The 144179-nt window shown below is 42.8% G+C and overlaps 1 pseudogene; it reads right to left on the reverse strand.

The window, feature by feature from the left end:
• Nucleotides 1-1587: 1587 nt before the first annotated feature.
• LOC148139968 (uncharacterized) lies at nt 1588-114012 on the reverse strand (annotated as a pseudogene).
• Nucleotides 114013-144179: the final 30167 nt, after the last annotated feature.

Here is a 144179-nt window from a genome sequence, read left to right on the forward strand (position 1 = left end):
AGGTCTTTCTCTGAAATTCTCTCTCAATCTCCCCCTCTCTTTTAACCAAGCTCCTCCCATTTGTTGGTATTTAAACTGATTCCCCCGCCACCTCTCTCTGGCAGTGAGTTTCACACCCACAGCACCCCTGTGCCATACCACAATGGAGATATGGAGCTGTAAATGGAGGGAGCTGCACATCCTGTCACTTCCATCATGATCTGCAAGTTTCCGCACGCTGGGCTGTTATCTGATACAGTGTTACTCAGCAATACAGTGATTGGTGCACACAGCTGTGTATACTGGGAAGTTAACTTCTCCAGATTAATGGATAAATTCACTGCTATTCACTGCACAGCTCCCCATGCTGCACGGATATCCAGTCTGTGTGTGGAGAACAATGCCTTTGTGTGTTCTGAACAGCGCCCTGTGCTGAACAGATCATCGAGTCCAGTTCATAGATCAGTGTTGGACAGATACGTAGTAGACTGGTGAGCTCTAAACAGTGTTCAATGCTGGGAGGATTGCTGAGCAGTACACTAGCGTGGTATACGCAGTGCTTCATGATGAGCAGGTACCTCATCTGGGCTTATACGTATCCGGGCTGGATCTGAGAGGTGGATTGAGTATCCGATATAATTCCTGACATGATTATCATTCCTACAGCTCGGCCCATTCCGCTGGTAAATGTGAGGTGCTGTGTTTGAGATAGAATTTACTTGGTCAAAATATTCGTCATTAAGCAAAACACTATTTATTCGAATACTGTCGATAAAAGACAACAAAAGGAAGAGGAATTTGCAATAACTTTCTTCTATTGGAAAACTTAGCAGAATAATAATTTATTTAACAGCTATACAGTAACTGGTCAAATATAGTATCATCCAATAAGCACACAAATGTCAAAAAACAAATGCAGGAAACAGATTGTCTCACATGCAGTTCTCCAATCCAGGAGGAAAGAACATCAAAAGATAGTTCCGAGAGAAATCACAGAGAGAATGTGTAGAACCGGGGAGAGATTTCCTGCTTTCCAACTCTGCAGAGATCCCAGCAATAACGGACGAAAGGTAAAACTAAGAATCCTGGTCCTGTGAGAGTTTCACCATCACTCCACAGGACCAGGCCGCGGCTGCAAGGATCACAAGGAATGGACTGTATCTACATCGTCTATGGCTCTGTAGGTGTCTCTCAAAAATGCCTAAACCCACCTAAGCCGTTAAATGCTGGACAGACAAAAGACAAAGTTAAACATAAATAAATAAAACGAAAAGATGCAGCAGGCCTGGTGATTAGACACAGACGGCTTCGGGAGCCCAGCAATTCCTTTACTGCCAAAACACAGCAGAATCATCGAGCTTGTGAAGAGAAAGAATTATCTCTCTCCCTCATCTCTATGTTTACAACTGGAGACATGCCATGAGCCCAATAATCAGCGATATCAAAATCCCAGCCACACCAATTATTTTTGTGATATATCAGAGTTACTGTAAAATGGGTTAACTGGAGCTGTTTGTTCAGTGACTGTGATTAATATCAGTCTTCCTGGAACTAAGTGGGTCACTGGAGGCTTTCCCTCTTCCATAATTAGGACCTTCTTTCAACTTGTTATGCCATAGTACTCGGGGCAGAGTCAAACTCAACAATATTGGTATCAGCAGCTACAGAGAAAGAGAGAGAAATCAGAATCTGAGAACATTAGAATGGTCCAACAATAAATTTCAATCTGAGAACATTAGGCTGGAATCTTACAACAATGGATCAGAATCTGAGAACATTAGACTGGAACGTTCCAACAATGGACAGGAGTTTATCCTTGGGTCTTTATTGGCTTTCTCTGGATTGGGCATGGTTAGAGTTGCGGATAGGAGCCGTACTGATGATTATTCAAGCTGGGTACTATCCCATCCTCGCCATTATTGGTGTTCCTGGTAAGTCTATCTCTGTCGATTCTATAAATGACGCTGCATGTTATTGCTATTCTGGTTGATTACATTTAACAAATACATAAACTTTCAGTCACAAACGCCACTTCCTTCTTATGCATTTCCAAACTACTTACTCATAAACATCTGAGAAGGATTAAGACTGTTCGGAACCTTGAGTCCCTTTTTACCATGAACTGTTTTATGTCTCCATATTCTCTATGTTATCAAACCTGCTGACATCCACCTTCATAATATCCCCAATCACCAGCTCTGCCTGAGTTCTGTTGCTGAATTCGCTATCATCTACCCCTTCATTAATGACAGATTTTATGGCTCCAGTTCTCTCCTGAACTCTCTTCCAGTTACAAATAGTTTGACCACAAACTTGTTCTTGTCTCTACAGTTAATTCACGACATGGACTCTTAAACAGAGTAATAATGTCACTGACTGTAATTCAGAGGCGCACGTTATGACTCTAAAACCATTGTCTGAAGTCCTACCACAGCCGAAGACAAAATTTAAATTCCAATGACAAAATTTGGAATGAAACCTAATTTCAATCATGGCAAACATAAACGATCAGGATTTCTTTTATTATTTTATTAGTAACCTTTGGTAAAGAAGCCGAACACTTTTTCCCTGTCTGATCTAAGTGTAACCTCAGATCCACAACAATATGGTTGCCTCCATATTGCCTTGACAAATGGCCGCATGGTCAAGGGCAGTTAGGATGCACACCAAATGCTGCCCTTGCTAGTGATGCTGGCATCCCGCGAAACAACAACATTAAAGGTGAAATAACCAAGGAAATGCGGATGCTGGCGATCTGAAATAAAATTCTCCACCGTCCGAAAGAAGGTTGGAGAATCTCAGCCGGTATGGCAGTCTATCGGAAGAAACAGCAGGTATGGCAGTCTGTCAGTGAACCTATCGAAACGGAATGCAACTGAGAAATAATATTATTATATTAGGGATGGTTGGAAGGGTGAGCGGGCGGTTTGTGTTGAGTGGATGATGTCCAGCAAGAGAGAGAGAGAGAGAGAGAGGAAAAGCAAGCAAAATAATTGCTGATGATGGACTGGAAGGAAAACAGAATGGGAAGTTATTCTAACATTTCCCCTTTTCACATATTCCTGAATATCATATTTATAACGGGATGTCCCTGCTTACTGTGAGTTATGTTCCTCTATCTCTCGTCTCTGAGTGTGGTGATCAACTCCATCAGCAATACGTATAGTCGCTGAGATATAGAGAAACGTAATGTTCCATTGTCAGCTGCTTCTTTGGAGAGAGGAACTGTTACTGTGCGACTGTGTGGAGATGAAATAGCTTTCTCAGCCAGGAAGAGAAACTGAGGAAACCGAGGCATTTTCAACACTGAATGGATGCACTATGGGTGTGGGGAATTGACTTGCTGCTGTCATCTAGAAAGTCAGTGGAGGCTCTGTGGATGGTGTTCTCAGGATTGTGATGTCAGCTACTGGGTTCATTCAGGAAGCCCCGAGGGTCTGGAGACCCCACTGTGAATATTGCATTTTCAGTGTGTCTGGGTCCATGGTAAAAAAATGGAGCTGACACTACAAAGAAGGGAAGCTGTGTAAACTGAGAGGAGCAGGGCACTGTACTATACTCTCTGAGATTTCTAAGAACATTTGTCTAAGCTGCACCCATTCAGGTGTAAAGTGTAAAACCAGCTTGTCTCAAAATTGAGGTGGTCACTGAGCTGCATCCCCTCCTTCATTATAACCTGTCGTCTCACACCAGGGACAGGACTGTGTTGACACTCACGATGAATTAAACTAGATTGATTCTGGAACTTTGCAGGCCGCAGTGGGTAATATATCCACCATCTCTGAAGTGCAATCCTCCAATGCATTCATAAGCGGTCAGAAACCACCTGCCTGCTGAGAGGAATGCATTGGTTCCATCTCCACAGGCGAAGGTACAGAAACTAACTTGCAGATATATTAGGGAACAGAATGATTGGTAAAAATGGGAAACTGCAGGAAATCAGAATTAATGAAGAGTATGTCATTGAACATCTAATTGAATTGAAGTTTCATAAGTTGCCGCACCTGATGAGCTACATCCCAGAGGATTGAGATGAGAACAGAGCTAATGAAAGAATTACTGAATATTCTTCAAAGCTAGTTGGATTCTGGAAAGGATGCTTCAGACTGGAAAACAACTATTGTAAACCTAAATATTTAAAACAGGATGGAGTGGGAAAACACAAAACTAAATAGCTTGATGTCAGCTGTGAGAAAAAAAAATTGGACCGTTTTATAAGGAACGTTTCTCAACTAGATACTTGGAGAATAATGATATGATTTGGTACATTCGGCCTAGATTCAGGAAAGGGAAATGATCTTTGATAAACCTGTGTGTGGAGATTATCCGTTGTGACATCGACAGTTAAGAACCTATAGGAGTGGAGTATTTGTATGTTTAGAAGACGCTTGACATGTTTGAATACAGGTGAATGGGGAATGTTAGGGTCCATGGGTAGGTAGGGGTGGTATATATACCACGTGGATTAAACATTGGGGAATGGAGATACGAGAAGAATATTGTTTCTCTCTGGACTGAAGGATTGATGGGCGGCAGCAGGATCAGTGTTTGGGCAATAGCTGTTCACAAAGTATAAAAATGATTCAGATGTGAACAACAAATATCATCATGTATATTTATATTTATTAAATTGTAGAGAGGTTGGCGATTGGTTTTGTTGAAAAGGACCTGGATGTGCTTGGTCATAAGACACTGACAGAATTTCATACTTTTCATTAGATGTTTGATTCACAATACTTTACATGCATCTGCAGAGCCCCCATGTCGATTGACGGAGAGGCACAGGCTCTGAATGAACTCTGAACACTTTAATGCACAGTTACTGTGTGACACTGCATTGAATGTCACTTTGTACACAGTCCTGTCATCAGCCAAAATACCTTCATTCTGAAACAATTAGTTATTCCCCAATGGATTCTGAGCCTTCACGGTGACCATGGGTATGCCTTCTTGGAGATGGAAGATAACTTGGAAAATGGCTAAACAATATTGACTTCATTCCGACTGCCAGAAAACCCATGTTAAAGTAATACATATGTACCATGACTAATTAAGCCATGTGGATCAATTTGGAGCAGTCTGTCTGTGCAGTCCCTGTTCCATTTGTTTGTGATGTTGGAGCATCTCTGACACTTTCCTATTCTTGCGTTTGTGGCTTACCAAGCTAAATAACCTCTTCCTGTTCCTTTGTAAGTTACTCCGGTTGTGAAATGGTTCTTTCTGATCCCATGTATGTTACATGTGGGAGAGAGCAGACTCCCTGTCTTCCTGTGCAATGGGCAGGAGGGACTGAATGGGCTATCCTTCTTCTTGCCCAGTAGTTTTGATGGGATGAATGGCTTCCCCACATTTTTGTGAAACCAGATGGAGGTGCTGAATGAACTCCTCCTTTTACTGTGGAAATGTACTGTGCTATTACATAAATGTTACCCAGACTTTAACAGCACGGTCTTGAATTATGTCCACGTCTTGCTGTACATGGTCACAGACTGTTTCAAGAGCTGAAGAGGGACGACTTGTCCTGAACATTTTGTAAACTTCAGTGAATGCCCCCTCTTCTACACGCACGGTGGCTCAGTAGCTTACACTGCTGCTTGACAGCACCAGGGTCCCAGGTTCGATTCCAGCCTTGGGCAACTGTCTGTGTAGAGTTTGCACATTCCCCACTTGCCTGCATGAGTTTCCTCCGGGTGCTCCGGTTTCCTCCCACAGTCCAAAGATGTTCAGGCCTGGTGAATTGGCCATGCTAAATTGTCCATTACGTTAGGTGCATTAGTCAGAGGGAAATGTGCCTAGTGGGTTACTCTTCGGAGGGTCAGTGTGGACTGGATGGGCCGAAGTGCCTGTTTCCACACTGTAGGGAATCTAATCTGCTCAGTTTGGACTCAAAGGGCTGAATCGCCTCCTTCCACACTGTAGGGATTCTATGATGACAAACTGGAGATGCCTGGGCTGAGGAAGCTACGCTGAGGATCTCCTGCATATGTGTCCCACGGCTGAGATGATTGATGCCCACCAATGATGATAATCTTTTCTTGTGCCGTGAATGACTCCAAAAAGTGTAGAGGTCATAACTAGTTCTCATTAAATGCAATTTACCAGAAGGAGATTTAACAAGATGCTGCCTGGACTGGAAGGCACGTCTTATGAAGAAACCATAAGGGAGTGAGGGCTTTTCTCAATGGAGGTGTACAAGATGATGAGAGGCATAGAGACATGTGAATAGCCAGAAACATTTTCTCAGGGCAGAAATGTCTATGACTAGGTGGCATAATATTAAGGTAACTGGAGGAAGGTTTAGGGGAGATATCAGCGGTAGATCCTTTACACAGAGAATGCTGGGTGTGTCGAATGCACTGCCAGTGGTGGTAATAGAGTCAAATACGTGAGGGAAACTTAAGAGACTCTTGGATAGGCACATTGAACAAAGTGAACGGAAGCATGTAGGTTAGTCTGATCTTGGAGTAGGATAAACGGCACAATGTCGAGGGCTGAAGGTCCCAACTACATGCCTTCATGTAGAACTCTGAGCTCAAAAACTGCATGAATTCATGTAAAACTGCGTTATCGCACTTTTTAGATTAGAATCAATCTAAGCATTATGGCATGGACAGAGAACACAGGGGGCAACACCTTCACCATATTGTCTAGCTACCACCATTGTTTGCATCTAACCTGAGAATGCAACATTTTAAAAAAAGTTTTGTGATTTTCATATAAAAGCAGTGAAACTATCATGGTATTCTAACAGATGAAAGGCTGAATAATCATTTTTTCAATGTATAATTTCAGTTACATCACACTGCAAATTTCTGCTATAAATTCTGTGTTAGGATTGAGCCCTCCACTATCACCTGATGAAGGAGTGACGCTCAGAAAGCTAGTGTGATTCCAATTAAACGTGTTGGACTATAACCTGGTGTTGTGTGATTTTTAAATTTATACACCCCAGTCCAACACCGACATCTCCAAATCAGTACTATTCTTTGTTCTGTACTCTATGGAAGTGCTCAAGAAGACTTTGACATTTAGGAAGATTTGAGACTTGGAGCAGGTCAGCTTTGATTTTAGTGAAGGTAAGGCAGGCTTGGGATGTGAATGTCCTGCCCCTGTTTCTGATGTTCTCCCATTCAGTTATTGGAAAGTTAGTTGGTTTTATTTTCCTGGAAGGTCTTTTATGGAATGTTGCAATCCGGGAGACCCGTGGATTTTGTGAGCCATCACTGGGTGAGATTTGGGGGCTGTATTCACAGTGAATCTGGGTCTACAACATGATCAACAAATGAAGCACAAGATACAGAGAGGGGAAGCTCTGTAAAGAGAAATGAGCAACCTCTTCTATATCCAGCCTGGGTCTTCCAATTACACTTTCCAAATCTCCCAAACCGAGTGGGACAGTCTCGAGGGACCGCATTGTTTCCTCTATTTCTGTACACCATGCTATAAAAGTAAGTGGACTCTAACTGCTCCTGTCTAGCAGGTTAGAGAGGTGGAATGGAACACAGAAACCTGGGACTGAGGAGCAGGAGTGGGTCATTAGAGAATTTGAGCCTTCTCCACCAGGCATTAAGATTGTCGCTGATCAGATTGTGGTCTCAGCCTCATTTTCCTGCCTGTGTCCCATTATCCGTGACTCACTTCTCTGTCAAATCTTTAACTAACTGAGCTGTGAATACTTGTAATCAGAGAAGCACCACAAACTTCTGGGGTAGAGAATTACCATTCGAATGGCCCTTTTAGAATTTTCCCTCATCCCGTTGTGACAATAAGTGAGTCATACAGCGTGGAAACAGCTCCTTTTGTCCAGATTTTCTGTGCCAATCTGGCATCTGAATCAGATCTCGTCCCACTTGTCAGCATTTGGCCCACATCCCTCTGAACCATTCCTATTTATGTACCTATCCCGATACATTTTAAACGTGTAATTGTACCCGCTTTCACCACTTCCTCTGACAGTACACCCACCAACCTCTGTATAAAAAAAATTCCCTCAGGTCCCTTCTAAGTCTTTGCCCTGTCACCTTCACCCTACACAGTCTAGTTCTGGACGCCCCTACACTGGGAAAAGATCTTGCCCATTCAGAATATCCATGACCCTCAGGACTTTTTTTAAACCTCTGTCATGTCACCATTCAGCCTCTGACAGTCCAGAGAAAAAGCCTCAACCTGTTCATCATCTCCCTGTAGCTCAAACTCTCAGGTTCCAGAAAATCCTTGTAAATATTTCCTGCACCATTTCAAGCTTAACAACATCCATCCTTTAGCAGAGTCAACTGATATGTACGCAATATTCTTAAAGTGGTCTCACCTACGTCCAGTACAAGCGCAACACGTTACCCCTACTCCTATACTCAATGTTCTGACAGACTAAGGCAAGCATGTCAACCATGTTCCTCACCACTCTACCGACGTAAACTCCACTTTCAAGGAACTATGAATCTTCACCCGTATGCCTCTTTGTTCATTCCCTGCTTTAACTTATCAAAATGCAAAACCTCACAAATGTCTAAATTAAACTCCATCTGCCAGTCCTTGGCTCATTGATGTCAAAGATCCCGTTATATGCTGAGATAATCTTCTTCACTGTCCACTGCACCACTTTAATGATGTTATCTGTAAACTTACTTACCATGCCTCCGATAATCATATCAATGTTGTTTATATCCGTGATGAAAAGCAGTGAGCTCAGCACTGATTCTTTCAGCACACCGCTGGCGACAGGTCTTCTTTCTGGAAAACAATCCATTGCCTTCAATCCAATTTTGTATCCAATTGGTTAGCTTTTCCAAGATTACATATAACCTAATTTTAGTAATCTGTCTATGATGAGGTACCGTATTAAATGCCTGGCTGAAGTCTGTGTAAACAATGTATACCGCAGTATCCTCTTGAATCTTCTTTGTCACCTCTTCATAATACTCAATCACATTAATTAGACATGATTTCCATTACACAAATCCATATTGACTATCCCTAATCAGTTCTTGTCATTCTAAATAGATGTAAATCGTATCCCTCAGAATCCCTTTATACGAATTCCTCGACACTAACTTTGGCTGATTGAGTCGATAATTCCCTGTGTTGTTTTGGCTCAATGCTCTCTTTTCTAGCGCCACTCCTCCACTGGCCACAAAACATAATTATAACTATGTTGGTGATATGGCAAATGATATAGTTCTCAGAGTGTGTCAGGGTCAAGTCAGGCAGATTTCTTTAATCTGCTAAAACAACACGTTTATGACCAAAACAAAGTTGCTCAAACTATGATGGAAAGAGGAATAACGAGAGGATATTGCAAATATGTACATTGATATTTTCCTTTAAAAAATACTGAGAAACACACAGATACACACACACACAGACACAGACACACATACACAGGCACACACAGACAACACAGACACAGAAACACACACAGACACATACAGGCACACAGACACATACACACAGACACACACAGACACCGAAACACACACAGACAAACAGACACACAAACAGGCACACAAACACGTATTGTCGATAACAAACTGAAAAGCAAAATATGTGCAAAGTTAACTTGGCAGAACATTGTCCAAATATAATTCGAACTCATGACCAAAGAATAAATGAGAGCTTGACCCAAATGCTATTCTATTTATCGAGTCATCAAGTCCTACAACATGGAGAGAGGCAGAGAGGCCCTTTGGCCCAAACTCGTCTATGCTGATCCAAATATCCAACCACATTAACCTCATTTCCCAGCACTTGGCCCATAGCATTCTCATCCTTTCCTGTCCATGTACTTGACCAAATGCCATTTAAATATCGTTAATACAAATGCTTCAAGCACTTCCGTTGGCAGCTCATTCCTTTTGTTTATCACTCTCTGTGTAAAACAGTTTCCATCAGTTTCCCTTTTATTCATTCCTCTCTCACCTTAAAATGATGCCCTCTCCTCCTCGATTCCCCAACTCTAGGAAAAGAAAAGGCTGCATCCATTCACCTATTCCATGTAAACTTCTATACGATCCCTCTCAGTCTTCTATTCTGTAAAGAAAAACGTCCTCGCTTGTCCAACCTCTCCCTATAATTCATACTGTTGAGTCCTGGCAACCTTTTTGTAAATTCTGTCTGCACACATTTCAAATTAAAAACATCCTGCCGATCGCAATTTGACTAATACTGAACGACAAGTGCAGCCTTGCCAACATCCTGTATAACTGCATCATAACTTCCCAACTGCTCTCCTCCATGTCCTGACCGATGCATACTAGTGTGGCAAAAGCCTTCTTCACTACCATGTCTAACTGTGACCCCATTTTCAGAAAATGGTGGACCTAAACTCCATGGTCCCTCGACTCAACTACACTCCTTAAAGACCTACCAATCGCCATGAAACTCCTACCTTGATCTAACGTTGCCAAAATATTCCTCGGCCCACTTCTCCAGTTTGATCAAGGTCCTGCTGCAATTTCTGATATACTTCCTCACTGTCCACGATATCTCCTATTTAAGTGTCATCTTCAAGTTTCCTAATCATGCCTTGCACATTCGCAAGACTATCATTGAGACAGATAACAAACAGCAATGAGCCCAGCAGCGACCCCTGAGGCACTTCATGTGTCACAGGCCTCGAGTCCGAGAGCATCCTTCCACTATTACCCTCTGCTCACTACCATAAAGCCAATTGTGTGTCCAATTCGCCAGATCCCTCTGGATTCCATGCGATTTTCACCTTCCAGACCAGCCTATCAATGGTAACCTTGCCAAAGGCCTTACTGAAAACCTTACAGGCTATGTCCACCCCCTATCCTCATCAACATTACTGGTCATTTCATCAATGAACTCAAACAAATTTGAGAGACATGATCTCCCACTCACAAAGCCATTCAATCTTTCCAGTCTAAAAACAACTATTAATAATAATCATTAAAATGAATAATAACAAACTAATAAATAATAATATGATCACATTTTCAGTGGAGAATAAATTATCCATGGTATGTGATATTGGAACGTGCATCATGGGTGAAGGGCAGAATAGATTTTGTACCTGTGTCATTGAACTGTGTTGAAAAAAGCAAGGGTGGCATGGTGGTTCAGTGGCTAGTACTGCTGCCTCATAGTGCCATGGATCCGAGTTTGGTTCCAGCTTCAGATGACTCTCTGTGTGGAGTTTGCACCTTCTCACTCTGTTTGTGTGTGTTTCCTCTGGGTGCTCCATTTTCCTTCCACAATCCAAAGATGTATAGTCAGGTGAATTGGCCATGTTAAGTTACCCATAGTATTATGTGCATTCGTCAGGAGTAAATACAGGGTACGGGAGTGGGACTGGGTGGGTTAGTTTGGAGGGTCGGTGTGGTCTTGTTGGGCCAAGTGGCCTGCTTCCATACTGTAGGGAATCTGTCAAAAAAACTATTTCTAAAAAACCTTATCTTTCCAAATGCATGTATATCTCATCCCTCAGAGTCTTCTCAAGTAACCTACCAACCACAGATGTTAGGTTTCCTGGTCTATAGATCCCAGAGTTTTCTTTGCTTCCCTTCCTGAATAATGGCACAACATTTGCTACTCTCCAATATTCTGGAACCTAAACTGTAGCTAACAATGATGCAAAAATATCACCCAAGGTCCCCGTAGTGTGCTATGTAGCCTCTTGCAGTGTTCATGGATGCATCTGTTTAGGACCACGAGATTTATCCACCTTCATACATTCTAATGCATCCAACACGTCTTCTCTTGTGATATTGACTCACCTCAAGATAACACCACAACCTTTATTAACCTCCCAAGTATTCATGTATTTCTCCACGATAAAGGCAGAGGAGACATATTCATTGAGAATCTCACAAATCTCCTACAGTCCTAGACATGCATGTCCACTTTGGACCTTGAGGGGTCATATTCTCATTTAGTTATTCTTTTTACTTTAATATACTTGAAGAACCTGTTTGGATTCACCCTAATCTTCTCAGCCAAAGCTATCTTGTTGCCACTTTTCGCCCTCCTGATTTCCTTCTTCAGTAAACTACTGTATCCCCTGTACAACTCCAGGTATTACCTCGATCCCAGCTGCCTGGACCTGAGCCACGCCTCCTTTTTGCTGGTCAAAGCCTCAATATCTGCTGACATCCGAGGTTCCCTCTTCCTAACAACCTTGCCTTTTACCCCCACAGGAACATATAGACCTTGAACTGTAGACATTTCACTTTTAAAGTCCTCCCACTTGCAGGAGGTCCCTTCGCCTGCAAACAAACTCTTCCAACCAACCCCTACAAGATCCTGTCTAATTCCATGAAAGTTTGCCTTGCCCCAATTTTGAAATTGAAAATGTGGAGCAGTTTTGTCCTTCTCCATAACTATTTAAAAATTAATAGAACTATGGTCACTGGTCCCAGAATGCTCCCCCACCCCCGTCACCTCCGCCACCTGTCCTGCCCTAGATCTTAGGGTAGGTCAAGTTTCGTCCCTTCCCGAGTTGTACCTTCTACTTACTGCTTGAGGAAACTATTCTGAACACACTTATTAGATACACCCCATCTCCGTCCTTAATTCTATGTCTTCCGAGTCTATGTTAGGAAAATTAAAATCTACTAATGCAATCCTATTGGCCCTGCAGGTCTCCCCAGTCTGTCGACATATTTTTGTTCCCCTAATTCCTCGTTTACAATTTGGGGGCCTATAGTACAATCCAAATACGATCACCATTCTCTTCTTATTTCTTAGCTCCCCAGACAAGTGCTCACAGGATGATCCATCAGTTATTTTATCTCTGATTACAGTTGTGATACACGCCTTAATCAAAAATAAACTCCCCATCCCCTCTTTCCACCATCTCTGTCCTGCATAAAGTACCTGTACCCTGGTACATTAAGCTGCCAGTGCTGTCCCTCCCTTAGCCATGTATATGTAATGGCTATAATATCCCAGTCCCATGTACCGATCCATGTTCTGAGTTCATTAGCCTTACCAGTCAGCCATCTTGCATTGAAACAGTTGCAATTTAATCCAACAGACATTCCTTGCTCCCTATCGTTGTCTGGCCTGACCTGTCTCTTCATTTTACTGTTTCTGATTACTGTATCTCCTGCCAGCCTCGCACTTGCCTCCCTGCTGTTGAGGATCCCACCCCTCCCCAACCCCAGCCAATCTAATTGAAACCATCCCTTGCAGCAGTTTCAAACCTGCCTGCCAGGATATTGGTCCCCTTCCTGTTAAGGTACAACCCGTCCTTCCTGAACACGTCACCTTGCCCCACAAAACATCCCAGTAATTCAAAAACCTCTGCCCCCTGCACCAATTCTTGAGCCACCCGTTCATCTGCCATATCCTCCAGTTCTTACCCTCATTATCACGGAGCACTGGAAGTAAACTGGATATTACCACTGTCATGGTCCTGTCTTTTATCCTTTTTCCCTAGCTCTCTACAACCACTCTTCAGGACGTCATCACTATTTCTACCTGTGTCGCTCTGTTCTTTGTACCAATGTGCACAATGACTTCTGGCTGCTTCCCGCCCACTCACACCCGGTGAGAACGTTCTGCAGCCAATCTGAGACATTCTGGACCCTGGCATGTGGGAGGCTACACACCATTCCGGATCCCCATTTGCAGCCACAGAATCTCCTGTCTGTGCCCCTCACTATCGAGTCAGATAATTACTTCTGTAGTTATTCTGCCTGCACAATCTTCAGACAATGGGATTTCTTCCTGAAACAGTTGAATTTGGCTGAATTGTATTGTTTCAGGCAATGGGGAGATTCCAATGAATCCTCATCAGGAATCCTCCATTTGTGGGAAAGATGACTGGATTTTTTTTTCACTCCCACACATTGCTGAGATGAGCGACAGGGAAACAGAAATGGAGCAATAGAATGTTCCTCCACAGATTGGCTACATTTTCCATCTGTCAGTTAAATCAGTAACGTTATCAGTCACACACTGGATTTTGTGAGCTCTTCTTGAACATTGTCCGAACTATATGACTCCATCACATTCTCGACTCCAGGTCAGTGTGTTATTGCAGAATCAATTCATTAACAATAAATGGTTCAACTTGTTTTGAAGATGTGTTAATATGTGCTTGCATAATGTAAAAGTAAGCGTTTCATGTCTTCACAATATCTGTTTTAAAATGAATATTCTTAAACATATATAGTAATTGCTGGAAACGTTCAGCCTGTCTGTCAGCATGTAGGAAGAGAATTCACAGTTCAATTTTTCTGTTCAACGACCTTTCCTTTGGACCTGTCTTCTTCTTAAAGTATTTCCCCAGTTTTATTCTCCCACACAAGAAGAAATATCCATTCGCCAACTACACTCTTCTCAAGGTCTTATATGGTCAATAAAACATCCCTCATTCTCAGGCCGAACTGTTAATTCTTCATAACGTAATGCCTTCATCCCAAGATTGAGTAAAGAGAAACATCTTTGAAACGTTTCGAAGGCAATTTTGTTTTTTTCTCAGTTTAAGCAATTATAAGTACACGTAATACAACAGATGTAATCTCAGCAATGCCCTGTACTGATGCAGAAAACATCGCTAAGATCATACCCAACACCCCTTGCACGAAACAGAATCACTACGTTTACCTTCCAAATTACTTGCACCTTCTTCAGATTAATTTGATGTGATTCATGTACTAAGAGACACAAATCCCTCTGTAAAACTGGGTTCTGCATTCTTCTTGCATTTAAATAAATCTCTGCTGTTTTGTCTTTTCCCCAAAACAGAAAATTTCCATCACATATTAATTGTACTGCTTTTTTCCCGTGAAGCTTTGCTCACAGCCATCCTCTGTCTGTATGCCATTGCATGTTGCTGCGCCCTCCCCCAGTCTGTATCCCATTGCAGGCGCTCTGCCTTCCTCCATCTCTATCCCATTGCAGACGCTCTGCCTTCCCCCGTCTCTGTCCCATTGCAGAATCTCTGCGCTCCCCCAGTCTGTAACCCATTGCAGACATTATGCCCTCCCCCGTCTGTATCTCATTGCAGACGCTCTGCCTTCCCCCTGTCTGTATCTCATTGCAGACGCTCTGCCTCGCCCCGTCTGTATCTCATTGCAGACGCTCTGCCTTCCCCCCGTCTGTATCCCATTGCAGATACTCTGCCCTCTCCCAGTCTGTACCCCATTGCAGACATCCTGCCCTCCCCCGTTTGTATGCCATTGCAGACGCCCTGCCTTCCCCCGTCTGTATCTCCTTGCAGACCCTCTGCCTCCCCCCGTCTGTATCCCATCGCAGACGCTGTGCCTCCCCCCTGTCTGTATCCCATTGCAGACACTCTGTCTTCCCCCTGTCTGTATCTCATTGCAGACGCTCTGCCCTCCCCCGTCTGTCTACCTTTGCAGACGCTCTGCCTTCCCCTGTCTGTATCTCATTGCAGACGCACTGCCCTCAGCTGTCTGTATCCCATTTCAGACGTTCTACCTTCCCCATCTGTTTCCCACTGCAGACGCTCTGCCCTCGTCTGTATCCCACTGTAGACATTCTGCCCTCCCCGTCTGTATCCAATAGCAGACGCTCTGCCCTCAACAATCAGTAACCCATTGCAGACGATCTGCCATTCCCCTGTCTGTATCCCAATTGTAGACCCACTGCCCTCGCTCTTCCCTTCCCCCGTCTGTATCCCATTGCAGACACTCTGCCCTTCCCCGTCTGTATCCCATTGCAGACACTCTGCCCTCCCCCTGTCTGTATCCCATTGGAGACGCTATGCCTCCCCCCATCTGTATCCAATTGCAGACGCCCTGCCCTCCCCCTGTCCGTATTACATTACAGATGCTCTGTCCTCCCACGGTCTGTATCCCATTGCAGACGCTCTGCCCTCACCCATCAGTATCCCATTGCAGACACTATTCCCTCCTCTGTCTGTATCCCACTATAGACAGTCTTCTCTCCACTGTTTGTATCCCATTGCAGATGCTCTGCCTTCCCGTCTGTATCCCATTGCAGACGCACTGCCCTCCTCCTGTCTCTATCCCATTGCAGACGTCTTGCCCTCCCCTTTCTCTATCCCATTGCAGACGCTCTGACCTCCCCTGTCTGTATCCCATTGCAGACGCCCTGCCCTCCCCCTGTCTCTATCCCATTGCAGACGTTCTGCCCTACCCCTGTCCCTATCCAATTGCAGACGTTCTGCCCTCCCTCTGTCTCTATCCAATTGCAGTTGATCTGTCCTTCCCCTGTCTGTATTCCATTGCAGATGCTCTGCTTCCCCGTCTGTATCCCATTACAGACGCTCTGCCCTCCCCCTGTCTGTATTCCATTGCAGACGCTCTGTCTCCATTTGACATCTTATTGAATGACTATCTTGGTGCATCAGCAAACTGAGCTCCATCTCTTTCATCCGGTTCATTAGAATAGATTGTAATTTGCTGATGACCTCACACAGACCCCTGAAGAATTCCACTCGTTACAGCTTTCCAAACACAAAATGAGTAATGATCTTTACTCTGTATTTCCTGACAGCTACCCAGAGCGCCCCTGCTTCTGCATAACAGACTGGGATGGTTATATGGCGTCCTCCTGTGCTGTGTAACTTACTGAATACCTCATTGTGTTTGGTGCGGCCTGTTTGGTGCAGCCCATTTTGCCGCAGATCCATTTAGGCGCAGAACTATTTCAGTGCAGCTCATATTTATTCCTTTTCAGGCTTCGATAAAAGCATTAATCAAAGCAATAAAAATAAAAATAATGTTTATTCCCTTCAGTAAATATGTTAAATAGACACCTGAGTAAGTATAACATTGACTCAGAGTTTCCTTTCAGAGCAACAATGATATTTGGCCTTGCTTTTATTCACATTGAAAACATCCCTGAAGCTATTGAACATTTGACTGATCGCTTCCAGATGAACTGCAACCGCTGCTGGACTGGTTCGAGGATAATGTGGAGGGAGAAGATTACACAGAGGAAATGGTCGGCGTTCACAGCTGTTTCCTGTTGGAATGTGGAATTTATATGAAAGAACTTTAAACAATGAGGACAGAACAAACAATAATGCAGAAGCTGCCCACAGGAGATGACAATGCGAACTTGATGTGGACATCTAGTTATTTGGAAATATATTGACAGTTTACGAAAAGTTCAGAGAGGAAGGGACATTTACTATGAGCATTTGATAGCAAGGACACGATATTCCGTTGAAATTAAAGAAACAGATGCTAGAATACAAACTCGTAAGAAGATTTAGTGAGAGAAATGATGTCGAGTATTTACGAGGATTGCCCAAAATTTTGAATGAACGTCATGTTTTAGATTTTCCGTAATGAACTTATATCGTTTAATTTTTTCTTTTCAACATTTTACTGAAGAGCCTAAACATTATTTTTATTTTTAGTCTTTCATTAATGCTTTTAACTAAACCTGAAAATTGAGAGAGATGAGATTGGAACTGCCAGCGAGTTTAAATTGAGAATTGCTCTTTACTGAACATTGCTGCTTACTTGGTTGGTGGAATGTCGATGTTTCAGAATATCCACACAAGGTGTTCTGGTCTTCTCTGGCTCTTTCCAGGATCCTCCCCACATGTCGAGGTAGCGCGTGACGGAACTGATATCGGGCACTCTAACACCCGGCTTGGCACTTTATGTCCTATTCCAGGCTGTTTCTCTTGGAATGGGAGAAGAGGAGGGACGGAGTGAGGATGGGAGTGTATGTCCCTGCTGTTAATGCTGGTATAGGGGAAGGGGGAAGAGTGAGGTATCCGGAGGGATTCAACCACAGTGTTGTATCTATGCAGTGGTATTAGTGTGTCGGGCTATTGTGTCAGTGACAGAAAAAGTGGGGGAGGGAAGGTGCTGAATTCAACAGTGAGTGTGGTCGTGCTTGATCCTTATTTGAAAATAGCGTGTGAGACTTATTCGGGGGTAGGTGCTATAACAGATATACAGTGAGTGAGAGGGAGCAGAATAATATGGTGACACTTATCCTGGCAAAGTGGGGGGGCGGGGGGAGGGAAGAATATTGATCACCAATTCTTCAGATCATCTCAGCGTTGAGGTGAGTCTCCCTGAACGTCTTGTCCAAGTCTATCGCTAATAACGCGACAGACTCTTTCCCTCGCATCCCACAGAATCAGTTTCGGTGGATCTTACAAATAGCAAGGTGAAGCAAACATTAGTGTGTTATATATCAAAACCAAATCTGTCACGTAAATACTTTACAACATATGCTCTGGAAATTAGGTATGCAATTATAAGCAAGGGGCAGCAATGACATAGTGATATTATCGCTGGGCTCTTAACCCAGAGACCGAGGTAATATTCTGGGGACATGAATTCAAATATTGCCAAGGCAGATGGTGGAATTTGAATTCAATATGTATCTGGAATCAAGGGTTTATGATGATCAGGAATCCATTGTCGATTGTTGGAAAAACTTATCTGGTTCACTGATGTCATTGAGGGACGGATACTGTTGCCCTTACCTGGTGTGGCCTGCATGTGACTCCAGACTCTAGACAATGCTGCTGACTCTTAACTGCCCTCGAGCATGGGCAATAAATGCTGGTTATCCAGGGACGCCCACCCCCTCATCCTGTGAACGAGTAACAAATAATCGTGGGTGCTGCAGTAATAATAGATGGTCTCAAGTTGCATCGAAACTGCAGTGACTATTAATGCTGTGAAGAATAACTTCCGTCAGTGTGCATTAGGTAGGTTGAACAGCATGTTGTGAACCAAACTAGAGAGCAGGTTATTTCAGATTTGTTGTTGTGTTGTCAGGAGGACTAATTAATAACCTTGCTCTGAAGCAGCTTTGGAGGAATGGTGACATCAATATGTTGCATTTTTACACGGCGTCTGAATACAGTATTGAATGTTTGAACGTATAATATAACATTCAATGGGAGAAGACAATTGTGAGAGGCATAGTCCGACAGCACGCAGAAAGGCCCTTCAGCCCAAATTGGTCCATTCCGAACAAAATGTCCATTCGCATTAACCCCATTTCCCTGCCCTTGCCCCATATCCTTCTTATTCTTTCCTCTCCGTGTATTTGTCCAAATGCATTTTTCATTTTGTGAATGTACCCGCCCCAACCACTTCTGCTGGCAGCTCATTCCATGTGTATACCACCTGTGTGTAAAAGAAATTGCCCCTCAGGTTCCCTTTTACTCTTTCCCCTCGGATCTTAAATTGATGCCCTCTAGTCCGTGGGTTGCTCAATCCTGGGGTAAAAAAGACTGATTGCATTCACTCTATCCATGCTTCCCATGATCTTATACACTTCTATCAGATCCCCCTCAGTCTCATACACTCTAAAGTAAAAACTCCTAACTCCGAGCTTGCCCAACGTCTCCCTATAACTCAGACAATTGAGTCCGGGCAACATCCTTGTAAATTTCTTCTGCACTATTTCCATTTTAGTAACATCCTTCCCGTAGCAAAGTGAACAACACTGAACATAGCATTACCAGTATTGCCTCACCAGCATCCTGTATAACTGCAACATAACTCCCTAATTTCGATACTCATTACTCTGACTGATGAAGGCCAGTGTGCCAAATGCATTTTTCACTGCCCTATCTACCTGTGACTCCACTTTCAGAGAACCTTGAATCTGAAATCCAAGGACCCTTTGTCTCAATACACTCCTTAAGATCCTGTCATTCACCATGGAACTCCTACCTTGATTTGACTTTCTAAAATGCAAGAACTGACACTTATCTGAATTAAACTCCATTTGCCATTTCTCGGCCCACTTCCTCACCTGATCAAGGCACTGCTGTAATTTCTGAAATTTCTGATAATCTTCCTCACTGTCCACGATACCGCCTATTTTAGTGTCACCTTGAAACTTATAATTCATGTCTGTACATTCTCATCTAAATCATAGATGTGTGTAATATGTAAATATGTATATATATGTATGTATATACATGTATATATATATGTGTGTGTGTAATATATATATATATATATATACACACACACACACACACACATGCATAAAACGAATAGTAATAGTCCCAGAACAAACCCTGAGGCATTCTACTCATCGCAAGCATTCAGCCCGACAAGCATTCTTCCACTATTATCTATGTTTCCTACCATCAAGCAAATTTTGGATCTGATTTGCCAGCTCGCCCTCAATTCCATATGATCTAAACTTCCAGAGCAGCCTACCATGTGGAACCTTACTGAAGGCCTTACTGAAATCCATATACACTACGTATACCACCATGCCCTTGTCAAAGTTACTGGTTATTTCACCAAAGCACTCTCACAAATATTTGAGCCATGTTCCCCGATGCACAAAGACGTGCTGACTGCTCATAATCACACCCTGCCTTTCCAAATGCATGTATATCGTCTCTCGCAGAATCTTCTCAAGAAACTTACCTAATGGAGATGTCAGGTTTACTGGTCTATTGGTCCCAGGTTTTTCTTTGAAGCATTTCTTGAATAAGAGCACAGCATTCACTACCCTCCATTCCTCCGCAACATCACCCGTTGGCTACTGATGATACAAAAGTACCAACCAGGGCCCCCACTATTACTTCTCTGTCCTCCTGCAGTGTTCCTGAATATATCTGGTCAGGACCAGGAGATTTATAGAAACACTGCATAATCTGAAAGATATGTCTACTTATTTCAGGTCAAAACACCAAAGAGTGAGTAAGTGATTCAATGATGATTAACATAAGAATTTAAAGAAGATATTAATCACAGGAAGTGACTTCAGAAGAATTCCAGACATTGTGGAATCCTAAGAATTCTCAGAAAATTGCAATCCAGAAAAGGAGGGCCATGAAACTGATCAGGAAATCAAAAAGCGAACATGCATGCAAATAAACAGGAACACAAAGAATGCAAAAATCTATGATTATATTTCAAAAGAAAAACAATGTCAAATGTGGAAATTTGCAATCGGGAGAGACGAGTTTATGTTGGCTAACAGGAAAATAGCAAAGCAAATGACCAGTTACTTTACATCTGTCTTAATGGAGTAAGATCCAAAAAATCACCCAGAAATACGAAGTAATCGTATAGGACTTGTGGAAGTAAAGACATACAGTCAATTCATATCAGTAACAAGGCAATATTGAACATGCAGCTGGATTGAGCATTGCTAAGCTTGACAAACCAGATGTACTCCATACCAAAATCTTCGGAAATAAATCGCAAATAGAAGTATTGATTGCATTGTCAATGACAGCGTTCTATTTTCCTGTACATTCTGCAGAGTCTGAAAGCTGTTGTAGATAAATGTACATTAGTAAACGTGATCCAAGCACGATAGATGAATGGTAGGGATCCAGGCATCTACAAAGGGAAAAAGAGATAGTGTGGAGAACTGCTGATAAATTAACTTGACATTTGTCGGGAAACTGTTGGAATCTATTATATAGGATGTGATATTGGGTATTTAGACATTAACAGCAAAATTTGAGACTCAGTATGTATTTCTGAAAGGAAAATCATACTTGACAAACTTTGGAATTGTTTGAAGTTGATTCTTACAGCATAGTTAATGGGGATCCATACGAACTGGCATATTTTAGATTATCAGAAGGCTTTCTATTAGAACTCACAAAGTGAGTTCGAAAATGCAATAATGTGAAGGGTATTTGGAGGAATATATGTAAGTGGAAACTTAAAGTTTCGTTTGCCTTCCTTTAAGGGACTCAGAATATAGACGTAAAGACATGTTGAAGCAGTTTCACAGAGTGTTGGTGAGACTGTACCTGGAGTATTGAGAACAGTTTTTGTGACCAAATCTGAGAAAGAATATACTGACCACAGAGGAAGTGTAATGGACATTATCCAGATAAATCCCTCAGATGGCGAGATTGCGTGATGAGGAAACTCGGCCTGTGTTCTCCAGAGTTTCAAAGAATCAGCTTTGGGTCACTGTGAACTTTATAAAACTCACAAAACATGCGACAAGTTGGAAATTGACAGGAAATTTATCAGGCTGTCTAATCCACCTTCAAGGCAAATAATGGCAGGATAAGGGACAGACCATTTAAGACTGCAATAAAGAGGAAATTCTGCGTGTGTAGGGGATTGACTAACACAGGGGCAAGGCAGGGCAAGATTACAGAGATACCCCAGATAACCTACAAGTGAGTCAAGTGGAACAGAATAACCAGTGAACACGTAAGACTCATTCGTGACTTGCCAAGTTGCATCTAAATCAACTTTAGTAGTAGGAGAAAGAGGGGAGTGGTAGAAGGCTGTTTGTGTGACTGGAGGCTCGTGTACCACGGGCATCATTGCTGGGTCCCTTACTATTTGTGATTCGGAGGTGGTAGTGTTGGGCTGGGGTGGACAAATCTAAAAATAGTATAACACCAGACGAAAGTCTAACAGATTTATTCAGCAGCAGTAGCTTTCGAAACGCTGCTTCCTCATCATAGTGCACAACCATGTGATGTAACTGATGTTGAGAGATTTTTAACCTTATTATTTGTGGTATTCATAAATGATGCAGCTGTGAATATGGACGAGGGTTGGGGTGTGTAATAAATAAGTTTGTATTTGATACAAAGATTGGCCGGGTGGTTGGCAGTGAGGAGGAAGGCCTTATGTTACAGGTAGATACTGATGGAATGGTCAGATGGGTGGATCAATGACAGATGGAATGTAACCCTGATAACTATGAGGTAATGCACTTTGAAAGAACGAACCAGTCAGGGGAGTACTCAATGAATGGCTGCACAATAGAAAGCTCAGAGGGTACTTCTCCACACATCGCTGAATTTGTCTGCACAGGTTAATACACAGTCTGGGAAAGGCTAGGGGAATGTAAACATAGTCTTTATTAATCGAGGCATACATTATAAGAACTATGCAGAACATTGATGAGGGCAAGATGGAATACTGTGTGTAGTTCTGGGAGCAACATTACAGGAAGGATGTGATTGTAGTGGAGGGGGTGCAGAGATGTTCCTTGGGATGGAGCATATCAGCTATGGAGAGAGGCTGGATAACCTCAGATTGTTTAGTTTGGAGGAGAGAAGGCTGCGAGGTCTGTGATTCAGAAGGATAGGATTACGAGGTACATTGTCAGGGTGGTTAGACAGCATCTGTTGATGATACTCAAAGGGCCACAATTTTAAAGTGAAGGATTTGCATTTTAGTGAAGATTGAGAATTGTTTTTCAACCAGAGGGTGTTGGGGTCTGGAATGCACTTCTTGAGAGTGGAATTGTTATGCTGACCTCAAACCATTAGAAACGACACACTTGTGAACTTCAAATGCTTTAAGATTCACGGCTACGGTCTTGTGTCGGAAAATGGGCCTAATGTAGACTGTGCTGTATTTCTGGTAGTACAGAGTCTGTGCTTCTGTGATTGGTTGGCTGTGGAAGGTCAATCATTGAGTAGCTTAAGGTAGGAATTGATTGGTGTCTGAAGACTATCTTAACAAAATTGATAAGAGAGAACTTGTAATATTTTCCGAAAATATGTCAGTGGCATAATTAAGAGAAAAAAGGTGCAGATTTCTTACAGTCTGATGCCATATAGCTGAGGACCGGGAAATAGCAGAACTATGGAGCAAATACTTTAGTTATGCCTTCACAGAAGAAAACAAAACAAAAAAGAAAACTTCCTAGCAATACTAGGGAACTTTAGTCTTGTGAGAAAAGGGGAATAGAATGAAAATAGCAACTAAACAGTTCAGAGAAAGTATTGGACTGAAATTAGTGGACACAGACAAAGTCAACAGAGATTTATGAAATGGGAATTATATTTGAGAAAGTGGTTTTAGTAAAATTATGTAAGAGGTATCAATGCCATACGAGTGGAATCTCAGAAAGATTTTTGATTAAGCCCCAAGCCTATTGTGCAAATTCGAATCCTATGGGATTCGGGCTAATATATGGTCATAGATTTAGAATGGGAGAGCTGGCAGGAACCAGTGAGTATGAATAAAACAATGTTTAATTTTTAAATGGAGGGCTTGGAAGATATTGTAAGGTTCGTGTCTTGGGTTCCAGCTATTCCCAACACATATCATATCTTTGGGTGAGGGGAGCAAATGCAATATTCCCAAGTCTGCTGACAGCACTAACCGATGTCATCTTGTGAGTGGATGAGGAGGATGTAAAAAAGTTCCAAGGTGATTTAGACAAGTGGAGTGACTGGACAAATATGTGGCAGGTAGAGAGTAATGGGGAGATGAGACATTGTGTACTTTGATGGGAACAATGGACTGGCAGCCTCTCATTTGAAAAAGGAGTGTTTGAAAAGTGTTGCACTATAAATGAACTTAAGCTGCATTTTTGTTTATTTCTGCTTAGCCCTCCGACTCCAATTGTGGCAGTGAGTTCTGAAGCCAGAAGTCAATACTGGGAATGGCATTGGCACGCTGACCATTGTATGTAGGCCCAGCACGTGGGGAACTGTAACTTTGAAATGAATCTGGATGTCCCTGTACACCAATCACTGAAAGCAATATTGCAGGAGCAGAAAGCAGGAAGGAAGATAAATGCTGTATTCAACTTCTTTTCAGAGTGATTTTAGTACAGGAGTAAATGTATCTTACTGCAGCTGTACAGGGCCTTGGTGAGACCCCATCTCGAACATTGTGCAGTATTGTGTGCAGTTTTGGTCTCTTTTCCTAACAAATGACAAATCTGACATTGAGGGAGAACAGCAAAGGATGACCAGCCTGATCTCTGGGATGACAGACTTGTTGTGAGAGCAGAGTTTGAGGCAACTGGACCTGTATTCAATGTGCTTTAGGAAGATGAGTGGAAATCTCAGTGAAATATATAACACTCTGATAGGGCGAGACAGATTAGAAGCAAGGATGGTAGTTCCCCTGGCTGGGACGTCTAAAACAAGGGGCCACAATATTAGGTACAGACAGGCCACTTTTTATTGAGATGAGAATAAATGCCTGCACTCGGAGACTGGCGAACCAGGGGTACTCTCTCCCAGATCAGGCTGTGGAAGACAAGGGGCTGAATATAAATAAGGATTTCTGGAAACTAAAGGGATAGGGAGAGAGCAGGAGTGTGGTGTGAAGATAGAAAATCAGCTATCATTCCAGGTTGTTCTCCAATAACGCAATAACTGTGTTCATGTGCAACACTGTGTTGTATAAAATCGTGCAATATTAATAATGGGGTCTATGGAAAAAAGAGGGTAAGTGGCGAACCCCTAAAAATATCAGTAAAAACCAAAAATTAAATTTGATCTAACACACAATAGGACAGTCTAAGTAAATCTTTAAATTACATATAATGGAACAGTGCTGAAAACGTAACACTTTCACACGACAGTCATTCACTGGTGCACTGTACCTTTCACCACAATCTTCACCAGAAAGCGCGCAGGGGCTGACTGACCATGTGATGCCTATTCCGAATTCCAGTTCTCTCCAATATTCTCCCCACAGTTTGAAATAAAGTTCTTTCTAAATATAGACTACAATTCCCAGTTTCCGGCTCAGTTTCAAGGCCTGCAAAGCCGATTGCATTCCTGTTTTTGCTGAACACATTGATTGTACCTTTTGTAGATAGAGGGTTTCTGAGGCAGGATTTGCTATTCATCTGGTGCCCGACAAGGAATCGCGTCACAGTAAACGCCAGTTCACTTTATTAAAAAAAGGTTCATGAATTGCATTGCAGCCGAATTGTATTTAATCAACATGCGTTATCAGTGAACTGCCTGTACATAGAATGGAGGCGCAAAACGGATGGGCTGAATGGACTACAACAGTTCTCAGTTTATGTTTCACAATGTTTAAACATATTAAGGAATATGAATATTGTGTGGGGAAAACTGCATTGAGGAGATGTTCGACCATTAACTAGAATCAGGAAAGCTCAATGAGTTGTATGACGTATTCCTTTCCTGATGCTTCTGTGCAGGGTGTGGGAAAGCTCTGTAAATGTTGTCACAAGCTCTCAGCTGTTAGGAAGGAGGTCTCTGCAGGATCGACAGGATTATGTTTCCCGTTCCCTTTTCTGATAACGAGGATGGTGCCGGCTGTTCCCTCGGGTTTATCCTTTAAGACCTCGGAGCAGTTTGATACAATTGAGTGCCATGCTTGCCCGTTTCAGAGACCATTGAAGAGTGTATCACATGTCTGTGTGTCTGGAGTCACTTTTAGGCCAGACAGGAAAGCACGGGGGATTCACTTCCTGAAAATAGACTGGGGAAGGAGATGGACATCTATAATCGACATTGAACACACAATCACTATTACTGACACCAGGTATTAGATCTCGATATTTTATTAATTGTTTTTAACTTGCACCAGTTGCCAGAGAATTATCCTGGTCTGGATTAGCAATCCAATGACAATTCCACAACAGCACCATTTCCACATGGGGGCCGATCGGAAACCACACTGAACCGATTATTTCTGTGCTGTGTGACAACTCTATCAAAAATAACCCCAACCAATTTGACTATCGTGATGGGACTGAGGGCGTGGTAATTGGTCCGATTGTAATTATTCCCTTCTTAGGGGATGGGACATAGTGGAGTAATTACCCACATTAGGCGAAAGTGAGGACTGCAGTTGCTAATTACTTACATTGCCAGGGCGTTGTCAGAGTTGGAGCTGGAATGAAACAGCTTCCTCAAGTACATGGCTTGTTTTGTAGCAAACGTCCTCAGTCCTATTGCAGGAATGGTGTCAGAGCCAAATGCCTTTGTCGTATCTACAGTGTCCAGCTGTTGCTTCAGGTCACGTGCAGTGAATTGAATTGGTTGAAGACGGGCATCTGTGATTCTGAGGGTATCATAGTGAGGGTGAGGTGGGTAATCGACTCAACACTTCTGGTTGAGGATGGTGCAGATACTGCATCTTTTACATGGATGCACAGGGCTGTTCCATTGTTTAGGATGGGGATAATTGTGGAGTCCTCTCCTCCAGTAAGTTGTTTAATGGTCCATCGACTTTTACGCATGGATTTGACAGGACGAGAGAGCTTATATCTGATTTGTTAGTCTTGGGATCATCTCTTTCTCTGTAACAGATTTCGGTCCTGCTGTTCGTAGTGTAACCAGTCAAGTGCGGTAGCTTTAATGGATTGTCATAGGTGTAGGTGCACGTGATTCCTACCCGACCATGTTCACCCACACTCGTCACTGACCCATGGATCGGCTTGATGGAAATGGTAGATGAATTGACTAGCCTGGAGGAAAAGTTACAGATTGTAATTGAAATCTACAGCATCAGATGATAACTCAGTTTTAGCTGCAATACCTACAATTCACAATTCAATTCTACTGACTGCCCCCCCGCCCCTCAACCCCCCTCCCCCCCCAGTTCACACCGAGACCTATTCACCCATCAGTGCTGTATTCAGTAACCTACTCTGGTTTCTGTTGCGGAAATACTTCTATTTTCATATTCTCATTCTGCTGGAAGTCATTCCTTGGTGTCACGCCTCCAATTTGTTACATAAACAATATCCATTTAAGGTACTAATCTGAATCTTTTCCTTTCAGTACTGTCATCTTCTGTATTTGAAGTGAATGTGTTTCCTTCTGTTTTTCTCCCTGACCATGATTCAGAGCTCTGCAGTATCAGTGATGCCAGCCTTATGCAGTTTCAGAGTCAAGGAACTTGTCACCATGCGTTACGATTCAGTTTCCAGTGTATGGCACTCCATGTTGGACAGGATGTTTGGGCATCTTTGACAATATATCGTTGGAAATTGTTCATAAACAGAAATTGCTGAAGAAATTGCGAAAGATGTTGCAGAATTTTCTGGAGTGAATGCAGAGTTAAACTGTCAGGTCCAGTGAACCTTCTATAAAGTTTTTTTTATTTTTATTTCCAGTATCCATATTTATTTATTTAATTGAAAAAATTGTTCTGCGCCTATTCATTTCTGGAGAAACTCAGCAGGTCTGTCAACATCTGCAGAGCAAGAGAAACAGAGTTAGTGTTTCCAGTCCAGTGTGACAATTCTTCAAAACTGAATACAATTACAAAATGGTCGTTTAATCCCTTGCCAGAGGTGGAGGATAGGTGGCAGGGAAAAGAGGGTGTGGCAAAAGATAAACGGTCTTTTAGCAGTGGTGAATGAGAAGATTCTGCCTAACGGGTCGAATTTAAGGTGTGAATGGGGGAAAGGGGTTCTCTCTATTGCATGCAAGATAAAAAAGACACAACCACACAAAGTTATACGGAGACCAGGAGGGAGAATGTTGACCATGTGGTATTATATAGATCTGGCCACAGATACGTTTGCACTGTCGTGATCATCACCCCCTTTAGACAAAGGAATTCAGGTGCTTGACTTCTTATTGGCACTAGTAAGCGTTTCATGCTGCCTTAGTATTGTAATATGGAGAAAAACAAATGACAGTATGACGGTTTGGGCTGAATGTTGGTTACCTGTTATTTTTAATATTGTTTCAATTTTGCGGTGCTTTTCTTTAAACGTTTGTTCTTGAAGTTAGCATCAGATGGAGTGTAGGTTTTGAGGAGTGACATTATAGAAACTTATAAAATCATGAGAGGTATGGATAGGGTGAATAGCCAAGGTCTTTTCCAAAGGGTAGGGGAATCCAAACATAGAGGGAATAGTTTTAAGGTGAAAGAGGGTAGATTTAAAAGGGACTAAGGGGCAGCTTTTTTACACAGAGGGCGGTGTGTGGAATGAGCTTCCAGAGGAAGAGTGGAGATGCAAGGACAGCTACAAGATTTAAAACTCATTTGGACAAACATATGAATGGGAATCATTTAGAGGCACATGGACCTCATGAAAACAGATGGGACTAGTATAGTTTGGAAAACCTGGCAAGCATGGACATTGAGGAAAGCTTCACACAGAGTCAGGGTGGTTTTGTGAAAGGGAAATGATATTTTGCCCTGTAAAATAATGCAAAGTATTTCTGGAGATGCCTGAGAATGTAACAAGCGGACTTGATAAAGGGGATCTGGTGGACACGAGGCTTTCCAGAGATTTTCCACGAGGTATTACAAAACAAAAGTTTTTGCACAAAACAGAAGCTCCAGGACGTCAGATACTGTATTAACATGGGATGATGATTGGTTAACACAGAAATCGGAGAGTCAGGATTAATGGATCTTTATGATAAAGGTGTATCTGCTGGAGTACCACAAATATCAGTCTGATGGCATCAGTTATTTGCAATCTATACTGACAGCCTGAAGGAGGGAGCTGAGTGCAATATACATCCGATTTTGAGGATGACACTGAGAATCAAAAGGCAGGCTGTTATTTAATGGAGAGAACTTCCAGAAAAGGAACAGTAAAGGCATTGGAGTCTTCCTGTGTATGAAACATAAAGTCAGCATGCTGATGCAGCAAGTAACTTGGTTGGTACATGAGGCGGTTTCCTGTGAAGAAAGGGTTGTGTTATTGAGAATGTCTAAGATGGTGAGGCGATAATTCATTGGGGTTTCAATGAATGAGGAGTGATCCTGCTGAAACCTACAAGACACAGAAGGGGTTGGAGAAGGTAGATGTTGAGAAGTTTTTTTTTTTCCATTCTTGTGCAAAGTGTCGAACTCAATGATATAGACACCGAATAAGGAACATCGATTTCAATCTGAGATGCAGAGTAATGGCTTCCCTCCGAAGGTAGTGAATGTCTGGAATTCCTTAACTCAGAGAGGTGTGGAGGAATACAAGCAGTCGGCAAGAGGGTGGAGTTGAGCCCTGGAGTAGGTCAGCCATGTTCTTATTAAATGACAGGGTTAGCTTGAGGGGCCGATTGACCTAATCTTGTTCCTATTTACTAATTTCACATGTTATGCTTTTGGAAAGTAACGGGTTATTTTGCTGGAAATCGTGTTGTACAATGTTGCATTCAGGGAGAGCAGAGGATTTGTTGTTTTAACCCTGGATGGGGTATGTGGCTGTATTCTCAGCGTATCTGGGTCTGCAACATGACCCACATCTGGAGCAGAAGTTACAGAGAGGGGAAGCCTGGAAACAGGGACTGGGGGTGGGAATGGTGGTCACTTCCTGATTCAGCCTGGATTTTCCAAGTACATTTCCAAAACTACACCTAACCATCGGAGTGGCCTCGATCTGCCCCTGTTTAGCATGTCCGAGGGCTGAATGGAACATCAGAACATTGGGCTGAGAGACACAAGTGGGCCATTCGGCCCATTCACTCTACCTCACCAGTAAATAAGGTCATGGCTAATCTCATTGTGATCCCAGCTGCACTTTTCTTTCCATGCACCATTATCCCTGATTCACCTGTCCATGGAAAATCAGACAAAGCCAGCTTCTATATAATATAAAGGTCCAGCCATCCCAAACTTCTAGGAAAGAGAATTCCCACTTGACTGAAATCCCACTTTGTGGAGCACTCCTAATTCCTGCTCTGACGGATGTTGGAGGGTGTCACTGTTTCCTTTTCTCGTCCCATTCCTCCATTGCTCACACTAAATTTTAAATGTAACCAGGTTGATGATACGGCCGACGATAAAGTTCTCAGACTGAGTCAGGTTCAGTGACGGGAATAAGTCAGGCAGATTCCTTTAGTTAGCCACAAGTAACTAATAGAACTAACGGATGCGCATGTTGGATCTGTGGTTAGCACTGATACCTCCCGTCACCAAGTAGCTGCGTTCAGTTCCAACTTCGGGCAACCCTCTATGTGGGTTTTGAGCGTTCTCCCCATGCCTGTGTGGATTTCCTCCCAGTGATCTAGTTTCCTCCCATCTTCCATAGATATGCAGCTTAGAGCAGATTGGCCATGCTAAATTGTCCATGGTGCCCAGGGACGTGGAGGTTAGATAGGTTAGTCATGGGAAATGCAGGGTTAAATGGATCGAGTAGGGGTCAGGTCCGGGGGGGATACTGTTCCGAGGGTCAATGTGGACCTGATGGACGGAATGTCCTGCTTCCACACTGTAGAGATTCTATAAGAACAACAAGAAGTTTGGACGATACAAACACCCAGTGGGTATCTATCTGAACCACTCTCCTCTAGGTTTTGTATGTTTCAGTAAGATCACCTCTCATTCCAAGAGGAACCTATTAAAGCCTTCATAATATAAGACCATCATTCCTGGAATACATGAAGTGAAACATCTCCGAACTGCTTCCAATTTAATTATATTCTTTCTCAGGTAAGGAGGCAAAAATAATCTCTCACACAGATGAGCTTATTTTCTGTTTTCTCAGTGGTGAGAGTATTTGGAACTCTCTTCCCCGCAGATCATTGGAGGCAGATATATTGAATATGTTTGATGCATGGACAGAAGGTTCATAAAGAATAACGGAGTCAAGGATTATCGGGAAATGGCAGGAATGTGCAGTGTTGGGGGAATGCTGACAGTGGTAAAAAAAATCACACTGCTCCAGCACATCCAGGAATACAATGCAAAATGAAATGATAATATCGATGAAATGTTATGGGGAAATCCACGATGGTGGCGATCTGAAAGGTCTGCTTTGTTGGGCTCTGCATCACAGCACGGGCAAAGTGGTTCCCTACCTACTCCATTTACTTAAAATGCTTAGTTTTTGAAAGTTTTGAGAGTTGGCAGTTGCAGTAGTCTTAGTTTGTGTAGTTTTAAGCTCTATGAGACTTTGTTTATTAATGATGAGTAATTCGAGTTCTTTTTCTCTCGAGTTCAAATGTTGCTACAGTGTGTTCTGGGTAATGATGTGCTTAAATGGTCCACCTGGAACATTAAGATGAGCCATTGGCCAGAAAAGAGGAAAGAAGTACTTTCTAGTCTTAAAAGGAGAGGGTGGATGTTGTCCTATTGCAGGAGATGCCCCTTGATGACAAGGAACATTTGACATTACAGCAGGTCGGGCTTGATCCGGTTTATTTCTCGTCTTTTTGCCTTTGTGGTTCCTCAATTCCACCCACACAGACTCCACATCATCCGACGCTATGTCATTCAGCACCATAGATTTAATTTTGTTCTTAACTAACAAGGCAACCCCGCCCCCTCTGCCCACCTCCCTGTCTTTTCGATAAGTTGAAAACCCTTGGATGTCTAACTGCCAGTCCTGACCCCGCTGAAACCACGTCTCTGTGATGCCTACCACATAATAATCATTCACGATGATCTGTGCCATTAGTTCGTCTGCTTTGTTATGAATGCTACGAGCATTCAGGTAAAGTGCCTTAATGCTAACTTTCTTATCATGAGAAATATTGGAAGTCATAAGATGTCCTACGTTATCCTTCCCTTTTTCTGCATTCCCAGTCTGTCTCAAGTTTAAATCTGCCTGCACATATGCTATTCTGCCGCTTATCTTTCCATTTAACTCCATACTCCCTGTCGCTTTCACTTTTCCTTCCCCCTAACTCAGAAGTTTAAAGTCCTCCTGACCACCCGATTTATCCTCTTTGCTAAAACATTGGTACCTGATCGGTTCAGGTGGAGACCGTCCCAACGGTACAGATCTCCCCGGTTCCAAAACTGATGCCAACGCCCCATGAAGTGGAATCTCTGTGTCCCACACCTTAGCCACGTGTTTACTTCCCTTATTTCCTTATCCCTATGACAATTGGCACGTGGGTCGGGCAGTAATCCGGAGATTATGACCCTTGAGGACGTATACTTCAATTTCCTTCCTCGTGCTCGATAATCCCCAAACAGATCCTCCACCCTAGCTTTGCCTATGTTGTTAGTCCAAACGTGGACCACAACAACTAGATCCTCCCCCTCCCGCTCCAATATCCTTTCAAGCCGGTCAGAGATGTCCCGAGCCTTGGCACCGGGTAGGCAACACACCATGCGAGACTCCCGATCCGGCTTGCAAAGGATACTATCTGTTCCCCTAATTATAGAATCCCCTATAACAACTACTTATCCTTTTGCTCCCACCTCTTGAATGGCCTTCTGCAGCATGGTGCCGTAGTCAGCTGGCTCATCCGGTCCAGAGCCCTTTTCCTCATCGGTACAGGGAGCAAGAATCTCATACCTGTTGGACAAGGTCAAAGGCTGAGGCTCCTGCACTCCTGAACTCAGGTTCCCCCTACCTGCCTCACTTACAGTCACACTCTGATGTCCCTGATCACTTACTGAATGTGAATTACTTAATCTCCCAGGTGTGACTGCCTCCTGAAACAAAGTGTCCCGGTAACGCTCCCCTTCCCGGATGTGCCGCAGTGTTTGAAGCTCAGATTCCAAATCATCGACTCTGATCCGGAGTTCTTCCAGCAACCAACACTTGCTGCAGATGTAGTCACTGCCATTCACAATGGGATCAGCCAGCTCTCATATCATACAGCTACAGCACACCACCTGCCAAGCCATCTCTGCTTAGTTAATTACTTTATTACTTTGTACAGGTTTGAGTTAAAATACTTTCTGATACCTCTCTGCTATAGCCTTTTTTCTAAAAAAAAACAATTAATAGATAAACTGTACTTAGTAAGGGGGTTAGAGGAGGAGGGCGGGTGGGAGACACTACGGTTGTAGAGTCTCGGGTTTAGCCGCCTTCCTGATTTATATACTCACTGCTTTCCTTCCCGGCTGCCCCTCTGATCATCGTCACTTCCCCCGCTGCTCCCGCTCTTTCTGTGAAGAGAGAAACAAAAAACACCGCTGCCCGCTACCAGTAATTTTAAAACAAACTGTCTTATCTTAACTGTGGCCTTCCGGGTTCCTTTAAACTCAGCTGCTGCTCGCACTCAGCAGCTGAGTTTAAACGAACCCGGGAGGCTACAGCTAAAGTAAGACAGTTTTTTTTTATGGAACAACAGGAATAGATTATTGAAGATGACATCGTCTGTGTCCTTTAATAATCAGCTTGTCCCCTGAGGTTCTGAAAGCTTTTAATACATTTCTCAGAATAATTGCAGCGAAGTTGGTGGTCATTTAGTTCATCATCTCTGTACCAGCTCGAAATGAGCAACATACCCAGTCTTATTTGATGTAACTCCCTGTAACCCCCCACTCATTTTGTTCTGTGTTTGTTTTTAAATTCTGATTATCCTCTTCAAGTATAAACAATCTTATCAACCTGTATAGCCTGTAATTAAACAGTCTGTCTGTAAAATATCATTCCATCCATCACATTTAAACTTGCCTTTTCTATTCACATTGTTTTTCAGCTTTCCATCTCCCAAGTGTCACCTGTTCTCTCACTCTGCATTGCAGTTCATTCCATTTGTGAGAAAGAGTGAAGGTTGAATAATCGTGACTGGTCGATGTTACTGTACTCCCCTCAAGTCTGCTCAGCCACTTGTTCCAGTCCTTTCTGTCACCCAGCCAATATCAGACTCGTTCCATCCCTGACTCTTTAATCCTTGTGTTTTAATGAACAAGGTTCTTGTGCATTGTTAAGGACCAGGCCAGACCCCAAAAACATTTTTTAACACGTAGCCCCGACCGTAACTGTGATATTTGAAGATAGGTGAATGAGGGAATTTGCTGGTCACGCTGCCGAGTTTTAACCAAACAACATTTATTTACATATTACGGAATGAAACGCAATGAACGGTGAACAGAATACCGAATGATTCATCCTATCTGAAATCGACAGGCTATCCCGACTTAAAGATACTGTTCCAAAATGCTTGCAACAATCCCAATAAACAAACCCTTTAGCATAAATAGTAAAAATGACACAAAAAACTTCAATGTTACAAATTCAAAGGGCAGAATGAGGGGGCAGCGTCCAGCTTCAACAGTGAAACTGACTCAACTAACCCCCGAAATGAACTGACCTGTGCAGCCAGAAAGCTGGCCACGCGCCTTTGATTGTATCAGTTTATTTTAAAGACTTGAAAGCCTTCTGCCTGAAGAATTATCTGTTAGGTATAAACGAAAGGGCACAAATGAAATATTCAAAATTCAGGCATGTTGGAACCGTGGGTCGTTTCAAACTTCTCTGGAAAATAAAAATCAATTACAATAAAAGCTTGTAAAGGGACCAGCTTTGTGACCAAAAATCACATTTGGCTTTGGACTGAATGCAAACAATTGTAAGACTGCTTTAATGTGTTTGTGAATTTACATAAAGCAGTGCTGAAACGCATTGTGTGTTGAAGATACAACATTGCCTTATTAGAGCAATAAGAGAAATGCCCAGGCAAATCCACACCTCCTGTGTATTCGAATGCAAATATGCCCACTGTAAATCTATTGGTTGGTGCTTGGTCTACTGGAGGAGAGATCAGCACCGTAACAACGTCTTGATTGCGTTTTTTTTTGGTGGGAGCAGGGATGTGGGTTCAGGTTGTTACAACATTGCAAACAGACACAACAGCAGAATTATCTAGCCTGCAATAAGGAAAAATCTGGCATTCTCCCTCACAACTGACTTCATAAGAGCAATTCATGATGGGAAATGAGACCAATCGTCAGCGATGTCAGCATTCAATCCAGTCCACTTACCATACCTAAAGGGGTTAACTAGAACTGTTTATTCAGTGACTGATTGATGTCAGTCTGCATGGATTCTAATTATGTCACTGCAGGATTTCCCTCTCCAATTAGTAAGGGCATTATTTCAATGTGTATTCCATTGCAGCGGCAGATGCATCAATCTGAGACTAACAGGGATCACCAGCTACAGAGACAGGGAGAGGAGAGATCAGAATCTGAGAGACATAGACTGGAATTTTATAACAATGGAACAGAATCTGAGAGCATTAGACTGGAATTTTACAACAATGGATCAGAATCTAAGAGCATTAAACTGGAATTTTACAACAATGGATCAGAATCTGAGAACATTAGACTGGAATGTTCCAACAATAGATCAGAATCTGAGAACATTAGACTGGAATGTTCCAACAATGGACAGGGGTCTATCCTATGGCTTTTATTATCTCTCTGTGTATTGGTCAAAATTACCGTGGCGGATATTAGGTGTATTGATGATTATTCAGGCAGGTTACTATCCCATGCTCGCTATTGTTGATGCTTCTGGTAAGTGTGCCCATCTCTTTCCAAATATTAATCTCATAAACCATGGTGAACGTCATTGCTAATTCTGTTACCTATATTTTGCAAATACGGAAACTATTGTTTTCAGTTTCAATGGTAAACTCCATTCATTATCATAACTCCAGCACTGCGCCCCCAAACTCCATCCTCACAAACATCTGAGAACAAGACAGTTCACAATCATGATTTCCTATTTTTCCCTGAATTGTTTTATGTCTCGGTATTCACTCCATCACGAAATCTATCCCCTACCCGCTCCATAATATCCCCTACCCGCTCCATAATATCCCCAGTCCCCATCTGGCGTTAGTGCTATTACTAAATAAACTATTACCTATGCCTTGCTAAATTCATGTTTCATACTTGCAGCTCTCTTCTAAGCACTCTTTCAGTTGAAAGTATTTGTATCACAACCTTGCTCGTTTCTCTGAAGTAAATTCATGATAGCGACACTGTGATAGAATAGTAATGTCGCTGGCCATGCAATTCAGAGCCACAGGATTTATAAGAAAGACACTGTTTCACACCCTACCAGAGAAGTCGTCAGAACCTAAATCCAAATGACAGGAATTGGAAATAAAAGCGAATTTCACTTATATCAACCATAACATTACCAACTCTTCGTAAATAAGTTTATTCATCTCAATGATGCGCTTTGCTAATGAAATCCAGCATTATTACCTGGTCTGGCTTAAGACTGACGTCAGACCAACAGCAATGTACTTGGCTCTACACTGCTTGAAAGAATGACCACACAGTAACGGGTATTTAGTGATGTCAAACAATGCTGCCCCTTTCAGCGATGCAGACATCCCATTTTATAACACCATTAAAGGTTAAATAAAACAAAGAATGATGCTTGAGTTCAGAACTCAAAAGAACGTGGAAGTGCCAATTAAACTGAGCAGATTTGGCAGCCCCGGGTCGAGAGAAAGAGAGAGATATAGAGAAAGAAGCAAACAAAGGGATTGTTTATGATCAGCTGGGATGGAAATTAAAAAAAAGAGATTAATCTTATTTATTTTTCTCCTATTTCCATATTGCTGAAAATCGTGACCATGCAGGGTATACATCAAAGTCACTGCTTAAAGTGAGTTGTGCCATTTTGTCTGCCTTCACTGTGTGTGATAATCCACTTTTATTCATTAACGGATGCATTGACAGTATTTAATTCCCTTTCTTCATTGTCTTTGACAAGTTGTTGGTGAGCTGCCTTCCTGACCCAATGCAGTCTGTGGACTGTGAGTAGTCAATGCTTACTTCCATCTAGTTTCATTTCTTTGAGAGTTTATATGAGTGATATAACTGAGTGGCTGGTTTGGCCATTTCAAACTGCAACTGAGTGTTAATCACATTGCTGTGTGTCTGGGGTAGCACGTAGGCCTGAGCAAGTGAAGATGGTAGATTTAGTTCCCTGGAGGGAATGAGGGTGCCAGGTATGACAATCGACAATGTTTTCATTGTTTTGTTTGATTCGTAAATCCTGATAGTCTATTGAATTCAAATTCCAACATTTGCTGTGGTGGGTTTCATCACCTGGGTCCCGGGATTGATATTCCAGAGACAATACAGCTCAGCCATCACCTCCTCAGCATCTCCCACCATCTCCACTGGCAACAGTGATGTTGCCATTGGTGTGGCTTTGCTTCATAAGGCAAAGAAATATATTGACAAAACATACCATCCTTCTCATTTTGTATTTATGAGAAGGCGAAAAAGTGGGAAGTTCTCTTTGTGAGAAGGATCTGAATGTCCTTGGCCATCAGTAACAGACAGAATTCATACGGAGCAGTAAGTAATCAGCACAGTAAATGTGTGGTGTCCTTCATGCAAAGTGATTAAAGTATAAGAGTGAAGACACCTTAACCTGTAATGCTACAAAAGAGTAAAAACTGATTGCATTAAAACTTGAGCGTTATGGACCAACATTCATTATTTCGAAAACAACTATAACATGTTTTGCGCGATACATGCCTTTACATTTGGGCAAGGTATAGATAGGAAAGGTTTAGAAGAATATGGGCCAGGTGCAGGGAAACGGGGTGAGCATGGATGAACATTTTGGTCAACATGAACCAGTTTGGGCTAAAGGGCCTGTCTCCATGCTGTAGGATTCGATGAAACTATGATAGTTTATGTAGCTCTGTGGAGCCCCCATGTTGGTTGCGAGAGAGCTCCCTGTTCTGAATGAACTCTCATCGTCTCAAAGTGCAGTTGATGTGTGCCCCTGTATTGAACGTGAAGTTGTTCACAAATCTGTCTGTAGCCACCCTCTGATTCTGTTAACCATTCCCACCAGCTTCTGACATCCATACAGAACACTAGCCTGTCTTCTCTATCATAAAGCTAGTCTTTTTTTATATAAAAGGACACTGTCTCCTTGGCTCAAGGAGACAGTGTCCTTGTTTTTTTTTCAGAGGGACAATAAAACAGGACCTAACTCCAGTCAGTCTGGTTTGGTACATAGATGAAAAGGATTTCCAGAGGCCTTCTGTTTATATGTAAACAGATGAGACTTCAGGCCAAATTGGTCATGCCTTTGAAGTGACCGAGATAATGAAAGAGGAGTGGTCAGCTCTTTTAGCTGAACTAGCTGAGCTGAGCGGAGCTGAGCCGTTTTTAGTTGAGTCTTGAACTGGGAAGTTCAACAGGGAGCTGTGTGGAAACTCTCTCCCTTTTCTGCTCTTCAACTTCAAACTGCAAGCGTGTGTTCCATTTCTTCCGGTTTTAAAGGGTATTTGCTTATTGGGACTGTTGTGTGCATTCGGAACAGCATAATTAAGTGTAGTTGGATAGGTTGAATTTTGTCGGGGTTCTTTAATTTGTTCTTTGTGTTTCTTGTATAATTTTGTGAATATAAAAGTATTGTTTGTTTTAAAATCTAGTATACAACCTAGCTATCTTACTCCGGGTAATTTTCATTGAAACTTATCAAAACAAGTTGCAAATTTATGCTCGCAGCAGCCTGCGTAAGAAAGTTTTAAGTGGTCTAATCGAGTCCATAACAGTTTGAGGGCTCTTTGTGGGATTTTAAACAGCGAGTGATAGGTGCTAGTGCCTTTATTTCGGGAATTGGTTTCGTTGAGTAGACAAAGCTTGGGATAGTAATGGCTCTTTCACTCGTCAAAAGTTTTCTGGATGTGGACGCAGTGACTTTGGAAGTTTTACAAGAGGTTAATAAGACAAGTTAAAAGAATTAACAGAGTAGCTGGAATTGGAACTGACTGCTTCTGTGAGGAAGGGAGAGATAATTCCAGCAGGAGATCATCAATTAAACATGCTGAAGAAACTATCAGAACCTACAGAGCGAGCAAGAGTTTAATTGCAAAAGAAGCAGCATGAGTTAGCGGCGAGATATAAGGAAAGGGCAGCAGAAATGAAACAGTTTGAGTTACGATTAAAGAAAGAAGTGGGGGGAAAAGAGAGAGCAGCAGAACAGAGAAAAAAGAGAACAGGAGAAGAGAGACAAAAAAGAGCATCAGAGGAGAAAGAAGGACAGAGCTTTTGAACAGCAAAAAAAAACACTGACACTTAAAAAGGAAAGTCAGCGTAAAAGTCTGGAGTTAAAGGCTGAGGTTATACTTAGTCAGGAAGAGAGTAAGGCTGAGCAAGCATTGCCTAAATTTGATGAGAAGGATGTGGAAGTCTTTTTCAACTCATTTGAAAAGGTAGCTAAACAAATACAGTGGCCAGGGGCAATTCTAGACTCAATTTCAGTCCATGCAGAATACAAATTAGAGCAAAGAGATATCCTCACGTGGAAACGGAAAAGAAGATCACAGTGAAGATCATTAGGATCATTTACCACAGGGTCAAAAAAGAAACCCTTGATCGGAACAAAGAAGTTCAAAAGCTCTGGTGTTTTCATTGTAATAAAGTGGACGACACAAAATCACATTGTTAGTGAGTTTAATGATCTAAACGAAACTTGAAGGTAGAGGTACTGAGGTATTCGCATCTCTATCAGAGGAGGTATCTGGGGAGTATGGGGAGGTGATAAAAGGGCCATTTTAAGTGAGCTTGTACAAAAGGTTATAGGCAGCCTTTCAGGAATCTAAGGAGGGACCCTGGTCAAACTTCGGTTGAGGTTGAATGGATCAAACAGAGTAATTTCGAAAGATGGATAAGAGGTTTAAAAATCAAGTAAACCTATGATGCCCTTCGAGAGGTAAGCATTTTGGATGAACTCAAAAATTCACTGCCTGAAGTAATGCGAACTCCTGTGGAAGAGCAGAGAGTGATAACATCAAGGTTAACAGCTGAAGTGGCTGATAATTATGAACTGGTCCATAAACTCGGCTTGCCTTCTAGACTCAATTTCAGTACATGCGGAATACAAATTGGAGCAAAGAGATATCCTCACGTGGAAAGGGAAAAGTAGATCACAGTGAAGATCATTAGGATCATTTACCACAGGGTCAAAAAAGAAACTCTTGATCGGAACAAAGAAGTTCAAAAGCTCTGGTGTTTTCATTGTAATAAAGTGGACGACACAAAATCACATTGTTGGTGGGCTAGGAGAAAACCTGATGTAGGAAAACCAGCCAGACCTGGGAGCTTTGTTGGAAAGTAAGAAAAAACACAAGGGAAGTTAGACAACTGTCTCAGAGTGTACAGGATGATCAGAGGTTGATCAAGGAAGACGTGCTATATCTGCTAAACAAATATACATGCAAGGGTAAAGTTTATTCACATAGGTCAGTCGTAATTGGTAAGGAGGTTCCCATTGGTAAGTGACACAGGACCTTCTCAGTCTGTAATGCTGAGGGATGAGGAGATATGCACTCCTGAGGGACTATTGCCAGAAAATATAAACAGGTGAGACTTCAGCCCAAAGTGGTTGTGCTTTATAAGTGAATTGTATGATGAACGGGGGAGTGGTGAGCTCTTTTAGCTGAACGAGCTGAGCTGAACTGGGCACCTTTCAGCTGAGTCTTGAACTGGGAAGTTCAACAGGGAGCTATGTGGAAACTCCTTCTCTTTTCTGACCTTCAAATTCAACCTGGAAGCATGTGTTCATTTATACTGGTTTTTATTGGGAGTTTGCTGATTGGAACAGTTGTGCATATTCCAAAACAATATAATTATGTCTAGCTGAATAGGTTGAATTCTGTCGGGGTTCTTTATTCTGCTCTTTGTGTTTCATTGCGTAATTTTATGAAGAAAGTTTTTGTCTGTTTTCAAATCTGGTAGTCAACCTAGCTAAAGGTAATTTTCATTGTACACTTACCGAAACAATTTGCAAAGTTATGCTCTGGGCTGCCTGCTTAAGAATGTTTTGAGTGATCTAGCCTAGTTCATAATATCTCGAAGATGGAAAATGCCTCCTTGGGACTTGCTACAAACCAATTACTTTCCCTCCTCATGGTCAGCAAACCATGTTAACATAACACGTGTGTACCAATAGCAATGGAACCAGGGGGAACAACATGGAGCAATCTGTCTGTGAAGTATCTGCTTCATTGGTTTGTCATGTTGCAGCATCAAAGACATCCTCGTATTTCAGTGTAACTTTTAGGAGGGACTGAATGACCTCTTCTGCTCACGTGTCAGTGTCTCGAGGGACTAAATGTCTTCCTCCTGGCCCGAGGGCAGACGTTCAAGGACTTCAATGGGTAACCCATGGTTCCTTTCTACCAGCATGTTGTGCTGACTCGACTCTATCTTCCTGAGTTACAGGAGACAAACAGGAGGCGGGAAGAACACAGCAAGCCAGGCAGCATCATGAGGTATGAAAGTCTGCATTTAAGGTATAACAGTTCTTCAGGACTGGGAGTGGGAGGTAGTGGGAGCTGCAGATAAAGAGGGAAGGGAGTGGTTGGGGTGTGGAGAGCAGTGGGACACCACAGAAGCGCTTCAGAGGAGGCTCCCAAGCACTGAGGATGTCACCTAGACCGAAACGTTTGCAACAAAAACTTCCATCTCGGCGAACAGAACCACAACAACGAGCACCCGAGCTACAAATCTTCACACAAACTTTGAGCAGTGGGATGGTGAGGTACGGATAAGTGGACACAAGTGGTGAATGCAACCTGGTTGGGCAATGGAAGGGATGAATCCAGTTGGGAGCTGGAAGGCGGGGTCGTTAGCTGGAATGGAAGGGAGGATTATAGGCAGAAAAAAGGAGTAATGGCAAGGGTATTAAGTTTATTTCAAATTGGAGAATTCAATGTTGTGTCTTCCAGGTGGTAGGCTTGCCAGGCAAATGAGGTGTTGTGCCTCCAATTTACGGTTTGCCTCACCAAGACAACAGAGGAGGCCAGGGGTGGTTATGTCGGAAAGAGATTGGCAAGAGGACTTCAAATGGGCAGTAACTGAGAGGTCAGGTTGGCCGCTGCAGGCCCGGCTGTGATGCTCGGTGATATGTGCCTTTAGTTTATGTTCGGTCTCCCCGATGTAGAGAAGACCAGATCGGGAGCACCTGATGCAGCAAATTCGGTTGGAAGAGAGGCAGGTGAACCTCTGTCTGACCTGCAAGTACTGTTTGAAGCCCTATAAGAAGGTGGAGGAGATGGCGTGCCAGCAGGTGATGCATCTTTTGCAGTTGCAGGAGAAGGTATCTGAGGGTGATGGCGGTGATTGGTGGGGAGTGTGGCAGGATAACGAAGGGGACAGTCTTTTGGGAGATGTGCCAGGTGGTGGGACCCAAACCTAGTTTACTGCATCGGGTGCACCCGATGTGGTCTTCACTGCATCAGGATGACCAAATGTAAATGAAGTGAATGATTTGCTGAGTACTGCAGTCAGGCTTCTAAGGGCTGACCTGACCTCCCAATCACTTCGTATTTCAATTCTCCCTACCAATCCCTTTCTGACATGGCCATCCTTGACCTCCTCCATTGCCACAATGAACCAAACCATAAATTGAAGGTACAAGATCTCATATGTCACCTGTGCAGCATCTACCCCGGCGACTCATCACTGAATTTTCCAATTTCAAATAGCGTCCATTCCAATTCTCCCACTCCCTCCCCAGGCTTTCCCCTCCATTCCCTTCCTCTGATCAAACCTTCAACCAGCTACCAACTGTATTCAGTCCTCCCATCACCAACCGGCTGATACCCTTTATCTGCGTTCACTTTTGCCCATCTCGCCACTCTGCCTCCTCATCCCTCACCACCCCTTTATCTATAGTCCCCCTTACTCCTAACCACAGTCCTGATGAAGGGTTATATCCTCGACGTTGACTTCTCAACGTCTTGACGCTGCCTTGCTTATTCTGTTCTTACAGTCTCCCGTATGTCTATTTTGGATTACAATAGCTGCTTTCTTTTAATTGTCTTCTTGTGGGATAGGCCGGAGAGAGGGAATGCATTGAGCCTGTTGTTTTCCAAAGATCTGATGGGCTGAATGGCTTTCTTATATTACATTACTGTGAAACCAGCTAGAGTTGCTCTCGGGGTTCCTTTTTTAAAACCATGGAAATGTTTAGTGCCCAGCAGTGCTTTTGATCAATGTTACCTATACATTAACAGCACAAACTTGAATGTTGTCCAGATATTATACTTTAGTACCCGAGGAGGTGACTCATTGTTATAAACATTGTATAAGCTTTACAGAACATCCCTACCTCTGATAGTATGGCAGAGGGAAAAACATTGATGAAGCAACTGAAGATGGTTGTGCTGAAGAAGCTACCCTGAGGATTGCCCACAGAGATATCCAGGGACTGAGAGGATTCATGTCCACCAGCCACATTGTGTTCTGAATGACCCCACCAGCGGGGAGTTTACAACTGATTCACATCGAGTTCAATTTTAATCAGTCTCCTTGACATCTTGCTCAATCATATAGTGCCGTGATATCAGGGCCATTCAATTTACGCTCTGTTCATATTTTCTATCCATGTCAATAGGCCAAGCTATGTGTATGGGGTGTGTTACCTTCTCACAGAGGATAGTGATGGTTGGACCAGACAGTTAGAGGAGGCTACATCACTGAAATATTTGGGGAGTGCGAGCGGTTGTCAATGGATTGTGACACATCAGAGAGTGGAGGGCTACAAAGAATTGGACATGAAAGAGAAATTGCGTCCCAAATCTTCTCTCGCATGATATTGGTTGTCCCGAAGATATCACCACTAACTTCCTCAAGTTCCCAAGTATTCCTGTATTTCTCCACGGTAACCATAGAGTAGAAATATTCGTTGAGGACTTCACCCGGCTCTTATGGTTTCACACATACTTGTCCACTTTGATCTTCGAGGGGTCCTATTTTCTCTGTAGCTATTGTTTTTCTTTTAATATATTTCAAGTTTTTGGATTCATCCTAATCTTCTCAGCTAATGGTCTTTCTTGCCCCTTTTTTCAACCTACCGATTTCCTCCTTCCATAGACTCTAGTATCTCTTATATACCTCCAGGGATTCCCTTGATCCCAGCTGCCTGGACCTGAGACAGGCCCCAAGTTTGAACATGAACCTGTGGACCTGTTTTGTCCCTCTCCATACTATTTGAAGATTAATAGAACAGTGGTTACTGTCTCAAAGTGCTCCTCCAGTATTAATTCAATCACCTGTCCTGCCCGATTTCCTCAGAAAATTTCGAGTTTTGTCCCTTCCCGAGTAGGACACTCGATATACAGCTTGAGGACACATTCCTGTTGCATTTACAGATTTTAGCTCATCACAACAATGTTTCTCCTAGCTCTCAGCAATCACGCTGCAGGACATCGTCCCTATTCTATGGGTACCATTTGTGCCAACGTACATAATGATTTATGGCTGCTCAGCCTCCCCTTTGAGAGTGTCTGCAGCCACTTGGAGACATCCTGGACCCTAGCACCTGGGAGGTAACCTACCATCCTGGATTCCCATTTGTGGCCACAGAATCTCTGATCTGTCCCTCTTTAACAATCGACCCTCCTATCTTGAACGTCCTGTTTACCTTTACTCTTTCCCGCTGTGCCCCCGAGCCAGTGGTATTACCACCAACCTGGCTACTGCTGCTTTCCCCTGAACGGTCATCACCCTCAAAAATCCAAAACTGTCTACTTGTTTTCGAGAGGAATGACCACAGGAGATTCCTTCACTCCCTGCCTTCTCCTTTTGCCATTCCTGGTGGTCGCCCTTCTACTCTCTGCCTGGAACACGACAGGAAGCAAGGAACGCCTGTTGGATTAAATTGTGTTTATTTAAATACAACAGGACTGACAGATAAGGCTGGGTAAAGCAATGACTGCAGATAATGGAATCCTGATTCTGGATTAGTGGTGCTGGAAGAGCACAACAGATCAGGCAGCATCCAAGGAGCAGTAAAATCCAACGTTTCGGGCAAAAGTCCTTCATCAGGAACACAGCGAATTAACTCAGTGTGATGAACGTTAGACTGGAATATTACAGACATTAAAGGAACATAACTAGGGGCGTGTCTTGGATATGGCCACCACACTTAAGCACTTATCTATGAAGTTCTCAGTATTTCCGATGACCCTGACTGCATCTTAGATTAGATTACTTACAGTGCGGAAACTTGCCCTTCTGCCCAACAACTCCGCACTGACCCACTGAAGAGCAGCCCACCCAGACCCATTACCCCACACCCAACGCTATGGGCAATTCAGCATCACCAATTCACCTAACCTGCACATCTTTGGACTGTGGGAGGAAACCACAGCACTCAGAGGAAACCCATGCAGACACGGGGAGAATGTGCAAACTCACACAGACCGAGGCAGGTTTTCAACCCTGGTCCCTGGTGCCGTGAGGCAGCAGAGCTAACAACAGAGCCACGGTGTCGCCCAGCTCCAACTCCATAACACGGTCTCCCTTTAAAGTACAGGAGGAGGTCATTGGCTAATACGTATGAATCAGCTTCAAAAATGTCTCCCATTTGCCAGCCCGCTCTCTATTGCCCGTTGCATTCATAATTTCCAAATACATATCCAGTTCTCTTTTGAATCTTCATCCACAACTTTCCCAGCCAGTCAATTCCAATTCGTAACAACTCTCTAAATAAGGACATTTTTCCTTATTTCACTCCTAGCTCTTTTGCTGGCAACCTTGAAATTAGAAGTCCTTGATGATGTGATACCAAATAATAGAGCATTCTTTTTCTACTCTGCAACTTTTTTCATACTTTTGAACATCGCAATAAATTCACATCTTTGTCTGTTCTGCTCCAGGAACAAAAAGCCTTGCATGAACTATAACATACACTACAACGGAAAACAAGCAGAAAACTAGTCACCAGGATATATGAACATCAACTAGCCACAAAAGACATGATCCCAACACTAATTTCTTACGGACTGAAGAGGAAATATGCCACTTTGTCTGGGTCTCCATATCCATCCTAGGACAGGCCAAACAGTGACAAGAACAAGAATTCCTAGAAACATGGCATTCCAACCGGAACTCCATCAATAAGGACATCAGTTTTGACTCCATCTACCAACCTCTGAGAAAAAGGGCAGAAAATGACATCATCGACACAGGAAATTAGATTACTAACTCAAGGAAACCGAAAAACCTGAATAGAAAGTGGGAGATAGCACTAGCACTTCACTGGAGACTCACTTACTGATGAGTCAATGGAACAAACCAGGAACTACCATTACTGGTTCAGAATATTGCTTCAGAATACATCAGAGTTTTCATGGCTGCCACCACATAGAATCATTGAATGAAAATGCAAGCCTGCACCACCAAGTGAATATCCAAAGTCTTTTTAAAAAGTTTGTGAGATAACCTGCTCAATCACCCGCCTCGGCAATGCATTCCAGACACATGTCACCAGGGGAAGAACAGAAGCTCCTTGGTTAGCACTCCTGCCTTAGAGCACAGGGGACTCAGGTTTGATTCCAGCCTCGGGTCTCTGCCTGTATGGATTTTGTACAATCTTCTTGTGTCTGCGTGGTTTCCTCTAGGTTCTCCGGTTTCCTCCCACAATCCAAAGATGTTCAGGTTAGGTGGATTGGCCATGCTTAATTGCCCATAGCGTTCAGGATGTGTAGGTTAGGTGCATTAGTCAGGGGTAAATATAGGAGGAACTTGTTTGGGTGGGTTACTCTTTGGAGGGTAAGTGTGGATTTGTTGGGCCGAAGAGCCTATTTCCACACCGTAGGAATTTTATATTCTATGTGTGTGCCACCCTCTCAGTTCAAAACAGACTCACAACAGACTCACAAATCCTCTCTCAATCTCCTGCCTTTCACTTTAAGTATGTATCCCTTTGTTTTTGACCCTTCGAGTAAGGTAAACAGCTGCCGTCTGTTCATCCTCTCCATTCCCCTTATGCTTTTGTATACCTGTACCAGGTTCCCTCCTCAACTTCCCTGCTGCAATGAAAAAAGTAGCAAATTTAGCCCTCATCCTTCACAATTTGAGTACTCACTTGTCTTGTTCATTCAGATGTTCATCATCTCACATTTATCAGTGTTAAAACCCATCGGCCATTAATCTGGATATAGAAATCATCTGTTTATATCGTCCTGAGGCTAACCCTTTCCTCCTCACTGTGAACCACCCAGCTAATCTTGGTGTCATCCCCAGCATTAGTTATCATTCCACTGCCGTCCATCTTCCACATTCTCACCATCATCATTTATGAATATCACAAACAAATCTTGATTTCCTTTCTATTCTCCAGATGTTATTCACAGAAGAAGAATTAAGAATTCCAGTCTCTTGCTATTCCTATTTTGAGGAATTTACAAAGTGATGTAGTTAACACCTATTATGAAGGAGCTGCAAATAGCATTTTCGACATAGAGTTGAATTCACCTTTTACACTCTGCCCCTTAGCATGACTTATTCGTAAAGCGTGTACCAAATTTAGGATGAACTAGGGTTTGGCACCTTGTACTGGAACATTAGTCTTTCGTGTGGTACTGTTCTTCGTAACAATAGTCAAAACTGAAGAATTTTTCATCTGCAGGATGGACACAGACTTATTGCTTTAATCAGCTAATGTGATGAGGATTAACACTCAATTAAATTTTACAGTTATGGACAAACGGCAGGAGATCAAATCTTTTGCTCAGGTCTATCTTGAATTGGAAGCAAATACATACTGTTAAATAAAAATCAAAAATGTTGAGACACCATTCAAGAGAAAAAGAAAACATGTCATCTGCATTTGTTGGAGATACAGAAATACAGAGTGAATGTGCAATCTGAACAAGAATCAAGTGATAGAAAAAGAAGTACATCAAATCTTAATTTTCAATGGAACCAGATCCCAATTTTCCTGAACAGTGACGTTTTTCACCCAACCTCACTTCTGCTAAAGCAAGCATTTTCCAAGCCACTAAAATTTCATTAGCTATTCTTCCTCCACCTTCCTACTCTGTTTTTACACTTCTACTTCCCTTGCATTAACTCATCTACTGCTACATACTCTTCCACTGATGATATCTCTTCAGATCTTTCTTCTCCCACTCCCACTGTAAGTTACATCAGTTCCCTAGTTACTCCCACTTCCAATGGCCATTCCTTTCCCTTTTTGTTTTCCAACTGGTGTGATGGGAACTGCTGGCTTCTGTGCTCCTATTGGTCATCATTGAATGATGAGATTGGGATTATCAATGTCCAATAAGAACAGACAATGGTATATGTCTGTCACTGTCCAAGACAACGTGAAAAGGGTGGTTGTGTTCCCCATACAGAGTGGAACGTTTTTTCTGTCTCTGTGTCACAGTGCTAACTAAACAGCCTCATCCCAATAGGACAAACCTCTCCTCAGAATCAGATGTCCCTGCATCAGTTTTTCCCTAAACGTTGTGAGAACATTGACCACATTGTTCGAACAAGCTGTGTTCTATCGTTTTGCTCTTTATTATTTTAACTGATTTTCCAATGTCATTTGAGGTGAGATCAGAGTAACTTCCCTTGCATCAAAGTAATATTTGACTCATGTAGCATCATTGACCCTCAGCAAACTATGGTCAATGGGAATCAGAGGCAATTCTCTGCTGGGAATTTCCTCAATAAACAATGGCACCTTCCATAGAGCTATTGGGGATGACAAATAAACGCTGCCTTTGCTAGTGCCTTCGAAAACCATGGATGGATTTGTCTTATTAATAACATCAAGATTCATTCTGTTTTTACAGTTTGGTCTAAAGTCTCAGAAAAGTAAGACCTTGCTGCTTGAGTGTCATCCCAATGAAATCAGAGTATTACAATAAGATAACGATTCTGATTATTTTCAATCAGTTACTTTCTGAGGACTGATCGTGCGATGTCAGTGCCACTGAGATCAATATTTTCTCGTTCAACAGCGTCACATCACATTGACTCAAGGCAGCACCATTCCCCAATTCTACTTCATTCTCCAGCTCTTTCGCCGTGCTCGCCAGATATGCGAGGCCCACAACTCAGAGATGCCTATGAGCCTCTGGACGTGTCACATCACCCATGCCATGCACTCTGAGTCCATCCCCTCCCCCAAGCCCACCTCCTGTCATGTATTAACCATCCCATCTAACCTTATGAGCTGCTATCAGAGGGTCTCATCTGCGAGAGTACATTCTCTCCACGATGATTGTCATTTTCTGTCTGGTATTTTCGAAGAATTGTTCCTGTTACGCCAGTATTGTTGATTTACACAAATCAGGTGCAATCTATTACAGCACTCAGCAACAATAAGTCATCGAATACTGAACACTCTTCTAACAACAGGAAAGTCTAAAATGTTCACTATCAGAAACACTGCTTTCCTGTTCGTGTTCAAATGAGATAACCTGTCCCATCGAGATGCTCAACTTGGAACTATTTTTTTAAAAAAGGTTTTTATTGGATGTGGGCATCCATGGATCTGCCCAGCATTTCTTGCCCGTGCCCGTTTGCCCTTGAGAAGGTGGTGCTGAGCTGCCTTCTCGAACTGCTGCAATCTACCTGCTGTGCGGTGACCCACTCGTGATTAAAGAGGGAATTCCAGGGTTTTCAGGCAGCAACAGTGAAGGAACGGCAATGCATTTCCAAATCAGGATGTTGACTCATTTGGAGGGGAATTTGAAGGTGATGGTGTTCTCAAAAGTCTACTGCCCTTGTTATTCCAGATGGAAGTGTTCGTGAGATTGGAAGGAGCTGTCTGAGGATCTTTGGGGGAATTCCTCCAGTGTGTCTTGTAGATTGTGCACACTGCTGCTCCTGGGTGACTATGGTGAAGGGAGTGAATGTTTGTGGACGTGGTGCAAATCAAATGGGCTGTTTTGTCCTTGAAAGTGTCAAGCTTCTTTAGTGTTGTTGGGCCTGCACCCATTCAGGCAAGTGAGGATGTTCCATCTCATTCCTGACTTCTGCTTTGTAGATGATGGACAGGCTTTGGGTAGTCAGGAGGTGAGTTTCTCCTGCAGTATTCCTCGCCTCTGATCTACTGTTATATTCATGTGGCGAGTCCAGTTGAGTTTCTGGTCATTGATAATGGCGGAGTTTAGTGATGATAATGTTGCTGAATACAAAGTGGTTATTTTTTTTCTTATTGATGACAGTCATTGTCTGAATTTATGTGGCGCAAATGTTACTTGCCACTTGCCAGCCCAAGCCTGGATATTGCCTAGATATTGTTGCTTTGGGCATGGACTGCTTCAGTACCTGAACATTTGCGAATGGTGCTGAACATTGTGCAGTCATCATCGAATATCCCCACTTCTGACCTAATGATGGAAGGAAAGTCATTGTTGAAGCAGCTTAAAGGTTTTTGGACCTAGGACATTATCCGAAGGGACGACAGCAGAGATGTTCTGGACCTGAGATGACTGACCTCCAACAATGACAATCTTCCTATTTGTCAGGTATGATACCAATAATGGAGCGTTGGCCCGCGATACCGTTTTTGCTCGGGCTCCTTGATGTCACATTTGGCAGAATGCAGCCTTGATGTCAAGGGCTGGAATTCATTTCCTTTTTCTATGTTTGCACCAAGGCTGTGACGAGTTCAGGAGCTGAATGACCCTGGCAAAACCCAAACTGGGCGTCACTGACCAGGTTATTGCTGAGCAGGTGCTGCTTGACAGCATTGTTGATGACACCTTCCATCATTTTACTGATGATGGAGAGTAGACTGATGAGGCTGTATTTGGACGGGTCGAATTTGTCCTGCGTTTTATGTACCGAACATACTTGAGCAGTTTTTCCCCATTGTCGGTTTGTAAACATACTGGAACAGCTTGGCAAGGGGAGCGGGAAATTCTGGAGTACAAGTCTTCAGGACTATCGCCGGCATGTTATCAGGGTCCATAGCCGTTGCAGTATCCAGTGCCTTCAACCGTTTCTTGAGATCAGTTAACCGAATTTGCTGAAGACTGCTATCTGTAATGATGGGGACCACCGGAAGAGACCGAAATGGATCATCCACTCAAAACTTCTGACTGAAGATTGCAACGAAAGCTTCAGCCTTTTATTTTGCACTGATGTGCTGGGCTCTTCCATCATTGAGGTTGGGGATATTTGTGGAGACTCCTACTCCGGTGGGTTGTTTAATCGTCTGCCACCATTCACGATCGGATTGGCAGGACTGCAGAGCTTAATTCTGATGCATTGGTTCTGTGATCGCTAAGCTCTGTCTGTCCCTTGCTGTTTAAGCTGTTTGGCACGCAAGTACTTCTGTTTGGAAGCTTCAGCAGATGAACATTTTATCTTTATATATTCTTGGTTCTGCTCCAGGCATGCCCTCCTGCATGCTCCATTGAACCAGGGTTAATTCTCTGGTTTGATGGTAATGATTGAACGGGGGACATGCTGGGCTGTGACGTTACAGATTGTGCTGCAGTACAGTTCTGCTGCTATTGATGGTCCACAGTGTCTTATGGACGCTCAGTCTTGAGTTGATAGATCTGCTAAAAGTCTGTGCCATTTAGCATGGTGATAGTGCCACACAACACAATAGAGTTTCTGGAGACAATAGACTTTGTCTCCACAAGGACAGTGTGATGGTCATTTTTACCAATACTGTCATGGACAGATACATCTGCAGTTAGTAGATTGGTCAGGTAGTGTTTTTACCCTCTCGTGCTTTCCCTCACCACCTGCTGCAGTTCCAATCTAGAAGCTGTGTCCTTTCGGAGCCGACCAGCGTGATCAGTCGTACTGCTGCCAAAACCACTCTTGATGGTCGACTTTGAAATCTCCCAGCCAGAATACACTTTGTGCCCTTGCCACAGTCAGTGCTTTCTCCAAGTGTTGTTTAACTTGGAGGAGTGCTGATTCAGATGAGGAACGACGTTACGTGGTAATCGGTAAGAGACTCCTTTGTCCATGTTAATTTCTGTTATTTCCGTAAGGTATGATTCCGTGAGTTGGCTATGTCAGGCTGTTGCTTAACTAGTCTGTAAGGCAGTTGTTCCAATGTTGGCAATAGACCTCAAATGTTCGTAAGGAAGACTTTGCAGGTTCTACAGTGTTGTTTCTAATGTTGACTTTTCCGGTGCCCATTTCGATGCCAGGTGGTCCATCCGGTTTCATTTGTTTGAAACTTTGTAGCGATTGGAACAACTGATGACTCATTAGACCGTTTCAGAGGGCGACTGGGAGTCAATGACATTGCTTTGGGTCTGGAGTTGCATGTCAGCCTGACCAGATTGGATATTTCTTCATTGAAGGATGTTAGTGAACCAGGTGGATTTTTCTGACAATCGGCAATGATTTCATTCTCAGTAGTAGATTCTTGATTACAGGGATATTTTTACATTATTGAATTGAATTGCCACCATCTGCAGTGGCGGGATTCAACCTGGATCCACAGAACAGGAGCTGATTTTTCTGGATTGATAATCTATTGATAATACCATGAGACCTGCTTCGAACCACATGTACTCAGCTGCGATTTCTTGTGATATCGTGCTTTTTCATACATTGCTTATGTTATTCTGGAATCTCATCCTTCATAAAATCCTGATTGAAATACACAGTCATGAATGCCTTCTCGACTGCTTGAATTTCATTCAGTCTGTTTTGTTTGAACAGACATTTCAAGGCAGCTGTACACCAGAGAAGAGCAGGAAATGATAATAGGTGATTGTGCACTGTACCTGTCACCGGACCAGCATGTCTGTCCAAGAAGTATTCATTGTGGGTCAGAGAACCTCAATTATTATGGCATGGATGGAGGCCATTCAGCCCATCGTGGATTTGCAAGCTCTCCAACTGCACAATTGGAGATAGAGAGAGTGTGTGAAGAGATATTTTGTGAGAGAGAAATAAACAGAGAGAAAGCAAGTGAAGAGAGATAAACTCAGATGGAAAGAAAGGGGAGCGACTGACTGAGTGCGAGAGGAAGAGGTGTTAGATGAGGGTGAAGTTAGATAGATCAGAAGACTGCATTACGGTAGATAAATATGGACAGACAGAAGTTTGAAGCTTTATTTAGAAATTCCTCTGGGCGGCAAGCCCTTTGTCTGGGCACCATACACTGTGAGCACTGTGCTGATACTAGCTGTCATCCCAAATTATTTATTTCCAACAATATGACAGAGCTGGGTTACTGACAGCTAACCAGAACCCATTAGGCCAATAGATTGGTTCCATGGAGAAAGCAGAGGTTTTAAATAGATTATGCCAAGAGCAGCAGGACATGATAACCACCACCAAGCCTCCACGACAGACCCCCCACACCACCCACTCCCCTCACCAATACTGTACGAGAGACTAAGCCAGCGAATCTCAGTGAGGGGATTCACTGACAGAGGTGAAATCAAGATCTCAGCTGTGGGTCAAATAATGATTGATAAAGTTTGCACACCACTTTATTAGTTATGTAATTCACATTTCATTTTATGTAGCTCAATATCAGGAGTATATTTTAACAACCTTATCTGTTGTGGTTCTGTTCGCCGAGCTGGGAATGTGTGTTGCAGATGTTTCGTCCCCTGTCTAGGTGACATCCTCAGTGCTAGGGACCCTCCTGTGAAGCGCTTCTGTGATGTTTCCTCCGGCATTTATAGTGGTTTGTATCGGCCGCTTCCAGTTGTCAGTTCCAGCTGTCCGCTGCAGTGGCCGGTACATTGGGTCCAGGTCGATGTGCTGATTGATTGAATCTGTGGATGAGTGCCATGCCTCTAAGAATTCCCTGGCTGTTCTCTGCTTGGCTTGTCCTATAATAGTAGTGTTGTCCCAGTCGAACTCATGTTGCTTGTCATCTGCGTGTGTGGCTACTAAGGATAGCTGGTCGTGTCGTTTCGTGACTAGTTGCTTCTCATCTCAGAGATGCAAGGTACTTCCTTAAGGTTTAGAACAGCAAACTATAAGATATTGGAGCATAAATTACGACAGTTAGCCCATCGGGTCTGCTCCGTCTTTCAATCATCGCAGATATGTTTCTCAAACCCATTCTCCGACCTTCTCCTCATAACCCTTCATCCCCTCGATAATCAAAAACTATCTGCATCTCAAATATACTCGATGACCTGCCCCCGCAGCCTTCTGTGGCAATAAGTTTCAAAGAGTCACCATTCTATGGTTAAATAACTTTCTCCTTATCACTGTTCTGAAAGGTGTTCCCTTTCATCTCAGGCTGTGCCCTCGGATTCTAATCCAATGGAAACATCTTACCAACATCCACTCTCTCCAGGTCAGTCAGTATCCTGTCTATATCAATTACATTCCCTCTCATCCTTTCAAACTTTATCACGTATAGACCCAGAGAACTCAAGCATTCCTCATGCAATAAGCTTTTCATTCCTATGACCATTCTCGTGAAAATCTTCTGAACACGCTCCAGGACCAGTACATCCTGGGCTGTAGTCCATCTGGTTAAAGTTATTTAACCACCTTCGGGCCATTACATTTTTTTTCTAACATGTTCTCCATGGTGACGCCCATCATATTCAGTTTTGGCCCCTCAATCTCTTGAATGTTTAAGGTATTACTCGTGCCTTCCACCATGAAAGATGATGCAAAGTAATTATTCAGTTCCTTGGCCATTTTCTTGTTCCCCACTGCTATCTCTTCAGTATCATTTTCCAGCAGTCCAATGTTCACTTTTGCCGCTCTTTTGTACTTTATATATCGAAAGAAACTGTTATAGTCTTCCTTTACATTACTGGCTAGCTTACCCCCATAGTTAATAATCTCCCTCCTTATTTTATTTTATTTGCCCTCTGTTTTGTCTTTGTAAGCTTCCCAATCCTCAGGTTTCCCACTGCACTTTGCCACATTATATACTTTCTCTTTTGCTTTTATGTTATACTTGACTTCCCTAGTCAGCTATGGTTGCCTCATCCTCCCTATACAAGCCTCTTTTTCCACAAGACAAATTTATACTGTATCCTGAACTACTCCAATAATCTCCTGCACTTGCTGTTGCAGCAGTCTTTCCTGCTGGGCCCGTCTCTTAATCAATTCTACCCAGCTCGTCATTCTTGTCTGTGTAATTGCTTTTATTCAGCTGTAATGCGGTTACTTCTGATTCTAACTTCTCCATTTGGAATTGCAGAGTAAATTCAATTATATTATGATCACTGTCACCTTAGGGTCCCCTCATCTAGTCTGCCTGCATAAGCTGCTCCAAAAAGCCATCTCATAGACATTCCACAAATTCCTTTTCCTGCCAACCGCTATCAATCTGAAATCTTAGTCCATCTGCATAATAAAATCCCACATGATCACTGTAGCTTTGCCTTTCCTACACATCCTTCTAGCTCCTGGTGTATTTTACACCCCAGCTCTCTGTATATAACTCCAACTGCATTTTCTCACCTTTTTGATTCCTCAATTCTACCGACGCAGATTCTACACCATCTGACCTTATTTCACTTCTTATTATTGATCATTTATTAAATTCCATTCTTAATACTGAGACAACTCTATCTCTCTGCCCAACTGCCTATCTTTTCGACAGGATGAATATCCTTGAATATTCATCTCCCAATCCTGATCACCTTGCAGTGATGTCACTGTAATTCCCACTATGTCGTACCTGACAATTTATGGATGAGTCACAAGCTCATTTACCTTATTCCTTATACTGCATGCATTCCGATATAATAGTTCAGTCCTGAATTACAGGTCGCTCTTCTCATTGTCATTTGTTTGTCCAGCTGTTGGTACCTACACGGACTCTGACCACTGGATCATTCCCCTCCCGCTCCAAGTTCTGCAACCCAGATGATATATCCCAAACCCGAGTACCATGTAGGCAACACAACCTTCAGGACTCTTAATCCCGATCACGGAGAACAGTATGTATACTTAAATATGTACTATCCCCAATTATCCATCATTGGGCAGCATGGTGACACAGCAATGCTGCCTCACAGTGCTAGGGACTTGGGTTCATTTCCAATCTCGGGACCCTGTCTGTGTGGACTTTGTACATTCTTCCCGTGTCTGCATTGGGAGCATTAACTATTTTCTCTCTCCACAGTACGTCTCTGTGTTTGCTATAGATTTCTAACATCTACAGTATTTTTGCTTTTGTTCGATGGAGAAATGCAGCAAATGTGACTGGTTTTTGTAAAAGCAGCCGTGGTTCGCGGGTTCCTCTGGGTGTTTAGGAATCTTGCCCGGCCACTTGTCTGAGTGCAGTGTCCCTGGATGCCCATTCCATCTCGCTCAGTTCCCTCCGTCCATTGTCAGTACATGCAGCCTTTCTTTGTGCCACCCCTGGGACTCCCCACACCCCATTGCCTGGAACTGGATACTCCTTTCGCAGGACTGTGCACACACCGACACTGGGAACTTTCTGACCCGCTGGAGATGCTGGGTAAAGACCCTGCCATTGCAAGGAACAGAATAACTAGAATCCGATTGAATAGCAAAGCTGAGTAAACAGACTGAATTACATCCATCTGCTCTGCCATTTTCTGATCTTCTGTTTATCCTCGTCCATCTGCAAATAGATGGTCTATATGTATGCCTTGTCAACAGGTTTGGTGGCGGGGATAGATATCAGATCCGGTGGTCATTGGGCTGATTCTGTGGTCTCACTTTCCTGACGTCATACTTCAGTTTTTATTATCAAGTCTATCCAGTTTAAAGAAAAGGCCTTGCTGGAGTTGTGCTGGAAGAATATTTGAATTTTGGAGACATTAGAACATGTCACGTGCGAGTGAGGTTAGGAATCGTAAGGTAGCACGATCAAAGTGTTGGTGGGGGCGGCAGCACTTCCGATATGTGGATCATAGGGATCCCGAGTCAGTAGGATATACACAAAAAGGACTATATGAACCTGAACTGGAAGCAATTTTCGATATGTGGCTTATTGGGATTCACGGGTCAGTAGGATACACACAAGAAGGACGGGATGCACATGAACTGATAACAATCTCCGATATGTGGATCATTGGGATTCCCGGGTTGGTAGGATATAGACAAGATGGACGGGATGGCTTTGAACTGGCAGCAATCTCCTGGCAGGCAGGTTTGCTATTGTCCTTTACAAAGGTTTAAACGAGTGTGTGGCGGCGGTGGGGAGGGGTGTGTGGAACCACAGCAGGAGGTCCTCAGGTACAGTGACTGAGGGGGAGTGGGAGACTAATCCCAGTACAGCTAAGACCAACAAAAAAATAAAACAGAGGGCACTGAACACAGTGCCCTGCCAGTCTGAAGTGTGCTGATTTTAATATGAGGAATCTGTTTGTTTCAACAGACATTTCTATGTCGCTGCATGTCAGAAAATAGGAAGAGATAATGGTTAATTGTCCATTGTGCCCTTCACTGGACCAGCTTGTCTCTCCAGGCACCAAAACCTGTTACTGTGGGTCAGAGAAGTTCAGAATTAATACAACACAGAAGGAGGCCATTCAGACCACCATGCATCCATGAGCTCTCCAGATTGACAATTTGAAAATAGAGGGAATGATCGGAGCTAGACTGAGAGGGAGAGAAATAAACGAAAAGAAAGACAATGAAGTGAGATAAACAGAGTGAAAAAAGGGAGCTACAGAGTAAGTGAGAGCAAGGAGTGTCAGACGAATGTGAAGTTAGATCAGGAGACAGCATGAGGAGGAATACACAGAAACATTTCTTAGAAACTCTCACAGACTGTAAGCCCTTTGTCTGGTGCCATACCCTGTGAGCACCATGCTGATACTGGCTGTCATCCCAGACCATATATCGCCAATAACATCCCAGAACTATGTGGCTGACAGCTAAACACAATCCAATAGACCAATAGATTGGTTCCAGGGCGAGGGTGGATTAATTTAAATATTCTGGGCCAACAGGAACTTGTAGCCCCTCTAGACACTGCGTGAGAGGCAGGGTGGAGTCTCAGTGAAGGGACTCACTGGCAGAGGGGAAATCAGGACCTCAGCTGTGGGTCAAATAATGGTTGACAACGTTTGCACACCACTTCCATGGTTTTGTAATTCACATTTCAATTTACATCGCTCCACATAGTAAGTATATTTTAACAATAACGTCTTTTTGCAAATAGATGGTCGATATGTATGCCTTGTCAACAGGTTTGGTGGCGGGGATAGATACAGAAAAGCTTTTTTATATTCGTATTTTGTGTTGAATAAACACATTTTATTACGGAGGAAGAAAGGACCTGCTCCGATGAGACAGTCGTCATGTGAACCGCGCTGGGAGCAGAATCCAAGTAAACCCTAGCCAGGGCTGGAGACAGAGCTTTAAACTGATTCGGCGTGTGTTTGTGTGTGCGGGGTGGGGGTGCAGTTACAGGGTTTAATTAGAAAAGCCGAATTAAAAGAGGAGGTAAGAGTACAGAACTCAGGAGAGGTTATTAAAATCTCCAGCACAGACACAAATAGGATAGAGTACCTGGAAATGTTTAACATATCACACTTCAAGTGCACTGGACAAATGAATGACAATGAGAAGAGGGACGGTTAATGCAGGACTGAAGGGGTTACAACTGAATGCATGCTGTGTAAGGAATAAAGTAAATGAGCTTGTGGCGCAGAATTAAATCAGCATGTATGAAGCGATGGACATCACGGAGATGTGGCTGCAAGGAGATCTGAATATTTAAGGATATTTATCCTATCGAAACAATAGGCAGGTGGGCAGAGGGAGTGGGTTTGCATTATTAGTAAGAAATGAAATTTAATCAATAGTAAGAAAGGAAGTAAGGTGAGATGGTGTAGAATCTGAGTAGGTAGAATGGAGGGACCACAAAGGTAAGACAGCCACAGTTGAAGTCTTGTACAGGGCTCCAAAGAGTAGTGAGGAGCTGGGGCAAAAGATACACCAGGAGATTGAAAAGAATGTGTAGGAAAGGCAAAGCACAGTAATCATGGGTGATTTCAGTATGCAGGGGAACTGGGAACATTAGATGGTAGTGGTTCGCAAGAAAAGGAATTTTAGGAATGTTTATGAGATGGAAAACTTACAAAGACTAACAGAGGGCAAATATAAGGGACAGAGAAGATTAGATATGGGAGCAAGCTAACCAGTAATAGAAAGGAGACTGTAAGAGGTTCTTTAGATATATAAAGTGCAAAAGAGACGCAAACGTGAATATGGATCACTGGAAAATGATGCTGGAGAGACGGTAGTGGAAAACAAAGAAAAGAATGAGGAACTTTGCATCAATATTCATGGTGGAAGACTGAAGTAATTTACCAACAACTGAAGAGAGTGAGAGGGCAGAACAGAGTATGGTGGTCATCACCAAGAAGAACATGCTAGAAAACTGAATGGCCTGAATTTGGATAAATCACCTGAACCATATGGACTACACCCCAGCATTGTAAGGGGGATAGCTGAAGACGTAGTGAAAGTAAAAGTGGTAATCTTTCAGGAATGACTAAAATCAGGAAAGGCTGGAAAAGTGCTAACGTGACACTCCATTTAATAAGGGAATTAGGCAGAAGATGGAAAATTACAGACTGATTAGCCGAACCTTGGTTGTGGGTAACATCCTGGAATCTATCGTGAAGGATGGGATTTCTGAATACTTGGAAGTATTATGTAAAATAGTGCAAAGTCAGCATTGTTTCATCAATGGGAGTTCATGCCTGACAAACCTGCTGGAATACTTTGAGGGAGTAACGAGCAGATTTGACCAAGGAGAACCAGCAGATTTTATCCACCTGCTTCTCTAAATTCCATTGATTATGTACCACGCAGGAGGCTATTGAGAAAGCTTAGGGCCCCTGGTATTACAGGCAAGGTGCTAGCTTGGATAGATGCATGGCCGCCTGACGGAAAGCAGAGAGTGGGGATAAAAGTGTCCTTCTCAGGATGGCATCCAGTGACAAGTGGTATTCCTCAAAACTCAGTGTTGGGACCATAAAATTCGCTTCGTGTATTAATGGGCTACATGAAGTAACTGAGGGCATTCTGGCTAAGTTTTCAAACAGTGCAAAGATGGAATAGAGGGATAGGTAGCATCGAAGAGGTGGTTCGGCTGTAGGAGGGTGCAGTAGCACCCTCTAGCACCCCTCTGATGCTCGCCTTCCAGACCACCAACCTCAGGATACAACGCATCATCTTCCGCCATTTCTGTCACCAACAGTCAGACCACACCACCAGAGATATATTTCCTTCCCCACCCCAATCAGCATTCTGCAGAGACCATTCTCTTCACGACTCCCTCATTAGGTACACGCGTCCCCCCTCCCACATCCCAACAAGCTACCTTCCACTCCCGGCACCTTCGCTTGCCATTGCAAGAGGCATGAAACCTGTGCCAACAATTTCCTCCTCACCTCCATCCAAGGGCCCAAAAGATCCTTCCACATCAGGCAGAGAATATCCTGTGCATCTAAACACCTCATCTACACTTTCCATTGCTCCTGGTCTCCTCTATACTGGGGAAACAGGACGTCAACTTGCAGAACGGTTCAGGGAACACTACCCGTCACACACTCAACAACCCCACTTCCCTGTGGTTGAATACTTCACCTCCCCCTTCCACTACTCCAAGGAAATGCAAGTTCTTGGCCTCCTCCACTGCTACATTGTAGCCACCAGACATCTGGAGGAAGAACGCATCGTCTTCCACCTTGGGACCCTTCAACCACACGGTATCCAGAGCAATGTCACCAGTTTCCTCATCTCCCCTCCCTCCACCTTATCCCAGATCAAACCCTCCAACTGAGCACCGCCTGTTGAACTGTCCTACCTGTCTATCTTCCTTCCCAACTATCCACTCCACCTTTCACTCTCACCACTCACCTTCATTTTGCCATAGCCTTCCAAGCTATGTTCCTCCCAGCCCCTCCCATTCATCTCTCAACCCCTTTCCGCCCACCAACTTCATTCCCCATAAAGGAGTTATGTCTGAAACGTCGAATATTGTGCTCCTCAGAATCCGCCTGACTGGCTGTGCTTTTCTAGCACCACACCTTTTTGATTATGTTCTTCAGCATCTGCGGTCCTCACTTTCTCCTGCTGAAGGATTTGCACAGGTTAGGGGACTGAGCAAAGACGTGGCAGGTCGAGTATGACGTGGGCAAGTGTGAGGTCATGCGGTTTTCCAGGAAAAATAATGGCATGGACCATTTCCTAAGTAGTGAGCAAGTTCAGAAGACTCAGTGGGGAGGGGGGGGGGTGCTAGTCCAAGGATCTTGAAAGGTAAACCTGCAGGTTGTCAGCAGTTGGGAAGGCAAATAAAAAGATTCCATTTATTTCAAGAAGGCTTGAATATAGATGCAGGAATGTACTACTGAGGCTCTATAAGACTTTGGTCAGGCTACAGCTGGATTATTGTGCACAGTTTTCGGTCCCATATCTCAGGAAGCATGTACTAGCCCTGGAGCATATTCCGATAAGATTCACGAAAGTGGTCCCAGGAATGAAAAGCTTAACATATGAAGAACATCTGAGAGCTCTGATTCTTTATTTCATAGAATTCAGAAGAATATTAGGAGGTCTAATTGAAACTTACAGAATATTGAATGACTTGAACAGAGTGGATTTTGGGAAGATATTTCCAATGGGGGGGGGGGGGGGAGATTAGGACCCGAGGGGACAGAGTAAAGAGAAGACCTTTTCAAACACAGATAAAGATGATCCTCTTCAGCCAGAGAGTGGTGAATCTAGGGAATTCACTGCTACAGAAGGCTGTCGAGGCCAGGTAATTGAGTATATTTAAGAGTAAGACAGATAGGTACTTGATTGTAAAGGCGATGAAGGGTTACAGCTAGAAAGCGGAAGAATGGGGTTGAGAAGCTTAACAGCCATCATTGAATGGCGGAGCAGGCTCATTGGGCTGAATAGCCAAATTTCTGTTCCAATGTCTTCTGGTCGTATGGTTAATATTGGCTCTCCTCGCTCATCATTGGAGATGTCTCCCGGAATTTGATTTTCTTATGATTTATAAAGAGTAACATTCCAGTACTGATCACTGGGAAATATCATGTTCCCTCCCTCCAGTCTCTGCAACCATGTCCCCAATAACATAAACACACTCAAATTGAAAACCAGTGCATGGTACTTAATCACAGTTGATTGACATCGACAACATTAACAGCATGACACTCACATGCCCTCTCTGATCCTCGACTAACCATCTGAATTGTGTGTCATATCATATTCTCTGTTAACATATCCATGCCATTTGTCTGTTATAGCTCCTGTTGTCGAAGGCACGTGTGCCTGTCAGATTATGGACGAGAAAAGTTCTCTCCATATTTTACTGACATTATAATCAAAGATCAGTAGTTACAGACTGTATGTTTCTATTTATAAACGGCGAATCTTGTTCATGTTCTGACAATCCTTTGACATTATTCCCATATCCAAGGCAGATTGAATGATTTCACGCAATCAATCTACCATCTCCAATATTCCCTCCCTCAGCCACCCCCACATATCCCAACCGAAATGAGTAAATTTTAAACGTTCTTTTGAATTTTAATAAAATCAATATTGAACTCAAAGAGGTTAAATTGAGTTATTTGCTCAGTGACTGTGATTAATGTAAATCTCCGTGGATCCTAATTATCCCAGTGAAGAGTTTCCATCGTGGAAAGATAAATGGGCTCTGTTCAATGTGCTATCCCATAGTGTGAGTAGGAGCATCACTTGCACCACTAACAGGGATCAGCAGCTCGAGAGAGAGGGGGAGGAGAAATCAGAATCTGAGAACATTAGACAGGAACGTTCGAATAATGGTTCATAATCTGAGGACCATAGATTAGAATGTTCCAACAATGGATCCGAATCTGAGAACATTAGACTGGAATGTTCCAACAATGGACAAGAGTTTATCCTCGGGTCTTTACTATCTTTCCCAGCCTTGGATATCATTAGCATATCGGATCCAGGATATCCTTTGGATTATTCAAGGTGGTTACTATCCCATCCTCACGATAGTTGGTGTTCCTGGTAAGTCATTATATTTGTCTACTAAACTGGGTTGAACTGAATTTCGGCTCATGATATGTATATTTTGGAAAGTGCAAGTCAATATCTTCAGTTCCAAACAAAAACTCATTTCCTTATATATTATAACTATCAAACTACGATTTATAAATTACTCACTGATATGCAAGAAGGAACCAGACTCTTCTCAAACTCCATACTCCATTTTGTCCTTCACAGATTTACATCTCCATGTCCTCCCCACTCACCAATCCTGTCCAATACCACCATCATGATATCCCACGCGACCTCAGTCTCAGTGCAATATCTGAATTAACCATTTGTGCCTTTGTTCAATCCGGATGCAAAAGTTTCACGTTCTTAGTAACCATGTCCGTTACTAAATAATTGCTATTGAGAATTTTTAACTTGTTCTCTGCACATAAGTGAAGACAGTTTATGGTGGTCAAGCCATTGACTCATAATCTAGAGCCACAGAATAATGGTCTGTTGATATCTCATGAAGGAAATTCGGGAGTTTAAAAGCAACCATTATCATTTGTTATAAAAACCAATCTGCTTGCCTCAAGACCTTTAGGGAAGTCAATGTGTCATGATTCCCTCCTCAGGTTTCCGTGTGACTTCTGTGAAGAACACGTGGGTGTACTGTACCTTTTAGAGAATTAAAAGCCAACAATAACAACCTGACAGCACTAAGAGTTCTGAATAATAGATATAATGTAACATTTGGTCGAACAACCCGATTAGCTCATTGTCTCGAAACAACTTCAGCAAAACATTTTAAATTATACCCCAAAATACCCACCTCCAACCAAGTTTCAATTTATTATATTGACAATCTTAACAGCAAATGATACAATCCAATAGTTTGGCGGTACAAGACCATGGGAAATTGAAAAATTGAGAGAAGAACTGCCGAGCTACCAGCGTGCAAAGACTGCCTGAAAAATAGCTCTCCTATAGATACCTTTATTGATTCGTAGCCGGTGAAGCAGAGTCCCCAAGAAGAAAAGAAGACAGGAATATGGAGAAGAACCAAAAGCTTCCTGGTTTTTAGATAAGAAGTTTTGTTTTGTAAATCTTAATGAGGAGTCGTATCGGACTAGTATTGTGGAGGGGGAAGGTAAAAGACAGGTTAGAGGAAGAAGTTGTAAATAGTCGTTCGTTTATTATTCTCTGTTATACTTTAAGAAATAAAGTTGTTATTTTTTACTTTAAATAGATTTGGACTCTAGACTTATCACAGATTACTGCATGGGATAAATCTTTTCTCTGTTGCTGGTTTTAATTAAGCAGGAATATTTATCCTGTGTTGTAACACTACAAACCCAAAGCTATGGTTTTTACTCTTTATGGTACTGTGGAATAGCTGAACTAACCACTCAGTTCACGATCTGCATAACATGCTGCCCTGACTAGGGCTTCATACATCCTGTGAGAGATGAATAAAGGTAAAGATAGCTCCCTTTCTCTGCCTGTTTTCTGTATTGCTACATCTAATTTCCATTCAGTTGCATGATCATCACCTATTTTAGGTGTATTCAATCTCATTGAAATTCTCCCCGAGAGTGATGCACATCTCCATAGGTATCTCTGGTGCTGGCTTTATTGATGCTGACGTACAGATGTAAGGGACATATAAATTCCATGTCAGTCGTAGTCCATAGAGAAGGAATGGCTTTTTGTGGCACATGAAATAAATGGAGATGTCTAAATGAGAGAAAATATGTTTTTTGACAATCCCCGAGAGTGTTGTTGAGGCAGTATTTGGGGTAATGTGGATAGACTTTCTCTCAAGTTTCTCCAGACTAATCCCTGGGATGATGGCACCATGAGCAGTGAGTGAAGCTCAGTGAGAGTATAAGAGGTGATTACATTGAACCTTAAGGGGGATGGACAATCACTCATGATGTTCTAAACAGACACTGAAACGGTGATAAGTTCCATGGCTTTTTTTCCACTCAGGTTACATGCTTCTCGATAGTTTAAGTGCCTCTGAGAACGTTCCACCCAATCACCCCCACTCCCTATTTCAACTGAGACAGAGAGAGAAAGAGAGAGAGAGAGAGGTCCAGGCTTTTGAATTAACTCTACCAACATTAATACAGTTCAGTTGGTGCGTGATCCTGCCATGAACGTCATGTTATCCATAATCCCGACAGCAGCAACAATGGGCGGCACGGTGGCACAGTGGTTAGCACTGCTGCCTCACAGTGCCAGAGACCTGGGTTCAATTCCCGCCTCAGGCGACTGACTGTGTGGAGTTTGCACATTCTCCCCGTGTCTGCGTGGGTTTCCTCCGGGTGCTCCGGTTTCCTCCCACAGTTCCAAAAGATGTGCAGGTCAGGTGAATTGGCCATGCTAAATTGTCCGTAGTGTTAGGTAAGGGGTAAATGTAGGGGTATGGGTGGTTTGCGCTTCGGCGGGTCGGTGTGGACTTGTTGGGCCGAAGGGCCTGTTTCCACACTGTAAAGTAATCTAATCTAATCTAATCTAATCTAATACCGTCATTATAGAAGTGGTAACTCTTTCCAGCAGTGTAGAGAAAAGGAAAGTCTTTTTATGCCACAGGAAATAAACGGAGATGTCTAAGAGGAAAAAGAGTTATTGTGATCATTGCTGAGAGTGTTGTTGAGGCAGTATTTGGGATATTGTGTACAGTCTTTCTCTCCTTTATAAGGAATGATCGCCTTGCCACAGAGAGAGTGCAATGGACTTTCACCAGACTAATCCCTGGGATGTTGGTACCATGAGGAGACAGTGAAGATTAATCTCTGGCGTTGGGAGAGAATGAGAGGCGATTGCATTGAAACTTGAGGGGAAGGGACAGTCACTCACGATGTTCTAAATAGACACTGATACGGTGAAAAAATCCATGGCTTCTTTTTTACTCGAGTTGCATAATTATCGATAGTCTAAGAGCCTCTGAGAATACTCCCCTCACTCCACACCAAATTCCTATGATGCATGAGAGAGACAGAGGACCAGTCTTTGAATAAACTCTCCCCGCATTAATACAGTGCATTTGGTGCATGGTCCTGCACTGAAAGTCTCGTTAACCGCAATCCCAATCCCTACAGCAGCCACAATACCTTCATGCTAAAACAGTTAACTATTCCCACCAGATTCTGACTTCCATGGAGAACATGGGTGTGACTTCTCGGCGATGGACAATACCTCCTTGAAACTTGGCACAAATTATTTAGATTCCCTCCTCATTGCCAGCAAACTATATAAAGCAGCATACGTTCTACAAACAATGGAACCATGATTAACATCATGGAGCCCTCTATCAGTGCAGTCTCAATTTCATTGTCATATTGGAATATCAATGACCCCCTCTTATTCCTGTATAACTGTCTCGTGGGGATGAATAGCCTCCTCCTGGTCTCATGGAACAGGTTGAAATGTCTGATTGGTTCTGTATGCTCCTATTTAAGAGCTCGATGCACTGAACAGAACACTCTTCTTCCTGTGTATCGGCAGAAGTATTGAACGTGTTGTCACTCTTCCTGTTCCTGAAGCTAGCTCTACCCGTGTGCAACCAGCTTGAGATGCTGTATGATCTCCTCTTTTAACTGTGAAAATATGCAGTGTCTGGCCGTGCTGTTACATAAATGTTACCGACACTTTATCAGCACAAACCGGAATGCTGTCCGGGTCATGCTGCACATGGACACAGAATGGTTCAGGAGCTGATGGGGTCAAAATGTTCTGAACATTCTGTGATCTTCAGTCATCATACCTACTTCCGATCTTATGATGGGGAAATACATTGATGGAGCAGCTGAAGATGTTTGTGCTGAGGAGGCGAACGTGAGGATCTCCTGCAGTGATATCCTGGGACTGAGGGGATTGTGGGCGACTGACCCCAAAACTCTTTATTTGTGTTCTGAAAGACCCTGTCCAGTGGGAAGGTTACACCTAATCCACATTCAGCTCAAATATGTAGGTGGTCCCGATGCCATCCTCAGTCAAATACTGCTTTGGTATCAAAGCCATTCGCTCTTTCCTGAGCCCCTGTGTTCGCCTCTTGTTCATATCAATAGGTGACGGTGTATGTGTAGGGAGTGCTTTCCTCTCACAGAAGGTAATCACTGTCAGGAATGATCTGGGCTGGAGACCTAGGGGAGCTATATCACTGAAAGCATTTCAGGAGGACGTAGATGGATTTTTGACCTGTCAGAGAGCGAAGGGTGAAGTATTTGGGTATTAAAGAGGAGTTAATGACAACTGTAGATCAGCCATGATGTTATGCAATGGCTTGATCATCAGAATTACCTGATCCTGTTTCTTTTGTCCGCATATTCAGCAATTGCAAAGTTAATGGCTGTAATTTTCCTGAATGTTCTTTTATTGAACGTTGCAATCAGAGAGAGTAAAGTATTTTGTGAGTCATCTCTTGTTGAGGTATGGGGACTGTATTCACAGTGAATCTGGGTCTATAATATCACCAACAAATGAACCACAAGTTGTAGAGAGGAAACACTCTGTAATGAGACCAGAGGCGTCTTTTGAACCAAATAACATTTTCCAACCTACACCAAACCATGTGTGACAGTCTTGAGGACTGGATGAGATCCTGTGTTACTGTTGACCAGGTATGTGGAGCAAGTGGCCTCCATCTGCTCCTTGCAGGAGCTGTGAAGGGTTGAAAAGAACATAGCAACATAGGACTGAGCAGCAGGAGTGGGCCATTAGATACTTCATCACCGCTCCATGTGCTTTTGGTCTCAGCAGCACGTTTCTGTCTGTATACCATTTTACTACATACAAAAACAACTTTGAATAAATGCAAACATCTGGGCACCACAATCCTCTGGGGAAGGGAACTTCCACTTGAACAGCCCTTTGATAATTTCTCATTTGTGTTCCAACAAATGTTGAAGGGTCACTACGTTCTTTTCCAGTCCCACTCCTCCATTGGTTACACCCATCTTAAATACAGCCAGTTAAGTGAGGTGGCCAATGATTTAGATCTTCGACTAGGCCATTTTCTAGAAAAATGTGAGACACAGAAAGTTGAATTCATAACAAATGGTAAAATGATAGAGTGCCCCAAATGTTATTCTGCCTTTGAAGTCATTCTGCTCACACAAGCTACTGGTAGTGGGATTTCTTTCTGGAACAGTGGGATTTGGCAGAATTCCCTTCGTTTCAGGCAGTGGAGAGATTCCAATGAGTCCTCACCAGGAATACTTCACAAGTGGTAAAGATGACGCAAGGATTTTATGATCTCACACTTTTCTATCTGGCGGAACAAAGTAAGAGAAAGGGATCAATCGGCTGCTCCTTCTCAGACAGGGAACATTTTTCTCCTCTCTGTGTTGGAACGTACAATTTTGTCAACTGAACACCAAACTGGACCATTCTCTGGAAAACCTGATTATGGATTATATGCAGGTGCGTCATTGCTCTTGTTGTACACAATTCCTTCCAATCGCAAAAATGTCCCCACTTTATAATTTGATTACATGTTTACATGTGTCTGTGTAATTTGTAAATATTGGTATGTGTCTTCATAGTATGTGTGTTAATATCAATGCAAAACTTTTTCTTAAAGTTTATTCTCTAGCTTTAGTCTCCCTGACATGAGATAATATGCATCCAACTGATACACTTTTCAGAAAGTCATGGCTGGTTCAATACTATTTCTCAGCTAAGATCAAAACTGATAATCCCCTATAACAAAAGACCTGCATTCCAGGAATGAGTAAAGGGAAACCTCTTTGAAAATCTTCGAAAATAATTATATCTTTTTAATTAAGTTTAGGGGATCAATCCTGCACACAGTGCATCAGGTGTGGTCTCAGCAATGCCCTGTACAGATGCAGTAAAACATTCCTGCGATTAATCCTGATACCTTTTGACAAAACAGCATCATTCCACTTACCTTCCAAATCACTTGCTGCATCTGCAGACTGACGTCATACGATTCATGTCGCAAGAACATGGAAACCTCCTGTATCCCAGAGTTCGGTAATCTCTCTCCATTTAAATTGTTTACCATTGTTTCATCCTTCATGCCAAAATACACAACTTACCTTATGTTATTTCTGCTGAAGGTTTGCTCACTAACCTTCCCTGCCTGTATCACATTGCAGACTCACTACCTCCATTTGTCGACATGTTGAATGACCATCTTGGTGTACGAGCTAATTGAACTCCAAGCCACTCGCTCCCCTTCCTCCAGATTTTTGATACAGATTATTGATCACTGATGACCCCACAGGGATCTCTGAGGCACTCCATCAGTTACAGCCTGAAAATAACCATTTACCTCCTCTCTCTATTTCCTGTGAGTGACAGCTTCCCTGTTCCTGTGCAGCGGCTCAAGTGGGTTGAATGGCCATTTCCTGGACGGTGTAGTGTACTGCACGAGCTGAATTATTTCATTCTATATTCCTGTGTAATTCCTTAGAGGGGCGGAATGGTCTCCTCTTGTGTCATTGTTACGATCCTGTCTTACTGAATGGTGTGTTCCCCAACACTGTTGGATTGAGGGAACAACACATGGGATGGGCAGAAGTTGCCCATTCGGCTGAACCATTCAGAATGTTCATGGCTGCTCCGAGTGTGTCTGCCCATCCATTTCCTGTCTGTTCCCAATAAACACTGACCCTTCTGTCCAGTAAAGATGAGTCGTGCTCAGCCTTGAATATCTTCAATAACTGAGTCTTCACTGATCCTTGAGGATGAGGACACCACAGGTAGCACAACACTAAAGTGAAAGGGACATCCTTATTTCATTGTGGGACTGTTGTTCTAAAACTGTGTTAACTGAACAGCAAATCACTACCTCTTTTCAGACATAAGAACAGAATAATTTGGAATAATTAGGAACATAATCCATTCCAGACTCCAAACCTATCCCACATTCCCACTGTCCCTTTCCAATCAAATATGTATCGTACCCAGCCTCTGCTGCTGTCTCAGGAAGAGAATGTCTGATAGCAGAAGACCGCAGGAGCATGAAGGAAATGAGCAGATTGAGGCCATTCAGCCTATCGAGTCGGAAATTCCGGACAATAATTTCTTATATGTAACTCGACCTCATTCTTCTGCCTTCTCCCTAGTATCTTTGATCCCCTTACAAATCAAAACACATCGATTTATGTCTTAATGACACTAGTGTCTGTGCCTCTGTGTATCTGTATGTAAGTGTTTGTGCGTGTGTCTGTGTGTATGTGTATCTATGCCTCTGTTTGTGTGTGTCTGTATGTGTGTGCGTGCCTGTGTGTGCGCGTGTGTGTGTCCATGTGCTTGTAATCTGTGTGTTTGCGTGACTACACCTGTCTGTCTGTGTTTCAGCTTGTGTTTCTATCTGTATTTATGTCGATTTGTATGTGACTGTATATGTATTTGTGTGTTTACGTTTATGTATACCTATCTCCTTGTAAGTATTGTGTGTGTTCGTCTGTGTATTTCTGTGTCTGCGTCTCTGTGCAGTGAGGTATCTGTGTTTTTGTTTTTGGAAGTGAAAGGACTGTTTTTGGAACTGCCAGTGGGGTTAAACTGAGAATTGTCTTTCATTGAACATTGCTCCGGAACTGGTCAGTAAGACATGGATGTTTCAGATTCTCCACACGAGGCGTCCTGGTCCTCTCCAGCTCTTTAAGAGTCCTTCCCACATGACGGGGGAGGGGAGTGAGGGAACGGATATCGGGCACTCCACTACTCGGATTGGCCCTTTCTATCATATTCCAGGCTGTTTCTCCTGGAATGGGCAAAAGGGATGGAGGGCGAGTGGGAATGGGTGACCCTGCTGTTTGTCCTGGTGTAGGTGGGGGGAGTTGTGAGGTGTCTGGAATGAGTAGTCGACAGTTTTTAATCCGTATGGTATTATTACTTTCTGAATTCAATAGTGAGAGTGGTACTGCCTGAGCCTTATTTGGAGACAGAGCGTGAACCTTGTTCTGGGTTAGGTGCTACAACAGATATACAGTGAGTGTGAGGGAGCAGAGAGTATATCGGAACTCATATCCTAACAGAGCGAGGAGGATATTGTTGCTTGTCCAGTATTGTGGGACATTTCTTCAGATCATCTCAGCTTCGAGGTGAGCCTCCCTGAATGTCTTGTCCAAGTCTGTCACTCATAACGACACAGATGAGTCCCTCAGGTTCCACAGTATCAGTTGAGATAGAGTTTACAGATAGCAAGGAGAAGCAAATATTGGTGTATTATATATCGACACCAAAACTGTAGTAGAAAATCTGAGCATCATATGTTCTGGAAATTAGATAGGCAAGTATTGTGGATGCCGCAGTCTTATTTAATGGTCTCAAGTTGTAGCTAAACTGAGTTAAGAAAGTGACTGCTGGAAGCTGTGAAAAATAAGTTCTGTAAGTTTATATGCGATGGGTTGAAGAGTATGTTGCGAAGCAAACTAGAGAACAGGTTATTTCTGATTTGATGTTGTGTGGTCAGAAGGACGAATTATTAACCTTGGTCTGAAGCAGCTTTTGAGGAATTATGGCATTTAAAAGGTGCATTTTACAAGGTGTCTGCATACAATATAGAATGCTTGAATAGTCCAGTCAAACATCATTGAAGATTGGAGGCTAGAGTTCAAGATATCTACAGTGAATTTGGAAAGTATAATATAACATTCAGTGGGAGACAAGCAATGGTTGTTAGAGTCATAGAGTCCGACATCACGGAGACAGGCCCTTCAGCCCAGTTTGGTCCATTCCGACCGAAATGCCCATCCACGCGAAACCCATTTCCCTGCCATTGTCCCGTATCTTTCTAATCTTTTCCTATTCATGTATTTGTTCAAATGCCTTTAAAATATTGTCAATGTATCTGCCTCAACCACTTCTCATTCCATATGCATAACAGCCCCTGAGTTCAAAAAATGTTCCTCAGATTCCCTTTTATTGTGTCCCCTCTGACCTTAAACTGATGCTCTCTAGTCTGTGATTGCCCAATCCTGGGAAAAAAGACTGTGTGCATTCACTCTATCCATGGCTGACATGATCTTATAAACTACAATATGATCCTCATCATCCTCCTGCACACAAAAGTAAAAAGTCCTAGATTGTCCAACGTCTTTCTATAACTCAGACCATTGAGACCTTGGCAACATCATTGTATTTTTTTTTCTGCACTCTTTCCAGTTTAATAACATCCTTCCTATAGCAAAGTGAACAAAACTGAACATAACGCTACCAATATGGCCTCACCAGCATCCTGTATAACTGCAACATAACTCCCTAATTTCGATACTCAGTGATATAAACCAATTAAGGTCACTGTGCCAGAAGCTTTCTTCAATGTCTACCTCTGAATCAACTTTCAGAGAACCATGCACCTGAATTCCAAGGTCCCTCTGTTCCACTACACTCCTTAGGACCCAACGATTCACGATTAAACTCCAAACTTGATTTGACTTTCTAAAATGCAAGAACTTATACTGATCTATATTAAAATTTATTTGCTATTTCTCAGCCCACTTCTCCAGCTGATCAAGATACTGCTGTAATTTCTGAAATTTTTGATAACCCTCTTCAGTCTCCATGATGCCGCCTGTTTTAGTGCCGTCTTCAAACTTACAAATCATGCCTGTACATTCTCATCTAAATCATAGGTATATGTAATATGTAGTGGTCCCAGCATCAACCCCTGAGGCATTCCACTATTCCAGTCTGACCAGCATGTTTCCACTATTACTCTCTGCTTCCTACCCTCAAGGCAATTTTGTACCTAATTTGCCAGTTCCCCTCAATTCCATGCGACCTAACCTTCCAGAGCGGCATACCACGTGGAACCTTATTGAAGGCCTTACTGGAATCCTTCCAGACTACGTATACCACCCGGATCTCCTCAACGTTGCTGGTTACTTTATCAAAGAACTCCAACAAAATTGTGAGTCATGATCTCCCTTGCACAAACTCCTGTGCTGAATTTCATGAAGGGCTTTTGCCCGAAACATCGATTTTCCTGCTCCTCGTATGCTGCCTGACCTGCTCTGCTTTTCCAGCACCATTCTAATCTTAGTCTGAAACACACCCTGTCTTTCCAAATGCATGTATATCCAATCTCTCCGAATCTTCTAAAGTAACCTACCCACTAGATTTTAGGATTACTGGTCTTTAGTTCCCAGGTTTATCTTTGTAGCATTTCTTGAACACGGGCTCAGCATTCGCTATGCTCCAGTCATCCGGGACCTCACTCGTTGGCTAGCGATGATAGAAAACAGCCAAGTAGTGCACCCGCATTTTCTTCTCTATCCTCCTGCGGTGTTCCTGAATATAACTGGTCAGGACCAGGAGTTTTTAGAAATACTGTAAAGTCTGCAACGTACATCTATTTATTTCAGGTACAAACACCAAAGAGTGAGCAAGTGACTCAATGATGGTTAACACAACAAATTAGAAAATATGTTAATCATAGGAAGTGACTTCAGAAGAATTCCAACTCTTGTGGAAACCTGAGAATTCTCAGAAATTAACGATCCAAAAAAGGAAGGCCATGAAACTGAAAAGGAAATCAAAAAGCGAACATACATGCTAACAAACAGGAACACAAAGACTGCATCAATCTGCGATCTATATTTCAAATGAAACAAAATAAAAGCAAGGTCAAATGTGGAAATTTGTAATTGACAGAGGAGAGGGCATTGTTGAGAACAGGGAAATGGCCGAGAAATAACCAGTTACTTTGCATCTGTCTTCATGGTGGAAGAGCCAGAAAATCACCCAGTAATACCAAGTGATCATATCGGACTTTTGGAGCTAAAGACATAAAGTCAATTCACATCAGAAACAAGGTAGTACTTGAACATGGAGCTGGATTGAGCATTGCTAAGTCTGACGAAACAGATGTACATCCTATCAAAATGTCGGAAATAAATCACCAATAGTAGTATTAATAGCGCTGTCGATTACTGTGTTTTATTTTCCTGTACATTCTGCAGAGACCAGAAACTATTGTGGATAAAGTATAGATGAATGGAAGGGATTCAAACAGCTACAAAGGGAAAAAGACATTGTGTGGTTAACTGCAGACCAATTAACTTGACATTTGTAGGTAAACTGTTGGAATCTATTACACAGGATGGCATTTTTGCTATTTAGAAATTAACAGCAACAATGGAGAGAATCAGCATGCATTTCTGATAGAGAAACCATACTTGATAAACTTCGGAATTGTTCGAAGTTGTTCCTTACAGCATAGATAATGGGGAATCAGTAGAAGTGGCATAGATTGGATTTTCCGAAGGGTTTCTATAAGAACTCAAAAAATGAGGTTGTAAATGCAATGAATGTGAAGGGTATTTGGAGGAATATATGTAAGTGGAAAGTTAAAGTTTGGTTCGCCTTCATATAAGAGAGTCAGAACATCGATGCAAAGACATTTTGAAGCAGTTTCACAGCGTTTTGGTGGGACTGTACCTGGAGTATTGTGTACAGTTTTGGTGACCGAATCTCAGGAAGGATATACTGACCACAGAGGAAGTGCAATGGACATTCTCCAGATTAATCCCTCAGATGGTGAGATTGCCTAATGAGGAAACTCGGCCTGTGTTCTCGAGAGTTTCAAAGAATGAGAGGTGGGTCACAGTGAAATTTTAAAAATTCACAGAACATATGACAAGTTGAAAATCAACAGAACGCTTCCCTCGCTGTCTATTCCACATTCAAGGCAAAAAATGGCAGGATCTGGGACAGGCCAGTTAAGGCTACAATAAGGAGGAAATTCTTCCCTTGGAGGAGACTAACTAACACAGGGGCATGGAAACCTACTGGCAGGCAAAATTATGGAGAATGTCCTGATATTCTACAAGTGTCTCCAGCAGAACAGAATAACCAGCGAACAGGTAGGACTCATTAGTGACTTGACAAGTTGCATCCAAATCAACTTTAGTGATAGGAGACAGAGGCTAGTAGTAGAAGGATGTTTGTGTGATTGGAGGCTAGGGTCCAATGGTGTACCACAGGGATCAGTGCTGTGTCTCTTATTATTTCTGATTCAGAGGTGTTGGTGTTGGACTGGGGTGGACAAAGCTAAAAATTGCATAAAACCAGGTTATACTCCAAAAGGTTTATTCGGTGGCATTAGCTTTCGAAGCGCTTTATCAAAGCGCACAACCACCTGATGAAGATGCAGCACTTTGAAAGCTCGTACCTCCAAATAAACTTGTTGGACTATAAGCTGATGTTTTCTGATTTTAAACCTTATCCTAAAGGATGCAGCTGTGAATATGGACGAGGGGTGGGGAGTGTCATAAGTAAGTTTGTTATTGATACGAAGATTGGCCGGGTGGTTGACAGTGAAGAGGAAAGCCTAATGTTTCAGGAAGATGCAGATGGAATGGTCAGATGGTCACATCAATACAGAGAAAATGGTCAGATGGGTGGATCAATGGCAGATGGAATATAACCCTGATAAATATGAAGTGATGCACTTTGCAAGAAGGAACCACACAGGGGAGGACTCAATGAATGACAGCACACTAGGAAGCTCAGAGGGTGCTTCTCCACACATCCCTGAATGTGACTGGATAGGTTATTGCACAACTTGGGAACGCATAGGGGAGCGTAAACACAGCCTTTATACATAGAAGCATAGACTATAAGAGCTATGCGGAACTTTGGTTAGGCCAAGATGGAATACTGTGTGTAGTTATGGGGGCCACATTACAGGAAGGATGTGATTGTACTGGAAGGAGTGCAGAGGAGATTCGCCAGGATGTTCCCTGGGATGGAGGATATCAGCTATGGAGAGAGCCTGGATAAGCTCGGGTTGTTTACTTTGGAGAAGAAAAGGCTGAGGGGGATGTGAATCAGATGGATAAGATTCATGGTGGATAGAGAGCAACTGTTCCTTTTAGTCAAGTGGCCACATTTTTAAAGTGAAGGGTTTGAGGTTTAGTGAGGATTTGAGGACTGTTTTTCACCCAGAGTTTGTGGGGTCTGGAATGCACTGATTGAGAGGGGAGTTGTCATGGTAACCTCAAATTCTTTAGAAAATACATGGTTGTGCAGTTGAAATGCCATAAGATTCACAGGTATGGATTTTGTTCGGAAATTGGGCCTAATGTAGACCGTACTGTATTTCTGATGGAACAGAGACTGTGCTTCTGTTATTCTATGGACGTGGGAGGTCAATCATTGAGTAGCTTAAGATAAGAATTAATGGGTTTCTGAAGAATATCTTACCAAAGTATGTAAGAGGGAACTTGTAATACCTTCTGAAAATATGTCAATGGCAAAATTAAGAGAAAAAGTTGCAGCTTTCTTACAGTCTGATACCAGAGAATTGAGGACAGGGAAATAGCAGATCAGTGGAGCAAATACTTCAGTTATGCCTTCATAGAAGATAAAGAAACAAAAAAAAATCTTCCTAGAAATACTAGAGAACTTTAGTCGGGTGAGAAAAATGGAATAGCAACTAAATTAGCAACTAAACAGTTTTAGAGAAAAATATTGGAGTGAAATTAATGGGCATAGACAAAGTCAACAGAGATTTATGAAATGGGAATCATATTTGAGAAAGTAGCTTTTAACAAAATTATGAGAAGGAATACGATTGGAATCTCAGAAAGATTTTTGATAAAGCCCCAAGCCTATTTTGCAAATTCGAATCCTGTGGGACTGGGGCAAATATATGGTCATGGTTTTAGAATGGGAGAGCTGGCAGGAAAGAATGAGTAAGAATAGAACCATGTTTTTTTTTCTGAATGGAACACTTTGAGGATATAACAAGGCTATATCGAGATTTGACATCCAGCTATTCCCAATACACATCATATCTTTGGTTGAGGGGCTCATATGTTATATTCCCCAGTCTGCTGACAGTACTAAACGATGTCAGCTTGTGAGTGGATGAGGAGGATGTAAAAAAGATTCCAAGGTGATTGAGATATGTGGAGAGACTGGCCAAGTACGTGGTAGATGGAGAGCAATGGGAGAGATGAGATGTTGTACACTTTGATGGGAACAATAGAGTGGCATCCTATCATTTGCAAAGGGGGTGGTTGAAAAATGTTGCTCTATAAATGAACTTAAGCTGCATGTTTATTTATTTCTGCGCAGCCCTCCAAGTTCTGAAGCCAGAAGTCAATGCTATACGTTGACCAGTGTATATATACCCAACAGGTGGGGAGCTGTAACGTTGAAAACGATCTGTATGTCCCTGTCCACTAATCAGTGAAAGTAATATTGTAGGAGCAGAAAGCAGGTAGGCAGATAAATGGTGTATTCACCTTCATTTCATGGAGATTTGAATACAGGAGTAAGGGTGGTTTACTGCAGCTGTATGGAGCCTTAGTGGGGCCCCATCTCGAACATTGTGCAATATTGTTCGCAGTTTTGGCCTCCTTGCCTCGTAAAGGACATTGAGGGAGAGCAGTGGAGGATGACCAAACTGACCTCTGGGATGACAGGCTTGTTGAGGGACCAGCGATTTGGGGTGACTGGGCCTGTATTTTATGGTGTTTAGGAAAATGAGTGGAGATATCATTAGACAATAGACAACAGACAATAGGAGCAGGAGTAGGCCATTCTGCCTTTCGAGCCTGCACCACCATTCATTATGATCATGGCCGATCATCCTCAGTCAGTATCCTATTCCTGCTTTATCTCTATAACCCTTGATTCCACTATCCTTGAGAGCTCTATCCAACTCGTTCTTAAATGAATCCTGAGATTGGGCCTCCACTGCCCTCTGGGGTAGAGCATTCCACACAGCCACCACTCTCTGGGTGAAGAAGTTTCTTCTCATCTCTGTCCTAAATGGTCTACCTGGTATTTTTAAGCTGTGTCCTCTGGTTTGGCACTCACCCATCAGCGGAAACATGTTTCCTGCCTCCAGAATGTCCAATCATTTTATAAATAATCTTATATGTCTCAATCAGATCCCCTCTCAGTCTTCTAAACTCAAGGGTATACAAGCCCAGTCGCTTTAGTCTTTCCGCACAAGGTAGTCCCGCCATTCCAGGAATTGACCCCGTGAACCTATGCTGCACTCCCTCAATAGCCAGAATGTCTTTGCTCAAATTTGGAGGCCAGAACTGCACACAATACTCCAGGTGTGGTCTCACCAGAACCCTGTACAGTTGCAGAAGAATCTCTTTGCTTCTGTACCCAATCCCTCTTGTTATGGAGGCCACCATGCTATTAGCTTTCTTCACTACCTGCTGTACCTGCATGCTTGCCTTCATTGACTGGTGTGCAAGAACACCCAGAGCTCTCTGTACTGCCCCTTTACCTATATTGATTCCATTTAGGTAGTAATCTGCCTTCCTGTTCTTGCCACCAAAGTGGATAGCCATACATTTTTCCACATTAAAGTGCATCTGCTATGCATCTGACCACTCACCTAACCTGTCCAGGTCACCCTGTAATCTCCTAACATCCTCCTCACATATCACCCTGCCACCCAGCTTAGTATCTAAGCAAATGTGCTAATGTTATTACTCATACCATCTTCTATATCATTAATATATATTGTAAAAAGCTGCGATCCCAGCACTGATCCCTGCAGTACCCCACTGGTCACTGCCTGCCATTCTGAAATGGAGCTGTTTATCACTACTCTTTGTTTCCTGTCAGCCAACCAACTTTCAATCCAAGTTAGTACTTTGCCCCCAATACCATGCGCCCTAACTTTGCTGACTAACCTCCTATGTGGGACTTTATCAAAAGCTTTCTGAAAGTCCAGGTACACTACATCTACTGGATCTCCCTCGTCCATCTTCAGAGTTACATCCTCATAAAAATCCAGGACATTAGATTTCCCCTTCATAAATCCATGCTGACTCTGACCTATCCAGATGTGTCGTAATTTCGTCCTTTATAATAGACTCCAGCACCTTTCCCACCACTGAGGTCAGACTAACTGGTCTATAATTTCCTGTTTTCTCTCTCCCACCTTTCTTCAAAAAAGTGGTACAACATTAGGCACCCTCCAATCCGCAGGAACTGATCCCGAATCTATGAATTTCTGGAAAATAACACCAACGCATCCACGATTTCACGAGCCACCTCCTTCAGTACCCTGGTATGTCGACCATCAGGCCCCGGGGACTTATCAACCTTCAGACCGAACAGTCTCTCCAACACCAATTCCTGGCAAATATAAATTCGCTTAAGTTCAAGTCCTTCAGCCACTGTTATCTCAGGGAGATTGATTGTGTCTTCCCCAGTGAACAGGGATCTGAAGTAACAATTTAATTCCTCTGCCATTTCTTTGTTCCCTGTAATATATTCCCCTGTTTCTGTCTTCAAAGGCCCACTTTTAGTCTTAACCATTTTTTTGCCTTGCACATACCTAAACAAAAGTTTTACTACCCTCCTTTATATTTTTGGCCAGTTTACCTTCGTACCTCATTTTTTCTCTGCGTATTTCCTTCTTAGTAATCCTCTGTTGATCTTTAAAACCTTCCCAGTCCTCCGTTTTCCCACTTATCTTTGCTACCTTATACTTTTTCTCTTTTAACTTTATATGTTTCTTAACTTCCCTCGTCAGCCACGGCCACCCATGCCTCCTCCTAGGATCTTTCTTCCTTTTTTGGAATGAACTGATCCTGCAACTTCTGCATTATACACAGAAATATCCGCCATTTCTACTCCACTGTCATCCCTGCTAAAGTATTGCACCATTGAACTTTGGCCAGCTCCTCCATCATAGCTCCATAGTTCCCTTTATTCAACTGAAATATTGTCACTTCCGCTTGTACCCTCTCCCTTTCAAATTGCAGATTGAAGCTTCTGGTCACTACTTCCTAATGGCTCCTTCACTTGGTCCCTTCAAGAGGTCCCTGATCAGTTCTGGTTTGTTGCATAATACCAGATCTAGAATTACCTTCTCCCTGGTAGGCTCCCGCACCTGCTGTTCTAAGAATCCATCTCGGAATCACTCCACAAAGTCTCTTTCTTGAGGTCCAATACCAACCTGATTCTCCCAGTCTACCTGCATGTTGAAATCCCCCAAAAACATCTGTAGTAATATCTTTGCAACAGGCCAATTTCAGCTCCTGATTCAACTTACATCCGATATCCAGACTACTGTTTGGGGGCATGTAGAGGGTCTTTTTATCCTTAGAATTTCTCAGCTCTATCCATACTGACTCTCCATCCCCTGATTCTAGGGCACCGCACGCAAGGGACTGAATATCCTCCCTTACCAGCATGGCCACCCCACCCCCTCTGCCCGTCAGTCTGTCCTTACGATAGCACGTGTCGCCTTGAATATTCATTTCCCAGGCCCTGTCCACTTGAAGCCACATCTCAGTTACCCCCACAATATCGTATCTGCCAACTTCCAAAAGAGCCTCAAGCTCATCCATCTTATTTCTAACGCTTTGTGCATTCATACATAGTATTTTTAATTTGTTACTATCCTTACAATTCCCAAAAACTCCTATTTCACTCAACATTACAGCATGATCCCTTTTTGAGTTTTCTGCGTCATTGATACAGTTGTGTTTCTTGACTTCCCTTTTTCTAACTTTCCCTTCAATTTCCTTCTTAAACATCCAGTTAGTCCCCTCCCCCTCGCTACTTAGTTTAAACGCAGCTGTGTTTCAGTAGCAAACCTGCCTGCCAGAATGCTGGTCCCCAACCTATTAAGGTGCAAACCGTCTCTCTTGTATAATTTATGCTGACCACAAAACATACCCCAGTGATCCAAGAATTTAAATCCTTGCTTCCTGTGCCAGTTCCCCAGCCACACGTTCAAGTCCATTATCGCCCTGTTTCTGGCCTCACCAGCCCGTGGAAATATATCAAACACTGACAGTGTGAGACAGATTGGAAGCAGGGATGATAGTTCACTTTAAAGAAAACAGTCAAATCGTATTTAATACATAAGCGTTATCAAATAACCGCGTGTATATTGAATAGAGAAGCAAACTTGATGGGCCGAAAGCACTACATCAGTTCTCGGTTTATATTTCACAATGTGAAAACATATTATGGGATATGAACATTGTATGGGGAAAATTGCATTGAGGAGATGTTCAGTCTAGCATGAGGAAATCTCAACGTATTGAATGACCTCCTCCTTTTCTAATGTTTGTGTGCAGTCTGTGGGAATGCTCTGTAAATGTTGTCACAAGCTCTCAGATGTTAGGAAGGAGGCCTCTGCAGGATCGATAGGATTGTGTTTCCCGTTCCATTTTCTGATAACGAGGCTGGTGCCAAGTGTTCAGTCCGGTTTTATCCTTTAAGACCTCAGAGCACTTTGATACAATTGAGTGTCTTACTTGGCCGATTCAGAGACCATAGAAGAGTTGATCACATGTCTGTGCGTCTGGAGTCACTTTTAGGCCAAACTAGGAAAGCACGGGAGATTCACTTCTTGAAAATACATTGGGGAAGGAGATCAATGTTTAAAATCAACATTGGACACGAGATCACTATTACTGACACCAGATTTTCGGACTCGATATTTTATTAATTACTTTTAACCTCCACCAGCTGCCAGAGCATTATCCTGGTCTGGATTCGTAATATTTCCACAACAACATCATCTCCACATGGAGACCTATCGGAAACCATACTGACCTGATTATTTCGGTGCTACTTGACAGCTCTATCAAAAATAATTCCCACCAATTTGACTGTCGTGATGAGAGTTCGAGGAGGCAATTGGTCAGATTGTAATTATTCTCCTCTCCGGGGACTGGACATAGCTGAGTAATTTTCCACATTGCCAGGGAGATGTCAGAGTTGGAGCTGGAATGAAACAGCTTCCCCAGGGACGCGGCTTGTTGTGCAGCACAAGTCTTCAGTCCCATTGCAGGAATGGTTTCAGGGCCCATTGCCTTTATCATATCTACTGTGTCCAGCTGTTATTTCATGTCACGTAGAGCAAATCGAATTGCTTGAATACTGGCATCTGTGAGTGTGTGGGCATCATGAGTGTGAGTTGGATCATCCAGTCAACACCTCTGGCTGAGGGTAGTGCAGACACCATATCCTTGACTTTTTTTTTCACTGATTTAGAGTTGTTCCGATATTTAGGATGAGGATATTTGTGGCGTCCTCTGCTCCAGTAAATTGTTTAATAATCCATCGACATTTATGATTGGATTTAGCAGGACGACAGAGCTTAGATCCGATCTGTTAGACTTGGGATCATTTCCCCTTCTCCATCAGACGTTATTTCTGCTGTTTGGAATGCAACCAGTCATGTGTGTTTTGTCAACAGGTTTAGGTGCACGTGATTCCGACCTTGGCATCAGCCCTACATTTAGTGACCTAACCTGGTTTCTGTTGCCGTAACACTTCCACTTTCATATTCTCATTCTGCTGAGGGCATCTCCCTGGTGTCACGCCTCCAATTTGTTACTTTATCTCAGTCCATTTAAGGTAATAATCTAAATCGTTTCTTTTCCACAATGTCAACTTCGGCATTTGAAGTGAATGTGTTCCCTCTGTTTTTCTCCCTGACATGATTAAAAGCTCTGTAGTTTCAGTGATGTCGGTCTCATGCAGTTTCAGAATCTAGGAACTTGTGCACCATGCACTATCGTTCAGTCCCCAGTGTACGGCGCTCCAGGTTGGACGGGATGTTTGACCATCATTGACATCCTTCTTTGGACATTGTCCAAAAACAGAAAATGGTGAAGAAATTACTGAAAATGTTGCAGCATCTTCTGGAATGAATGCAGAGTTAAACTTTCATGTCCAGTGACCCTTTTCAAAGCTCCCAGTTTATCCAGCAATTTTTGTATTTTTATTTCCAGTATCCATAGTTATTTGTTTTAGTGAAAATTTGTTCTGTGCCTATTCATTTCTGGAGAAATTCAGTAGGTCTGTCAGCATCTGCAGAGACAGAAGCAGCGTTAGCGTTTCAAACCCAGTGTGGCACTTCTTCAGAACTGAAAAGGATTGGAATCTGGGATTTTTAATCCCTTATCAGAGGTGGGGGATGGATGACAGGGAAAAGAGGGTGTGGCAAAGATAAACGGCTTTTAGCACTGCTGAACGAGTGGGTGATGTAAAATGTGTTTAAATTAAGGCGTGAATGGGGGAAAGGGGTTCTCTCAATTGAGTGCAAGATTAAGAAGACACAATCACACAAGGTCATAGGGAGGCCAGGAGGGAGAATGTTGACTCTGTGGCATTATATAGATCTGACCATAGATACGTTTTCACTGTCAAGATCATCGCCCCCTTTAGACAAAGGAATCCATGTGTTTGACTTCTTATTGGCACGTGTAAGCATTTCATGCTTTTCCATATTGTAATATGGAAAAAAACAAATCACCATATGAAGTTGATCTGAGTATTGTTTACCTGTCATGTTTAATATTGTTTAAATTTGCAGTGCTTATCTTTAAATGCTTGTTCTTAAAATTAGAATCAGATTGAGTGTAGGAGCTTGGGTGGTGACATTGTAAAAGCTTCAAAAATCATGAGAGATATCGATAGGGTGAATAGCCAAATTCTTTCCAACGGCATGGGGGAGTTCAGCCATAGAAGGCATAGGTTTAAGGTGAAAGAGGAAAGATTTAAAAGGAACGAAGGGGCAACGTTTTTATACAGAGGGTGTTGTGGTTATGGAATAACCTGTCAGAGGAAGAGTGGTAGATGCCAGTACAGGTACAACATTTAAAACTCATTTGGACAAACATATGAATGGGAAACATTTCGAGGCATATGGGCCAAATGAAAGCAGGTGGGACGAGCTTAATTTGGAAAACTTGGCCAGTATGGACATTTAGAAAAGCTTCACGCAGGGTCCGAGTGTTTTGTGAAAGAGAAATTATACTTTGCCCTGTAAAATTATGCAAAGTATTTCTGGAGATGCCTGAGAATGTAACAATCAGACTTGATAAAGGAGATCTGATAGACACCAGGCTTTCCAGAGATTTTCCACAAGGTATTACAAAATAAAAGTTCTTACACATGACAGAAGGTCGTAGGATGATGGATAATGTATTAACATGGGATGATGATTGGTTCGCACATAGAAATCGGAGAGTCAGGATTAATGAATCTTCATGATAAAGGTGTATCTGCTGGAGTACCACAGCTATGAGTCCGATGGCATCAGATATTTACAATCTATACTGATAGCCTGAAAGAGGGAGTTGAGTGCAACATACATCCGAATTTGTGGATGACACTGAGAACCAAAGGCAGGCTGTTATTTAATGGAGAGGACTTCCAGAAAAAGAGCAGTACAAAGGGATTGGAGTCTTCCTGTGTATGAAACATAAAGTCAGCATGCTGGTGCAGCAAGTAACTGGGTTGTTTCAAAAGATGGGATCCTGGGACGAAAGGTTTGTGTTAATGAGAATCTCTAAAATGGTGAAACAATCATTCATTGGAGTTTAAACGAATGAGGAGTGATACTGCTGAAAAATACAAGACACAGAGAGGGGTTGACACTGCAGATGTTGAGAAGTTGTTACCATTCCTGGGCGGAGTCCCGAAATTGAGGACATAGATACTGAAAATGGAACATCGATTTCAGTCTGAGATGCAAAGTGATGTATTCTCTCAGAATGTCTGGAATTCCCTAACCCGGAGAGGTGTGGAGGGACAACAAATTTGGACTATACAAACACCCAGCGGGTATATATAGCTCATTCACTCTCCTCAAGGAGTCGGCAAGAAAGTGGAGTCGAGTCCTGGAGTAGATCAGCCATGTCCGTATTAAATGACAGGGCAAGCTTGAGGGGTCGAATAGCCTACTGTTCCTACTATTATTAATTTCACATGTTATTTTCCTGGAAGTTGTGTTGTGTAATTCTACATTCGGATGAGCAGAGGATTTGCTTGAGTTTACCCTGGGTGGGGTATGGGGGCTGTAGTCACAGCGAATCTGGGTGTGGGACATGGCTTAAATTTGGAGCAGAAGTTACAGAGATGGGAAGCCTGAAAACAGGGATTGGGGGTGAGGTTCACTTCCTGATCCAGGCTAGGTTTTCCAAGTACATTTCCAAAACTACACCTAACCATCGGAGTGGCCTCAATTTGCAGGTCCGAAGGGTTGAATGGAACATCAGAACACAGGGCTGAGGGATAGGAGTGGGCCATTCGGCACTTTGACACTACTCCACCAACACATGAGATCGTGGCTCATCTTATTGTTGTCCCAGCTGCACTTTTCTCTCCAAGCACCATTATCCCTGATACACCGGTCTATGGAAAATCACATGAAGCCAGCCTCGATATAATATAAAGATTCAGCCATCCCAAACTTCTGGGATAGGGGATTTCCACTCGACTGAATTCCCACTTTGTGAATTTCTTCTCACTCCATTTGTGACTGAGGATGAAGGGTGTCACTATTTCCTTTTCTATTCCCACTCTTCCACTGCTCACAACAAATTTTAAATGTAAGCAGGTTGGTGATATGGCCAATGATAAAGCTCTCAGACTGGGTTAGGTTCAGTGATAAGAAGTCAGGCAGATTTCTTTAGTCAGCCACAAGTTACTAACAGAACTAACGGAGGAGTATGGTGGATCTGTGGGTGGCACTGCTTCCTCACAGCACCAAGGAGCTGGGTTCAATTCCAACCTCGGGCGACCCTCTATGTGGAGATTGAACATTCTCCCCGAGACTGTGTGGGTTTCCTCTCAGTGCTCCAGTTTCCTGCCACAGTCCAAAGATGTGTAGTTTAAAGTGGTTGCCCATAGTGCCCAGGGATGTGTAGGTTAGGTGGGTTAGTTATGGGAAATGTAGGGTTACATGGATAAGGTATGGGGCCACGTCCAGATAGGATGCTGTTTGGTGCATCAGTGCGGACGTAATTGACGGAATGTCTTGCCTCCAGACTGTAGAGATTCTATGACAATAACAATAAATTTGGACTATACAAACACTGAGTGGGTACATACCTAATCCACATTTATCAAGGTCTTGTATGTTTCATTCTCATTCCAAGAGTACCCTGTTAAAGCCTTCATAATATAAGCCCTTCACCCCAGGAATACGTGAAATGAAATATCTCTGAACTGCTTCCAATGTAATTATATCCTTTCTCAGATAAGGAGACAGAAAAAAAAAATCTCACACTCAGATCATAAAGTTTATATTTGTTTTCTCAAAGTGCTGAGAGTCTTTGGAACACTCTTCCCCACAGACGGTTGGAGGGGAGGCAGAAATATTGAATATTTTTGAGGCACCGACAGAAGGTTCATGAATAACAACAGAATCAAGGATTTTCGAGGAATGGGCAACAATTTGCAGCGTAGGGGAAAATGTAGACAGTGGTATTAAATTACACGGGTCCGGAACATTCAGGAATATAATGCAAAATGAAATGATACTATCAATAAAACATTAAGGGGGAATCCAAGATACCGGAGATTCAGAAGGTCTGTTTTGCTGGGCTCTGCATCACAGCATGGGCAAAGTGGTTCTCTAACCCATCCCATCCCAGCCATTTATGTAAAAATCAACACTAAAAGAGCGATAGAATATTTACTAATCCCGTTTTATCACGTGGAAATGACAAAACATGGGAAAGGATCAAGTAAGTCCCAACACACGGTGCACCCGTCAGAAGCATTGAGCATGCCTGAGGCTGTAGCTGCAACCCACTCTGCTCGGTCCATGAACCCAGTTACTCACCACGCCTTGGTCACTGAATTCACCAAGTTACGTGAAATGATTGAAACCATGATTGAAGAAGGATTCAGCCGTGGCTAGAGCCGCTCTCGGCCATGCTCCAAAAGCATGAGCAGCAACTTGACAGCCTTGGAAACAGAACAGATTATGCCAAGTGCAGAAATGCAGCGACAGAGACTGCGATCAGTTCCTTTCAGGAGAGGATCCTCATCTTTGAAAAGCAGGTCCATACCTTAACTGAACATGACGACCACCTCGAGAACAGGGATAGGATGAAAAATGTTCACATCGTCGGTTTGCTGGACCGGACGGAAGGTGGTCAGCGGGTGAGTTTATTGAGAACTGGCTGCACCGATTCCTTCACTTCAAAACTGAAAAGGGACAGGTGAAGACTGAAACAGTTCATCGGGTTATGGTGCGGAGGTCAGACTCAGACCAACGCCTTCGCCCTGTCCTTGTGTGGTTACATAGTTATGGGGATAAACAAAGACTGATGGAATTTCTGGAACACAGGGGACAGATCCGATTGCTTTAATTCACGAGGGCTCCAATATTATGTTCTTCAGGACTTTTCAACGACGGTGACCCAGGAAAGAAAATCTTTTGATGACATCAAGAGAAGAGTAAGGGAACTCTGGATTCAGTATTCCTTACGGTACCCAGTGGTGCTCCGTATTGCTTTCAATGGATCCATACACTCGTCTGACACTCCAGAGAAAGTGAAAACTTTGTGACATTTTAAAGTAAGAAGGATGTTTAGATAATCATGTTTCTCTCTTAAAGAAATTTTCTTGGAATTTTCTGGTATTAACCAGTGTCAAATAGTAGTCGGGGCTGGGTAGAATACTCACTTATAACTTCCTCATTAGTATTACTACTCTTTTTTTCTTTCCTTGCTTGTGCCTGGGGTACGGCTCAAGCTGGAGCGGGTTACAAAGGTACTTGTGATGATTAAATACCGACCAAAGGGCAGTTGAAGCCCGATTTTTGATGTTAATTGCCCTGGATGTCATATTGGTAGCGGGCAGAAGATAACGTTTTGTGATATGGAACCGTCCCCACTGGGCGGGTGTGGGGTGAATTCCCTATTGAATGTCATTGACACTTTGGATTTTGTTTCGTTTTTTGTTTTTTTATGAGTTTAGTTTTGGAAAGTTTTGAGAGTTTGTTAGTTGTAGTAGTCTTAGTTCGTGTTGTTTTTAAGCTCTATGAGTCTTTTTTTCATTCATGATCAGTGATGTGTAATTCGAGTTCTTCCTCTCTAGAGCTCAAATGTTGCTACAGTGTCTTCTGGATAATGATGTGCTTAAATGGTGTACCTGGAACAATAAGCGGAGACATAGGCCAGTCAAGAAGAAAAATGCACTTTTTAGTCTTAGAAAGGAGAGGGTGGGTGTTGTCCTATTGCAGGAGATCCATCTTGATGACAATGAACATTTGACATTACAGCAGGGCGGGTTTGGTCGGGTTTATTTCTCGTATGTTAATAGTAGGAGTAGGGGAGAGCCATACTGGATAGGAAAAAATCTTCCAGTTAAATTACTAGATTATATTTGAGACTCACAGGGGGATCATAGTCCCGAAATCCTTGAACTATGGGAAAGAATACAGTATTTTGAATGTTTATTGCCTCCCAGCGCACCCTCTTAAAACCGTGGTAGATGCATTTTCCAAATTAAATTATCTTGCCTCGTGCCACATTATTGTAGACGATTTCAACTGCCCTACGTACCCCACAGTGGACAGAATGTCCAAAGGTCCCCCAATACCCTCGTTATAATGTAAGCAATTAGTGGATTTGTGTACAGAGCTAGAGCTGGTGGATGTCTGGAGGCAAATCTACCTCACAAGTAGGGATTTTATTTTCTTCTTTAACCCGCAGAAATGCCGCACGAGGGTTGATATCTTCCCCATTCCTGCAGCAATCTTAGATTCGGTGGCATCTTGCACAATTGGGAATATTACCATTTCTGACCATGAAGCAGTATACTTATTGATTAAGATTAAGGGCAATATAACAGATTCGAGACACTAGCGAATGTATGCCTTTATTCTTAAGGCTAGTTAGTTCATTGAGTATTTCTGCATTTTATTCAGATCTTTCTTAGCCATTAATTCAGATTCAACCAGTAGGCCATCCATTCTATGGGAAAATGCTAAGACTTATGCCAAAGGAATAATTATTCCTTAGGATGCAGCAGAAGTGGTAGCAGGAACGCTGGCTTGAGGCACAGCTGAGGGCAGCTGAGAGGGCATACTGTGATAGACCCTCAGTGGCTAAGCTGCAGAAGATCACAACGCTTCGGTCTACAGTGAATTCCACACTCACACAGACAGCCAAGAAGGAACTTACTTTTGCAAAACAAAGGCTGTTTGAACATGGTGATAAGCCAGGCAAGTATTTAGCCTATCTTGCCAGGAAAACGTGCGCCCCTCTCAAGCCATTACCTAACTTAGGGAAGGTACTGGGATCCTTACCTTTGATTCCAAAAAGATTAATGCCTCCTGTCCGAGATTTTTCTCCCAATTATTTCAGACTGAACATTTTGAGGATAGATTGATTAAGAGGGAGTCATTTTTCAAGAACCTGGTTCTTCCAGGAGTAACCCCTGAAGAAGTGTTGTGCCTTAATGCACCATTGTCAGCACAGGAGAGTGTGAAGCAGCTTCAGAATGTAAAGTTGCACGTTCCTGACGGATTTCCTCGTGAATTTTATAAATAATTTATAAACCCTATTGTCAGTGCTGATGTTTAACATGTTCTGTCACTCATACAGTCACGAACCCATCCCTCCATCCTTAAGAGAGGCTCATATCTCCCTGATGCTTAAGAAAGGAAGACCCTGGAGGATTGTGCTTCTTACACGCCAATCTCAATTTTAAATGTTGATTTCAAAATCCGACCTGAGACCCGAACATTAAGGCTGGAAACTTTGCTGCCTTCCGTTGCGAAAGAGGACCAAACAGGCTTTATAAAGGGCCACAAATCTTCCGACAATGCGAAGAGTTTAATCAATATGATCCAAGAGTCTCAACAACAATCTATCCAGGGATTAGTGATCTCATTAGATAAGAGAAGGCATTTGGTTTTTGTTGAGTGGCCGGATCTCTTCTGTGCATTAGCACGGTTTGGTCAAGTGGATGAGGATCATTTATCATCATTTTCTGGCTGCGGTTCTCACTAATGGTATGCCAACCAGTAATATTAATATTTCTCCAGGCAGCCGACAAGGTTGACACATTTCGCCATTCTTCTTTACGTTGGTGATTGAGCCACTGGCGGAAGCCATCCGTAGGGATGGCAACATATCTGCCCCAGAAGTGGAATTGAAGTCACGTAAGATTGTATGCAGTTGAGGGTCTTATTTTTTTTGTCAAATTCCGCAATTTCGGTAGTTCATGTGATACAATGCAATAATTCACTTATTGCCTTTCCGGGCGATAAAATTAATTTTACAAAGTTAATTTTACATGCCTGTGGGAGGTTTTAGAGAAATACCTGATACTGAGGCCAAATCCTGGTTTCCTTTTAAATGGTCACTGGGGTGGTTTCCCTATTTTAGCATATTCACTACATCTGTCTTTGATCATTTGTTTAACGTGAACTATGTCCATTTGTTTGACAAAATTAAACAAGACCTTCAAAGATGGGAGGCATTTCCAATATCCTGGCTCGGTCGGATAGCTGTTATTAAAATGAATGTCCTTCCTCATTTCCTACACCCCGTGTGAATGCTTTCTTTGATATTTCCCAAACAGATGACGCATGTGGGCGGCACGGTGGCACAGTGATTTGCACTGCTACCTCACAGCGCCAATCACCCGAATTCACTTCCTGGCTCAGGCGACTGACTGTGTGGAGTTTGCACATTTTCCCCCTGTCTGCGTGGGTTTCCTCCCACAGTCCAAAAATGTGCAGCTCAAGTGAATTGGCCATGCTAAATTGCCCATAGTGTTGGGTGAAGGGGTAAATGTAGGGGAATGGGTCTGGGTGAATTGCGCTCTGGCGGGTCAGTGTGGGCTTGTTGGGCCAAAGGGCCTGTTTCCACACTGTAAGTAATTTAATCTAAGTTTTTTGTAGGAAAATAATGGCTGGTTTAGCTCTTTTATTTGGCACCATGAGCGATTCTTTATCGAGCTAACAAAATTGCAACTGCCCAACAGATTGTGGGGAGTTGATTTCCCCGATTAAAAGCAATCAATTAAGTTTTTTCTCAACATATTTGAGTGACGCTGAGGTCTCGGAATCAATATGGCTAGACATTGAGCTCTCCCAGATAAAGTGAACCCTTATTAGTCTGTTGTTCTTAGATAAAATGACAACGTTATGGAGATTTGTCATAAACTAATGATGATCAATACTGTTAAAGAATGAAGGACAATGCGTCAGATTGAGGACAATACAGCCAAAACCATGTTTGTTACCCCTATAATTGGTATACCTGGTTGTCAAGCGTGGGTAATGGATTCCAGGTTTAAACTGTGGGCAGCCAGGGGGGTACTTTGCTTGGGTGATTTAGAATTAGTAGAATACCTAGAGTGTGGAACAGGTCCTTGGGTCCAGCAAGTCCACTTCGATCCTCTGAAGAGTAACCCACCCACACCCATTCCCCTACCATGCTGTATTTACCCTGATTAATGCCCCAACTTACAGATCCTGGAACACTATGAGCGATTTAGCAATGGCCAATTCATCTAACCTGCACGTCATTGTGACTGTGGGAGGAAACCTACGCAGACACAGTTGACAATATACTAACTCCACACAGCCAGTCACACAACGCTGGAACCAAACCCTGGTGGTGTCAGTCAGCCGTGCAAACCACTGAGCCAACACGTGTTACTTAAGGGTGAAACAATAATATCATTTGATCAAATAACTCGTAAGTATGGACGACCTCGCAGAGACTTCTTCTGTTTCTTTTTCAGATTAGGGATTTGATTAAGAAACTACTTTTAACAGTTACTTATGGATCCGATACAGAGGAGTGGGTTCTTACTGTTAAGAATACCCTCTCTGTCAGCACCCTTTATCATTAGTTGGATAGTGTCCCCTCAGACAAGACTGTGCAGCTTTGTGGCGTCTGTGCGAGAGAGTTGAGGTTTTAGATATCTTCGGAGACATGGAAGGATATTTGTGAAAATGCTCGAAGGATTTTGATCGGTAATAGGACCCATACCATGCAGTTGAAAATTCTTCATAGGGTCTATCTGACACCAGATGTTCTCTCAAAATTCAAAGTGGGATTATCTTCAGCATGTCCTAAATGCAGAATGACTACAGTCACTCTTACTCATGGCATGTGGTCCGGCTGCAGGCTTCGTATATATTGGAGCACTGTGGTAGGTCTGGTAGAGTGGGTCTTGGGGACCGAATTGGAGATGGACCCGGTTTCTCTTTTTCTGGGCCTGCCCAGAGTATCTTACGCAAATGCACATTGGAAAAAATATATCCTTACTTTCTGTACTAGACAAAATATTCTGTTGTGTTGGATGTCTGAAAACTCCCCGGGTCTGTCGGGTCTTTGTAAGCTCATCATGGAGAATATCCCTTTGGACTTTCTCACCAGCATGCTGCACCAAAAAACAGAGATTAATATAAGTCATGGAGTCATAGAGGCATGGAGATGTAAAGCATGGAAACAGACCCTACGGTCAAACCCATCCATGCCGATCACATATCCCAAACCAATCTAGTCCCACCTGTCAGCACCCAGCCCATATCTCTCCAAACCCTTCCTATTCATTTACCCATCCAAATTCCTCTTAAATATTGCACTTGCATCAGCCTCCACCGCAACACCTGGCAGCTCATTCCATACACGCACCACCCGCTGTGTGAAATAGTTCCCCCGTGGGTCTCTTTTATATCTTTCTCCTCTTACCCTAAAACTATGCCCTCTAGTTCTGGACTCCCCAACCCCAGGGAAAAGACTTTGCCTATTTACCCTATCCATGCCCCTCATAATTTTGCAAACCTCTATAAGTTCACCCCTCAGCCTCCGACGCTCCAGGGAAAACAGCCCCAGCCTGTTCACTCTCTCTCCAAATCTCAAATCCTCTAACCCTGGCAACATCCTTGTAAGTCTTTCCTGAGCCCTTTCAAGTCTCACTACATCTTTCCGATAGGAAGAAGACGAGAATTGCACGCAATATGCCAACATTGGCCTAAACAATGTCCTGTACAGCCGCAACATGACCTCCGAACTACTGTACTCAATACTATTACCAATAAAGTAAAGCATGCCAAAAGCCTTCTTCACTATCCTACCTATCTGTGACTTCACTTTCAAGGAGCTATACACCTGCACTACAAGGTCTCTTTGTTCAGCAACACTCCCTAGGACCTTACCATTAAGTGTACAAGTCCTGCTAAGATTTGCTTTCCCAAAGTGCAGCACCTCGCATTTATCTGAATTAAACTCTATCTGGCACTTCTCAGATCCTGTTTTAATCTGAGGTAATCGTCTTATCTGTCTACTACACCTCCAATTTTGATGTCATCTGCAAACTTACTTACTGTACGTCTTTTGCTCGCATCCAAATCATTTATGTAAATGACAAAACGCCGCAACATGACCTCCCAGCTCCTGTACTCTATACCTTGACCAATAAAGGAAAGCATACAAAACGCTCTCTTCACTATCCTATATACCTGCAACTCCACTTTCAAGGAGCTATGAATCTACACTCCAAGGTCTCTTTGTTCAGCAACACTCCCTGCGACCTTACCATTAAGTGTATAAGTCATGCTAAAATTTGCTTTCCAAAAGTGCAGCACCTCACATTTATCTGAATTAAACTCCATTTGCCACTTCTCAGCCCATTTGGCCATTTGGTCAAGATCCTGTTGTGATCTGAGGTGACCCTCTTCGCTGCCCACTACACCTCCAATTTTGGTGTCATCTCCAAACTTACTAACTGTACCTCTTATGCTCGCATCTGAATCATTCATGTTAATGACAAAAAGTTGTGAATCCAGCACCGATCCTTGTGGCACTGCACTGGTCACAGGCCTCCCGTCTGAAAAACAACCCTCCACCACCACCCTCTGTCTTCTACCTTTGAGCCAGTTCTGTATCCAAATGGCTACTTCTCCCTGTATTCCATGAGATCTCACCTTGCTCATCAGTTTCCCACGGGGAACCTTATCAAAACCCTTACTGAAGTCCAGATAGATCACATATATCCCTCTGCCCTCATCAGTTCTCTTTGTTACTTCCTCAAAAAACGCAATCAAGTTTGTGAGACATGATTTCTCACACACAAAGCCATGTTGATTATCCCTAATCAGTCCTTGCCTTTCCAAATACATGCACATCCTGTCCCTCAGGATTCCCTCCAACAACTTGCCCACCAACGTCAGGCTCACTGCTCGATATTTCCCTGGCTTGCCCTAACCGCCCTTCTTAAACAGTGGCGCCACGTTAGCCAACGTCCAGTCTTCCGGCACCTCACCTGTGACTATCCATATTACAAATATCTCAGCAAGAGGCCCAGCAATCATTTCTCTAGCTTCCCACAGAGTTCTAGGGTACACCTGCTCAGGTCCTGGGGACCCGTTTCAAGACATCCAACACTTTCTCCTCTGTAATATGGACAGTTTGCAAGGTGTCACCATCTATTTCCCTATACTTTTACGTCTTCCATATCCTTTTCAACAGTAAATACTGATGCAAAATACTGGTTTAGTATCTCCCCCATACTTCCTGTGCGAGGAACTATATTCTGTTGTATTGGATGTCTGAAAACCCCCCCGGGTCTGTTGGGTCGTTGTAAGCTCGTCATGGAAAATATCCTTTTGGACGGTCTGACCAGTATGGAGCACCAGAAAGCATAGATTTATATAAGATATGGCAACCCTTTATGGATTACCGCGATACAGGCTTATCTGCCACTTTAAAAAGGGCATTTATATAGCCATGATGATATTGTCTAATGAATCAAATATGAAGGATTATGAACTTATGAATGTGTAATGCTCTCGAAGAACAAGAGCTATTGTTTTGTTATGCTGAGCCATTTTTTATTTATTATTTATTGTTTATTTTTGTTTTTCTTCTGTCCATTTAGAGACTTTAACTTGTTTTGTATGTACATGCACAAGGGTGTAGTTTTATTCAGTTATTTGAGTTGTTTTGCTATTGGTTTAATATAATAATAAAAATCTCTTCTTCAATAAAAAAAAATGTTAAAAAATTTAAAATACTAACATTGATAGAATAGAGTCGCAAAGAACTTTCATTAGATAGACCACTCATGGTGTTTTACGCTGAAGGTCACCACATGGGTAATGGGGTGAGGTTGACAGAGCATCCCCTTCATGGTAACCTCTGTCAGGGTGGGGAATTGAACCAGCGCTGGTGGCCTCCCTCTGCATCACAAACCAACCATCCAGCCAACAGAGTGGGAGACTGTGTAACTGTTACACACAGAATCAGCCACAGAAAAGGGGCAAGAGAAACTTTCATGACAAGATAAAATGATTATTTGATGTAACAGTCATGATAACGGCTGAGGGTAAAAACGTTCTCTGCTAGAAATTGTATTTCGTAATGAGACAATGTTTGGAAGTTGTCTTTGGCTGAATACAATAAGGTGAGACAAGTGAAATAGCCAAAATGACTAATTGTGATTGGGTATCGATAACCATAAAATAAGTGCATGTTTTTGAATGGTCTGTGGAAAGCATGCTGACTGCTGCATGAATTTATAAAGCAAATGAAATATATTGTTCGGAGATTTCGTCCCCATGCCAAATGCCTTCTGAACGCATACTGAAAGATACACGGGAAAAAAAAATGTCTGAGAATCGTCTGCTTGGTAACAGGAAGCTGGCGGTTGAATGACTGAAAGCTCCTGTGACATGGAGCTGAGAAAACCATCAGATCACCACCGAAAGTGTTGAATATTGGAGCATATTTGAAGTACTGAATGGCCTCATGATGGATTTTAATTGTGTGTGATTTGAAAAACGTGCATCTCTACCCCATCCTCTTACGTGTTATACACTGGGGCACAGCCGTTTTCCTGAAATTGGGAATAACTTGGAACATTATCTGGAAAATTCCATAATTGGAATTCTCCAGAGTATTCTATAACTATGTGTGGGGGGCATTAGAAATGCAGGAGAGAAAGAGAGGGAAGATGATGCATGCAGTAGTGAGAGTGGTGGAGCATGTGCCGTGTTTGGGGTGCTATAACAGATATACAGTGAGTGTGAGGGAGCAGAGAGAATACGGTGACCCTTATCCTGACAGAGGGTGCAAGGTTATTGATGCTTGTCCTGTATTGCTCGGCATTTCTTCAGACCGCAGATACTGCACTGAGCTGGGTGGGGAGCTCAGACCAGGCTCAGTGGGTCTGGTGGTGTGATCCCTCTCGGAAGAGAATGGTCCCCCGCAGTACTAGCCCATCCACCAGGACCTCCGTGCTGCTGTCGACAAACTGTGGTGTAATTTCCCCTTAGCTGCCATGCTCGGGTAAACTCTGCAGGGCTGCTCCAAACTGAGAAAGTTCAACCGTGTGCCAATTGGCCTTTTAGAGATGGCATCATTGCCAGGAATCACAGAATATCCAGGGGCATCCAGGCGACTTGAGTACCTCCAGTCATGATGGGTGGGAGAATCGGGCTGGCATTGTATGAGAGGGACACTATGGAGTGGGATGGGTAGTCAATGTGATGCATTTGGTAAGATAGTACCAGGAAACTAGCTCGGCCTCGTGCATACAACCCCTCTGTCCCACTCAATGAAATTGTCACTGAGACAGTTTTTTGTTTGATTCAACCTAGTCAGGCGAAGACTCTGCTGTCCTCACTCCCTGTTACAATGCTGCAGAACAAATGCTCATCCAAAACTATCCATCGCCTGAACTCACAGCAATATCCCGTTCACTCATAATTCTTCATAATACTGACTCGTGTTGCATGATACTATCGAAATGTCTTCATTTCAGCATTCTGCAACCTGTGAACATATCCTTCCATGACATTATTTCTCAGTCTCCCCCACTCTGCCTCCACTCCAAAGCACACTCACTTACAGTCATATTGCACGAGACTGCCAGTATAACTGACCATTTGGCCCAGCTGGTCCATGCCAATCAAAGTGTCCATCCACAATCACCCCATTTCCCTGCCCTTACTCTGTATCCCTATAACCCTTTCCTATCTGTGTATTTGTCCAAATGCCTTTTCAATTTTGTTACTGCACCCACCTCAACCACTTCCACTGGCAGCTCAGTCCATATGCGTTCCACACTCTGTGTAAAAAGGTTGCCCCTCAGGTTCCTTTTTATATATATTTTCCTTTCCAAACATTCATGGGTATCCTCTTCTCCTCGATTCCCCAACCTTGGGAAAAAATTGAAGTATTCACCCCACGCACGCCTCTCATGGTTTTATAAGAGTTACACTTCTAAAAGAACCCTCTCAGTTTCCTACGCTGTAAGGAAATAAGTTCTAACCTGTCCAATTTCTGCCAATAACTTACAGCCTTTAGCCCAGGAAACATTTTTGTAAATTTCTTCTGCACTCTTTCTCGTTCAATAATGTCCTTTCTAGAGCAAGGAGAACAAAACTGAACACAATACTCCAACTGCAGCCATGACAACATCCTGTACAACTGCAACATAATGTCCCAACTTCTATACTCAATGCGCTGATGAAGGCCAGTGTGCCAACAGCCTTCTTCACTGCCCTGTGTATCTGTGACTCAAATTTCAGACAACTGTGCACCTGATCTCCAACGTCCTTTAGTTCCACTACACTCTTAAGGCCCTCTCATTCATCATTAAACTCCAACCTGGATTTGACTTTCCAAAATGCAAGACGTCACACTTACCTATATTAAACGCCATTTGCTATTTCTCAGCACACTTCCTCAGCTGAACAAGGTACTGCTGCAATTTCTGATAATGTTCCTCACTGTAAATGATGCCTCCTAATTTAGACTCATCTGCAAACTAACTTATCTTTCGCTGTGCACTCTGGTCCAAATCATTGATATAGATAACAAACAGCAATGGGCCCAGGACCGACCGAAAACTGAGGCACTCCAGTAGTCACAGGCCTCCAGTCCGACAAGCATACTTCCACCATAGCCATTTGCTTCATAACGTCAAGCCAATTGTGTCGCCAATTTGCCAGTTTACATTGGAGTCCATGCGATCTAACCTTCCAGAGCGGCCTACCATGTGGAACCTTATCAAAGGCCTTACTGCAATCTACATAAGATATGTCCACCACCCTGCCCTTGTTAACCTTTCTGGTCACTTCCTCAAAAACTCTAACAAAATGTGTAAGGCATGATCTGCCACGCACAAAGCTATGCTGATTGCTCCAAGTCAAACTCTGTATTTCCAAATGCATGCACATCTTATATCTCAGAACCTTCTCAAGTGGTTTACCGAAAACAGGTATGAAGCTTACTGGTCTATATTTCCCAGGCTTTTCTTTGCAGCACTTCTTGAATAAGGGCACCTTTGTTACCGCCCAGTCTTCCGGGTCTTTGGCCCCTGAAATGTCTTCTCTCGCCTCTTGCAGTGCTCTTGGATATGTCTGGTCAGGACCAAGAGGTTTATCTGACTTCAAGCATTCTAATATGTCCATTAGTACCATTAGTGATATGGACTGTACCAAGATATGACAATTAACGTCCCAAAGGTCACAGGTCTTCATGTCTTTCTTCATGATAAACACAGAGGGGGAATTGAGGACCTCACCCATCTCTTGAGGTTTTGCACATGCGTGCCTATTTTGGATTTTAAGGCGTCCTATTCTCTCTCTGGTTGTTGTTTTTCTTTCCTATACTGAATTTGGATTCTCACCAATCTGCTCAGCCAAGGCTATCTCATACCTCCTTTTCGCCTTGCTTATTTACTTCTTCAGTAAACTCCTGTATCCCCTGTTACCGCCAGGGATTCCCTTGGTCCCAGCTGCCTGTACCAGTCTATGTTAGGAAAATTAAAATCACCTATTATGACAACCCTATTGCTCCAGCAAGTCCAGCCAGTCTCCCTGTATATTTGTTCCTCTAATTCCCATTGATTATTTAGAGGCTTATAGTGCAACCACTATAACGTCACCATCCCGCTCTTACTTCTTTGCCCAGTTCACAAAATCTCATTGGACATTATCTCAGTTATTTCATCATTAAATACTAGAGTGATATGCGCCTTTATCAGAACTATTGGTATTTAAATTGTTTCCATTTACATCTGTTCCTCACAGTGATTTTCACATTCGTAGCACCTCTTGTCAAGGTACAGTGGGGATATGGAGCTGTAAATGGATGGGAATTGCACAACCTGTCACTTCCAGCATTGGTTACATTTTCCCCACACTGGACAGTGATCTAACACAGTGTTACCGAACAATGCAATAGCCTGGGTTTATATATGAATGAACCAGTGCAGACTGCACAGCTCCCCACACTGAACATTTAGTCCAGGATTATATATCAAGCTTTTTGGTGGGCTGCACAGAGTTTCACTCTGGACATTGCTGGGTTGCATACAGCTGTACACTAGCCGGATCTACACAATGCTCCATCCTGAATATGTAATGGATGGGTTGGTTATGTGAGTTGGATTGCGAATGTGAGACTACTAAACATCAGACAATACCTTTATTTTGTGTTTTCATTCTTGTGATTGAACCCTTAAAATCCTGATTCATCCTGTTGTGCCCATCCTTCTGGATGAATCATGATGAGTGTTGTTGTAGCATCTGAGTCTGCAACATGACCAACAAATGGAGCAGAGGCTGCAGAGAGGGGAATCTCCGTAAAATGGAATGAGGGAATCACAATCAGATCAGCCGTGGTCTTAGTGAATGTTGTGGCAGGATTGAATGGACCACTAATGCAACTTATTCACATATTTCTGTTTGTTCCAAACAAACTCCCCTTCTCTCCCAGTGTCCCATATTGGTGGGGAGTGAGTCACCTCCTGCTGTTCTTGCATAACAGTACGCTGGGACCTCACTAACCTCCAGATTTCCTTTTGCCCCAGTTTCGAACTCTGAGTGACTCCCTCCTGTCTCTGTATCCCAGTCTCAAGTAGTTGAATGACTGCCTCCTGTTCCTGTCTCCCAGCCTCGAGCTCTGAGTGACTCCCTCCTTTCCCTGTGCCCTAGTCTCAAGCAGTTGAATGATTGCATCCTGCTCCTGTGTCCCAATCTTGGGCAGCTGAGTGACTGTCTCATGATCCAAGGTTTGCGAAAGTAGATGTCCTCCTCTTGCTACTGAGCAACAGTCTCCAATATCTCTGTGCTCACCTGCCGCTCCGGTGGAATGGAGTTGAGCGCCTTAATGGACTCTTCACATTCCTTATAACATCTCTTGACTAAAAGCCTTTCTCCTGTTTCTGCAAAACACCACTAAAATCTGAATGATGTATTTTTGTATTTTACTCTCAGACATTGAGCAAACAAGCTGACTGACAGAATTCAGAAGCCGAATAACCTCCTCCTGTTCCTGTGTCATATACTCAAGAGGCACTAGAGTCTCAGAGATTCATAGCACATAAAAATTCCTTTCGGTCTGATCGTGCATACCGACCAAATATCCTAAATAAATCTCGTCCCCCTTGCCAGCACTTGGCCCATCTCCCTCTACACACTTCCCATGCATGTATCCGCCCAAATGCCTTTTAAATTGTGTAACTGTACCTGCCTCCACCACCTCTTTTATCTGCTCGATCCATACAAACAGCAGTCTCTGTGTGAAAATGTTGTCCCTCATGTCCCTTTTTAAGTCTTTCCCCTCTCACCTTAAACCTTTGTCTTCTAATTTTGGACTCGCCTATCCTGCGTAAAAGACGTTGACTGTTTACCTTCTCTATGCCCCTCATGATTTTATAAACCTCTTTAACGTCACCCCTCGGCCTCAATACTTAACAATAGCCCCAACCTATTCAAACTCTCCCTGTAACTCTAACCTTCCAACACCTGCAACATTCTTTTAAATGTATTCTGCACCCTTTCAAGTTTGACAACATGATTAGGGGGTTAGATAGGGTTGACAGTGTGAACCTTTTCCCGCGTATGGAGTCGGGTATTACAAGGGGGCATAGCTTTAAATTAAGGGGGGGTAGATATAGGACTGAAGTTAGGGGTAGGTTCTTCACTCAGCGAGTCGTAAGTTCATGGAATGCCCTGCCAGCAGCAGTGGTGGACTCTCCCTCTTTATGGGCATTTAAGCGGGCATTGGATAGGTATATGGAGGATAGTGGGTTAGTATAGGTTAGGTGGGCTTGGATCGGCGCAACATCGAGGGCCAAAGGGCCTGTACTGCGCTGTATTCTTCTATGTTCTATGTTCTATGTTCTAACATCTTTCCGACAGCAGGGTGACCAGAATTAAAGGTAATATTACAAAAGTGGCCAAACCATTGTCCGGTACAGATGCAACATGTCGTTAAAATGTTTAGACTCAAAGCACTCACCAGTAAAGGGAAGATCACCAAGTGCCTTCTTCACTGCGCTGTCTACGTGTGACGGCACTTTCAAGGAACGGAGAACCTGCACCACAAGGTGACACAGTAGCTCAGTGACTAGGATTGCTGCTTCAGAGCGCAGCGATCTGGGTTTAATTTCATCCTTGAATGACTGCCTGTGTGGAGTTTGCACATTCTCCGTGTCTGCATGAGTTTCCTCCAGATGTTATGTTTTCCTCTGACAGTATAAAGACATACAGATAAGGGTAGATTGGGCATGCTAAGTAGCATAAAGTACCCAGGGATATGTAGGCGAGATGGATTAGCCTGGGGAAATGCAGGGAGGGATAGGGTAGGGGTTTGTCCAGTGGAATACTGTTTAGAGGTTTGGTGTGGCCTCGATGGGCTGAGCAGCCTGTTTCTTCACTGTAGGGATTTGATAATTTCTATGGAGTTCTCTTTGATTGGCAGCTTTCGACAGGACCCTACCGACATGTCTTGCCTTGGTTTGTCTTGCCAAAATGCAACACTTCACATTTATCTAAATTTAACTCCATCTACCACTCCTCGGTTCACCTAAGCAAAGTCCGACTATAGTCTGAGAGATCATTCTTCAATGTCGAGTACACCACCAAATTTGGTATTATCTACAAACTTACTGACCGCACTTCATATACTCAAATGCAAATGATTTGTGCACGTGACAAAAGGCAGTGGACCAACAATTGATCTTTGCGGCACGCCACTGGTCACAGGTCTCCAAGTTTCCAATATTCAAGAAAACCTTGGATCTACATGGCGAGCTCTCCCTGGATTCCAGGCAGTCTGACCTTGTTAACCAGTCTACCATGTAGAACATTTTGGTTTTCTTAATGAATTCCATAAAGACAACTTCCACTGTCTTGCCTTCATCAATCATCTTCATCACATCCTTAAAAAAATTCCATCGAGTCAGTGAGACGTGATCTCCAATGTACAAAGCCCTCTTCAGTCCTTGTCTTTCCAAATGCATATACATCGTTTCCCACAAAATCTCCTCCAACAATTTAGGCACCCTTGAAGTCAGACTCACTGATATATAGTTACCCGTTTATTTCCCTTACTTTCTTAAATAATGACACTACGTTAGCAGCCCTCCAGTCTTTTGACACCTCAGCTGTGGAAATCAATGTTACAAATATATCAGCAAAATGCTGAGCAATCTCTTTCCTAGCTTCCCACAAACATCTGGGATACAACTGATCAGGTCCCAGGGATTTGTTCACCGCTATGTGTTTTAAAATGTCCAACATCTGCTTTTAATATAGATACGTTTCAAGGTATCACTATATATTTCTTCATTCTCTCGCTCTTGTAACCCCCTCCACATTAAATTCAGAGGAGAAATACTTGTTTAGTATCCCTCCAATCTCCTGTATTTCCATACATAGGTAGCCTTACTGATCTTTAAGGTGCGCTATTCTGTCCCGAGTTAATCTTTTGCCATTAAAGGATGTGTAGAATTTCTTCAATGCCTCGTTAACCCTATTTCTAAAGCCATCTCATGGCCACATTTTTCTGGCCCGATTTCCCCGTTGACTGTGCACTTACTGCCCTTATATTCCTCTCCGGATTCACTTGGTCTCAGCTCTGTTTACCTGACATATGCCTCCTTCCTTACCTTGACCAGAGCATCAATATATCTAGCCATCCAGCACCGGCTGCATTCACCAGCATTGCCCCTATCACTAAGGGGAAAACGTTGGCTTTGGACTCTCTGAAACCAAGTTTTGTTGGCCTTGCACTTCCCAACCATCCCTTTTCCTGTGAATAGGGTATTCCAATTAGCCTTTCACAGGGCTCGCCTAACACTTTCAAAGTTGGCCTTGTTCAAAGTTAGAACTTTAACGTTGACATCAGGTCTTTCCTATTCCAAAACTAATTTAAAACTAATATTTATGCGTAACAGACTTGAAAGTTAAATAAACACTTCCTGCCCTTCTGTAAAGGCTCGAGAGGCCGAATGGGCTCCTCGTGGCCCTCTGTAATAGACTGGAAAGGCTGAATGGCCTCCTCCTGTACTTATGTAACAGACCCGAGAGATTAAATGACACAGCTACAAATGGTTTACGAGCAACCGTTAAACTGTGTCTGATGGAGGTCTATTCCTTCCCAGTTACAGAAACACAAACAAAACAATGTACTCCACGTGGCCTCTCAGTAATTCCTCATACAACTTCAGCAACACATCTCTTTCAAGTTTGGCAGGCAGTCTAACCTTGTTAAGCACTCTACCATGTAGAACATTTTGGTTTTCTTTCTGAATTCCATAAAACAACATCCACTGACCTGCCTTCATTAATCATCTTCATCACTTCCTCAGAAAATTGCAGAGTCAGAAAATTCCAATGTACAAAGCCTTCTTCAGTCCTTGTCCTTCCAAATGCATACACATCCTTTCTCTAAAAATCCCCTCCAACAATTTAGTTACCATTGACGTCAGGTTCACCAATCTCTGGTTACCTGTTTTTTCCTTACTTTCTTAAATAATGTTGGCAATATGTGCCAATATTCTAGATTTCCACTTTTTCAAGTATGAACAGGCTAATATAGACTGAATGGCCTTCTTGTATCCCTCTGTAAGAGGCCCATAGGGACAGAATTGCTTCGGCCTGTTGCTGAGCAGCAGTCTCAATTCTCTGTCTCAAGGCTATGAAAGGATTTGATAGCAGGGCACTATCTAGAAACTTGCCCACCCGACTTTTTTTTATGCAGCCGATCTGTTATTTTATAACTGCCGCCTTTCATAAACAGAGTGGAACATATACAGACCCCTGCAGTGTTCTGTTAATACTCTCATATACAACTAAAAAAAAATTAAAAATATTTAAAGATTTATGGTCCATCCCTCAGCAACCCTCATCCATTCCATCCAAACCCAGTAAATGTTCCCTTTTGTATTGATATGAAAAGTGATGTGTGGAACTGGTTAATTGAGCGTGTTTGCTCAGTCATGATTTGGACATGCCGGTATTGGACTGGGGTGTACAAAGTTAAAAATCACACAACACCAGGTTATAGTTCAACAGGTTTAATTAGAAGCACACTAGCTTTCGGAGCGCTGCTCCTTCATCAGGTGATAGTGGAGGACACACTTCGAAGGCACAGAATTTATAGCAAAAATTTACAGTGAGATGTAACTGAAATTATACATTGAAAAATACCATGATTGTCTGTTGAGTCTTTCATCTGTTCCAATACCATGATGGTTTCACTTTTTTCATATGTAAATCACAAAACTTTTCATTTTAAAAAAGTTGCATTCTCAAGTTAGCAGAAACAATGAGTGTTAGCTAGACAACATGTTGAAGGTGTTAGCCCCCAGTGTTCTCTATCTAAGCCATTATGTTTAGATTGATTCAAATCTGAAAAGTGAATTAACAGAGTTTTACATGAATTCATGCAGTTTTTAAGCGTAGTACAATAAAATTCTGCAAGTACAAATTCACCCCACAAAATATATGTGTGCATGTGGGTCTTTGTCTGTTTGTGTGTGTGTGTCGGTCTGGGTTGGGGTGTGGTGAGTGTGCGAGTGAATGCATATGTGTGTGGATGCTGACGTAGAGTGTCTTAAGTCTATGAGGGGGTGTGTGCTTGTCTGGGGTGGGGAATTTTGAGTGTCAGTGAGAGAGTGTATATGTGTGTGCATGAGTGTAGAGTGCTCTAAGTCTCTGAGAGGATGCCCATGTGGTTGTGGGAGTTTGTGTGTCTGTAAGGGTACGCGTGTCTGTGTACACGTGTATCCCTGTGTATGTGTATGTGTGTCTGTGTGTGTGTGTGTGTGTGTGTGTGTGTGTGTGTGTGTGTGTGTGTGTGTGTGTGTGTGTGTGTGTGAGTGTGTGTGTGTGTGTGTGTGTGCGTGTGTGTGAGTAGGAGGGTCTTAGAGTGTATAGTGCAACGGTGGTCACCTGTAATGTGACATGAACCCAAGGTCCCGGTTGAGGCCCTCCATTTGGGTACCGAAATTAGCTAACAGCCTCTGCTCGGCCACTTTTCACTGCTGCCTGTCCTGAAGTCCGCCTTGGAGGTTTGTCACCCGTAGATCCAAGGATGAAGGTCCTGGACCACTGAAGTGTTCCCCAATTGGGAGGGAACACTCCTGTCTGTCTGTCTCCAGTCTGCGGTGCCCATTCATCTGTTGTCATGGCCTTTGCTCAGTTTCCCAGTCTTTGTACAGTGACTGTGATTATTGCCAATCTTCATGGATTCTAATTATCCCAGTGGAGGGTTTCCATCTTTTTAATGATAAATGGGCGCCATTCAATGTGTTATCCCATAACATGAGCGGGAGCATCACCGACAACACTGACAGACAACAGCAGATCCAGAGAGAGGGGGAGGAGAGATCAGAATCTGAGAACATTAGACTGGAATGTTCCAAAAATATATCAGAATCTGGGAACATTAGACTGGCATGTTCCAACAATAGACAGGAGTTTATCCAATTATGTTGGGTAACATCCTGCATTTTATTGCTGGTCATTATCATTGCGGATTTATTACACTATTTTCATTATTCAATATTTTTATTATCCTTTCCTGGCTATCGTTTGTGTTCCTGGTAAGTGTCACTGTCCAGATTTGTTTTTCTATAAACCGGTTATGACTGTATTACTGTTCTTTCATATGGTCCACACTTCTTGTCACTATTATTTTCCTGTTGAAACTCTCAATCCATATATCACTCTACAGACGACTACTAACTACATCAATGAACGTGTTCAATTACTGTCTCCCTCTCTGTTCTGGCAGTGTTACTCACGGGTCTCTATGTTGATCTACTCAGCTCCAGCTGCGAACTACAATTTATTGTATCATTGCCTTTGTTATTTAAATATTACGAGCATGGAGCTCACTCTCTACTGTTCTGGTTACAAACTCCACTTCCTTCCATTGTTTCCATCCCATCCCTGGCCCATAACTGCGACTGAAGCAGACAAGTCACAACTGTGGGAGATCCCTTTGACCATGAGCTGATTCCTGACACCATGCCCTGACCATTTCTAACTTGAAATTCTCATCACTTCAGAAAATATCTCATTGGCTTATTCCATCTGCTGTTTTAACCTTGAGCTATGAAGTACAGTCTTAATGAAGCCAATAATCTGCTGCTGACGCTCCTGGCTTCACGCCTGCCCAAGCAAATCTGATTCGACCTCACACCAAACTCCCATCCATCTGTCATTCATGTGCACACCGATGTATATTGCTATGGTGACTGGCAATGCCTTTATTTTGACATTCTCAAACACTTTATCTCATCTGTCCATGAAACCGCTCTCGTTCCCTTCCTGTCGATTAACAAAAAGCCTGCCAGTTGTTCGTATTTAAAATAGTTTGCTCCATGTGCGTTTCTTCTCCAACAATGAGTTTCACATTCAACCCTACCAATAGCGCACGCACACACACGCACTCTCTCTCAGTCTCTGATGAACACACACACGCACGCAGAGAGTGAAAACCATCCCATTGTCGACAGTAATCTGATGCGAGTATAGTTAGCGTATGATAGTAAAGTTTGCAATACTCTCATGCAGGGCAGATAGTGCAGTTTACTGAGCAACACACGAGCATGCTCTGCACAGCTCTCCATGCTGGGCTGTCATCTTGTCCCAGTTTATGTTGTTTGTGGTGTTCTGTGAAGCAGATTGAGAATTTGATGTAACAAACCATTCCAGCTGATCTGACAATGCCTTTATTCAATGTTCTCATTCTTGTCATTTCACTCACGAAGATCTCACTTCTCCAGTTCGTCACACAGCCCTGTCTGATTCCCCATATTTCCACAATATCTGTTCCATTAATTAACTGTCTGTTTCTATCTTTAATGTGAATCGTTCTGTCCCCCTGTATCTTTCCCTAGGCTTAGCTTTTGGCCCACTAGTATATCAAGTGCTGGCATTGTGTAGTTCAGAAAGAGTGAAATGGTGTGTTTCAGGCTGTTGTTCACTTTGCGGTATGTCCCATGTGATGGTCCATGGACAGGGGTGTTTTAGAAGTTATGAGACACATCCTTGTAACTTGGTCTGTACCTGAATTTGTCCCTCTCTGGTGACCTTGCGATCAGTAACACGAGGAAGGCCCTGAAGTAAAGGACCAGGCATCTAAATTGTGTGACAATGCTGTCACTTTTTTAAAAAAAAAGATTATTTTCTCCTTTTTAAAATAAGAGATCTTAAAGGCCAAACTGCCTGCTGAAACCAGCTCAAGTAAATAGCTTACGACGTTTTTAGGGTTTATAATAAATAGCAGTAACAATGGCCTCGTAACTTATCCCCAGCTGCTACTCTCTCTGAAACCTGACTTGATGCTGAATCCTCCTGGATTGGAGAACTGTATGAAGTATGTATGTCTAAATGTTCCTTTTTGCCAAGGGGTGTGTTTTCGGACTGTTAGTTTATTGGAACAGTTCATTTGTAGAAGGTATTATATCCATGATTCGGTTAAGGTTTCCAATAGTTAAATTATTCTAAATTCCTCTTCATTGTGTATGGATTTTCAGGAGAGTGTTTAAATATATTGTGTTTTGCTTAATGGTGGGTGGGTTTGACTAGTAGCATCACATCTGGAACACCCAATTTACATCTACCTTTAAAATAAGAAAAGGCTGGCATCCAAGTTACCCTCTTAAAATAATTTGAGGCAGTCCAGTTGGTCTATAGCAAATTGGGGACGCTTGTCTGGTTCGAAATCTATAATACCAAACTGGGTTTAGAATTACAATCCCTGCAGTGTGCAAACAGGCCATTTGACCCAACAAGTCCACATCGTCCCTCCGAGGAGTAACCTACCGAGACCCATTCCTCTACCCTAATATTACACATTTTCCCCGACAATTGATCCTAACCGACGTACATCCCTGAAAACTACGAACAATTTAGCATGGCCAATTCACCTGACGTGCACATCTTTGGATTATGTGAGGAAACCAGAGAATCCAGAATAAACTCATGCAGACACTGGAGATTATGCACCGGGAGACTATTGGGTTCAAAGGTCGTGTATGGTAGTTGTTAATGTCTTTTGTTCCGGATGTTGAATTCGGTTGGTTTTAACACTGTTTTGTGTATAAAGATTCTTTCAGTCACGAAGAGTTCTCTATGTGTGGAAGAAGTAAACTTGGGGGTTTTACAAAAGGTACTGAAGGCAAAGCTGTAGGAATTGGCAGACAAGCTGGAGTTGGGTTTGCTTTTGTCTGTGGGACAATGAGAGATAATTATAGCTATAGCTCGGGAATTACATTTGACGGAACCACCATCAGACGCTTTCGAAATGGTTAGAATTCAATTTCAAATGAGGCAGTTTAAACATGAGAAGGAATTGAAACAGTTTGAATTACGATGAAAAGCAGAAATAAAAGAAAAGGAAATTAAGAAGGAAGAGAGAAAAGGAGAGAAGAAAAGCAGAGAGTTTCAACTTAAACAGTTAGCAATTAGAGAGGAAAGTTGACATAGAAGGCGGAGATCAAGGTAGATGGTAGGCTGGATGAGGAGGATAGTGAGGTTGAGCAACCCTGTAGTAGACAATGGCCTAATGAGGTTCTGTTTAAATACATCCAGGCGTTCTCTAAATTTGATGAGAAGGATGGGGAAGCCTTTTGAATTTCATTTGAGAAAGTGGCTAAACCAATGCAGTGGCCAGTGACCATGTGGATTTAGTTGATCCGAACAAAGCTGATAGGCATTTGCATCCCTATCGGAGGAGGTATCTGGCCAGTATAGGGTGGTGAAGAAAGCCATCTGAAGTGTATATGAGCTTGTGCCAGAAGCTGACAGACAGCGTTTCAGAAGTCTAAAAAAAGGGTCCCTGATTAAACGCACATTGAGTTTGAAAGGATCAAACAAAGTAATTTTGAAAGGTAGGTAAGGGTATTAAAACAGAGCAAACCTATGATAATCTTAGAGAGATTCTTATTTTGGAGAAGTTCAACAATTCACTTCCTGCAGTCGTGAGAACGCGTGTGGAAGAGCAGATCGTTAAAATGGCAAGCTTAGAAGCTTAGATGGCTGATGATGATGATTGTGTTCAGAAATCAAAGTTTCTGTGAGGGATTGAGAAGAATGTACGAGATCTTCTTAAAACATTTACCTGTGAGAGTAAGGTTTACTGGCATAGGCCAGGAGTAGCAGGTAAAGAGGTTACAGCATTAAGAGGTACAGAAATATGTACTTCTTTTATGCTGAGACATGAGGAGCTATGTCATTCAGAGGGAATATTGGAGAGATGAGGAGTGCTCCATTATGTAACGTGTGGTTGGAGTGTCCAGTGGAAACATCAACAGACTTATTCCACAATGGGGAAGGAGGCCTTGAGCTTGGTGTTGGCGTTACAACATTTCAGCATTTAAATTGCGAATAACGTGCCTGAGACAAATCTCAGAGAGACAGATCTCTGAGTCACTGATCGTGATTCCTTAAAGTTTTGGAGAAGTTTAGGGAGAAAAATACCAGTCTGTTTCGATTGAGCTTATTATTGCTGCCATTCAGTTTGAAACTATTCAGGTGACAGGGCGAGAAAAACCATGTTTTGACACGTTGTGGAGACTTGGATGAAGAAAGACAAAGGCATCCTGTGGCAGGAGTTAAATGACTGAAATCGAAACTAGTTTGTGAGCATTTGTATGCTCAGAGTCAATGTAATATAAATGCATTTCAGTCTGCTAATAGAGGAAGGTTAGGAGGTCTAACATGAATCCATCTTTGTATATTAATGGATCATTTTATTGAAAGTGGAGTCGCGAAGATACTATCACTGTAAAAAGGTTATTTTCTCTTGGGTTTTATTTGTAAGAGAGGTTTTCAAGGCAGAGATGCAGAACTGCTGTCTGAAAACAGTTTAAGTAAATAACTGAGAAAGCCTTTAGATTTCATTAAAACGGTGGTAACAATGAAAGGGCAGTGGCAGCTCTCCCAGACCAGGTTTTCTCGTTTTGTTTTTAGCTGCAGCATTCAGAAGCAGCTGGGGACCCCAGAAGGGTGGGAAGTTTTAATACATGATCCCCAGCTGTTTTTCTCTGAGATCTCTGTTGATGCTGTTTCCTCCTGGATTGGAAAACTGCTGTAAGGATCTGTATTTGAATATATCTTTGTCCAAGCGGTGTAAACCAAGAAGGTACGGTATCTATTGTTTGTGTAAGTGCTCCAACATATAAGCTATCCAAAATTTTTCTTTTCTTTGCTTGTATTTCAAATAAAGCATTTGAATAGAATACCTTTTGCTTAATGTCGAGTGGTTTGACCAGTCACAACATACCTGTAAGGCGCACTTCACATTTATATTCAAAATAAGGAAAGGTTTGGGTCTAAGCAGCCTTCTTTAAATATTTTGGGGGGATCTGGTCTGGTCCACAATACTTGTAGCCGAGAGGGTCTGTGACTGACTCCTGTTATTGAAAAGTTAGAGAAGGGACTGGGGATGGTTTGCTGGAGGTTGTGTTGTAAGTTGCCTGAGACTTTCAGGGAGAACTGAGGATTTGGTTACCCAACTCTGGATGGAACATGGGGACTGTAGTTACAACATCTGGGTCTGCAACATGAACAACAACTGGAGCAGAGGCTGCAGAGGGGGGAAGCTCTGGATCAACACTGTGAGTGTGTTGGGAAAGGGATTTGCTGTATCCATCCCGGGGTTTTCCAGGAACAGCTTCCCAAGCTCCACTTAACCCAGGAACAGAATGTGAGGAGATCCTCATTCTACAAGTAGCTGCTAACAGAATGGTGTCACCTCATTCAACATGACCTGCAGCTTCATACCGGGGGAGGACGGTGCTGCCAGTGGCTGTTAGGTTCACAGTTTCATTCAGCTTCTATGATCCGGAACTTTCCAGGCAGGTGTGGGTGAGATATCCATCATCTCCCAGTATCTCAACATCAATGTCACCATTCGGTGATGGAGGATATATATGGTGGATGAGGTAAATACATTGTTTCTCCCACAGCAGGGAACTGCCGGGTGTATCCTTATTTTCCCAGTACAGTGGGCTTCCCTTCCGTGTACATGGCATCTTCAGAGTATCCATGTCAATGGTGAGAGGTAGAGGAACTGAAGGAACTCTCTCTCTATTAATGTTACAGTGTGTCCATGTACAGTACATCATGTTGGTGAATACCCCTGTCCTGGCAGCAGCCACGGTTCCTTCATTCAGAAGCAGGCGGCCATTCCCATCGTCCATTTAGAAAGGAATGAATGCATCTTGGAGGAAGACCATCCCGTTGATACACATTTCAAAACATCATCGCATCACCAACCAACCACATCAAAATATTGCATGGCGTCACTTGGAGCACCAAGGAGCAGACGATCAGGGATGGAGCAAAACCTCCCATGTCTGAACGGGGCTTAGTGAATCCCCCAGTACCCAGCATCATTAAGTCATGTAATCCCTCTCTATTTCAGGAACATACTGACTTCCATTATTTCTGTAAATTAAATTACAGATTATATCATGTTATATTCCACCTGCCAAACGATTATCCATTGCTGTTACCACTCTGTATATATTTGCAGACTCTCTACCCTCTCTTGATAATATAATCTTTTCCTTATCACAACGACATCACCAAACTCAGTATCAGTACATCTTTTCCATCCCACTGATCATTAATATAGATTGTATATCGTTAAAGACCCAGCGGTGGTCGCTACATGACTCAATAGTTTACGACCTGTCCAACTGATTAAGACTGATTTATCCGGAGTGCCTGATTCCTGTTTGAAAACGAGTCCTCCCCATTCCTGTGTAACACATTAAAAGGGTTGAATAAGAACGAGGAGCATCAGTCGGCTATTCAGTTCCTCGAGACTGCTCCGCTATTGAATACAATCATGGCTGATGTCATCTCTTCTCTGCCATTGAATACAATCATGGCTGATGTCATTTCTGCTGCGATATTGAATACAAAGTTTGGGAGAAGATTTGTAGATCGGGTGCTCGTTGTTGTTGTTCTTTTCACTGAGCTGAGAATTTGTGTTGCAGACGTTTCGTCCCCTGCCTAGGTGACATCCTCAGTGCTTGGGAGGCTCCTGTGAAGCGCTTCTGTGATGTTTCCTCCGGCATTTATAGTGATTGTATCTGCCGCTTCCGGTTGTCAGTTCCAGCTGTCCGTTGCAGTAGCCGGTATATTGGGTCCAGGTCGATGTGCTTATTGATTGAATCTGTGGATGAGTGCCATGCCTCTAGGAATTCCCTGGCTCTTCTCTGTTTGGCTTGTCCTATAATAGTAGTGTTGTCCCAGTCGAACTCATATTGCTTGTCACCTGCGTGTGTGGCTACTAAGGATAGCTGGTCATGTCGTTTCGTGGCTAGTTTGTGTTCATGAATGCGGATCGTTAGCTGTCTTCCTGTTTGTCCTATGAAGCGTATTGTGCAGTCCTTGCATGGGATTTGGTACACTACATTGGTTTTGCTCATGCTGGGTATCGGGTCCTTCGTCCTGGTGAGTTGTTGTCTGAGAGTGGCTGTTGGTTTGTTTGCTGTAATGAGTCCTAATAGTCCCAGTAGTCTGGCTGTCAGTTCAGAAATGTTTCTGATGTATGATATCGTGGCTAGTCCTTTGGGTTGTGGCATGTCCTCAATCCGTTGTCTTTCCCTCATGCATCTGTTGATGAAATTGCGTGGGTATCCGTTTTTGGCGAATACATTAGATAGGTGTTCTTCTTCCTCTTTTTGCAGTTCTGGTGTACTGCAGTGTGTTGTGGCCCTTTTGAAAAGTGTCGTGATGCAACTTCTTTTGTGTGTGTTGGAGTGGTTGCTTTCGTAGTTTAGGACTCGGTCTGTGTGTGTGACTTTCCTGTATACCTTTGTGGTGAATTCTCCGTTAGGTGTTCTCATTACCATCATGTCTAGGAATGGGAGTTGGTTGTCCTTTTCTTCCTCTCCAGTGAATCGGATTCCTGTGAGTGTGGCGTTGATGATCCGGTGTGTGTTCTCTATTTCTGTGTTTTTAATGATTACAAAGGTGTCATCCACATATCTGACCCAGAGTTTGGGTTGAATTTGCGGTAAGACTGTTTGTTCTAATCTTTGCATTACAGTTTCTGCTATGAGTCCAGAGATGGGTGAGTCCATGGGTGTGCCGTTGGTTTGTTCATATATTTGGTTGTTGAATGTGAAGTGTGTTGTGAGGCACATGTCCAGTAGTTTAAGTATACCGTCTTTGTTGATAGGTTCCCCGGCTTGTTGTCTGTTCTGTATGTCCAGCAGGTTGGCTATTGTTTGTTATGGCGAGGGTTTTGTCGATAGAGGTGAACAGTGCCGTTACATCGAATGAGATCACAGTTACTTCCATGTCTATGTGTATACTTCTGATGATGTCCAAGAATTCCTGTGTTGACTGTGTAGAGTGTCTGGATCCGCTGATCAGGTGTTTCAGTTTCTGCTCTAGTTCTTTAGCCAGTTTGTGTGATGGTGTCCCTGGTAGTGATACTATGGGTCTGAGTGAGATATCTGGTTTGTGCGCTTTAGGTATTCCACAGAATCTGGGGGGCGGGGGGGGGGGGGGGTTGTTGCTTTCAGTTTTAATTCTCTGTAGGTCAAACCTGGTTATCTGTCCTTTTTTTTGTAGGTTTCTCAGTGTTTTGTTTATCCTATTGGTGAGCTGTGGGGTGGCGTCAAACTCCCTCTTTTGGTAGGTGCTGGTATCTGCAAGTAGTTCTTGAGCTTTTTGGATGTACTCTGCTTTGTCCAGGAGGACCGTCATTCTGCCTTTGTCTGCTGGTAGCATGATTAAGTACTTATCGTTTCTTAGCGCTTTTAGTGCTTCCCTCTCCTTGGTGTTGAGGTTAAGTGTTTGTCTTTACCTTGTTATCAGGGGTACGATACTTTGTCTCACTGTTTGCTGTGTCTTTTCTGTCAGTCCATTGTTTCTGAGTGTGTATTCTCGTGCTGCTAGGAAGTCTGCTGTCTTGGCGTCTCTGTGGTTGTAGTTGAGTCCGTTGGCCAGTATTGTTCTTTCCGTGTCTGTGAGCTGTCTGTGGGAGAGGTTTCTAACCCAGGAGTGTGTTGTAGTGTCCTCTTGGTTGTGGATTATTTTGGCCATTTTTTTAAGTGGCGTTTTTAAACACATCGACCGGAACCCAATATACCGGCCACTGCAGCGGACTGACAACCAGAAGCGGCAGATACAAACCACTATAAATGCCGGAGGAAACATCACAGAAACGCTTCACAGGAGGATCCCAAGCACTAATTATGTCAACTAGACAGGGGATGAAACGTCTGCAACACAAATTCCCAGTTCGGCGAACACAACTATTGAATACAATCATGGCTGATGTCATCTCTGCTCCGCCATTGAATACAATCATGGCTGATGTCATCGCGGCCTCTGTTCCACTTTCCTGCCATCTCTCAATCCTAAAACTCTGGTCTCTTACTATAGATTGATCCACATGAAAATATATCCACTCCACATATACACTTACAATTACTCTTAACATTTTGCAGATCTCAATGAGATCTCCTTTCATTCTTATGAACTTGAGAATATAGGCCTGAACTGCTCAATTTCTCTTCATGAGACAAATATTTCATCTCTGGAATTAATCTAATGAACTTCTTCTGAATTGCCGCCAATTAAAATGCATCCTTCCACAAGTCAGCGCACCCAAACCGTACTCCAGTTGCAGAGTCGTGAATGCCTTGCATAGCTACACCAAACACACCCTACCTTTCTACTCTGTCATTTTCAAAATAAACACTGAAATTATGCTTGCATTTCTCATTACTTGCAGTACCCGCATTTCGCTGATATGCAAGCGGACACCCATATCCCTCTGCTCCTAAGCACTTTGAAGTTTCTCTCCAGTTAGATAATAATTTGTCTTTCTATTACGCTGGCCTACTTGAATAACCCCATATTTATCCACTTTAATTTTCATTGCCAAGTTTTGGCCTATTCAACCAACCTATCCATATTTATTTTTATATCTCTTCCATCTTCATTCCGAAGTAATTTCCCACCACTGTCAGTGTCCTCTGAAAATAGTATTATCTATCCCGTGAACCGAGTAATAATATCGAACGCAAGTAGTTGAGGCATGAGTACTGAAATCTATGGCACCCCACAAGTTGCATTTGCCAAAAGAAAATGGTTGACTGAATTTTGTTGGTCAACCAATCCTCCATCCAAGTCAATAAATTACTCCTAAACCGATGTTGCCTGAGCTTACCACTTACGCTTTGGAGAAACGACATATCCGATGCTCTCAGGAAGACGAGACATTTCATCTCCAGGAATCCTACTATCCACCTTGTTTGTCACATCCTTAAGTAATTCAAGCAAACAATTCATACTCGGTTTATCCTTCGTAAAACCATATTGACTCTGATTGATTGTGGTTTAACTTTGCAAATGTCCTCAACAACGGATTCCAATAATATGCCTTAAATTACAGTAGTTTTTTAGTTACGTTTACTCCCTAATGTATACAGTTATTACAAGTTCTTCCCTTTCGAAAAACGTTACGTTTTCTTTGAAATCCTGTTTAGCGGGCATATGTTTTTAAGAGATCTGCTCCAATTGCTGTGTAAGAGCCATGTGTGGCTGAATGGATTCATCATCCTACAAACTCGATCGGCTGACGTCTTTCTAGTTTTCCGATAATCTCATCTCTATGGCCAGAATGTCCTCCTCCAGTTGATGTGTTAGAGGGTTGGGAGATTATGGAATCTTCCTGTTGCTGTGTAACATTTTGAGGGGATGATGGGTCTTCTCATATTCTTCCATAACAGGCTGGAGATACTGAACCAGTCTCCTCATGCATCCCTGAGAAGGGACTGAGGGAGTGATTGGTTTTCTCCTGTTCTCACACAACAGACATGTATCCGAATTACCTCCAACTTTCTTATTAAAAACTGCCTCAGATACTTTGTATCCTTATCCAATTCCCCTACAAAGGATCAGAGGGGCTGAATGACCTCCTGTTATCCCAGTATAACAAATCTCCAGTCACAGTGTGGCCTCTTCCAGTTCCTGTGTTACAGATTGAGGAGGCTGAATGGACTGATCCTCTTGCTGTGTAACAGGATACTGGTGCAGCATGGCCTATTCTGAGTCCAGTGTTTTGACTCGAGGGGCTGATTGGCCTCCTCCTGTAACCTTACATCAGGCTGCAGTGCTGAATACCCTTGTCCTGTTCTGGTGTAAAAGAGTCGAAGGCGTGAATATCCTTCTGCTGTTCCTGTGTAACAAGCTGGAGAAGTGGAATGGATTCCTCCATTTATTGTTTATTTGACTTCTATTGCTGACTCCTTCCGGTGTTCGATGTAAAAATATGATCATTTTTCATTCTTCTAAACTCAACCTGGTCATCCTTTCCTTTTGGGTTAATACCTTCATTACAGGAAACAGCTGAGGGAACTATCTCTGAGCTGCTTCCAATGTAACAATATCCTTTCCTCAGTGAGGAGATTAAATTTGTACACACTACTCCAGATGTGATCTCACTAAGCCCCTGTACAGCAGCAGCAACACTTCATCAGCCTGCTGTATGGATCCCACCTAGGTTAGAGTATTCTCAGGGGAAATACACAGCATTGTTGAAAGATAATTGTCCTTCTCTACTCCACAGCATAACAGAAGATCTGAAGAAGCGCATAAATGATTTGGCGAGATGATCTCAAACATTAATTTACCCAGTGCCCACATCGCTCAGATTCTACAGAATTTGATAAGGTGGTGCTCAGAAACAGCAAGAAGAAGCAAACATTGATGGGAATTATATATCAAAGTGAAAGTTGCAATACAAATGCTGGATATGTTATAAAACAGGAAAATGAGATATACACGTCTGTGGCTACTGCAGTAATAATGTACTGTTTAAATTATATCTAAACTGTGTTAACCCAACTGAACGCTAATGCTGGGAAAAATGGATTTCATGAGCATGTGTTAGATGGCTTGTATTAACATTATGTCGAGCACCAAGCTCGAGATCAGGTTATTTAGGAATTGGTGTTGGATGATCAGAAGAGCTCATTGAAAACTTTGCTGTAAAAGACCTTTTGGGAACAGTGACCACAATACGTTTGTTTTCTTTTATGATGTTTGAGTACACGAAAGTTTTTGTTTTATTTGAAGTATCCGTTATAAATCTGAATCATGCAAGCCCTGAAAGTGTGAGGAGAAAGTGGAGACTACAGATGCTGGAGATCAGAGTCAAAGAGTATGGTGCTGGAAAAGCATAGACTGGCAGCATACTAGAATTAGATTAGATTAGATTAGAATACAGTGTGGAAACAGGCCCTTCGGCCCAACAAGTCTACACCGACCCGCCGAAGCGCAACCCACCCATACCCCTACATTTACCCCTTACCTTACACTACAGACAATTTAGCACGGCCAATTCACCTAACCTGCACATCTTTGGACTGTGGGAGGAAACCGGAGCACCCGGAGGAAACCCACGCAGACACGGGGAGAACGTGCAAACTCCACACAGTCAGTCGCCTGAGGCGGGAATTGAAACAAGATCTCAGGCGCTGTGAGGCAGCAGTGCTAACCACTGTGCCACCGTGCCGCCCACAAGGAGCAGGAGCAGGAGTATAGATGTTTTGGGCATAATCCCTTCGTCAGGAATGAGGCTTGTGGGCCAAGGGGGCGGAGAGAAAAATGAGAAGGGAGTGTGGTAGGGGGGAGCTAGCTGGGAATGTGATAGGTAGATGAAGGTGGGGCTGAAAGTGGAAGGTGATGAACGGAGAGAGAACGCCTCATCTACTGCACCCATTACACCCAATGTGGTCTTCTCTAATTTGGAGAGACAGGACGCCAACTTGTGGATCATTTCAGAGAATATCCCTGGGGCAACCACATTGACCAACTCCACAGTTTTGTAGCTGAGCACTTTAACTCCCCATCCCACTCTGCCAAGGACATGAGGGTTCTGGCCTGCTCCATCTCCACTCCCTAACCACCAGAAGCATGGAGGAAGAAAGCCTCATAGTTTGTGAGAAGATTTGTAGCTCGGGTGCTCGTTGTTGTGGTTCTGTTCGCCAAGCTGGGAAACTTCTGCCTTGGGATCCTACAACCAGAGGGGTCAATGTAGATTTCGCCAGTTTCCCCACTTCCCCAAACCCCACCTTATTCCAGTCCAAACCTCCAACTCAGCACCGCCCTTTTGAACGTTCCTTTGTATCCACCTTCCATTCCATCAGCCCCACCTTCATCTACTTATTAGATCAAAGGAGGCAGCTTAGAAAAATGCCAAGTGTTGTAGTAAGCCAGTGGATTCAGAGAAATGTAAGGCCCAGTGAAGGATGATCAAGAAACTGAGAAGAAAATCAAAAACGTAAAGCATGCAAATAAAAGAAAAGCATAAAGCCTGCTAAAAAGCTTCTGTCAATGTACGAAACAAAAACAAAAACAAGGTCAAATGTGGGACAGTGAGTGTGCAGACAGGATCATTAATTGTACAGAACAGAGAAATCACAGGGAAAAGAAACAGTAATTTTTGTGTCCATCTTTAAGGAAGAATATCCAGAAATTCTTCCAGAAATACCAAGAGACTATGGGACTTGTGTAAGTAAAGTCTGAGGTCATTCATGATGAGGTCGTCATTGAAAAGATAGCGAGATTGACTATTGATAAATCTGACAGACCAGATGTACTTCATACAAGAATTTGCGATGAAGCAGCAATGGACATATTGATTGCATTTCGGATTTTCATGTTATTTTCCTACACATTACTGAAAGGCATTTAGCCAATCTGAATAAGGTGAATGTTATAAATATTATCGACAGTTTAAGAAAGGATGAGGATAGAGAGCGGTGAACTACAGACCGGTTAACTTGTCGTCCGTGGTTGGGTGTCTGTTCAACTCTAATACAAAGAACGTGCTGCTAGATATAGAGAAAGAAATGGCAAACCTCGCAAGTATGATAATGCATCGATGAAATGAAAGCCATAAGTGGCAAATACTTTTTGTAATGGTTTGAACATGATTCTTGTCGACATAGGCAATGAAGAACCAATGGATAACGTATAGTTGGAGATTCAGAAGCATTTTTTTTAAGTACTGACACGTAAACTCATAAGTAAAATTAAAGCCCAAGGTATTGGGAAGAATATATGCAAATGGGACGGTATAAATTAGGTTTACATTCATGTGAATGCAATTGCAATGTAGAAGATGTCGTGCACCAGTTGCATAGAGTGTTGTTGAGACTAGCCTTAAAGTATTGTGTACCGTTTGGAGTCCCAATCTAAGATAGAATATACTGACTACACAGGAACTGCAAAAGATATCATCCAGATTAATCCATAAATTGGCAAGATTGTCTGATGGGGAAACTCAGCCTGTGATCTTGAGTTTCATATGGTGAAACTTAGAAACAAAGAGGGGACTGAATAACAGAGGGACATGGAGAAATTCAAACAGGCGAACTTAGCGAGAATCCCACGATATTCTACACGTACAAGTCGAACATAATTATCAGTCAACAGTTACTGTCCATTAGAAACCAAAGGAGACAATCTGTGTGTGAAGCTGGTGAACATTGATGGATTGTTACATGAGACATCCATGCGAGAAGGAGGATGCAGGTACAGAATTCGAGAAGATGAACTGGAAAGCTCTTGAACAGATTGATGTAAAATACGAGCAGGGGTTTGAGGCTTTGTCTGGTGTAAATTTGGACCAATCCCCGGTCTAGATGAGTTGTATCACAGGCTGTTGTCGGTGTCAAAGGAGGAAAGACTCTGACTGAAAATTTTAATTAGAATCTGACCATAGGGGAGGTGCCAGATGACTGGAGAACAGCTAATATGATTCCACTTTACAGTAAGGGTGGTAGAGATAGACCAGGGAATTATAGAGGAGCGAGTGTTCGATCGCTGTTAGGGAAACTACTGGAGAAAATAGCAAAGGAGAAAATTGAACTCCAATCAGAGTGGCAAGGTTTGATCAGGGATAATCATCATGAATTTATCAGAGGGAAGTCACATCTAATGAATTTGATTGAATTTGAGGAGATCACTTATTCAGTCTTGCAGCAATGCCTTTGACAAAATTCCACATGGGAAATTGAAAAATAAAGTACAATCTCACAGTATCAAGGATAACTTGACAAGTTATAACGAAAGTTGTCTTAGTGTCAGGAGATAGAAGGTGGTGGGAGAAGGTTGTTTGTGTGACTTGAGACAAGTGTCCCCTGGTGTACCACAGGAATCAGTTCTGTGTCCCTTATTGTTTGTGTTTATTCATAAATGGTGTAGATGTGAATCTGCAGGGGGTGAGTAGAGGAAGTGGGAGTTGTGATAAGTAAGTTTGCGTTTGATACAATGATTGGCCGGGTTGTTGGCAGTGAGGAGGAAGGCCTTATGTTGCAGGAAGATACAGAATGAATGGTCAGAAGGGTGGATCAAAGGCAGATGGAATGTAAACCTGATAAATATGAGGTGATGCACTTTGGAAGAAGGAACCAGACAGGGGAGTACTCAGTGAATGGCAGCACACTAGGAAGCTCAGAGTGTGCTCCTCCACACATCCCTGAATGTGACTGGACAGGGTAATGGACTAATTAAGAATTGGACTTTGGGTGCAGCGTTTATTAAACAGTGGGTAGATTATAAGAGCTATACAGGGCTTTGGTTAGTCCAAGATGGAAAAGTGTGTGGAGTTCTGGGAGCCACATTACAGGAAGGATGTGATTGCACTGGACGGTCTGCATAGGAGATTCACCAGGATGTTCCCTGGGACGGAGCATATCAGCTATGGAGAGAGGCTGGATAAGCTCGGGTTGCTTACTTTGGAGCAGAGAAGGCTGAGGGGGATGTGATTCAGAAGGATAAGATAATGAGGGACATGGACAGGGTGGATAGACAGCTGCTGTTCCTTTTAGTCAGAGGGATAAGAACAAGGGAGCATATTTTTAAATGGAAGGGTTTGAGGTACACAGAGGATTTGTTTTTCACACAGAGGGTGTTGGGGTCTGGAATGCACCTGCTAGGCGGGGGGTTAGCATGGGTAACCCCACAAACGTTAAAAAGTCCTTGCACGAGCACTTGGAAATGTCATAGCATTCCGGCTCTGGGCCTGGTGTTGGAAAGTGGGACTAATATAGATCGTGCTGTATTTCTTTTGGCACAGAGTCTATACTCCTGTGAGTGTATGGTGGGGAAGGTCAATTATTGAGCATCTGAAGGCAGAAATTGATCGGTTTCTGAAGAGTATATTCACAAGGGTTATAAGAGTGAACTGTAATAGCTTGTTAAATCATGTCAATGTGAGAAGTATGAGAAAATAAGTGCAGCTTCCTTACAATCTGAAATCAGAGAATGGGCAATGGGAAACAGGGAAATGGCAGAACTATGAAGCCATTACTTCAGTTCTGTCTTCACAGAACTTTCTAACAATACTAGGAAAACCAAGTCTGGTGTGGGAAAATGACATAGTACACGAAACATAGAACATAGTAAGTAAATGGTTTAGGAGAAATTATTGGGAGTGAAAATAATGGGCATAGACAACATTAACATAGGTTTATGAAATGAGAATTATGATTGAGAAAGAGACTGGGAGACAAATGAAAGAGAAGCAATGGAGGTAATACATTAGGATTTTCAGAAAAACTTTGGAAAGTCGACAAACCTAGTTTGCAAAATCAAATCTTAATGGATTGAGGCTAATATATGTCCATGTTTCTATAATGGGACAGCGGGCAGGAAACAGTGAATAGAAATAAACAGACTCGGCAAGCAACAGCCTGGCATTATCTGTAAGGTATGATTCTGTGAGTATGACTATGCCCCAGACTCCCCATCACCTTTCCCGGATATCTCTTGTCTCACCAGCAGGACAGACACAGCAGAAGTGGCGGCACAGTGGGATACAGTTGGAAGGGAATTGCTCTTTGAGTCCTCAATAGTGACTCTGTTAACCATGTAGTCTCATGGCGTTAGTTTACACATGGGAAAGGAAACCCCCTGCTGATTACCATGCCTCTCTCAGCTGATGAATCAGTACTCCTCCATGCTGATCAACACTTGAAGGAAACACTTATGGTGGTAAGTACGCAAAATGTATTCTCGGTGGGGGATTTCAATGTCCACCATCAAGGGTTTCTCTGCAGCAGCATTACTGATCGAGCTGGTCGGATCCTAAATGATGTAACAGCTCGACTGGGTCTGTGGTGTAGGAACCAACTAGAGGAAAATATATACTTGACCACAGCCTTACTATTCTGCCAATTGCAGAAGTATCTGCCCATGACAATATTGGAAAGAGTGACTACCGCATAGTAATTGTGGAGACAAGTCACACCTTTACATTGAGAATAAGCTCCATCATTTTGAGTGGCACTATCCACATGCTAATTAAGACAGACTTCGAACAGATCTAGCAGTTCAAGTCTGGGTTTCCATAAGGTATTGTGGGTCAGAAATAGCAGCAGAATTGTACTCCTGCACAATCACATGGCCTGGCACATACCCCTCTCAACAATTACCATCAATCCAGAGGACCAACCTTGGTTCATTGGTGAGTGCAGGAGGGCAGGAGCAGCGCTGGGCACACTTGACATTAAGATGTCAGCCTGGTGAAACTACCAAACAGGACTACATTTGTGCTAAACAGCAGAAACAGTAAGTGATGGACAGAGCTAAGTGATCCTACAAGCAACAGTTCAGATTTAAGCTCTGGAGTCTTTCCACTTCTAATCGAAAAACGCTGCGGACAATTAAACAATTCACTGGAGGAAGAGTTCCACAAATATCCCCATCCTTAATGGTGGAAGAGCCCAGCACTTCAGTGTAAAAGATAATGCTGACACATTTCAACAATCTTCATTCAGAAATGCTGAGTGGATGATCCATCTCAGCCTCCTCCAGTGGTCTTCACTAATTCAGTTACCAGTCATCAAACAATTTGATTCACTCCACGTGATATCCAGATGCAGTTGGAGACATTAGATACTCCAAAGGTGACATTCCCTTACAACATTCTGGCAATAGTACTGCAAACTTGTGCAACAGAACGTGTCACTGCCCTTGCCAAGCTGTTCCACTATCGTTACAACAATGACATTTACCCGAGTATGTGGAAAAATACCCAAGTATCTCCTATACATAAAATGTAGAACAAATCCAATCCGGCCAATTACCACCCCATCGATCTACTCTCGATCATTAGTAAAGATATGAAAGGTGTCAGTGCTTTCAAGCAGCACCTGCTCAGCGATAACCTGGTCAATGACGTCAGTTTGGACTCCAGCAGGGTCATTCAGCTCCTGAGCTCATTTCCTTGGTTCAAACATGGACAAAAGAGCTTAATTCCAGAGGTGGCGTGAGAGTGACAGCCCTTTAAAACAAGACTCCTTCGACCAAGTGTGATATCAAAGGGCCTTAGCAAAACTGGATTGAATGGGCATCAGGATCAAACCCCTCTCCCCCCTCCCCCGCCCCCTTGGTTATAATCATACCTGACACGTAGGAAGAAGGTCATGGTTGATGAAGGTCCGTTAACTCAGCTCCAGGACAAGTCTGTAGGAGTCCCTCAGGCAGTGGCCTCGGCCCAAGCGTCTTCAGGATTGCTTCATCAATGACTTTTCCTCTATTATAATGTCAGATTTGGGGAGGTTCGCAAATGATTACACAATGTTCAGCAACATTTGTGGCTCCTCAGATACTGAATCAGGCCATATCCAAATGCGACAAGATCTGGACAGCATCCAGGCTGACATGTGGCAAGTAATATTCACACCACACAAATGCCAGACCGTGATCATCACCACTAAAATAGAATCTAACCTTTGCCCCTTGGCATTCAATGGTGGTACCACTACTGAATTCCCCAGTATCAAAATTCTGGGGGGTAATCATTGCTCAGAAACTCACTGGACTCGCCACATAAACACAGTAACTACAAGAGCAGGTCAGAAGCAAGGAATACTGCGACGAGTAACTCATATTCTGACTTCCATTATCTACAATGCATAAGACAGAAGTGTGATAGGGTACTCCCCATTTTCCTGGATGATTGCATCTGCAACAACACTCAAGAAGCTTGATACCATCCTGGACAAAGCATTCGGTTTGAGTTTCGTTTCATCAACAATGCTCCACAATCAACGCTCAGCAGTAGCAGTGTTTTACTATCTACATGTTGCACTGAAATGATTCACCAAAGATCCTCAGACACCCAACCACAACCACGTCTATTCAGAAGGACTAGGGCAGCAGATGTGTGGGAACCTCACCATCTTCAAGTTCCCCTCCAAGCCATTCACCATCCTGCCTTGGAAATATATCAACGTTCCTTCACAGTCGCTGGGTCAGAATCCTGGGATTCCCTCCCTAATAGCACTGTGGGTCAACTGCACAGGTAGACTACAGCGGTACAACAAGCCCACCACCACCTTCTCAAAGGAAACTAGTGACAGGCACAAATGCTGGCCCAGCCAGAGACACCCAGATTCACGAAATAAAGAAATTGGAAAAAAACATTTAAAAGAGGAAGGTTGCTGAGGTATCGCAGGGATCGGTGGTCAGGCCCCAGCTGTTCAGAATACCCATTAAATATTTGGTTGCTGGAATCAAATACAATATATCATAACCTGCTGACTGCACTAAAGGATGTTGGGTTGTGAGTGGGTGAGGAGATTGTAAAAAAGCTCCAAGGTGACTAGGACAAGTGCAGTGAATGGGCAAATACGTAGCAGATGGAGAGCAAGGTGGGTATAGGGTGATGGTATGCCCTTTGGTGGGAACAAGAGTTTGGATACCTATGTTTGAAAAGGGATTGTTTGAACCATGTTGATCTACAAAGCGGTGTATGCTCGTTTTGTTGTTTCCTTCTGAGCAACTTTCCGAGGTCTCTGAAGCGCAGTGAGTACTCAACCCAGAGGTCAATACTGGGAATGGCAATATCACGCTGACAAGTGTGCATAGACCCTCCAAGGGGGGAGCTGTAATATTGAAAAGGATCTGGATCTCCCTGTACACCAGTCACTGAAAGCAATATTGCTGGAACAAAAAGCAGTTAGGAAGTTAAATGGTGCATTGACCTTCATTTCGGGAGGATTTGAGTCCAGGAGTAAGGGTGTCTTACTGCAGCTGTACAGGCCCTTGGAGAGGACCAGTCTCGAACATTGTGCAGTATTGTATGCAGTTTTGGTCTCCTTACCTAATAAAGGACAAACCTGATATTGAGGGAGAGCAGCGAAGGATGACCAGACTGATCTCTGGGATGACAGGCTTGTTGTGGGAGCAGAGTTTGGGGCGACTGGGCCTATATTCCATGGGCTTTAGGAAAATGAGTAGAGATCTCAGTGAGATGTATAAAACTCCGTCAGGGTGTGACAGATTGGAAGCAGGGATGATAATTCCCCAGGCTTGGACGTCTAAAACAAGGGCCCACAGTATTAGGTACTGGCCACTGGTGATCGGGGGAATTCGCTCACACCTGGAAGCCAAGGCACTGAATATAAATAAGGATTTAGAGGCACTAAAGGGATGAGGGCATAGCAACAGTACGGTGTGGAAATAAAAGGCCAGCCTTCATTATACTGAATTGGGTAGCAAACTCGATGGACCAAAGGGGGTATTGTACTTCCTATTTATAGCTTTCCAAGGTTAATCACACTAACGGATATATTCATTGTGTGGGATAAGTGCATTGAGGAGATGTTTGAATATGAACTAGAATGGGGAGGCTTAATGTGTTGTACGACCTCCTCCTTTACCGGTGTTTCTGTGTAGTCTGTGGGAAAGTTGTCACAAACTCTCAGATGTTTGGAAGGAGGTCTCTGCAGGGGCGACAGGATTGTGTTTCCCGTTCCCTTTTCCTATACCGACGTTGGTGCCGGCTGTTTTGTCTGGTTTTATCCTTTAAGAGCTCGGAACAACTTGATACAATTGACTGTCTTGCTTGGACGATTCAGAGACCATTAAAGAGTTTATCACATGTCTGTGTGTCTAGAGTCAATTTTAGGCCACAACAGGAAAGCACGGGAGACTCACTTCCTGAAAGTACATCAGGGAAGGAAATTGGTGTTTACAATCGACATTGGCTTCAAGGGTACTATTACTGACACCAGATTTTGCATCTTAATATTTTATTAATTATATTTAACTACCACAAGCTGCCTGAGCATTAGCCTGGTCTGGATTAGTAATCCAGTGACATTTCCACAACAGCACCATCTCCACATGGGGACGGATCAGAAACCACATTGAGCAGATTATTTCTGTGCTAATTGATAGCTCTGTCAGAAATAACTCCCACCAATTTGACTATCGTGATTGTACTGAGGGAGCGGTAATTGGACAGATTGTAATTATTCCCGTTTTAGGGAACTGGATATAGCTGAGTACTTTTCCACATGACCACAGAGATGTCAGAGTTGGAGCTGGAATGAAACAGCTTCCCCAGGGACACGGCTTGTTGTGCAGCACAAATCTTCAGTCCCATTGCAGGAATGAGGTCAGGGCCCATTGCCTTTGTCATATCTACTGTGTTCAGTTGTTTCTTCAGCTCACGCGCAGCGAATCGAATTGGTTGAAGGCTGGCATCTGTGATTCTGTGGGCATCATGAGGAGGGTGAGGTGGATCATCAACTCAACATTCCTGGCTCAGGATGGTACAGATACTACATCCTTGTCTTTTAGTCTGATGTCTATTACTCTGTTCGATTATTTAGGATGGGGGTTTTTGTGGCGCCCTTTCCTCATTTGTTTAATCATCCATCACCATTTATGACTGAATGTGGCAGGACTGCAGAGCTTCAATCAGATCTGTTGGTCAAGTACGGTAACTTTAATGAGTTAGCATCAGGTTTAGGTTCGCATGTTCTGACCCTGACATGTTCACCCACACTCGTCACTGAGCAATAGATCGTGTTGATGGTAATGGCAGACTGAGGAGATTATCCCGGGCAAAACGTTGCAGTTTTTCTTGAATGCTGTTCTGTTTCTCCTGCGGCTGTGGTCTACAGCACTACGTAAATACGCAGTTTTGAGTTGCAATATCTGCAATGCAATTCTGCTGTCTGTCCCCCAATTCTCACTGAGACCCATTCACCTATCAACCCTGCACTCAGTGACCTACTCTGGTTTCTGATGTGGTAATACTTTCATTTTCATATTCTCATTCTGCTGAGGTCATGCTTCCAATCTGACACATTCCATAAAAGCAGTTAACTGATTTTAATTCAATTGTTTAATTCATCTAAATCTTTTTCCTTGAGTAATACCATCTTCTGTGTTTAAAGAGGATGTCTTTCCCTCTGTTTCGCTCCCTGACCGTGAGTAAGAGCTCTGTAGTGTCAGTGATGCCAGCCTTATGTAGTTTCAGAGCTAATGAATTCTCTCGATTCCCAATCATCTTCACCACATTCTATATTTCCTCTTTTGGTTTGATGCCTTATCGCTCATGGCTGCCTTGTCCTCCCATGAGTATGTTTCTGATATCCTCCGAATTATCCAAAGAAATTCTTGCCTTTGCTGCTCCATGGTCTTCCCTGCTCGGCTCCCCTTCCAATTAACTCTGGCAGCTTCTCCCGCATGTCTTTGTAGTTACATTGCTCAATTATAATCACATTACATCAAGAAGAGAGCAATACATATAAACCGAAAGGAGTTTTGAGAGATGGGACATAAAGAATAATTGGCAGATGTCTTAACTAGATACAAAGAGAGAACGGGAGAGAGGATATAGATGAGGAAATGTGAAAAATGAGAAAACTAGATTATTGAAAGAAGTAGATGCACATCCCTCAATGTTTTGTCAATTCCTGTGTGCTGTGGTCTTTTGTACAGTGCACGTACAACAGAATAATGTGTTAAAATGCTGGGTCTGATGCCAGAATTTTAATCTCCAGTAATACGACAGACAACAGCTTTGGAAAGAACCCAGCAGGTCAATATATTGAATTCCTGGTAGAAAGGGGATTAACTGAAAGAAGTTGGGATACCAGAAACAAGAGTTTATAACACACATCCTGAAAAGAATAAGAGATTGGAGTAGAGAATTCCAGAAAAGGAGGGAACATTGACAGAAGGCGAACATATCACTTTAGATGAGCATCAAACAATGTTTTATAAATTTTATACATTATGTACATAATTTTTCGATAACCGTGTCCCTGTGATTTATTTAGAATGTGTTGTGCACATATGAAAAAATATCTGCACACTCACATTGATTAAACAATGTATACAAAATCATTTTTCCGCCATTGAAATGGTCCTGTTGTCGTGTTACCAGGATACATGAACACCAACCGCCCCCCAAAAGACATGACCCACGATCAGTATGTTCCATACATACTGACAAAGAAGGGCACCACTTTAACTGGAACAAGACACACATATATTAAGACACACAAGAACGTTATTAGAGGAATGGCATTCTAACCAGAAGTCCATTAATAAACACATCAGTTTAGATCCTATCCACCTTCCCTTGTAATTAAAAAACCCGGAAATGTCATCACCCACCTTAAGAAACCAAGACCTATAAATAGAGAGACGGGACATACCACCAGCGCTTCAGTGGAGACTCTCACTGATGATGTCACCTAGTCATGGTGACGAAATGTCTGAAAACACACCTTCATGTTCAGCGAGCTACCTTGCATACATATAAATTGTAATTTTTCATTAATTAGTGGAATTTAGGAGTTTTCTGTTACCCACGTTTTAACAGATTATGATGTGAGGTGAGCTTTTCTGGGTGTGTGGTTTTAATTAACAGAGGGTTTTGATATTGATGTCAACAGTTTGCAACCTTGCTGTAAGGGATTTGGACAGACTTAGGATACAAACGGTCCCAGCAGATTCCAACACGTAGCAATGAGTGACCTAGATCTCCAAATAAAACCGGTGGGAAAATTCATTTAAATTTGTTAACTTGTGGTTGGTTAAATTAAAAGTGAGAGAAATGTTCTTTAACATTACTAAAGAGGTTCCCAAATGTGCCAAGGAGGTTTACAAAGACAGAAGAAGGAATATTGTTAGAATTAGCAAATAGGTTGGAATTGGGTTTAACCAGGTACAAAAGGAAAGCTGAAATTGTAATGGAGATGGTCAAGCACTTTGGTGTGTCAGAGAAACAGGCAACTGCAGTAGAGTTAGAAAAAACTTAAATTACAAATATGTCAACTGGAGTTAAAAGGTGAAAATATGGATGGAAACAGAGAGAGAACAGAGAGAAAGGAAAAGAGAGGAAAAAGAGAGAGAAAATTTAAAATTCCGAAGTTGGGAATTATACAAAAAAGTTAAATTAACAGAATAGAGATTAAGGGAGAACGTCGGGATGTATACAGCTATGTTAATACATTGCCATATTTCAGTGAGAAAAATGTCAAAATCTGTTTTTATTTCATTTGAAAAAAAAATGGCTCAATAGATGGTGTATGCGGGCGGGCACAGCTGGTGATGTCAGATGAAGGGTCAAGGGATTATGCAGATGTCAAACTGGCTATTTTGAGTGGTTATGCATTGGTACATATATTCTGTTTATTGAATAATAGAGAGAGGTTCAGAAATATAGAGACGAAACCAGGTCAGACTTATGTTGCATTTGAAAGAGTTAACTACAGTCATTTTGATAGATGGGTGCTGGCTTGAAAAATGGATAAGACCTGTAAGGCTTGAAGGGAGATTATTCTGCTAGAGGAGTTTAAAGACTCACTTCCAGAGATGGTAAGAATTCATGTGAATGTACAGAATGTTCATGGGGTGAGAAGCGCGGCAGAAATGGCAGGTAAATATGCATTGGTGCATGAGATGAAGTGTAGCTTCTGGGAGGATTTTCTTTTTTTATAGATATTTTTATTAGAAATTTAACATTTTTACAAGTTTACAAAAATAAACAAAACTCTCAAGTACAAACATTGATATACAATAAAATCTTAAATATACAATAGGCAAAATTTAACAAAAGAAAAATATCGAGAAAGAAAAACAAACAAAACACAATTAACTACTAATCTAACCTACAACTAACCAGAGTGTATATCTAAGTCTCTTACATTATTCAAATAAGAGAGAGCGAGAAATAAAAACAAAAAAAGAACAACAGATAACATAGAAATTGGGTAGTGAGATACATGCTCGGAATGTGTTAACATCAAATGTAACAAAACCTGTATTTGTGCGGGATTCCTCTCCTAAGGGGCCTCAGACCAGCCAGGTGCGTAATCTCAATTAAATTAAAGCCCTTGTTCGGATAGCCGAAATATCTGCATTTATGTAATTTAAGAAGGGCTGCCATATTTTATAAAATAATTCGGTCTTTCGGTGCACCATATTTGTCAGGAGGTCAAGGGGAATACATTCCATAATTAATCTGTGTCAATTTGAAAATCCAGGGGGGCCCTCAGCCACCCAGTTTACCAAAATATTTTTCGTTGCACAGAAAGAGAGAATAGAAAATAGTCTCTTCCCGTGCATATCCAGGGAGGGTAAGTTCGAAAAGCCCAAAAGGAGAGATACAGGGTCCACTTTAATTTCCGTTCCTAAAATTTCTGTCAGGGTACTTGCTACTTTAGTCCAGTATCTACGGATCTTATGACAGGTCCATAGGAAATGTACAAGAGTGCCCACCTCTATTTTACATTTGGGACATATTGGAGATGTTCCTGCCTTAAATTTTGCCAATCGATCCGGTGTTCTCTGGGCCCTATGAAGTATCTTCAGCTGGATGTCCTGAGTTCTGTTGCAGATGGTGATTCTTCTGACGTTTTCCCAAATCTTTCCATGTTTCTATAGACATTTCTCGTCCCAAATCCTGATCCCATGCTTTAAGCAAATTGTCCATATCTCCCGATACTTCATCATGTAGTAAGTGATAAATAGTACTGATGGAGAATACCCCCATTGGTCGTAGTACTCTACATTCTCTATCTGATTTATAAAGACTATCTAATAACGTGGGAGGATTTTCATCCTGTGAGTGATAACAATTGGGAGAAGGTGAGATCCTACACTACAAAGTGAACAGTAGAGCACACTGACAATCGGTTAGCACAGGTGAAAAAAGAAGCCCAAGGGTTTGAAAGGAGGTGAAAGGCCTCTGGTGGTCTCACTATAAAGGAGTGGAACACATAAAATTACAGTGCCAATGGTTTTAGAAGGGCACTGGGAAAAGGTGTTTTCACTGCAGTAAGCTGGGACACACCGTGCTGGGCGTTGGAGGAAGACATTTTTTTGGAAAAGATGTGGTAAAAGGGGCTAAGCCAGTGGCATTAGTGAAACTGGTAAAGGAGACCCCAAGTGGTGCCGAGGAGCTGCAGCTGAGGCAGCGGCTGGGTATGGAGTTAGTACCTGATCCATGCAAAGAATTTTTCTCTGTGGATAAACTTTACTCAGAAAGGGCGGGAGGGTGTGGGGTGGGGGGGGGGGGGGGGGGGAGGAAGTGGTTAAGGGGAAGGACAAGCAATTCTAATTTTGTGAGATGCGAGATCTGCCCTGTCTCTAATAGTTGAGATGTGAAGCGCCCGAAAAGCACAAAAGATCAGGCAGCATCTGATGAGCAGGACAATCGACATATCAGGCATAAACCCATCGTCAGGAATGCGGTGGGGGGACAACGGGGCTGAAAGATAAATAGGAGTGTAGGAGCTGGTCTGGTGGGAGGTTCACTGGAAAGGCTATAGGAAGATATATGTGGGAATGATTGTGATATGTCGGAGGGAAGGGTGGAGTGGGTAGGTGGGAAAGAAGATAGACAATTAAGACAGTTCAAGATGGCGGTGCTAATTTGAACGGTTGGATGTGGGGTGAGGTTGGGGGAGGGGAGATTTGGAAATTGGTGAAGTCGATGTTGATGCTGTATTGTTTGAGGGGTCCAGCTATCCCACCACTTATCCACTTCATCTTCCTCTCCGATCTATCACCACCACACCTCACCTGCATATACCAATCACCTTCCAAGCTACCTTCCACCCAGCTCTACCCCTCCCTCCTACTTATTTCTAAGCCCCCTTCCCCCTCCGTTATCCCCCACTTTCCTGATGAAGGACTTGTGCCTGGAACGCCAACTCTCCTGCGTCCCGGATATTGCCTGACCTGCTGTGCTTTTGCAGCCCAACAGTTTTCAACTCGGATCTCCAGCATCTGCAGCCCTCACTTTCTCTCAGACCCTAATAGCAAGAGATGGAAGTATTTTCACTCTTTCTGATGTGTTACTCAAGAGTGTGATAACTTGTGGAATGGGGACGGATATTAAGGATGGGGACAGACAAATCAGGTTGGAGTGCCAAATCAAGATTGGGGAAGTAACAGTGAGAGTGAGTGACAGACTGTCAGTTCCAGGAATACAGTTTGGTCTTAGGAACGGTTTAGCAGGTGGGAGAGACACCCTTTGTGGTGGAGAAGTCAAATGAAAACTAGGGAACTGAGGAGTTAAAAGAAATATACCCAGGAATTTTTCCTCACTGCGTACTAACAAGATCCCACTGTCATAAGTTACAGCAGGAAGGAAAACTAAAGAAAAAGACAAAGGCGTTGATGTTCAGTTAACCCTGTTTGATGTAATGTTGAAGGAAAACACCTGAACGTGGAGAGAAACGGTAGGTTAGTTCAGAAGGGAAATGGGCCGAAGTGCAGTAGATCATGTTACCGGTAGCATACTGTGTTATGGGTAGCACACGAACTAACTGCAGGCGGTCACCTAGGTGTACAGACTCAGGCTAAGGTACAGAAGCATTTCTAGTGGCCTAGAATGCACAAGGACATGGTTAATTTTTTTTTATGTCATACATGCCAAAGGGTAGGTACGTCATAGGCGGTAATAAAACCAGCACCTTTGTTGCCAATTCCTGCATTCGAAGAACCTTTCACGTGGGTTATGATTAGTTGTATAGCTCCCCTTTTCAAAATAAAAGTGGAAACCAATATTTGCGGACCATAATGTATGCGTCTACCAGATTTCCAGAGGCATTTCCATTACGGAGTGTTAAGGCAAAACGGGAGGTGGAGGGGTTGGTAGCTTTCTTTACTCGTTGTTGCCTACCCAGAGAGTTTCAGTCAGACCAAGGGTCTCATTTTCCAGCTCAGCTGTTTAAGGAAGTCATGGATAGCTCAGGCATACAGCACTTCAAATCAAGGGCGTCCCATCCTGAATCCCAGGGAGCATTGAAAAGTTAGCATCAGACACTGAAGACCACGTTAACAGCGTACTGTCAGGATTGGCCAAATGATTGGGATAAAGGTGTCCCATTAAATTGCCTATCATTGAAGATGCCCCAAATAAATCTACTCACTTTACTTCCTTTGAATTAATATTCATACATGAAGTGAGAGGTCCTTTGAAATTTATTAAATATAAATTGACAGGACCGAAATCGGAGATCTCACACTTGGATTATGTATCTGAGGTGAGGGAGAGATTAAATGGAGTAGGTCAGTTAGCTCAACAGCACCTGAAGAGGGCACAGCATTGAGTAAAGCAGGTGGCACGTAAAAACTCTGAAACTTTGACGATTTCCCGTGGGGGTGACATATTAGCATTGCCACCAGTGGTAGGAAATCTCTTCAAAGCCAGGTTTAGTGGCCCCTATCAAATTTTAAAAAAGTTGCATCAATTAAACTATCTGGTAAAGATACCAAATATGACAAAAATGTTATCGAGCATGCCATGTGAATGAATAATGCACCACCACATTTAAGACTCAGGAACAGAGTTGTGGCCAGATGAACAAATTGTGCAGCTTATCTGTATGATGTAGTGATCTTTAGCAATTGATTGAAAGCTCACAAATGTACAGTTGGCAGAGCATGTTGATTACAAGAAGCAAACCTGGTAATAAACTTAAAGAAAACAGAATTCACGAAGGCAGAGGTGACGTTCTTGGGACATTACATTGGACATGGAAGGTTGACCCCATGGAACACAAAGACTAAGGGCTTTGAGAAATTTCCACAACCATCCTCGAAGAAAGAGGTGCTTCGATTTTTGGAACTGAGTGGATTCTATCGGAAGTTTGTTGCAAACTTCAGCAGCGTATTGGCACCACTGATGGATTTATTAAAGAAGAACACAGAATTATGGTGGACAGAACAATGCCAGGAGGCATTTGAGAATTTTAAAGCAGGATGAATCACCACGCACCAGGTTTAGCTGCACTAAATATTCTGAAAATCTTTGAAAATTGTATTTGATACTAGGGACATAGGGCTCGGAGATGTACTGATCCAGAAAGGTGATGATGAAATTCAATGGCCAATTGGCTACTTGTCGAAAAAACTCAAGATCCACCATAAAAAAGTACAACGTCTCAATTATTGAAAAAGAATGATTATGTTTCGCACTGGCCTGACAGTATTTTAATGTTTATATGACAAACAAATTGTCAGAGATGATTGTGGATACCGACAAACCTCTCGCATTTTATTAATATTTAAAGGCCATAATATGAGAGCATTTAATTTGATTATTTTCTTACCGACTTTAAACTTACAAAATGGACATGCTGTGGGTCTTAAAATGTGATAGCAGATGTGTTATCCCAGATTTAAAGGAAGAAGTTTAGATAAGTTTTGACTTATTGCAGTGTTATATATGTGTGCAAAATTAATATGTATAGTATAGCTGAGATTAATATTTTTGTAATTCATAATAATGGAATTAAGAATTAGAGGAAAATAAATGAAGCCATCTTTTCATTCTGCTGGTTCATGTTTTTTTTTTTCTGAAGGAGGAGGTGTTATGAAGCCGAAAGCATGTCCGGTCACTTTAAGACAGAACGGGTTTTGCTGAATAGAAAGTACAGCCACAGATGCCAGCTAAAGGTCAGCCTGTTCCACATGTCACCATTAGCAGGGAAATGGATACCTGGGTTTTGGTTGCTGTTTTGGCATCAATTCAAATGCAACCAAAGAGTTTAAATAACGTTCAGGATACCAGAAGCCAACGGGATTTGAATATTATTGTTTGGACACCTGGAAAGCAATCAAATTATGAGAATTATTGTGTGATGTGGAGTATATAAACTCAGCATTATGAAATTATAGGGAGAGCCACTGCTACCCAACAGCAGAGTAACTGCTGTATAGCAGGAGTGCTAACTGGCCATCTCAAACACTTTCTATCAAAGATACATGTCCATGTAAAAGCTTCTTGCAATAAAAAAAACATGACCGAGGGAAATCAGCAGCTGGAAGAGTGAACACAGCGGGGAAGATGGAGTCTGTGTGGTCTTGAGATTGTAATGCTTAATATGTGGGTTGTTGGACTAGCATATTTTTTACAGAGTTGGAGTCAGATAGTAAGTAGTTAAGGAAAGAGGGCCTTGTATTTGTGAATAGTTGTTGTTTAGTGTTCACTATTAAAGTTAAGAAACTTACTTGTTAATTTTTGTTTAAATAGTGAAATGTAGGATATCTGTGTCGCTCATATTTTAACAGATTACGAAGTGAGGTGGGCTTTTCTGGGTGTTTGGTTTCAGTTAATAGAGGGGTTTGACTCCACCTTTTAAATATCCATCCACGCTAACCCCATTTCCCTGCCTTTGGCCCATATTCTTCTAGTCTTTTCCTATCCACATATTTATTTAAGTGCTATTGAAATGTTGTTAGTGTACCCCCCTCAACCACATCTGCTGGCAGCTCATCCACGTACCAGCCTCTGTGGAAAGAAGTGACCCTTCAGGTTCCCTTTTATTGCTTCCCCTTTAACCTTAAACTGATCCCATCTAATCCTCGATTCTCTACACCCTGGAAAAAGACTGAGAGCATTCACCTTATCCATACCCCTCGCGATCTTATACAGCTCTATAAGGACTCCCTCAGTCTCATACACTCTAAAGGAAAGGGCCTAGCTTTTCCAACCTCTCCCTATAACTCAGACCGTTAGGTCCTGGCAACGTCCTTGTAACTTTATTCTGCACTCTTTCTAATTTAATAACATCCTTCCTATAACAAGGTGACAAAACTGAACACAATACTCCAAGTGCAGCCTTACCAAAGTCCTGTGTAACTGCAACATAAATTCCCAACGTCTATACTTAATATCCTGCCTGATGAAGGCCAATGTGCCAAAAGCCTTCTTCACTGCCCTGTTTACCTGTGACTCCGCGCTCAGAGAACGGTGCACCTGAACGCCAAGGTCTCTCTGCCTACTGCACCACTTAAAGCCCTCCCATTCACCATGCAACTCCGACCTTGATTTGAGTTTCCAAAATGCAAGACCTCACACAACAATATTAAATTCAATTTGCCATTTCTCGGCCCACTTCCCCACCTGATTAAGGCCCTACTGCAATTTCTGATATACTTCCTCACTGATCATGCTTCCAATTACTTTAGTGACTTCTGCAAACTTACTAATCATACCTTCTACATTCTCAACAAAATCATAGATAGTAAACAGCAATGGACTCAGCCTCCGGTATGACAAGCGTCTTTCCAGTAAACCCTCTGCTTCCTACCATCAAGTCAATTGTGTATCCAGTTGGCCAGTTCCCCCAGCATTCCACATGATGGAATCTTCCGGAGCAGCCTGCCAGGAGTAACATTATTGAAAGGCCTTACTGAAATCCATAGAGACTACATCTACCGCTCTGTCCTCATCAACCTTCCTGGTCACTTCATCAAAGAACTCTAACAAATTTGGGAATCATGATCTCCCACTCACAAGTCTATGCTGACCGGTCCGAATCAAACCCTGCGTAATTAATGGGTGCAGTCAATGGTTTGCTGTCCTTCATTGTAAGATGATTCGAGTACATAAGTAAAGCCATCATCCTGCTGTTCTAGAGCCTTGTTGAGAGAGCATTGGGGCACTCTGTACAGATTTGTTCACCTTTGTAAGGAATGACCACAAACACGGATGATGGTAACACGAGGATAGAGTGAAGAAACTGAGTGTTTAATCTGTAGAGCTATAAGAGATGAAGCAATGGTGATGCTGAAACACGAGGAGTGGCACCGATCACTTATTTCCAAAGGAGCCATTGATAGGTGAGAAATTCCATACTTTACCCAGGATTGATTAATTTGATTTATTGCCACGTGTGCCTCAGTACAGGGAAACACTTTATTTATGAGCAGTGGGGGCAGATCATAGTAAGCATGGCTAGACAGATCATAGGGTGGAAATAGACTTGGACAGAGTAAATCATACAGGTTTCACTGCACAGGACGTGCACTAGACAAGATCAACATGAATACGATCAGCATTATTTGAACTTTGAGAATCCATTCATCAGTCTAACGTAACTTTCCTAACAGACTATATACCTAAATTAACTCTCCACCCCCTTATTGTGCAGTCGGCGTGTGAACCCGTACTGAATGTCAGGTTGTTCACAATCCCTAACTTCAGCCACAAAACCTTCCATCTGAAACAGGTAGCCATTCCAACCAGCTTCCACCCTACATAGAGAATACCAGGCTGGCTTCTCGGAGATGGAAGATGCCTTCTTTTGAGACTTCACACAAGACATATAGCTTCCCTCCTCAGCGCGAGAAAACCACGTTAAAGTCCCACGTGTGTATCATAAGCAACGGAGCCAGGAGGAACAAGCCGTTCATCAGGAATCAGCATCAATTATCTCAATCTGTCCCTTTGTAAGTGCGTTGAGGGGGAATGGTCTCCTCCTGTTTCTGTATAAGTGGCTGAAGGGGCTGAATGGCTTCCTCTTGTTCCTGTGTAATTGACTCAAGGGGCTGAATGGCCTTATCCTATTGCTGTGTCAGTGACTCAACGGACTGACTGGCGTCTTCCTCGTCCAATTGGACAGGTCCTGGTTCCTGTTTAACGGCTCGATGTGCTGACAATTGTGATGATGCTGTACCTTTAAGGTGTTATTTTGTCCTGGATTCTTTTAACAGAGAGATTGGACGATTGTTACCAAGTTGGTTACTTTAGATCACTTGAGTAAACAGCTAGGGAGGCCTTGTGTTTATATTAATGCAGCCTGAATGGGTGTGGCCATCTCTCACAGATTAGGATCTCTGGGTTTTGGTTTCTCAGTAACATCAGAAACTATTGCGGTCTCCACAGAGTTGGAAGCTTCAGTGGATGTCTGCTGGCTGCTACTCTCTCTGAATTTTCTCTTGCTGCTGTTTTTAATTCCTGGATTGGAGAAATGTTTGTGACAATCTGTGTCTGAATATTCCTTTTTGCCAGGGGCTGTGTTTATGGGATTTTCCTATATTGGAACAGTTCATTAGTAATAGTTCCTAGATCTATTATTCTGTTAACTTGGCCAAAAGAATTACCTAATTCTAAATTCCTCTTTCTTTGGTTTCATTTTATCTTCCGTGTTTAAATAAATGTTTTTTTTTGCATCACACCGAGTAGTTTGACCAGTCACATTGAATCTGGAACAGACACTTTGCATCTTCTTTAAAATATGAAAACATTAGAGTTTAGGTTACCGCCTTCAAATATTTTCGAGGGGCTCTGTTGTGGTCCATCACACTAGACTTCTTCTCTTCCCGAGTAATAGGCTGGAGGCACTGAATGGGTTGTCCCTATTCTTCTCCAATAGTGTCAATGGGCTGAATGACTTCCTCATATTCCTGTGAAACCAGAGTGAGGTGCTGAATGAACTCTTCATTTCACTGTGGCAATGTGCAGTACCCGCCAGTGCTGTTCCATGATTATTACTGACACTTTAACAGCACAAGCCTGAATGGTCTTGCTGCTCATGGACACAGACCAGTTCAGGAGCTGACGGGGACAAAATGTTCTGAACATTGTGGAATCTTCAGTGACCATCCCCACTTCTGATCTTATGGTGGGGAGGGTGGGGGCAGGAAGACATTGATGAAGCAGATGAAGCTGTTTGTGAAGAGGAAGCTACCCTAAGGATCTCCGACAGAGGTGACCCCGGACTGAGATGATGAACATCTTCCTTTGTGCCATGTTTGACTCCAAAGACTGGAGAGTTTACTCTGATTCCCATTAAGTCCAGTTTTGTTAAGCTCCTTGATGTCAACAGGAGTCAACCACTGCCTTGATTTTGATTTTGATTTAGATTACATTACATTATAGTGTGGAATAGCCCAACAAGTCCACACCAACCCGCCGAAGCGTAACCCACCCATACCCCTCCATTTACCCCTTACCTAACACTACGGGCAATTTAGCATGGCCAATTCACCTGACCTGCACATCTTTGGACTGTGGGAGGAAACCAAAGCACCCGGAGGGAACTCACGCCTTGATATCAAGGGTTAGTCATTTTTACCTGAACCCTTGTGTCAGCCTCTTTTGTTCATATCAAGAGGCCATGATATAGGAGCAGCAAGTATTTTCTTCAAACGGGTGGTATTGAATGTTAGGATTTCTCTTCTCATGGGTGTTCCAGAAGCTAGATGACTGAAAGTGTTTGAAGAGGAGGTTGATGGATATTGACCTATCAGAGAGTGAGGGCTATAAGGAGTTGGGCATTAAAGAGGATTTGAGAACAAGAGCAGATCAGCCACGATCTTAGTGAAGGGCAAGGCAGGCTTGGGGAGTGAATGACCTGTCCCTGTTTCTGATCTTCTCACATTCTGTTGTTGGAAAGTGAGTGGGTGTTATTTTCATGAATGTGCAAATTACTGAATTATAGATGTAAGTAGCCTCCAACTGTTCCTGTCTCGCAGGTTTGAGGGGCTGAATGGAACACAAGAACATGGGACTGAGGAGCAGGAGTGGGTCATTAGATACTTTGACCCTTCTCCACCAGGCACTAAGACTGTGGCCGATGAGGTTGTGGTCTCAGCCCCACTTTCCGGACTGTATCCCATTATCTGTGACTCTCTTCCCTGTCAAATAATTAACTAACACAGTTTTGAGTCCATGTGAACATAGAGGCACAATAGAATTTTCAGTGAAGAAAATTCCCACTTGAAAGATCCTTTAAAAAAATTTCATCATCCCTCTTATAGAATCAGACAGTCATGCAGAACGGAAACAGACCTGTTACTCCAATCTGTTCATTCCGATCAGATATCAAATCTGATTTAGTCCCATTTTCCAGCATTTGGCCAATATTCCTCCTGTGATTGCACCCGCCTTGACCACTTCCTCTGACAGAACTTTCTGTACACACACCACTCTCTGTGTGAAACATTTACCTTCAGGTGCCTTCTAAATCATTCGCCCTCTCGCCTTCAACCTATGCTCTTTTGGTCCGGACTCCCCCATCCTGGGATCAGAACGTGGCTATTCCGAATATCCATTGCCCTGATGATTTTATAAACATCTATAATGTCACCCCTCAGCCTCTGACACTCCAGGGGCAAACACCTCAACCTAATCAGCCTCTCCCTAAAGCTCAAACCTCAAGTCCTGGAACATCCGTGTAAATATTTTCTGCAGAAAACCGAGTTGTAAGCAATACTCTTAAAGTGGTCTAACCAACGTCCTGGGAGAGTTGGATTTGGCTGAATTCCCTTTACTTTAGGCAGTGAGGAGATTCCAGTGAATTCTGGTCAGGGATCATCCAAAGGGTAGCACGGTGGTTAGCACTGCTGCCTCACAGCACTAAGGACTTGGGGTCGATTCCAGCCTTGGGTGACTATCTGTGAGGAATTTGCACATTCTCCCCTTGTCTGTGTGAGCTTCTAATGGGTGCTCCAGTTTCCTTCCACAGATATAACATACCACCACAACTCCTCTTCTCAATGCTCTGATCGATTAAGGCAAATGTGCCAAATGTGTCTTGCACCACTCTGTCTACCTGCGACTGCACTTCCAAGGAACAATGTACCTGCAGCCCTATGTCCTTTTGTTCCACAACACGCCCTAGGACCTTACCATTAAGTGTATAATTTCTGCCCTGATTTACCTCCCCAAAATGCAAAACCTTATATTTATCTAAATTAAACTTCATCTCTCACGCCTTGCCCCTTTGTAACATCTAATTGTGTCTTGTTGTACGCTGAGATAATCTCTACACCACCTTTCTGATGTAATCTGTAAACTTACTAACTATGGCCCCAATGTTCGCATCCAAATCCTTGATATCAATGATGAAATGCAGTGAACTCAGTACTGATTCTTGCAGCACACTGCTGCTCACAATCTTAAAAATATCCCTTTTCTTTCAAGCCAATTGTGACTAGCTTCCTCTGTATCCCAGGTGACCGAACCTTACTAATCTGCCTACCAATCGGAATGTTATGAACACCTTGCTGAGGTCCATATAGACAATATCTACCAAACTGCCTTCATCAATCTTCTTTTTCATCTCTTCATAAAACTTAACCAAATTAATGAGACATGATTTCCCATGCAGAAAGCCACGCTGTCTACCCCGATCAACCCTTACCTTCCCAAATGTATTTAAATGCTATCCATCAGAATCCCCTCCAACAACATACTCACCACTGACAGCAGGTTCATCGGTCTATAGTTCCCTGGCTTTTTGGGTCACTGTTACCTTTTCTAGTCCCACTCCTCCACTGCTCACAACAAATGTTAAATGTAACCAGGTTGGTGATATGGCCGATGATATCGGTCTCAGACTGGGTCAGGGTCAGTTTTAGCAACAAGTCAGGCTAGTTTCTTTAATCTGCTAAAACAGCACGTTTTATGATCCAGAGCAATGTTACTCCAACTATGATGGAAAGATGCATGGCAAACTGTTTCGACATTGCAAATAAAGAATCCATATTTCCTTTTCTAAATACACACACACACACACACACACACACACACACACACACACACATACACACACACACACACACACACACACGATAAACAAAATCTCTGCAATTTCATCTTGAAAGAACTTTGTCCAGATATTAGTGTAAATCATGACAAAAGGAAACAAAAGAGATTGTCCAAAGTGTGACTCTGCCTGTGAAGATATTCTACTCACACAGCTGCTAGCAATGGGATTTCATCCTGGAAAAGTTCGATTTGGCTGAATTCCCTTTGCATTAGGCAGTGAGGAGATTCCAATGGATTCTGGTCAGGGATCACCAAAAGGTTAGCACAATGGCTCAGTGGTTAGCACTGCTGCCTCACAGCACCATGGACTTGGTTCAATTCGCAGCCTCGGGTGTCTATCTGTGTGGAGTTTACGCCTTGTCTGTGTGAGCTTCTAATGGGTGCTCCAGTTTCCTCCCACAATCCGAAACTGTGTAGTTCATGTGGATTGGTCCATTTGTCCATAGTCTTCAGCGATTTCTAATTTCGGTGCACCAGTGAGAGATAACTGTAAGGGAACGGGCCTGGAAAGGTTACTCTTTGGAAGTTTGGTATAGACTTGTTGGGCCAAAGGGCCTGTTTCCACACTGAAGGGATTCTATAAAAATAAGAATGGTAATGATGACAGTAGAGGTTTCGTTTTAGCTCGGGCACATTGCTGTGATGAGGAATAATGAAGGAGAGAGTGTACAATGTGCCGTTCCTTCTCGGGCAGATGACATTTTCTCCCGCTCTGAGTTGAATCACACAGTAGTGTCATCCTCTCCCAAACTGAATCATATGAGGTCTCCTTGCCCGTTGTCCAAACTATGTCTCCATCACATTCCCTGTTCCATGTAGGTGCATCATTGCTGCTGTCATACACAGAGCCATACCCTTAGCAGAAAATGGTCTCTGCCGACTTGAAGATATGTTTATATGTCCTTACGTCATGAAAAAATAAAATGTTTAATATATTCAGAATGCCTGTGTTAAAATGAATGCAGTTTTTAAGAAATACAGAAATTGCTGGAAAAGCTCGGCAGGTCTGTCAGCATCCAGGTGCCTTTTACATGCTGTAGTTGTACCAGCCTCCACCACTTCCTCTGGCAGCTCATTCCATACGCACACCACCCTCTGTGTAAAAAGGTGCCCTTTAAGCCTCATCAAAACCTTTCCCCTCTCACTTTTAACCAATGCCCTCTAGTTTTGGACGCCCCTACCCTGAGGAAAAACCCTGACTACTCACCCTATCCATGAGCATTCGGATTTTACAATTGTGGAGAAATGTGACTCCAATCAACACGAATGGCTGTGCTTTCAGTCATTCTGGGCCTAAATTCTGAAATTCAATATTGACACCTCTTCTTTCTCCATCAGTTAACAATTCTAAATCCATTTTAATCCGTTTGTTCAGATGTATCCTGAGACACTTCTGTGGGCTTTACACCTAGACATTTATGCCTGGACGTAGGGACACGAGCACCACTCGGCAATATTCGTAAAGCTGTAACATCAGCCTGTTTTGACATGCTGTGACATACCTCTGCAACAGGCAGGACTTGAATCCCGACCTTCTATTCCAGAGCTAGGAACACTACCAAAGAAGTTCAGGAATTGGAATCACACCCAGAGTGCTGGCTCAGAGGCAGGCACACCACCCACTGCACTAGCATACACAGATATTGGCTCATATTTAAAGTGCCAGCTTTCAGCTCAAAGTGGATTTATTGTAATCAGGTTACCATTACGGAACTACGCTTTGTATTGTTAAACAAATGCAAGATATTTGTCTCAACTGTAGGATGTTGAGTGCACATGCTGTGCCATCGAAATTAACTATGGTCATCTTTAATTGCTATTATCTGTAGTCTACAATATTAGGGAAATCATTCCGGCACACACACACTGCTCAAAGAAGGGTGTCGCATAGACGTTCATTAGTGAACACCAGAGACGAAGAAGAGCGTGATTTCTGGCCCCAAAGCCCGATCGGTATTACCCAAATCTCACGTGCGACTGCCTTCTTCCTAAAACCATGAAATGACACCAGGCCGCTGATTACTGTCCAGCCTCTCTTCCCCACTGACTGTATCTGCAATCTGTCCCTCCTTCCCGTAACCACACAAGGCAAACCAAGCTCAGGGTCTTTGTGAAAATCAAGGCTGGAGTGTGCAGGCATCTTGGAGAGGGGATGGGCAATTTAAAATTAAAGGGGGAGGGTGAGGTGGCCGTAATATCACACACTGGGCTGAGGGGTGGCAGATGGAGTTTAGTTTGGATTAATGTGAGGTATTGGATTTGGTAAATCAAACAAGAGCAGGACCTATACAATTAAAAGTAGGGTCTTTGGCAGTGTGGTAGGACAGAAACCTAGGCCGTCAGGTATAATTCTTTATAATTTGCATTTCATACAGATAGTGTGGTTAAGAAGGTGTTTAACATACTTGTCTTCATTGATCAGACCTTTGAGTATCGAAATTGGGATGTCATGTTGTAGTGGTACAGGACATAGGTGAGACCTCTTCTGGAATACTGTGTCCAGTCTGGTCAACCTGCCTGCTCATTCCATAGGCACACCAAGCTCTGGATGAAAAAGCTGCCCCTTAGGTCGCTTTTAAATGTTCCCCTC

This window comes from Chiloscyllium plagiosum, unplaced genomic scaffold, assembly GCF_037043375.1.
Source record: "Chiloscyllium plagiosum isolate Xiang-an unplaced genomic scaffold, Cpla_swu_hap1 HiC_scaffold_36, whole genome shotgun sequence".
NCBI classification, from domain to species: Eukaryota; Metazoa; Chordata; class Chondrichthyes; order Orectolobiformes; family Hemiscylliidae; genus Chiloscyllium; species Chiloscyllium plagiosum.